Below are 144179 nucleotides of genomic sequence, written 5' to 3' on the forward strand. Positions count from 1 at the left end.
AAGTGTTATTTAATTTTGGAATTTACTCATATCTAATAAACAAAGCTCATTGTTATCTTATGTGAACTTAAGCATGTATATGTGATATACAAGTGGATCATGCCTTATGTGATAACCTAAATAGGTCTGTAGTATAAGGATTAAGGTGGGATACCTGATTCTTGTGACACTACGAATATGGCCTACTTTGTAGAAGTTTGCAAGTGTTGTAAACTACTACAGAGGGTAGATCCTGACCATTCATGTGGAGACGTGGAGCGGGGTTGTTCTATACAAAAAGTTTGTATAAGACCTGGACCACGAGATGACTAGATTTTATATATAACGTCGTTGATATTAGAGACTTACATCTCACCTAAATGACCATAGGTGACACGACCTCAATCCTGAGTGTTTTGGGAACTCTTGCCTTTGAAGGCGATCCTTTGATTAGTATGAGTGAGAGTGGTCAGATTGCCAACTCAACATGCCTATCTTTTTGGAGACTTGTCTGATCTAGGAGCTGGGAACTCAATCCACAAGATGGAATTCACTCCTTTCCCGAAGCAGGGATAAGTAGAAAGATTACTCTCTTAAAGGCTGATTTCGAGGCTTGAACATAGTGGCCACAACTTTTTTTTGGAAGAGAAGACTCAGTCATAGTAGGACTATGACTTATGTTCATTAGAGGGATCAGTGGTACTTAAGGAGACAGATGTAACTACAGGGGCATAACGGTTATTGGCCCAACTGTACTTACGAGCGATCTGTGAAGGGTTGTCACACTGCTGATTGGTTAAGATGAACACATAATATATCTGTGGTAAGGAGTGTTCAACTTTCGATCTCGTGACTAAAGAGTTTAGTCAGTTATTCACATACTGTTGGAGCTTCGAGCTACAGGTCCATGAAGTCCTCTTGGTAGCTCAATGGATTTAGTTGAGGATCATTTCTTGGTGTTGATTTGAAATGTTCAAATTGACAAGAGGTAGTTTGATTATATATGATATAATCAGTTTGATATATGAGATACATCTAGTAGAGGATTGATGTAAATAAGATTTACATTAAATACCATGAAATAGAAAAAGAACTATGGTTTATATGTTTCATGAGATGAAATATTAAAACTATAGGTTATAAATATAGTATGATAAGTTGGTTTATAATAATATTAATTATTAGATAATTAATTCTTTTTCTTTTAAATAAACAAAGTAGTGGGTGGTTATTGAATCATGATAATCATGGTTTTAAAAGGAAAATGGTTTTCTTATTTTCAAAAAATGAATTTTTACAAAAAGATTGAAAAAGTATTGAGTTTTCTCTCAACGCAAAAGAAACTCACGTAGTCGTCAAGTAAATTCGGATTTACTAAACGACGGCTGGGCGAGCTAAACGATCGCATAGTTTTGCTAGATGATCGCTTGCCCTAAGTAAACGATCGTGTAGTATCTGTAGGCGACAAACTGAGCTAAACAATCACATAGATTTTGCTAGACGATCGTTTAGCTTTATCTAAACGATTGACCATCGACCCATACATAGCTCTCCACCATCTTCCACTTACCCAGTTGTGTACGCCATCGGTGTTTCCTCCTTTGTCTACCTCATACCAAGTCCGAATAGAGCATACCCTCTGAATTCTCACACCGAGAATACCAAGGTCGCCTTGTTGGTGGTGTCAGACTCAACTCGACACCGTCGAGATTTTCTGGAGGTTGTTCGTGGTACTGTGGTGGCGTTCGTGTTGCGGAGGAGTTCGTGACCGAGGAGATCATTAAGGACGAGCGCGAATTGTTTATGCTATGTTTGTGCGGTGTTGCGGTCATGTAGATCGAGTGTTTGTGGTTGCTAATTGTTCAAGCGGTCGTGCAACGGAGCGTGGAGACGCATCTGCCATTGTTCGTAGAGTTCTTCCTTGTTCATTTGTGCTTTTGAGACTTTCATGCTGTACTTTCTGTATGATTTGCATAACAATTTATGTTTGAAGTCGACTGTAAATGTATATGTTCATTCATGATTGTAATTTGGTATAATCTTATTCCACTACTCATGGAAATCTTGCTTCCGATTTTCTTCAATTGGTATCAGAACCAGGTTCTCTAATATTCCAAATTACATATCTGAATTGAATGCTTTTTTTAGTCGCGATGGGTTTCTGCATTTGTGGTTAACCGTTTTCTGCATTTGTAGATAAATATGATGAACGTTTCGGGTTTAAATTGCCTTTTTGTTAAAACTTTTCTTATTACAAAGTGTTAATTGTAAGGGCCCCTGTGTTTTTGGTGAAATTAACTTTACAATTGAGTCTGTAATTCAAAAATTTTGAGTTCATCGAGTTGTTCGTGATGAAGCTTTGGTGCATGGCGATGCAGTTCTCAATGAAGAAGAAGACCAAATGTTGGTCGGATCGTGTAGTCTCAGGTAAACGATCGTTGGAATTTAAATAAGCGGTCGGTTAGATATTTTTTTCTAGACGATCGTGTAGTATTTTCTAATTGATCGTTTAGCTAATGCTAAGCGATGGGGTAAATTGTTTACCATATCATGTAGCATTGGTTGCGCGATCGCGTAGGCGCTAGAGGTAGACGATCATAATGGGAGCATGCGATGCTTGTCGTTTAGTAGAAGGCGCACGCTAGATGATCGCTAGTTAGCAAGCTTCATTGCTTAGTTACTACCTATGCGTTACGGAGGTGCTAGCTAAGCGATCGCTTAGGCAATGGTGCTTCACGGCATCGTAGTCACTTAGACGATCGTGGAAGGCGGGCGTTGTGCGAAACGTGCTAAGCAATCGTGTACTTCAGGCTTCATCACTTTGTAAAGGTAGACGATCATGTATTAATAGCTAAATGATCGTTTGGATTTTTCTGAACGATCGTATAGTAAATGCTAAACGATCGTTTAGCTCTAGGAGCGCTGGTAAGCGATAGAGCAAAGCGTTTGTTTTATCGTGTAGACGATCGCGGGGTGCTTAGTACACAATGGATAGTTAGAGAAGCGATGCTTTGCTAAGCAGTTCAAGACCCGGTTCGCCTGTTTGAACCGGAGACTCCTTGTCTTTGTAATAGTTAGCTTTCCTTTTTTGTGTTTTAAGGCAATTTCACTCGGTTCGTCAAATTTTATTGCTTATACATGTGATGTATGGTACTTATATGCTAAAGTGTTTTTCATATAGTTAAAACCTACCTTAGGTTGTACAATTATCATGCATCATGTATTATAAATGTTATAATATTGCATGAAGAAATTACTTGAAAACACATCATGAAATATAAGAGTTATATTTTGCATGCAGTGAGTATTATCATGCATCATCCTTTTATAATAAATGTTATAGTTTAAGGGTGAATGGAAGCATATTTTGCTTGTTTCATTGCTGTTTTGTATAAGTGTTATATAAAAGAAGTAGCAATGAATGGACAATGCTTTGAGCATGACACTTAGGCTATTTATAATCGTTATGAATGCCTTGCATGTGTTAGCTTTGCATTGTAGTTGTTTCCGTTTATAAGTGTTATAAAGGAAATTAGACCTAAAATCAATACTTCAGAGTTGCATGCGGACTTAGGGTGAACTCAAGTTTTGAAAAGGGTTTTAAAATTGGATTGAGATAGACCTAAGTTCAAGTGGTTCTAAAGAGTTTAGTAACCTAGATTAATCTTTTAAAATCAGTTTAATAGGATTAAATTTGTTGGAATAAAAGATTAAATTTGTTGTAAACCTATCTATATGGGACCTTTTGTCTAAGGCGGGTTTTGGCTAGGCTGGGGTTCTTAAGTTGACGGAAACGTAACACCCCTACCTGGGAATCTACCTGGAAAGGTGAATTAGATAGATTTTCAACAAGCATGTGACGTTTTGGTCAAAGATTTCGTTAAAGAGTTTAATGGATGATGATCAAAAGTTGTTCAACTATTCAAGGTAAAAGTTACTCTTGGGAAAACCTAAACGTCACTTAGTTAAAATCCTTAGTCGTGTTTTTTCTAAGTAAGCTAAACCCTAGGTTATAAAATACTCATTGGGAGGAGGAGGCGTATCAGATATGTCTATGACTCCACCCACATTTCTCCCTGTATGTTCACGCCGTGAGATTCACGCTTGGCCTCGAGATGCCCCAGGATGCATCCCCCTTCGGATGGTGTTTGCATGAATCAATATCAAGGTGGATGGAGAGAGTATTTATAGTAAGTGGGTGAAGGTGCAACACGTCCTATGGCCTCTGTCATTGGTTCACATCGTGAGATCATTCTATACGCCCTCGTGTCGCCTTCGGAGCGTCCCCCTTTGGATGGATTTTGTGCAGTTGGTCAATATCAAGGTGAACTCTATAAATGGATAAGGACGCTTTAGGTTTTGCCCTGATCAGATTTTTTCCCTTTTGATTGGCCTTTTGGGACGGACCTCTAGGGCTTAAAATGGCGGGTCACACTTACGGGAGATTGTTAAGTAAGTTAATGATCTCTTGACTAAATCAATGATGGCTAGTCTTTATAGGAGCAAGAGTTGTTCTGGTATTAATGATTGGTTGAGAACTTCTCAATTCAGAGGATGGATAATTGACCTCCCTTTGGCGACTTTTGTCCTAAACCTTTGAAGCATCATTGCGAAACTAGATGTCACACGGGGTTCATGTTAGTTTTGCTAAAATCTTATTGGATGTTGTTTTGTTTTACAATGAATATTTGCTTAAAACCTAACGTAGGTCAATGTGTTTTTTCTTTTCAGCAACTCGTTAATATTTCCGTTTAAGCTTTTAAAAATGACCGATTACTTACAGTGGAAAGAATCGTGTGAAACAAATTTTGTGGCAAACGACCTCCATCCCACTGCTCTCCAAAAGAGGAGACAATACAGTAAATATGATTTATTGGTCTTGGAGACATGTCTGGTAGAGAATGATGATTCTGCCTGGATCCTTGATTCAGGTGCTACCAATCATGTCAGTTCCTCTTACCAAGGATTCAGTTCCTGACAAACGTTGCCACAGGGAGAGATGACTCTTCAAGTCGATACTGGTGGGGTTGTTTCAGCTGTTGCTGTAGGCAGACTGAAGTTATTTGTTGACAAGAAACGTTATCTATTACTGAATGTTTTTGTAGTTCCTCATATTAAGAGGGACTTAATCTCTGTTTAAAATTGAATGCAACCTCCCACTATCTCATTCGGTTATGGAGAAAAAACCACCACAATTATCCTATAATCGTTTAATTAAAAAATAATATAATCTTATTATATTTATAACCTATGGTTTAATATCACATCATATTCATACGTCATGTCAACTATATCATATATAATTGACCAGTTCAATGATATCATACATAATCGAACTCCCTCTTGTCAATTTGAATACTTCAAACTAACCCAAAAACTAATTCTCAACTTAAATCCATTGAGCTACCAAGGGGAACTTATGGCTCGAAGCTCCAACAGTACGTTAATAGCTGACTAAACTCTTTAGCTACGAGATACACCATTCGTTAACTGCCAGGCATTCCATTAAAGACCGACAACTACACTCTTCTCACCACAAATATATTTCTGTGTGCATTGAATATAACCAATCAATAGTACGATAACCCATCACAGATGCTCGTAAGTACAGCTGGACCAATTTACCGTTTTACCCCTATAGTTACATTTAATTTCTTAAGTACCACTGATCCCTCTAATGAATGATACAACATAGTTATACTATGTGTAGATACCTCTCGGGCCATGAGAAGGTGTAGCGCCACATCATTCAAGCCCCAGAATCAGCCTTTAAGGAAGTAATCTATCGACTTACCTCTACTTCGGGAAAGGAATGAATTCCATCTTGTATAGCTAAGTTCCCAACTCCCAAATCAGACGAATCCGCAAAGTGGTAGGTTTGAGTCGGCAATCTGGCCACTCGCACCCATGAAAATCAAAGGACCGCCCTCAAAGGCAGGAGTTCCCAACTCACTTAGGATTGATGTCATGTTACCTATGGTCATCTTAGTGAAGTGAAGTCTCTATCATGAATGACATTATATAATGAAACTATAACACATCGTGGTCCAGTCTTATACAAACTCCTTTGTATAGGACGCCCCCACTCGCATGTCTCCATGTGAATGATCAGGATCAGACCATCTATAGCAAGTCACAACATTTGTAACTATTCTACAAAGTGGGTTGCATCTGTAGCATTACCAGGATAAGGTTTCCCTCCTATATCCATATACTATACACCATTTTGGTTATCACTTAAGACATGATCCACCTGTATGTTTACATATACATGCTTAAGTTACAAACGACAATCAGGGATCTTAGTTTATTGGTTTGTGGTAAAGCAATTAAAACATCCAATGTTCCATAGACAAAAGCGAAGAAAATATCATATATTATTACATCATAAGCATTCGTTCAATACCGTGTTTACAAACTACAAGACTCAACGAGAGTTTAGAGCATCATCCCCAACAAGGATATCAATTTTTTATGGAACATTTGCAGCTAGTATATATGACTTAGTTACTTTCTTTGCATCTATAAATGCATCTGATAATTTATTTGCTATATTTTGCAAATAAACTATTTTCTGAACTTCAAATTCACATTGATATGCACAAGGATGTAAATGAGACAATAACGATGTATTCCATGTATTTTTTTCCCAATTTCTTAATTCCTCCCCCTAATGTTGGAAAATTTATCTCATTAAAATGACAATTAGCAAATCGTGCAGTAAATCCATCATCCTTCAGGGATACAAGATATTTAAATAATTCAATGGGGAATCATATCCAACATATATTCCTAACCTCATTTGAGGATCCATCTTAGTGCGTTATGGTGGAGAAATTGGAACATATATTGCACATCCAAAAATTCTCATATGAGAAATATTTGGCTCGTGACCATAAACTAATTGTAATGACAAGTACTTATAATAAGCTACTGGCCTAATGCGTACAAGTAACACTGCATGCAAAATAGCATGTCCTCATATAGATGAAGGAATCTTAGCTCTCATAAGTAATGGTCTTGCAATTAATTGCAAACGTTTTATAAATGATTCCACTAAACCATTTTGTGTATGAACATGAGCTACATGATGTTCAACACTTACCCCAATTGGCATACAATAATTATCAAAAGCTTGGGATGTAAATTCACTAACATCATCAAGTCAAATGATCTTAGTTGTATAATCAGAAAATTGTGCTCTTAACTTAATTATTTGAGCAAGTAATCTTGCAAATGCAAGATTTCGACTTGATAATAAGCATACGTGTGACCATCTATTGAATGCATCTATTAATACCATAAAATATCTAAATGGTTCACTTGGTGGGTTAATAGGTCCACATATATCACCATGAATTCATTCTAAAAATGTAGGTGATTCAGTTCCCATTTTAGATGGTGATGGTCTAATTATTAATTTTCCTTAAGAGCGAGCATCACATGATAATTCATTAGATTGGAAAATCTTATGGCTCTTCAATTGGTGTCCACTTGAATTCTCAATAATTATTCTCATTATTATAGACCCTGAATGACCCAATCTATCATGCCAAATAGTAAATATATTTGGATTCATGAACTTCAAGTTCATTATTGCATATGTTTCAATTACTCATATATGAGTATAATACAATATAGAAGATAAAGCATGCAACTTTTTCAATATACGTTTTTCATTTGAGACAGTAGAGATTATATATAGATATTCCATGTTATTCATACTATCATCTTAATGTGATAACCATTGCAACATATGTCTTTCAAGCTTATAAGATTTCTCTTTGAGTCACTAGAGAACAATGCATTGTTAATTGTAAATTTTGTTCCTCTAGACAAAATAATATTTTCTTTTCCAAAACCTTATATTAAGTTTGCAGAACCAGATATTGTATTAGAAGGAACCTATGAAGGCCCTGAGTGGAAACGAGAATCGTCTCAATTTTCAATATTTCACAGAATGCAAAATTACAGAACGAAAAATTATGCAATAAAAAAAATTTAATATTTACACATGTCATCAAAAAAGGAAAAGAGAACTAGGGTTTGAGAAACTCCTTACCTTTGTAGATCAAACCTTCTTCATAAAAAATCCTTTCTCCAAATTTTCATGAACAAAACAATCTCCGATGGCCACCACCAATTTTGGAGCCTTGTGTATGAAGGAACCTTATGAAAGGACCAAACCGGAAGCGGATTGTCCCAATTCCCAAGATTTTACATAATAGAATTTTACAAAACAAGAGATAGAAAAATATGCATTTAACACAAAAATTAATTATAGCATGTTAATAACGAATTTATAGAAAAATAAAATGGGTTTGGAACTCTTACCTTTGAAAACCAAATCTTCACGTAAAATCCTTCGATCTCCAAATGGACACAACCACAAAAGCTAGCATGCTATTCAAGGATGAAAATCCAAGAGGAATGGGCTCTGACTATTTTGGATTTAAAGAGTGATAGAAAAAATCTTCATAAAACGTTTCTCTGTAGAGAGAATTTCTTAATCCCCTTTTCACAACCACTACACAGAATGAGGGAGCTTTCCCACTCTCACGTCTGAGAGAGTAAATGTGGGGAGAGAGTTACAACTCCCTCCTATAATTATTTTTTAAAGAAAAAATAAAAATAATTAAAAAAAAAAAAAACAATAATTTTTTTTTTATAAAAAAAATCATATATATATATGATAACTACTTGATCATATAATATTAAACCATATGTTGTATCAAATATAATATATAACCTATAGTTTGATATTGTATCTCATACAATATAACTTATAGTTTAATTATCTCAACAACGATATTTAACATAAATCTAATTCACATAATTAATATATGAATCATATTCAAATATATAATTTCCTCTCATTAATATTATAATATATAATTAATTAAATCCCTCAATTAATTTGAACAATTCAATTATCTAAAAACTGATTCTCATTAAAACTCTTGAGATACTAAGGGGACCTCATGGACCTGTAGCTTGAAGCTCCAAAGGTACGTAAACAATTAATGAAACTCTTTAATTAAATTATTCACTATCTGTTAACTGTCAGATACTCCACTAAAGACTGACAGCTGCACTTTTCGCACTACAGATATATTTTTGTGTCTACTGGATATAACCAATCAATAGTAAAATGACCCTTCACAAATTACTCCTAAGTACAATTGGACCAAAATTACTGTTTTGCCCCTATAGTTACATATAACTCCTTAAGTACCATTGATCCCTCTAGTGAACAATAAATCATACTCTAACTATGACCAAACCCTTTTGGGGGTAGGAGAGGGTGTGACGCCACATTATTCAAGCTCCAGAATCAGCCCTTAAAGAGGTAATTTATTTACTTGCCCCTAAATTGGGGAAGGAGTGAATTCTTTATTGGGTAGCTATGTTCCCAGCTTTCCAATCAGACGAATCTCCAAAATGGTAGACTTGTTGAGTCGGAGATCTGATCACTCTCACCCATACAGATAAAAGGACCGCTTTTAAGGTAAGAGTTCATAACTCACTCAGGATTCAGACCATGTTACCTATGGTCATCCTAGTGAAATGTAAGTATTTATTATGAACGATGTTATATAATAAGACTAAACATTTCATGGTTTGATCTTATACAAACTCCTTTATATAGAATATCCTCACTCATATATCTCTACATGAATGATCATGATTAGATCATTTGTAGCACTTTACAACAATTGTAACATCTACAAAGCGGGCCATACTCGTAGTGTCACGAGGATAAGGTATCCAACCTTATTCATCTACTACAGACCATTTAGGTTATCACTTAAACATGATCCACCCGTATGTCTCTACATACATGTTTAAGCTACAAGATAACCTTGAATGTTAGTTTATTGATTGTGGTTAATGCAACTAGTTTTGAAATAAAATATCATATATTTTATTACATAAATAAAATGCTTATACAATATAATTATAAACTATAGGACCTAACGAGGGCATCAATCCCAACAAGTGTATTTTCTAATGGGGTGAATCTTTAAGGAGTTGAGTGGGCTCTTAGTTTTGGAAGAGAGAGAATAATTGAGAGGGGAAGAGAGGCCCGTGGGTTCTCCTTGGTCTTTCAAAATTACAGAGAGCGACTTCCATAAAAACCCAAAAAGAAAGAAAAATAAATTTTAAAAAAAAACTTCTATGTACTTTTCCACACACGCGCGAATAAAGAGAAAAATGGGGAAGGAAGTTACAACTCATTCCCAAAAACATTTTAAAAAAATAAATTAAAATAATTTATTTTAATAAACCATTTAATATATATTTATATGAGAACCATCTTATCATATAATATATATTAAACTATATGTTATATCAAATATAACATACTTATAGTTTAATACAGTATCATATACAATATAACCTAAGTTTTCATTCTCTCGTTAATATATGGTACTTAATATAAATCTCATTTCTATTAAAATTAACTATATGAATCCAATTCACATAATTAATACTTGAATCACATTCAAATCTTTATTTCCTCTCAAATAAACTTTATATTATAATATATCAAATATATTATAATAATTATATCATATATATAATTAAGTTAAATTAATTATATCACATATAATTAATTCCCTCAATTAATTTGAATAATTCAAATTAATCCAAAATTTATTCTCATAAATTCTTGTTGAGCTATAGAAGGGACCTCATAGACCTGTAGCTCGAAGCTCCAATGCTACTTAAATAATTAATTAAACTCCTTTAATTAAATTATTCAACCTCCATTAAGTGTCGGTCATTCCATTAAAGACCGACAACTGCACTCTTCACACTACAGATATATTTTTTATGCCCATTGGATATAACCAATCAATAGTGCGATAATCCTTCACAAATTGCTTGTTAGTACAACTAGGCCAAAATTACCTTTTTGCCACTATAGTTACATCTAATTCCTTAAGTACCACTGATCCCTCTAATGAACAATAAGTCACAGTCCAATTATGATCAAACCCCTATTGGGCTAGGTGGGGGTGTGGCGCCACATTGTTCGAGCTTTGGAATTAGCCCTTAAGGGAGCAATTTATCTACTTATCCTGACGTTGGGGAATGAGTGAATCCGTCTTGTGTAACTGTGTTCCCAGTTCCCTAATCAGATGAATTCCCAAAATGGTAGGCTTATTGAGTCGGCGATCTGGCCACTCTCACCCATACAAATCAAATGTAAGTCATATCACCTATGGTCATCCTGGTGAAATGTAAGTCTCTATTATGAACGGTGTTATATAATGAAACTATTCATTTTGTGGTCCGGTCTTATACAAACTCCTTTATAAAGAACACCCCTGCTCGCATGTCTCTGCATGAATGATCGGGATCGGATCTTTTATAATACTTTAGAATAATTGTAACATCTATAAAGCGGATCGTATGGCAGATGTGACTCTCAGAGTTCTGTAAAAGCAACGGGAAGCCCTAGTAAGGAAAAGGGCAGGCAATAGCAGACCATCTACATTCTCTCTTACCAAGCTCTCGTACTCGCCAGGGTTGAGGAGGCACGAGGATAAGATACCCAGCCTTATCCATCTTCTACAGACCATTTGGGTTATCACTTAAATATGATCCACCTATATGTCTCTACATACATGTTTAAGCTACAAATAATAACTTTAGATGTTAATTTATTGGTCGTGAGTTAATGCTACTAAATATCGAATAAAACATCTCATATTTTATTAAATAAATAAAATATTTGTATATTATAATTACGACGTACAAGACCCACGAGATTTAGGGTATCAACCCTAACAATCTCTCACTTGTCCTAAAGCTAGTAGGGTCTACATCATAAAAGTCACACTGATATAAAAGTACACATAAAACAATAAACTAGGGTATAATACGTGCCCAGTATAAAATCTCCCACTTACCCTAGACTAAATATGGTCTATCTCGTAGACCCATACTCTACAGATGACCCTCAAACACCTTAGCCGTGAGGGCCTTTGTAAATGGATCAACAATGTTGTGCTCTGAATACGTGATGATCATGTCCCCTCGATGCCCAATCTCTCGGATGAGATGATATTTTCGCTCTATGTGTTTCCCGCACTTGTGACTCCTAGGCTCTCAGAAATTAGCCACAATACCACTATTATCACAATAAAGAGTTGTGGACTTTGACATGTCTGGAACTACTTCCAGATATGTCAGAAATTTCCTGAGTCACACTGCTTTCTTAGCAACTTCACAAGCCCCCACATACTCAGCCTCCATAGGGAGTAAGCAATGCACACTGTTTGGTGCTCATCCAAACTATTGCTCTTCCGTTAAGAGTGAACATTGATCCTAATGTGGATTTCATAGAATCCTTATCAATTTGGAAATCAGAGTCCTATGTATCTTATAAGGATCAGATCCTTAAAACCATACACAAGTATGTAGTCCCTCATTCTCCATAGATACTTGAGGACATTTTTAACCACGATCAAGTTATCAAATCATGGATTAGATTAATATCTACTAATTATCCCCACTGCATAGCAGATGTCAGGTTTAGTACATAACATCGCATACATCAGGCTACCAACAATGGTTGCATAGGGATTCGTCTCATTTCCTCAACTTCTTGAGGTATCTTAGGACATTGCTCCTTAGACAATATAACTCCATGCCTAGAAGGGAATAAACCTTTCTTGGAGTTTTGCATAAAAAAACTCGACATGCATATTGTCAATGTAAGATGCCCGAGATAGGGCTAGCGTTCGGTTCTTTCGATCTCTAAAGATCTGAATGCCCATAACAAATTGCACCCCTCCTAAATCTTTCATTTGGAATTGGGTTGCTGGCTAGTTCTTAATTTCAATCAGTAGACCTACATCATTCTCAATGAGTAGGATATCATCTACATAGATCCTTAAAAAATCTACTGAACTGTTGATGATTTTCTTGTATACACATCCATATTTTGATCAAAGCCATAAGATTTGATTGTAGTATCAAATCTTATATTCTGAGATCGAGAAACTTGCTTCAATCCATAAATAGACCGATTAAGCTTGCAAACCTTTTGCTTTTGACCTTGGGTCATGAATCCATCTGCCACTGTCGGTGATTGCTGCTTCTACTCTATGAGAACCAACTCCAACTCTGGCAACCACCTCCGGTGATAACTCCAACGACCAATTTCTGGCTCTGACAACAAAAATTTTGATGACCAACTTTGACAACCATTTTTGTGCGGCCAACTCTAGGCTCCAACAACCACCTTGGACTACAAAGCTTTGACAAAAATCATCTTTGATAATCAACTTTGACGACCACGTTCACATGATCAACTTTGGGCTCCAACAACCACCCTTGACGACAAAACTCCAATGATCAACTCTAATACCACCTTCATGGGACCAACTTTTGGCTTTGATAACCACCTCCGATTACAAACTCTAGTAAAAATCTTCTTCGATAATCAACTTCGATAATCACCTTCGACTATAAAAAGAAAAAGATGATGATGAAGTTTTCATGGAGAAAAATTAGGAATAAAAGTTTTGATTCCTCTTTGGTTTCTCGTTTTATTCAACCATATTCTTGCGAAAAATGCAGTGAGTTAATTGTTGTTCATTACAAAAGAAAAAAAAAATAAAAGAAAATAAAAGAAAAATAAATAGATAAAAGAAATAAAGTACATTCCATATTTTATTCAACACAAGGATGAGTAAAATTATTGAATAAAAAAGTTCTAAAACAAAAATAGTAATCACAAAAGAAAATTATTTATAAAAAACTACACCAAATACTCCAGGTATATAAACTAAACTTTGCACCTCAAACACAAACATATAAACTCGAACAAAATGACTTCACATCTCAAACACAGATATATGAACTCTATATATATCATATCTCAACTTTGCACCCAAACAACTCCTTACATTTAAATAATCACATCTCAACGATAAATAACAAAAATAGACATTTGCTAATAAAGTAAACCAAAAAGAATTCTCCCCTCACAACCCATTTTATAAATAGTATAGATATATACAAACCTTTTCACAAAATAACTACAATTGTTACTTTATTTTTCTTGTACCCACATTTTATGTTTCCAAATATGTGCTTAATGTCTTATTTTATTTTACTTAATAACATTTAAATTATAAATGAAAATATCTAACTTAGTTTTATCTCTTTTATTGCTTTTAAATTTAATGTCCAATATTTATAATTTAAAATCAATAAAAATTATATTTATTCCCTCATTTATATTTCAAATTGGTCCAACACATTTCAATTATTAACTTTATATTTCACATAAGATATTTATCTACTAATCCGTCGCCCTCCGTGATTTGTTAAAAAAAAAAAGTATTTACTATTTAAATTTAATTAGTTTCCTATATTTCACATATTTTTTTGAGCCACTGTATTTCATTTTTGATAGCGGAGAAAGTGTTTTTTAAAAATAAATAAATATATATATATATATTATTAAAAAAAAAGAAAAGAAAAGAGTTATTTAAAGAAAGAAAGGAAAAAAAGAAGAAAAAAAAAAAAAAAGCGGATATGAAAATGCGCGCTTTTCCTTCGGCTACCTGTTTGCTATTTTGTCTCTCAACATTCAAAAGATAGTGCCCTGAAATTCAGGATCTCTCTTCTCTGCTAATCGCCAATCCAAAGCTTTTCTAAAAATGGAGATAGCAGATGGATCGCTTCGGAATTGCTTCTATCAATCTTCCACTTCGTAATTTTATCGTAAGTTGTTTTTTTTTGACGAAGAAGATCGTTTCAATTTTCAGTTTCGCCCATTTTTCTGCATCGTCATTGACCTCCGTTGTCTAGGGGAATCCTATCCTTTCTGTTCGATCATTCAGTTTCTTTGCTCTCTCTTATGATTTATTTTCTTCCGATTAGTTAGGTTAAATCCCCTTGTAGTGAAGAGAGATGGGAATTGATGCAGAAGATATCAAATTATGTGTTTGTAGAATTGTTCATTTGTCTTTTAGGGTTAGTCATAGATTTGTACAGAAGCATCCTTATGTGTCTGGTACATTGTTGTTTCTCTTCATTTTGTACATTTTTCTGCCTTCTGTTTTTAGTTTTCTGTTTTACTGTTTGCCTTTCCTTGGCTTAACTGGCGTTCTCCTTGCCTTTTGGACTTCTAAAAGGTCCACAATTCGAGTTGAGAAAGTAGAAGGTAAAAAGTTAGAGGTCTCCTCCAAACAGTCCACGATCACAACTAATAGAAATCGTCGCGCTTACTTAAGAAATGCAACCAGTAGGCGACAACGATTCAGAGACAAGAGTGAAGCATGGAGAACAGAAGCTCCAATCAATGCTTCGGTAGATAGAACGGATCAGCTGGTTGAACCCGATAACTTGAAATCATTAATCGAGGTGAAAGAAACCCAGTCTGTTGACTCTGGAAATAATGCATCTGCTCATTGTACATCAGTTGATAAAGATAATGAAATTTCAAGTAAAAAGGAACCAATTTTAGGCTCGGAGTTACTAGTAAAACCTGATGTTGTGGCTTGTGATGGCTCAAGTTCTCAGACTAATAAATCTGATAGCGGTGGCGATGAGGCAAAGAATGAAAGCTCGGAAGATCCGGAGGATGAGGATGAAGAGGAGGCGCATGAGGATAGGAATAAAGCTGTGGAGTGGACAGAAGATGATCAGAAGAATCTGATGGATCTTGGACTTTCAGAGATTGAAAGGAACAGAAGATTAGAGAACCTTATTGCGAGGAGAAGAGCCAGAAAGTTGTACAAACGGAAAAATGAAGATACTGTTCTAACAGTAGACATTCTTCCTCCAGGTCAAATTCCCAAAATTATCACTACAAGGAATGATCCTCTGGATTTGGCAGATGGCTGTAAAGACATAGAAGGTGTACCATTGCCTGGTTCTGCTCCTTCTGTTCTGTTGCCAATGAGAAATCCTTTTGATCTTCCATATGATCTGCATGAAGAGAAACCAAATCTTATGGCCGATAGCTTTCAACAGGAATTCACAGCGGCTCACCAAAAGGAATTAGCATACTGCAGACACGAGAGCTTTTGTTTTGGACCCGCTTACCCAGAAGAAAGTGGGGCAATGGGATACCACCCCAGATATCGAAGACCTTCAAGTAAGATAATTAATTCTCCTTTCACTTTTTGTTTTTTATTCATCTTCTTCTTTCATGACTAATTGACTACGAACTATTGTTTTTTTCTTTTTAGATAAAAATTAGACAGAGTACTAACAAATGAATTTTTATGATGTTTTATTGTATTGAATGAAAAGAAAATAGAAATTGAATTGTAAATTTGATTCGCGTGACTTGGGCCTCATTTCAATTTGGTTCTAAGAATTTTTTCGGTTTAATTTTGGTTTTCAAACTTTTCCATTTTGGTATAAACTTATAAATAGTTTCTTTCTAATATTATATAAATTTTTCAAAGCCCCCTCCCCTTTCAATTTCAAGCTGGAAAGAAAAGGATGAGGGCACCTCTGAACTGACTTAAAAAACTATGGCATCTTTGTTTAGTTTCGATTGCAGATAAAGGCGAACATGACTGGCTAATTGAACAGCTATTATTTAAAGGCGATCAAGTCCCCCACACTGAAAGAAAACCTATCGCTGTAGAAACCGGAGGCATTCAAACTGCAGATTCACCACAAACCAGGGATGTTAATGCAATGGAGCTTGAAAGCGATCAAGAGAAGGATATTCCACCAGATTCGGAGAGTGAATTTGAAATGGAGCCAGAATTGACCCAAGATGGCAATAGCCAATCAAGCCATTCATCTTCATTGGACAATCCTGAAAATGTGATCTGTGATGATGTCAGAGTAGTTGCAAAAAGCTTCGAGTCCACATTGAGCAGCGCACTGAACAGAACCTTGAACTGCAAAGTACCAAAGAGCAGACTAATAAAGGAACCTCTCTGTGATTTTAGCCCCACGGCATTTGATAAGAACAAAATGGAGGAGCGTTTTTCCTATCCAGATAAAGTGGTCTGTCACACTCCAACTTACTCCATTGCTTCTGACCTGCAAGTGGAGGTCTCTGAAATTGGCTCCCCTCCGACTGTTGATGGGAACAATACTGATGGAGAATCATTGAACCCTGACTGGGAGATTGAAAAGGAGGCAAGTTTTGGAGGTGAACAAGATGACATGAGTCCACTGTTGGGGGGTCAGTATAATGAGAGAGTATCGGATGTACAGGAGGAAGAAGTAGAAGCATTGAGCATCACAGAAGCATCGCCCCCTAAAACTATTCAAAGTCCAATGTCCGAGGAACCAGTGGATCATCCAACTCAAGTTGGCTCCCAATTGCTAGAGGTCAGTAATCTATCTAAATACAATCTTGAATGATTTGAGGTGCGCTAACCATGAATTTGACATACCCTACAAAAGTAACTGAAAGGAACAATTGAACTTCTGCAAATGTTTCAGTGTTCGAGAGTGCTTTCACTGAAATTGATAGAACACTTTTGTTAGTTGATTTTATATGTGAATAATAACATTACATTATTAGAAGTGTTTAATTAACAAGTATATGGAATTCAAAAGTTACTGAAATCATAATAATTAACATTGTAAAAATTACAAAAATGAAGAAAAGAAGGAATAAATAATAATAATGAAGTTTTAAAAATGAAGTTGAAAACCTTGTACTTCTAAGTTTTGATCTTCAATATATTTTGCGATTCTAAAATCATGCATATTGCAAACAAATCTGTACGTTTTGGTTTGTTATATTAGTTGGAAATTAGAAATGCTAGTAGAGAATTGAGATGAAGATTGTTTGATAAAATGTTTACAATTTTAGAAAATCATAAAATATATAAAATAAAAGAAACGAAATACTTTACATCCGTTCCAAAAGAGATTACAAACTTATATAAGTGTATGCTCCTTAGACTCCATCCAAACAACATACAGCTGATTCACTTTGTTTCAGGAGTTGTCTTTTCCCACATATGGGGATAAAGAAGCCGTACGTCACATGGTTGACCAAAAAGTTCCAGAAGCTCTAGCGAACATGAAAAACATGGTAAAAACCAGTGAAGATGTGGATGATGGTTTGGAGATATCCATCAAACAAGAGGATAATGGAAAGGAAACAAGATCATTGGAGGAGACTTGCGTAAAATCTAGCAGATCTTTGAATGATGGTTCTGAGGATTCTTCTGGATGTCAAGCCCACTTGCAGCATGAACATTCAGAAGAAGAAAGTAAAAATATGGATCAAATTACTGGGAATGGAGATCTTGGCACAGCTCATAAACATTCAGAAGAAGGAAGTAAAAACAAGGATCAAATTACTGGCAATGTAGATCTTGACCAGGAACATTCAGAAGAAGGAAGTAAAAACATGGATCAAATTACTGGCAGTGAAGATCTCGGCTGGACTCATAAACATCCAAAAGAAGGAACTAAAAACAAGGATCAAATTATTGGCAATGGAGATCTTGGCCCTCAGGAACATTCAGAACAAGCAAGTAAAAACATGGATCAAATCACTGGCAATGGACATCTTGGCTGGGCTCATGAACATTCTGAAGAAGGAAATAAAAACACAGGTCAAAATACAGGCAAGGGAGAACTTGTTGAACCAAGAAAGATTGAAGAACAATTAGAGTTTATACAAGACCATAAGAATCAACCTAATGTCGTGGAAACTGAATTACAGAGTTCTAAAGATGCCTTAAAATTGCCTATAGAGGACGACTTGTTTTCTTTTGGAGGAGTGCCTCTTGTTTCTAATGACATAGTGTGTTCTGATACTTCAAAAAATCAAGTAAATGATGTACAAAGTGAATCTCAGAAGTCTAATAGAGATCTTGTAGAGCCAAGAAAGATTGAAGAACCATTGGAGTTGAAACAAGACAATAAGAACCAACCAAATGTTGTAGAAATAGAGTTCCAGAGTTCTAAAGATGCCTTGAAAGCGACTGTAGAGGATGGCTTGGCCAGTGATGGAGGGGTGCCTCTTGATTCCAACGACACAATAGGTTCTGATGCCTCACAGAATCAAGTAAATGATGTACAAAGTGAATCTCAGAAGTCTAATAGAGATCTTGTAGAGCCAAGAAAGATTGAAAAACCATTGGAGTTGAAACAAGACAATAAGAACCGACCAAATGTTGTGGAAATAGAGTTCCAGAGTTCTAAAGATGCCTTGAAAGCGACTGTAGAGGATGACTTGGCCAGTGATGGAGGAGTGCCTCTTGATTCCAGTGACATGATAGGTTCCGATACCTCACAGAATCAAGTAAATGATGTACAAAGTGAATCTCAGAAGTCTAATAGTGATCTTGTAGAGCCAAGAAAGATTGAAGAACGACTGGAGTTGAAACAAGGCAATAAGAATCAACCAAATGTTGTGGAAATTGAGTTCCCGAGTTCTAAAGATGCCTTGAAATCAACTATAGAGGATGACTTGGCCAGTGCTGGTGGAGTGCCTCTTGATTCTAATGATTTAATAGGTTCCGATGCCTCACAGAATCAAGCAAATGTTGTACAAAGTGAATTTCAGAAGTCTGAGGATGCCATGAAATCAACAGTGGAGCAAGACTCGGTCATGGAAAGAGAGCTTCTTGATACCAGAGCAGGATTATCTCCGGAGTCTTCAATGGAAGAACAAATCCATATGGATAAAGTCTCCTTATCGCAGGTTTGGTTAAGAAACAATAAATTTCGTTGTTGCTTTAACTTTCTAGTTTTTAGTTGTATGTTTTCTAAACTTGTGCTTCTTAAAATTACTTTTCATTTTGAGGAAATACTTTTGAAATGTTCCCAAAATTCTAAAAGTATATCTGAAAGTTGATGGAAGAACAAAGAAAAACCAAACTAATTAAATGTGATACTAGAAATAGAAAATGTGGGGTATGGATTTGAAACTTTAACCTAAAGGGAAGGTTGCAATTGCAAATGCCTATTGGTTTAGCTATGCTCATGTTGATATGCATAATGACAAATTTTTCATTAAAGCTCAAGATGAAAATAATCTTTTGGAAGAAACGTCAGTGATGTACTTCTTCCTAAAAGTCCTAAAGGTACTCCCTTAAGTGTTTTTAGAATTTTCAAAATCATTTATGAATAATGTTTAGAATGTTTTTAGTGATCTTATACTTTTCACTTCTAAAAGTCATTTCAAACATACCGTTAACCACTCCAAAGTCACCCTCACTCGACACAAATCACTTATATTGGTCTTTATATGTTTCTTTTTCAAGTCATTTCAAGGTACAATGAGAATGTGACTGCAATTTTGACTCCCATATCTTATTTTTTAATACATTTAACAGGATTCTATAGCGGAGATTAACCCAAAAACTATGGAGAAGGATGATAATAAACCTGCTGATTCCGTCGAACTCGAAAATGAGTTCGTCAAGGATCTTTCAGAACAAAAAGGTGGAAAATCCAACTTGGATGCCAATGATGAACGTGGAAAAGCAGATCAGAATTTGAGCTCACCAAACTCAGAGCTCAATGGTGATTTGAAAATCTCAGAAATCATTGAACAAGAAGAGGTAGTTCTTCCTTTTGTCTCCACATACTATTTTTATCTTTCATCTACCTGAAAAAGAATGTTAGATTTACAAATCAATGTAGACAATGAAACCGAGATCTCATTTCTACGAAGAATTATATAGAAATGCCATAACATACCCATATGAAAATATGGAAATCATAAATTTTTAAAAATTATAGTTAAGTCTTATTTTGGTTTAACTTTAAGCTCATTAAAAAAATAAAAATAAAAATAAAAATAAAAATAAAAATAAAAATAAAAATGAAAATAAAAACTTTCTACGAGTTTTGTATAAGAAAATACTTTAGTCTTTGTTATTAGTTCTTTTATAAACTATTTATGAGAAACTTGACATACATGTTTTATTCATAACATTTCTTGGAACATTTCTTGAACGAGTATGTTCATATTAGAAGTGACTTCTACATGTAATAATTGAGGTGGCAAGAACTAAAACAGAACGAATTTTAAAATGTGTAAACTGAAATAGAATATAAAAGGTTTGATTTGAATGTCAAATTTCAAAAACAAAAAACGAGTTCTTCCATTTTTATTTTTTTAAAACATTTTAATTTATTTTAGTTTTCAATTTTTAGAAGGTAAATAACAAGATAAATAAGAGCTCATGGGAATAGTATTTATAGACTTGTTTTTATTGTTTCCTTTTTTTTCATATTTAAAGAAACAAGCATGTTTAGGCAAATCATTTCGTTTCTTATTTCTAAATTTTAAGAAATTTTTCTAACATAAAATTTGTTCGATTGATGTGAATAAGTTTTGGCATATCTTAAACAAGTTATAAATCTTTGTTGTTAGTATTATGTCCCTTTTGGATTTACTCTCCTTGCTATTATTTTCATGATATATAAATAATATTGGTGAATCTCTTATATGGCTGCTATTTATCTTGCTAATGCATGTACTTCTAATTTTAACATGTTGATAGGTAGCAGCTAATTACCCTCTAGCAGAAATCACAGCCAAAGAAGTTGAACTTGAAACTGAACACACACCCACTACTGTGACCAACATTGAAGATGTTGGAGATAATAAAATTGAATGTGAATCTCATAGTAAATTCAACAAGCAAGAATCTGATAATGTTTTGGATAAGGACTTGGAATTTGACAAGGACATGGAAAATTACTCCAAAGATTTGAATGGGAATGAAGCTGAAGGCAACCCCTCCAAATTAAGAGCAAATGTAATGGGCCTGCAAAAGGCCACAGGTTTGGCCCATGAAAGCCCAATGGATTCTTCAATGACTGCAGATAAATGATCCTTCTAATGGTGGCCATGGAGTTTTGGAGGCTTGTTATTTTGTAGGAGTCATTTAGCAAACCTCATAAAAGGAAGAAATTACTTAATCTTTTGTTTCTTCCAGTTGTTTTAAGAATGAAGGTACTGATTAGTTGTGTATAAGTATGACCAAAATCAAATGTAATTAATAGTCAAATAATTCTTAAACCTCCTTTTGAAGATGGGTTTGATGAGTGTATTTTAAAACTTGTTAGAGACATTATTATATGAAAAAATTACTTAGTTACATCTTAGGTTACATTCATTTTTGTGCATCTCACCTGATTATCTGATCATAGTTTGTCATATGACAAACTTTTTTATTTGTCTAATTTTTTAGGAAAAAAAATATTTTTTTTTTGTGTGTGATTAGAGTGAGATGCACAAAGATGAATGTAACTTAGAATGAACTAAAGTATTGCTCTTATTATATTTTCTTTTACAAATATAATAGACAGTATTGTCTTGAGTGATAATTTTCTATCCCCTTCACTTATTTACCTTGCTTCTCATTCTTGTGAGGTAGTCAACATAGTATTCTCAATAGGGTTTTTTCATGAACATTTTTTCCTTATTTGATTAAACGTGTAGAGAGAATTTGAATTTTCAACCTTAAGGAAAGAAGTAATTGTTTTAAATGACAAAACTACTATAAACATCTATCACTATAAAGGGATGTTTGGCTCACCAACGTGAGTTGAGTTGAGTTGGTATAATATATCCAACTCATTGTTTGGCCCACCAACTTGAGTTGATATATTTTACCAACTCACCCCAACTCTCCATTCTTCCCATGTTTTCAATGGTTCTACCCATTGGCCACTGTCACACTTCGAAAACTAACTCCGGGCTTCGACAACCACCTCTGATGACAACTCCGACAATCAACTCCAGGCTCCAACAACCACCTTCAATGACAACTCCAACGATCAACTCCGGGCTCCAACAACCACCTCCGATGACAACTTCGGCAACCAACTTCGGGCTCTGATAACCACCTCCGATGACAATTCCGGTAACAAAATTTGGACTCCGACAACCACCTTTGATGACAGCTCCAGCGACCAAATCTGAGCTCCGACAACCTTCACGCGATCAACTCTGACAACCAATTCTGGCCTTCGACAGCCACCTCCGGTGACCTAACTCCGACGACCAATTAGGTCTAACAACAAACTTCGATGACTAACTTCGACAACCACCTTCGTAGGCTCCAACAACCACCTCCGGCTACAAACTCCAATGAAAATCACCTTCGATGATCACCTTTGAGCAAACAACTCTGAAGACCAACTCGAGGTTTCGACAACCACCTTCAACGATAAATTCTGACAACCAACTCTAATACCATATTCATGCGACTAACTTTGGGCTTCGACAGTCACCTTCGACTACAATCTCCAGCAAAATCATCTTCAATGATCAACTTCGACGACCACTTTCGCCTGACCAACTCCGGGATTCGAAAACCACCTCCGATGACAAACTTCGACAACCAATTCCAATACACCTTCGTACAACCAACTTTAGGCTCCGACAACCACCTTCGGCTACAAACTCCAGCAAAAATCATCTTCGATAATCAACTTCGACAATCACTTCTGACTACTAAAGACTGATGACTTGTTAAAGTATGTTGTAGAGTTGTTGATTATATAAAAAAAACATTATTTTGTCTACATTAAGTGCAATATTTATACATAATGAATTCACATATCAAATGAGTGTTAAGAATATCTAGATGAAAAATATGTATATAGTTGAAAAGTATGTAACATATAACAAAAAAAACCATAAAATGAAAAAAAATTCTTGGAACATTTTTCCGCAAGAATTAGTGAAAAATAGAGATTTATTCTCTCATGATCCTCCAAATTTAGAGGAAATGAGAGTGAAAGTGTTGAAGAAATGTGGTGATATTCCATTGGCTATTACGATGACGATGAAGATTTAATTAAAAAAATTTCATGACATAGTACAATTATGGAGCTAATAATAGGAAGAAGAAGAAAAAGAAGATGATAATGAAATTCATTGAGCAAAATTGATTATAATCAAAAGTTTTGATTTCGCTTTAGTTTCTCATTTTATTTAACCATATTCCTACAAGAAATATAATGGGTTAATTGTTGTTCATTGTCCAAAAAAGAAAGAGAGAAAGAAAAAAAAAGTTTTGAAAATTAAAAGAAAAAATTTGTAATCCATATTTTATTCAAACAAAGATGAATGTAATTATTGAATAAAAAAAAGTTTCAAAACAAAAATAGTAATTATAAAAACATATTATTTAGAGTTCAAAAAACTGTATTAGATACAGATAAATATCATATTTGCACCTTAAACAACTTATGAACTTTACAGACATATAGACATCATATCTCAACTCAGCGCCCCAAACAACTCTTAAATATTTTCAAATATAGCAAATATCATCTAACAATGATAGACACAAATAAACATCTATCACTGTCACTATCTTAAACATTGTCTATCGATGTATATTACTAATCGACAATAACATTTTGTTATATTTGTAAATAAATTGACTCATTTTCGTATATTTAAAAACAACCCTAAGAAAAGATACAAGTGATATAATAGTTATATTTATGTTAATTTATATTATAATTTTTCTATAGACACAAATAGATTAAATTTGGATTATGGAAAATTTAAACCTTCTACTTCTTCTTTTTATTTTATTTTTTCTTTTTCCCTACTACCGCTACTATTATCATCCATAACGGATCTTATTACATACTTGGACTAATCTTAAGTGACAACTAATAAATCAATTATCAATGACTAAGAAATAGTAATAATATTAGAATCACCAATCTATAAATGTTGTTTTTTTTTTACTTCAACTGAGGTATAAGTCTTGAATCATATATCTCTTGATATGCGTAAATTGAACTATGTTTGTTTTATTTAAATTTTATATTAATTGAGCTACGTGAAAGTTGGCATCATCCACCTCTCTTACTATTAAGATTTATAAAATAGTCTAGCACTTAAAATAAAACCATTTTTTGAACTCCTAAATAATGTTATTCTGGAAAAGGGAAAATCCAGGGGTAATGGCATAATTAAGGATAAAAATCAGAACTATAATAAAAACAATACCCAGTTTCGAATTCGAATCCCTTCGTCTCTTTCACTCCGCCTTTGACACAGAGCTCAGCAATGGCGTTAGCAGTCTCCAACATCTTCTACTGCCCTAAACTTCGGCTTTCTCGGAGACAGTTACATCCCAAATTCTCTGTTCTGCAGCTACAGTCGTCGTCAATCAGGTAATGGATGTGGCGATAACGATTCTCGACTTCAGTTACTATGGATTTTGATGCCTTTACTCCTTCCGTCGAGTCTGGGTGCTGAGAAAATCTACGAGAATGAATAAATACAAATTAGGCAATGTAAAATCAACGATAACATCGAGTTTTGTTATTGGAATTTAGCTGCTATCCTATTTCATTTCGTGGGCTTATCTCGTCTCTCTATGCAAGTGTTTTTAGATTTCGTAATCTGAAAAAAAATAAAAATAAAAAAATAAGCTAATGTTTCTGATGAGTTAAGGAATTATTTTCATCTTGGCTTATTTGTTTCGGTGAGAAAGTTAGTTTGATGATACTCGATAGCGTGTTCTTGATAAATTATATGTATGCTGAGAGCTTAGATAATGTGCGAGTAGAACATGAAGCTCAGAGGATGTTAAATTTTCATGTCTTCAATTTTTACTCTTTGAGATCAAATAATTCATGAAAAGTCGGACTAGTAGATGGATGATGTGCTTACGTAGTATGAGGTTTTATGGAAACATTAGTGCATTTGATTCTTCATTATTTCTACGACTAATCATAACACAGGGAATTGAATATATCAGATTAAGAGAGATAACACGAGAGAGAAGAACGGTTATTTGCTCAGCGGCTTCTGCGGCAGGAAGTTCTAGTTCAGACAGTGACTTCAACCCGTATGAGGTAGTTGAACTTTTGTCCAGCTTGCAGCTCTCAAAGGGTTTACTTGAAAGTGGCAGAACAAAGGACTCTGTATTATTGTCTTGAATGACTGTTTTTTTGATGTTCCTATCATATTAGGTTCTAGGTGTAAACCCAATTGAGGGGTTCGACATGGTCAAAGCAGCATATACTAAAAAACGCAGGGAGGCTGAAAGGATAGGTGATGAAGCAACTGCAGCTAGAGTATGTCACCTTCACCCCTTTTTCCATCTCTCTTGCTGACCAAAGTCTTTTTTTAGGCATGATTTTAGGTACAATATCTGAAGTCCATCAACAAGTAATCTCTTCAGACTAAAATTTGAAACTAGTAGAAGTTGATACGGGTTGTGATAGGCCTCAAATTGCTAAAGTGTATGAGCTTAAGCGTGTGAGGAAAGGGGGAGTCGGGTGAGGTGTTATGATGGGTTTGTTGTGTGGTAGGTTTTTTTTAGTTATGTGATGGGCCTGTGAGTGAGGAGGGGAGTATTGTAGAGGTGGTCATTGTTAGAGAGGGGTATCGTTTTGGCTTTATTTTCTGTAACTAGAGAGAGAATTAGGAGAGGTGGAAAGCCCTTTAAACTTCCCTTCTTTTAACTGTTGATAAATAAAATTGTGGCTGAGGTCTAACAGGTTGATTGCATAAGGAAGCTGAACAATGAAGTATGTTGGATAGGGGGCTAAAATAAAAAATTTGTATTATTCAGAATTGGTAAATGTAATTTCAAAAGTTGGGACATTTATGTTTGTTCAGGTCGTTGGATTTAACCAAGCAACCAACCAGGGATTTTAAAATATATTGTTTATTGGACACCTAAATTTGTGGTTACACTTGCCTGTTCTGAGTTCAGAACTTATGCAAATGTGAATTTTGGAAGTTACCCAACTTCAACCTTCATCATCTTTTAGATGGTATTTATTTGATGAGTTATCAGTTAATGTATAAATGGTTAGTTCCTAGTTGGATGGTGCAATGTCCATGTGTACGCTGGTGGGTGTTTTCGCCTAAGTAGCTCTATTTTGCAATAAATTAATGGGCTTATGAACATTTTGAGTTCTTGATTCTTACTGTAGTAAACTTGAAATTTCCAGCTGGAGAAGGCTTATGACAAAGTCATGATGGCACAATTCACAAATCGGAAGAAGGGTGTCACTTTTGGCTCAGTGAAGGTACATACAACGCATACAATAGAATCAATGTTATAAATGTTATTATGTTGTTTTTAAATGGGCTTGAGGAAGGTTACCTTTAAAAGCCACACAATTGTTAGGTCTTTAGTAGCAAATGAAAGTAAATATACAATTTACTAAACTTAGAGTCCAAGAAGTTGCATCTACTTATTTTTTCTTTGTATTTTATTAACAGTTGTATTTACTTGTTATAATTACATGTAATTCAATTATACATGCATGCCGATTATGAAGATGAGTAGTTCCTGTTCCACCAGTATTTTCTCTCTCTCCTCTCATGTATCTCTCTATATTAAATTATTGGTCATACACATCTCCATAGCATGCAGTTCACGTTTTTTCTTCCCAAGTTTGTAAGACCATTTCTGCAAAAGGAGACGAGCTCTCTTTCAAGCTTGTTTTGAACGTTCTCTCCATGATGCAAATAGAGTTATGATAACTTGAAAACTTTCCATTTCCGGAAGTTAGGTGCTTATTTTCATGTTCATGCATAATTTAAGCAAAGTAAATATTACTATTAACTTTTATGGCTTGTGTTGTCTTCATTATCGAGATTAGTATTCTTACCTGATAGTTGTAAATCTTCTTGATAGTCTTTGTGAAAATGCAGGTTTCGAAGGACATCAAGTATGCTGACAACCAACCAATTGTGCCATGGGGGCCAAGGTCTGGTTTTTTGTTACTAGTGTATTAGTATCAATGAAGTTCTGAGGTTGAAGTTGGCTGATTATTCTTTGCTGATGTTAGATGTACTTTTGGCTGTATATATTTTTCTAGTAACCTGCCTATTTGTTACTATTGAAAACATATACTGATTTTTTTTAATCCCTAATCCTCAAACTTTGTCCACGAACATAGATTTAGTTTTATATATTTTTAGGAGTTAATGATTTTTCTCCCTATTCTGAATTTCACATTCACATATACGCATTTGGCCATCCTGGCTTTTGTCTTTAGAGTGATAGTCTTGAATGTATTATATAGAAGCCAGTAGGTAAATATCTAGAATCTCCTATTATTTGAGTTGAACTTTGACCAATGTTCTGTTGCAATTTTCCAGATTGCCATTTTCGAACGATTGAAGTATTTATGTACCTAGTACCTTAATCTTGACCACAGATAGAAGTTTGCTGCGGTCAATGGATATAGTTAAATCTCACTGTTATAATTATTCATTTTTATTAAGCGTAAACATGTTTTCTAATAATATCTATGTGTGTGTGTATATCATATACCAAATATAAAGCAATTGCTTCATTTTTTTCAGTTAATGACATCTTCTAAAGATACGTATCATCTGTTTACCTAACATAGATTCATATTTTTCTTTAGTACCTCGTATAGTGTTCACAATGCTCTTCTTGTTCCTCTTAGATAAACTATTGTTTCTGAAATCAAATGTATCTTCAGGTCTTCCAAGTGCAGCCCAAAAGATATGCAAATCAATATGGCAATATCTGCTGTATTTGTAAGTAATGAAACATGGTTCATCATCTGAGTCTTCATTTCATTACTGGGTGTCTGTTTCTCCTTTGATTTGACAATGGACTACTAGTTTATGTTTTTTGTATTCTCATTTTTTTTTCTCTCTATGTTAAACAAAATAATAATATGCACGCGTGCATGTTGCTTTATGGAAGTAAACATTTCTTTTGACATTATTTGGCTTCAAGGTTGTAACACAATAGACAAGTTTGCAAGTCTGAACTTATTTTTGCCATCTTTATCCTCTTTTTTTTGGTATGTTTCACATGATTTCTTCTTCCTCATACATCCGAATGACTTGATCAATTTTTCCTTATTAAATTTTAAGGTAGCAAATAAAGTTTATGGACATTGAAGATGATACATTTGTGATTGATGAAACTTAATTCATATTTTTATTGCTTTCTGCAGACTGCTTGGGTCCTTATCAAACGCAGTGCTGAATATAAACCTCTTCAATTCTTGGCATTTGCTTTTGTTTATCGGATTTTCGAAAAGCTGAAAGCTTTTGAACCAGCTGTATCACCCTCATTTACAGTACGTCAAGAGAGCACTTTTTTTTTCCCCTCCCCAATATCACATACTGTGAATATGGAGCATGCACCTGAATGCTGTGTTCCAATTTGTGTGTGTACCCATATATGATTACTTATATGGACTGCAGGAAGATGGTGAAGATTCAGGACGAGGTATACGGATGGGAAAGCGGTTGCTTCGCTCTCTTGCTTTAGTGTTTGGATGTATTGCTGTTTCCTCTTTGGTACTTCATCTTTGCCCTACTCATTTCTGCTCAATGTCCATGAATTAAAAGGATCGCTTCTGTGACCTATGCTAGCTTCTAGCTATGTTTGATGTGCAGTCACTAGTTTTGACGAGCCCAATAGACTTTGCTCTCTTAAAATACTAGAAATGAAATGTATAAACCAAAAAATGAAAGGAAAGAAAAAAAATTATAAGGAAAGCATAAGAATAACTTACCAGGGTCAGGTGGCTATTCTTGGAGGAAGAAATTATATATACAATAATACAACCATAGTTTAGGTGTCTCTTGCTGAATATTTTGCAGTCAGCTGAATTTATGGTCTTGATTCTCTCCAATGGTGCTGGAGAAACTAAGTTTTCATTTGTTTTTGCTGGCAAGTTATGCTGTTATAAGTGGGGAGAAGCTGATTTGTTGTAAAGGAAAATAAATTACACCTTTTCAGAAAAAATAGCGGAAAGTGCAGTCCTTAAGCAGTAGTTAAGCTTCAACTTGGGAAAAATAGAGAGATTAGATTTCTGGCTTTAAAAGGAAAATTTTGATACTTGGCGACTGCACTTGAATGGGGGGAAGTGGGATACTTCTAATCAAAAGATGATGGAACATTCAGAGTTGCTGGTCAACTTAATGGCTGTATTGACCGCAACTTTCCTACTTGATTGCAAAAATCAAATCTAGAAAATTCTTGTATTTCCCAACTGCATTGTTCACGTTTATGCTTTTTATTGAACTCATTTAATTTTAACAGTCAAGTAAAGTTTTCATGGTGCGATTTGGTTGTAGGAAATGGGATGGCAATGGATATTTGATTGATCAAATGTGATTTCTACTAGTCTTGAAATAACCATGTTTATTCTGCATATAATTATCTTATTTTAAAGAAGTATATTCGACAAAAGAAGGAACAACCTAAGGACCAAGGTAGTGAGAACACCCCCCTAAAACTATACAAAGATGGGACTTCCATTCTTGAATAATCATAAAATAGCTATAAATATAATTATAAAGAAATCGATCAAGAAGCTATGTTTTAAACAAAATTACTAAAAGAATAATAAAGGATGACTTATCTTCGTTCTAGCATTTATTTCCTTCCAAAGAAGCCATAAGAGAACTAAAGGACGCTCATATGGTAGAAATCCCACAGAACCCTTCTAATCTGTAGGGACTGAATTCTCCAGATTCTAGCATCAAAGAACATTGGGTTATCTGTGCATTGCCATGTAACGGATATAGTGGAATGGCGTTCTTGTGGACACCTTGGCTGAAGAAAATAGGACTTCAGGGTTTTATTCTGGCTTGTTTGGCTCTTAATATTAGACACAAGATCTTCAAAATCTAATTTTCTTCAATTCTTTTTTTCTTTTTTTTTTTTTGTATAATTTATTTTCCCTGTTTTTCCTTCCCTTATAGCGTAATTATTTTGGATTTTCTTTTTTTTTTTTTGCAGGCATATACTGGTATTTTGAATTTCATTGAGTTCATGGGCGGCTATATTCCAGTATTTCTCTACAATAACCAGGTATTGTTAGCATTTTTTATTATACTAATCTCTATGCATCTGCTGTTATGCCTATTGTAAATCTTTTCCTAGTCAAAGGAGGCCATATTGTTGGGCTATTGTACGGGGTGTTAGCGGATTGGTCCAGGAAACTGAGATCAACCTTGTAGTATTTTAGTATCACCAACTATTTTACTGTGTGCATTATCAGAAATGTGCTTCATCTTTCATACAATGTAAAATAGTTGGCCAGAACCTCCAAATTCTAATATTTTATTTTTTCCAATTATAATCTCTTATGTATTGTTCTAGGTGATTTAAGATGTACGTTTTTCGCATGCATGTGATTTATCATTTTATACTTCCACAGGAACTATTGATCACCAGTTCATCGGCTGTCATGCTTTACATCATGGCATCTTACTACAGATGATGTTAATCGGCATTGTACCATTCAATCTTGCACCCAACTTTCGAAGGAAACGGTTTTGATATATTCTTGATTTGGTAATCTAGTATAGTTTTGTAAAATGTGGCAACAATAATACTGATGTTATCGAGGAAATGTAATGCTAGCTTCAGTTTTTTTTTTGTTTTTTTGTTTAAAGAAAAAAAAAATTATTATGTGCAATGGGATATTTGTCAGCTATCATATATAAAAGAGGTCGCTATCTCACTCAACAAAAGTGATATTCATCGAGGACATGGAAAACAAAGAACAAAATTGATAAAGTTGTAGTTATCCAATTGGTTTTATTATTATCATTTTAATTGATATGAATGCTTATAAGTTTTTATTTTGATGTTTGGTTGGAGTCAATTAAATCAGGGAAATTTACATTTACGGTAGCTTTCTCGAATAAACTGGCTGAATTCTGGAATTGAGGAATTGATATATATATTTCAAGTTTAGAATCAATATTACTATGGGATAAGATTTACATCATTAATTGGAAATTTGATTAGTTTTATTCGGGTTCAACTTGGTTTCACTATTTTTACATGAGATTGGAAGAATTAGTGATTAGTTTATAGGGTTTCAACAGCTCGTTCAAAATTTGATGTTGTCGTCGGATAACTAGTTCAGTTTCTCATTGTTCAATTTGTTTGTTTTATAGCTCGAGTCCCTCTTCTCAAAATATTTAGTTGCACAACTCTTGTTGTGCATTGATTTTGCTAGGTTACTCTCTTCCGCTTTGTGCATGGTTCGAGCTAACTTGTGAGAGAGCTCACATTAATCGAGGTTGAGTTGAGTAAACTTCGATGCCTAAGTTAGTATATGGATGTTTAATTTGGCTAAGCATGTGAAATATTGCTTACTCTTTGTAACGACCGGATCCTTACATATTATGATCCGACCGCTACGATATGCATACTTAGACTTTTCTATCATGAGATGAGTTTTGGCAAAAATCTCAAAAGAACATATTTAGGATTTTATTAATCAGGTAGAAAACTATATAAAAAGTTTATTTTATAAAACACGATCCATAAAACATTAGTGTAGTGCTACAAAAATGCATATGCTTATAATAGTGAGCTTGATGATTGGCCATTTGAGCGACGTCTAGTTCTGCCACCGCTGTGTCCTTACCTATAAAGTCTGTAAAATAGGATGAGTATATAATATACCCCGTAAGTAGTTCTCACATAGGGTAGTGACCAAATGTATAATCACATGCAACATGTCCTGAAAACGTATGATTGGGACCGAAAACATATAATAGCATGTGATGGTCGGTTATGAAATTTCTCCACCCTGGTAGGAAGATGAGGACTTAGGCGGAAACTAACCCATCTGATGATTAGCGAGTCATGCAGTCAGTAGGGTCAGAGTCGCATCCAACATCAACGATTAGCATAAACGTAAGATTGGACTAGAGGGGTGCAACCATATATACCCTGTTAGTTCCTAGCATAAACTTGACATAGAATTGGGTCTAGAGGGGTGCAACCATACATACCCTGCTAGCTCTAGAAGCATAACCTTTATCTAATTAAAATTTAATCTTATGAATAAACATAATGCATGGGTCCCTTGTCAATAAATGTATTTTAAACATGTAATGCAACATAACAATAACATAATTATGAAACATATTAAAGGTACACTAACATGAAACACTTAAAGAGAGGGTGAGATAAACTACTTACCTTGACTGCGATCCTAGTTATTCCTTATTATTCCTTATGGTTAATCAGTAGAGCTTTCCCTCTTAAACCAGAAGGAAATTTGGGCAGCACTTCCCCCGCGTTTCTTCCTTCAAACTAACAGAATTACTTCACCCTTTTTACACGATTTTTACTACTGAGTTTTGTTTGAGAATCCGTTTAACTTCCAGCCTAAAACCTCCTATTTATAGTTGTTTCCAGCTCTTCTCTATGTGACAACTCATCCTACAAATGGCTTCTTTAAAATTACTTAGGTTTAAGAATTTCTCTTAATAAGACACCTAATTTTGGCTAACGTTTGCCCTTACGTCTTCAACCTTTGTTTGTATTCAATTTTAGGGTTCTCCATGTATAATCTATAAGATCGTGGCCAAATTCAATGCATAATCCATGCTTTTGTCCAAATCTCGCTCTTTCTGTTCTTGGAATCTCGCTCTCTCCAGCTTTCTCGCTGGTTTGGCTCTTGTGACTCTCGCTCTCGCTGGTTTGGATCTCGTGGTTCTCGCTGGTTTGGATCTCGTGGTTCTCGCTCTCGCTGGTTTTACTCTCGTGGCTCTCGCTCTCTCCCACTTTCTCGATGAGAATCTCGCTCTCTCCAATTTTCTCTCCAATCTCGCTAGTTTTCATGCATGGGTTGCCTTCACTGCTTGTGAATTCCACTTCCCCTTTTTAACTCTTTCAAATTTTAAGAGTATATGGGCAATTAATTCACCTCCAATTCTTCCAATGAGCAGTGCCCAAACAAAAAGTTATCTACTGCCCTTTGTCTCTTGAATTAGCTAGCGTCCAACTTCTAATTAATCCTCCTTGATTTTGCCCCTTATTCATTATTTTTGGATAATTAATAAATTTCTTATTTTTTTCCAATTCTAAATTTCCACCCGATTTTCCTATTAAATTTATATATTTTTCATTCTTAATTATATATTTTAGTTGTTTTCCTGCTTTCTAAATTAGAGTTAGGGTATTACATTTATCACCCCTTTAAATAAAATTTCGTCCTACTTAACATTTGACATTCAAATTTGGGTTGTTACACTCTTTGAGGTGGTGGAATGAGACTATTTATAGAGTCTATGACCTAACATTCGCTTAGGACATGTGCAAAGTTGGTAGTGTTAACAACGATATAATTGAGGTTGTAGGGTTATAGTAGTGAGTTCACCTAAGTTATTTCTCCTTTGGTGAAATTGAGCAAGCTTAACTAGTTCAACCTAAGGTACGAGGCCATATCTTCTCGTTTTGGGACGTGTGAACTCCTAGAGTTTTTTTGGGCTTGGGATTGTTGGGTCTTGCCTCAAATAACTCTAAAAAATAGCCCTCTGTCGAGTTGGCCTGAGGTCGACGGTCGAGCTATGGTCTTGAAGGGGGTCGTGTGTTCACCGTTGGTGCTATTTGATTGGTCGTGTTCCTGACCATTACGCTTCTTAGCCGATTACGATTGGTTTTTGTTAGTGCCCCTCTAAAGCATCTGTTCGTCTTTAGGCGTTTGAGGGATCAAATGGATTTCCATCGAATGCAAGTTGTTGGCTCATGGATTCTTATAAATAGGACCCTTTGGTCACAGTTAATAGATACACTTTATTTTTGGCGTACTTCACCTAGACCTGAACTCTTCAGCTTGTGGCAAGTCTTTCAGTGCACATTATTTTTATTTCTTTTTTATATTTTGAGGGTGTGGGTAGGATATCTGAACGACTTGCAGTAGCTTTTGATGCATGGCAAGGTAGACTTGTCGACCCATTTTCTCGGCTCCTTGCCATTGATGTGGATAACTTAAAGGCAGAGTATCAAATCCCTTCTCTATTGTCCTACGTCTTGCCAAGCTAGGAGAGTCGATCGAGGATCTACCCTTAGGCGAGATCTGAAGGAGTAATATAACATACAACAGAAGACTTCAGAATCAATAAGCACTTAAACTACATTTAATTTGAGTTTTAAACATGTTGTTCATATGACATTTATAAGAGGGTTTAAAACACATATTACCTTTGAAGATCTCTTCCACGATTCAAGCAAAAATCCACCAAGATAGAACTTGAATCTTCAAGAAGACTACCACCACTATGCTCAAGAAGGAATGTGTGGTGGAAACACTCAAATCAAGCTGAATTGAGGATGAACTTGTAAGAGTCGAGTAAGGTTTTTAGAATTTTTCACTTCAGCAAGTAAATTCAGATTCCCTGATCATCTTTCTCATGGAGCTTTTATATATAGATAATAATCATGCAAAACCAATAGGCCGCATGGGGGCACCACCTACTTGGTGATCACATAATTCAATTGAATTTTGGTGATAATCCATCAAAATGTAGTTAGTGTATTTTTCCAAGATTTTTCCCAAAAATGAAAAAATCCACTAACTTAAAGATAATTTCAAAAATCATTTTTATTTTATTTTTAAAATTAGTTTTATAAAATTAATTAAAAAATAAATCATTAATAAAACTAATTTTAATTAATTTTTAATTAAACTTTTTAATTAAAATAATATTAAAATAATATTTTGGTATTAAATTAATAAAATACTAATTTCACCAATATAAATCAACTTAATATTTAAATCAATTTAAATATTAATTGATTTTCCAATTTTGTTTAACTTCAATTAAATTAAACGTCTATAATTGTTTCATATACAATCAATTGAAAACCCTAAAATTGAATTTGAGCATTTTTCAAATTCATAACCCTAATTTCATACATCAATACCCAATTTTTTATTCCAATTTAAGAGCTAGTAGATAGACCTAATAGATTTACAGATCATGAGCTCCAACGATCTGTAATTAATTCGTTAAACTCTTTAATCGAATTAATTACTATTCGTTAACTATCAAAACACACCACTATAGCTCGATAGTTGCACTCTCCTTACTGTAGATATAATTCTATCCATGTAAACCATAATCAGTAAGTCAATCCTTCACAAGTCGTTCGTAATTACAACTGGGTTAAAATTACCATTTTACCCCTATAAATACATCTTGTTCCTCAAGTTCCCATTGACCATCTAATGAACAATTTGATTCATAATACTACTTATGAATCATGTCTCTCTCTATTATGAGAAGGCGGGGCCCCCATTGTTCAAAGACCTAGAATCAGTACTTAAGAGAACAACCTATTTGCTAACCCTAAAATAGGTAGGAGTGAATTCTATCTTGCAAAGCTATGTCTCTAGCTATCCATCCGGTCTTAACTCCAAAATAGAAGGCTTATTGTGCAGTGCTATTGAACTACTCTCACCCATACAGATCAAAGGATAATTCCAAATAAATAGGAGTTCATAGCTAGCTCAAGATTAAGATCGAGTTATCTTTGGTTACTTTAGTATGAAATAGTCAGTTTTAACAGTAAACGGTCGTTATAAATAAAAGTGACTATTTCGTGGTCCAGTCTATATGCAAACTCATTGCATAGGATGTCTCCACTCATATGTCTCTACATGAATGATCTGAGAATCACATCATTTGTATTATCTATACAAAATGAGTCGCATCCAATAGTGTTACCAGGATGAGATACCCAATTTCATCCAATATAGACTATTTAGCCTATATACTATTAACTTAATCCTGTTTATGTCACCACATAAAGTTAAAGTATTCATACTATAGCCATGGATATGTTTGTAGATTTTCATAATAGAATGAAAAATCAATAACTTTATTGAATAAGATACTCAATAATATTTTATTGATAAATAGAATGTTTAACATAAAATTTACGAGCTGTGAGTTCTAGGACATTCCCAACAACATTGACTTATGTATCAAAAAAGTTTCAAAGTCGGGGTTCGTCTTCCCTTGCCACCATTCTCCTAAAAATTATTAAGCTAGCTTGGGGTCACTCTGGCTCAACGAGAACCTAATGGATGGAGGTGGCTAAAGCTTATGTCATGTTGTAGGATCAATATGGAGGTGGGAGGGGGGTGCTCTTGGTGGAAAAATTCATGGTCACCCATGTGCCGAAGCAGGTTCCCTAACTCTAGGAGAGGTTTTTACTTGTCCGTTCAATCCTGGAGGACAATATTGGTATATAAGCAGAGATGTCCATTTAACCTGTAGGGTCGGTGCCCGCGGGGACCCGCCCCGAATAGGGCGGGGAATCCCCGAATACACGGGGAATGGAGAGTTTTTTTCCCATTTACATTTCGTGGCCGGGGACAGAGAATATATTCCCGGCCTCGGTCCCGATACTATAAAACCCTAACCACTCTATAGTCTAGTCCCTCACGCAGCAGTCGGCATGCCTCACCCTCAGCCTTATTTCAGTCGCTACGTTACGACTTCGCGAATTACCTCACTTCAGCCGCTACGCCTTTGCGAATCGCCTCACTTTTTCACAATGTCGACTCGAGTTCCTCTCCCTCACAGTCACTAGTCAGTCACCATTGCCTCACATCACTCTTCCTCTCGCTCACGTCATGGGCCCACGACATCGACTCGGTCACTCGAGTTCTCTTCTCAGTCCTACTTCTCATCTCACCCTCACGGCCTCACCCCGTCGCCGTCACCCATCCCACCCACCAAACTCTGGTCTGCCTTACCCCGTGGCTGTGTCCCTCTGTTAGATCTGCCGATGTCTTTTCGTTCCAAGGTATATTCAAAATCTGAATATCCACTTTCTGATCTAATTTGTGAATCTGTGATTTGTGTAGAAGATAAAACGAGTTATAGTTATTTGTTTGATTTTTGGTATGTCTGAATCGTTAGAAATCCGAAAGTATGTACAATTTTTGGTATGTTTGATCTTTGATCTGATATGTTAGAATTAGAAATCCTAAATTGATTTTTTTGTATGTATGAAATTGACTAGTTGTTCGATTTTATGATTGTTTTGTTACTATTTGACTATTTATAGGTGAAATTTGAAAATGACTCTATTGAATAATAATGAGTTAGAACAAGGTGGTTCAACTCCAACATTTATGAATATGGTTGAATCAACCCGAACAAATAGTGTTTCTAGTGGTAATGATCAATCTACGCCTATTACATTAGATACCAATGATAATGAGGATGTACTAAAAAGTAATAGGTTGACGTCAGTAGTATGGAATCATTATAAAAGACAAAAAATAAATGACACCATGAAAGCAATATATAATTATTGTGGAAAAAAGTTATGAGGGAAATCTAAAAATGGGACAAAGCATTTACATGACGATTTCAAAATTTGTCCCTTACGGAGACAAAGAGACATTAGGCAATCATGTTTGAGACCCACGAAAACCAATGAAGGAAAAGTAGTCCTAAATCCAACCCTATTTGATTATGAAGCTTCTAGAAGAGATCTTGCTTGTACTATAATTTTACATGAATATCCAATAAACATGGTTGTACACAAAGGATTTAGAAAGTTTTTAAGTGGTATTCAACCGTTGTTTAAGATGATTTCAAGAACCACGATGAGGAGAGATATAATAAAAATTTATGAAGAATAGATAATTAAAACAATGAAGAATTTGGAAAACAATAGAAGTAGGGTTGCTCTTACTATGGACATGTGGACTGCGTCTAGTTTGTACACGTGCCACATCCACATACTGGATAGTTACTTTCTGAAGCATTAATGGAGTGTATTTTTTATTGGAACATAGATCGTAAATTATCCACTTTAACAGTAGATAATTGTTCAACAAATGATGCAATTATTAAGGAAGTTAGATTTAAGGACCCTGTGGTTGCATGGAACTTTGTTCTACATTCGTTGTTATGCACATATTTTGAATTTGATAGTGAAATATGGTTTGGCTACAATTTTGGATGGTATCGAGAAGATTAGAGGTACTGTTCATTTCTGGACTCTTTCTCCAAAAAGGAAGGAAAATTTTGAAGAAGGAGTTCGTCAACTACAAATTCCATGCACTAAAAAACTAAGTCTTGATTGTGTTACAAGATGGAATTCAACTTTTGTGATGCTCAAAACTGCTTTGAAATACAAGGATGTTTTTCCTCGTCTAAAACAACGTGAACCACTATACACTTGTCTTCCTTTAGATACTGATTGGAATTTTGCAAAAGAAATGTGTGATAGATTAAAACCATTTTACTTGATGACTGAGTTGTTTTCTGGGTCAAGTTGTCCAACCTCCAATGTCTTTTTTTGAAGAAGTTTGTAAAATTAGGTTGAAACTTTCTAAGTAGTTTAACTCTGATGTTGAGGAGGTACAAGTAATAGTGTCAAGAATAATTGCTAAGTTTGAAAAATATTAGAGTGTGATTCATGGTATATTGGTAATAGCTACATATTAGATCCTAGATTTAAGATGAGATTGATTCAGTTTTGTTTTTCTAAAATCCATGGATCTCATCATACTGTTGAAAGTAAATGTATTAGAGATTTGTGTTGTGATTTGATGAAATTTTATAGTTCAAATTCAAAAACAATAGTTGAACCTCAACGTTCTACATCTACAATTAGTACTTCTTCGACTTCAAGGCGAGATGGAAGTAGTAGTTCAACTGTTAATAGAAAAGATCGATATCTCAAGTTTGAAGAGTTTGTTAATAATGTTGAAAATGATGTTGATAATATTAAATCAGAGTTGGATCATTATTTGGATGAGTCTTTTTTACCGCGATCGGATGACTTTAACATTTTGCAATGGTAGAAGTTGAATAGAGTGAAGTATCCTATTTTGTATCAAAATGACAAAGATATTCTAGCCGTTCCTGTCACTACTGTTGCTTCTGAATCTGCATTTAGTATTGGTGGTAGACATGTAGGTCCACATCGTTCTCAAATTCATGAAAATTTATTGGAAGTTTTGATGTGTATTCAAGATTGGTTATGGGCGGAAGGTATAAATTAGTATATTGTTTAATTTATTTAATAAACTTTTATTATTTACAATTTGAGATCTAATTTTTCTTTTACATGTCTTAAATAGATAAACATACTCCTATAGATGCTAAAGTTTTGGAAAATGTTCTTGAAGATCGAGATCCAGATGATGTAAGTTATAAGTTCGTGTATTATTATTATTATTAATTTAATATTGATTTATATTAATATATACAATATTTGTGTTTTTTTTCACAAATCATCCCTTACAAAGTTGGATGAAATTCGTTGATGGCGGCTTAGTTTGGCTATGTTATTGTCATGTTGTTGTCATGTCGTGTCTTAAACAAATATGTTTTTGTCATGTTGTAACTTTTCTTAAAATAATTATGGATAGATGTTTTTATTATTTAAGTTTAAGTTGAATTTTAATGAGAATAATTGATGGATTGTGAATGGATATTTTTATTATTTAAGTTTAAGTTGAATTTTAATGAGAATTATTGATGGATTATGAATGGATGTTTTTATTATTTAAGTTTATTTGAATTTTAATGAGAATAATTGATACATTATGAATGAATGTTTTTAATAGAAAAATTGATAATATTCTATTGAAATTTGCACTAAAAAATATTTTGTCTCAATTAAAATTGCATTGGGAAAGTCCATATTTGATTAAAAAAATATATAAAAAAACAAAGGCGGGGAATTTTTCCCTGCGGGGAACCCGATCCCTGTGGGGAATCCCCACCCTGTCCCCCGTTGGGAAATTTGCGGGGACGGGGACGAGAATGGCTTCCTCGTCTTCGCCCCGTCCCGTGGACATCTCTATATATAAGCCCTCCTTGATAAAGGCCTCTAAGGACGTGTTGGTTCGACTAGTTGGTCTTGGACACTGATCAATGACCCATTGATACCGCAAGCGCACTTGTCAAATTATAGTAAAGTTAAAACGACCTAAGGCCAAGTATTGTCCTCTGGGAATTAGTTATTAAATCTCCTAGCTATTACGAACTAAACTAAAGTGAAACAACGAAAATAACATTTAGCCATGGAAGAGTGCAAGCAAGAAGACAGTCTAAGGTATCAATTTCACTAATGGACTGTTGAATTTAACCTATAAATTATTGAATCAATTACTATCAATTACCTAGATCTTGAAGCCTTTTATCCAAGCTGCATCTCGAAGTCAGCCTTTTCTCTCACCTAATCACTAGTTCCTAAATCTTTTTGAAACCAGTCAACTAGACAAGGTACTATGATCTTTCATCATCAAACTCTATCATTCTTTTATTATGCTAGTATACTCAAACGAAAATTTTGTATGCAATATCTAATAGAAAATATTATCGCTGGAGTAAGACAATAAATCATGCATCAAACAATGGTGATTGAAGGAATCAAATCTCCAGTAGAAGCAAATTATCGCCTTACTTTGATTTTGATTTAAAAATACAGAAAAGAAAAATTACAGAAAAAAGAGTATGCTGTAATTAAAAAGGTTAATCATACAGGACACAATTAGGTCAGAACCTAATTATAAAAAGAATTTTACTTTAATATCATATATTAAAATAAATAAATATTTGAATAATATTCCAATATAAAGTTCTCTCGTAATCTATAGTTTCAATATGAACCTCATTTACATTAAATGATTAATTATTTGAATCATATTCAAATAGATCGATCTTCCTTTATTACATAGTTTTAATATGAATATCATCCATGTTAAATTATGAATTATTTGAATCATATTCAAATACATTTATTCTCCCATATAATAGTTCTAATCTGAATCATATTCATAATTAACTATTTACCAATGTACCTTCATACATTAAAACTTATATTAATTGTATCCAATACAATAAATATATATTTTTCTTAATTAATATGAACACTTCAAATTATTCTTTTATTACCTTGATTCTTTTTGGTTTGTTATGAGCTAGTAGGACCTTATGAATCTAAATATCATAAGCTCCAACGATTTGAGATTAATTAATTAACCTCCATTTATTAACTATGGGGCAAACCATTATAAACCTAGTTGCACTCTTTTTCACTATAGGACAAGTTGTTTCCATAGATATAATCACTACACAGAAGACGATCCTTTACGAGATGTTCGTAATTACAACTGACTCAAATGTCCATTTACCCTTATAATTACCTCTATGTCCTTAAGTACCACTAATCCTCTAATGAGCAATTTGTTTATGACTTAACCATAAATATAGTCCCTCTTCGGCCAATGAGAAGGTAAGGCTCCATTGTTTAATTCCTGAAGTCAATAATAAATAGAACTACTCATCTACTTACCCTCTACAGAAATAAGTGAATTCTATCTTGTGAAATTACGTTTCCAGCTCCCTATTTGGTCAAGTCCTCAAAATGGTAGGTTTATTGATTTGGTAGTATGAGTTACTCTCAACCATGCAAATCAAAGGACGAGTCTCATAGAATGAGTTCATAACTTACTTAGGATTAAAATCGAGTTATATATGATCCTCCTGGGAAACATAAATCTTTTAAACTAAAGGATTTACAAAGAGAAATTTAATATTTCATGGTCAAGTCTTATATAACTATTTATATAGAATACCTCCACTCACCTATCTTTTTAATTTGGATTGTATTTTTCTTTAAGAAAAATTACACGGTATGAAATTTGTTTCAAATTAGTCCATTTCAAATTTCAACAATCAAATTCCTATCATTTTGAAAATACTTCATTTAAATTTCTCTATTAATGAAAACGGTTAAATTCTTACTACCGATTGACATGACCTTTATTTTAATAACTAGTTACAAGTCACATGTGATGTGCGTGTTTATAAAATTTGTGATGTAAATGTTAGAAAATTTATTTATTTTTTTAAAAAAATATATAAATCATGTAATGACTTTAACTACTGTATACTTTATAAGTTTGTGATAAAATTAAAATTTTATCTAAAAACATTAAATAATATTGCAAAATTGGTAAGGGATGCACCAATTCAATAAATTATATTTATTCCACTTAAAGGTATATATATATATATATTTGTAAAATGGAAAATTTGAATAACCACACCTCTATTACCTAATATCTCACACGTAAACTTGAAAAGTCTTTTTTTTAATATATAAATTGTATTAATATATGAATGAATTAATGCATTCCATGTATAAATCATCTAGCAGATTGTCGTATTCCATATCTGAACAAATATCTAAATCCAAAGAGTTATATTTTAAAATTCGAAGGATATCAATAGACACTTGATAATAAACTATACCCTAAACTAATAATTATATCACTTAAAATTCTAATTTTTTTTTATAAATGTATCAATTTAAACTTTAAACTTTTGTAATTATATCAACTTGAATCTTTCATTATGTTTTATCTGAATACACTTATAAATGTTTGGAGGTTAAATTGATACAACTTAAAAATTTAAGATTTAAATTGATATAAGTTTTCATTTAAAATTAAAAAATGATATAGATAAAAATTGCTCCAAAAGAGTGGTCACAGAGTTGTGACGTGTAAAATCATTTGAAAACATACGTTTAATAATGAGGGACTGAGAGGTGTCTTGGGAGTAGTGGGCGGTCACCGGTTTTTATGTTGTCTCAAAAAGACAAAAAGACAAAAAGCAAAATAAAATCGTAAAAATTGACTGATTGAGACTTGGCCGTGTCAACGCCTATAATAGAAAGCTGCGCTTGTAAGCTTCATTCTGGAGTTCACTCTCGCCTTCATAGCGAGTCGAGTTGGGTGTTCTTAGAGACAAAAATGGAGGCCACCGATTGTATCTATAGAAATTCTAGGGCGCCCATAGAAGATCGGATCAAAGATCTTCTCTCACGGATGACTTTGAGGGAAAAAATCGGGCAGATGACCCAAATTGAGCGCACTGTGGCCACTCCCTCTGCGCTTAGGGATTTCGCGATCGGTACCTGCTTCGATTGCCAATTGAATTCCATATTTTGTTGCTTTTTTTCTTCAATTTCTTTGGATGATTGTTGTGGTTTGTGGCCGATGGATTTGTAGGGAGCGTTCTCAACGCCGGTGGTAGCGCTCCTTTCCATGAAGCTTTGTCGTCGGATTGGGCAGACATGATTGACGGGTTCCAGTATTCGGCGCTTCAGTCGCGTCTTGGAATTCCAATTATATATGGGAGTGATGCTGTTCATGGAAATAACAATGTTTATGGTGCTACCATTTTTCCTCATAATGTTGGCCTTGGAGCCACCAGGTATAAATAGTTTTGATACTGATGATCCATTTTGGAGGGTCCAAATGAAATCGGACCCTTTTTTTTTCTTAGAAACTATGTTTTTGGCTTCTGAAATTACCAAAACACAACTTTGAATATTGTGCATGTGGGTTGGTATGTCTCTCTCGTTCCTCTGGCTCTTTAGTCTTTAGGGTTTAGATTTTTTCGCTCTTCACTTACTTTCTCTATTTTCTCTTGCTCTTTTCTCTCACTTTTTGTTCTTTGTTCTTTTTTATTGGCTCTTTTTGAGACTTAAGAGTAAGGATAGAAAGCAAGGATGCATAGGAGAGAGCGAGAGTTGAGAGTCGAGAACCCGACACGCTTGCACATTAAGGTCGTTTCGGTAATTTTCGATGATGATGATGCAACCAAAGGTAAAAAAGTTTTAAGAGGTGGGGCGGATTCTATTTTGGGTCCATTTGGGTGAACTGTACTATTGTCTCATAATTTCTCTTCTCTATAGTTTATATACATGTTTATATCTGCTTGGCATGCATTGAAAATGTTTGTGAATATGATTCTTGTATGAAAATTATTTAAAAGTTGCATCTTGAACTACACCAATCTTTGTGCAATCTGTTCAATTCCCCAACCACAGTTTGTAACATATTAAACTTTTTTTTTCTTCTTTGTTATTGTGTGATTGGAATGAACTGCAAAAAGATGTGCATAGTTTTAAATGCACCCAGTATTGCTCTTTTTGTATTTCTGATTGGACTTTGAAAAATACGATGAAGTGTCTTGGGATGCAGACAGACTTGAGAAATGGTAAACTGGCTAACAGTTGATTTGTATTCTCTTGCTTAATTGTCCTGACGCAGCTGCGATTTTATGGCAATCTCCATCTTATGATTCTCGCCATTGACCTTTTGGCTTTTAGAGCTGAGAGAATACACATGCGAGAAAATTTCATAGAGCTACAGTTATTAGATATAATAATTTTTTATTTATGGCCCTGCATAATTATTAAATATTTCTTTTATGGAGCCTATTACTGCCACATTATTGGGAAATTTTCTATACATTTGCCACTGCCAACTCTATCTTGGGCCATTTGGGATGGCTTCTGATGGAAGAATCACTAACTAAATGCTTCTCTTAAAAAACCCTCCAAACAATTTTTTATTTTAAGAAAAGTTTGAAAAGTGCTTTTAGTGAGGGAAAAAAAGCACCTTTTACCCTTTCGAAATCATCCCAAACTCATCTTTAGTGCAAACCAAATGGATTTGGCACTGCCCAAGATTACAGAAGGAATACTAACATTGCCTACAGTAACTCTCAAAAAAAAAAAAAAAAACATTGCCTACATTACCATTCAACTTTTCTCGTCAGGAAGAAAACTGAACTTAGATATCGAAGTAATGAAGTTGACCTTTTCCTAAGTTGCTGAATTTTTTAGAAATGCATATGCTGGCACATTTTATTTTCAAGAAAACTATAGAAGGATTTAAAATGCCAACTTTGAGCCGTCCTTTCTCTCTTTCAATTTTTTCTTTTTATTATTATTTTTCCTCTGGCTTTACCAGAATCTCAGTGTAATTTGAATGGATGATAGAGATGCTGATTTGGTTAGAAGGATTGGGACAGTAACAGCTCTTGAGGTTAGAGCGAGTGGTGTTCACTACGCATTTGCCCCTTGTGTTGCTGTAAGTAGACATGCATAACTGTACAATATAAATGTGTGTGTTTATGAATATAAGGAAACAAAGCTTTTGCTTGAATTAATGAAATGAGATTAATGGTCAAAGTGTAAAGGAAAAAAAGAAGACAAAATCTTTCGACCATAAAACAAAGAACTAAATAGGAAAAACAAAGAACTAAATAGGAAAAACAAAGACATTCCAAGTTAAACATAAACCTTGAATAGAGAATCTTCTTGCAAAAGACTTGGAACTTAGCACAAAGAGGAGGCCTTCATCCGAGCAAGCTGCAAACCAATCAAACCAAGGAATAGCTTTTAACCGCATCTGATCATTCAAATATGGGTATACCAATAACTGAATTATGTAACCTGTAAACGAATTTTCAAACTCCCACTAAATGCAAAAGATAGAGAACAAGCACCTTAACAAGACTTGAAAAACACAATCAAGGAATAGGTGTTGAAGGTCTTCAATACTAGCCATACAATACTGACACATAGAAGGAGATGATCAGCAAGAAGGAAGCTTCGTTTGTAGAGTGAAGAGCAATTTAAAGACTACCAACATTACCCAAAGAACGATATTAACTCTTCTTGGGCATTTTGACTTTCACAAAGCATTATATTTATTGTTTCTTCTCCTTCCATAGCACATGTTCTGAGAAAGCATCTGTTTGGAGAATGGTCTACTGAGAAGTCTTTTATTTGTTAATGTGCTATATGCTTCCCTTTGTATGTACCATCAGAGTGCAATGTGTATTCACAACAAATGAGTCTGTCAGGTATCCAGAGATCCTAGATGGGGAAGGTGCTATGAGAGTTACAGTGAAGATACTGAAATTGTTAGAAAAATGACTTCTTTAGTTGAAGGGTTGCAGGGGAAGCCGCCAGAAGGATACCCAAAGGGCTATCCGTTTGTAGCTGGAAGGTATAAAGAAAACTTTATCCATATTTCCTGGTCATGCTTCATTGATTCCACTTATAATGATAATCATAATTAGTCTGCATCAACTTGTTTTTTTGAATTACTATTTCTTGTTGGCCTTGTAAAGATTCCCTCTGATTCATTCTTTCTATTTACCTTAGAAATAATGTCATCGCATGTGCAAAACATTTTGTTGGAGATGGGGGGACAGATAAAGGTTTGAATGAAGGGAATACCATTGCATCTTACGATGACTTGGAGAGGATCCATATGGCTCCTTACCTGGACTGTATTGCTCAAGGAGTTTCAACTGTTATGGCATCTTATTCTAGCTGGAATGGGCGTCTGCTTCATGCCGACCGTTTTTTGCTGACGGAAATGTTGAAAAATAAACTTGGGTTTAAGGTACATTGGACAGTGATATTTCTGCAACTTATTTATTGTGTGTGAACTTTTCAGACCCAAGTTGGCTTTTCATCATCCATTACATCATAAAAAATTCTTAAATCACCAATTGACCAAAAAATTTAAGCTGATGGGTGAAGACAAATTTAATTCTCTATCATCTAATACTCTCTTTCACTTGTGGGCTTGAAATATTTAGAAGACCCAATAAGTGGAAATTAATATTAATTGGGAAGGAAATAATATTGTAGGGGTTGAACACAAGACTTCATGACCACCTCCTTTGATCAATCTTAACTCACCAATTACCCAAAAGTTTAAACTGATAGGTAAAGGCAAGTTTAATACGATATCATCTAACAAAAATGTATCGTTAGAGTGAGGATGGTACAATAAGAGTGTTCATGAATTTGTAGTCATCCTCAAAGTTGTAGCTTTCTAAGAGATTATATTTTCCCTTAGAGTTCGATTTCTATTAAGGCAAATGGCTGTAACATTGTGTTGGCATTACTCGATGCAGGGTTTTGTTATTTCTGACTGGCAAGGAATTGATCGGCTTATTAAACCAAGAGGCTCAAGCTATCGGTGGTGCATTTCTGCTGCAGTTAATGCTGGCATAGACATGGTGGGTTTAAGGCCTAAACTACAAATTCATCTTTTTATTGGTTACTTGAGTTTTGCATTTAAAGGACGAATTGATATGCAGGTTATGGTGCCCCTTCGATATGAAAATTTTATCAAGGACTTGCTATTTCTGGTTGAATCCGGGGGGATTCCAATGGCTAGGATTGATGATGCGGTTGAACGGATATTGAGAGTGAAGTTTGTTGCTGGTGTTTTTGAACATCCTTTCAGTGATAGATCATTGCTAGACGTCGTTGGTTGCAAGGCAAGTTTCTGACCTTTGTCGTAGACTAGTAGCTGTTCCACATTTGTGATTACTGTTTTCGTGAAATGATGAGGCAGCATTACTTACTCGTGAAACATAAATCTCATTCATCCCTTCAGCCAAATTGATTCAAGTTGGCCACTTTTTGCTTCATCCATGATCTTCTAGTTACATCAACTGTTTTATTGATTTACTTGTTCAAACAATAAAATGCAAGGGAAAAGATTAGAGATCACACTCAATTGTCATGTGTCTTTTCAGATGCGAAGTTATAGTATAGGCTGTATAGCTAACATTAGCGGCTCTTATGTAGAGAATCAAAGAAGATGAGTTATTTTTCATTTCCATGAGTAGGAAATGCCTTTGGGGGCTTGGGTTGATCAACAGTGAAGTAATTGGAGTTGAGCTAAACCAAGTTCTTGTGCTATGTTGTGCTTACTTTAAAAGGTTTTCCTTTTCAAACATTTTAGTATTCGTTATGCAAATCTTTCCTTTGGGTGCTCTCTCTCCAAGTTCAAGATATATATTTGAATTGGAGTGCTTTTATTTTCTTCGATTAGTTATTTTGTACTTCCTAGTATTTCTATTCTTGTTTCTATTTCATTGTAATCCGAGCATTGGTCCCTTTTCATTATATCAATGAAAACGTTTGTTTCCTTTCCCAAAAAAAAAAAAAAACTTCCCTTCAGCTTCACCGAGATCTAGCGAGAGAAGCTGTTCGCAAGTCTTTGGTTCTTTTGAGAAATGGAAAAGACCCAACAAAACCTTTTCTTCCGTTAGACAGGAAAGCGAAGAAGATTCTTGTAGCTGGTTCACATGCAGATGATCTTGGATATCAGTGTGGAGGGTGGACAATCTCCTGGGATGGGATGACTGGCAGAATCACCATTGGTATATAATTTAATGCATCTCTTCTCAATTTAGAGTTCTTTTTTTATTCTTAGTTGGTATAACATTCTAACACTTGAACCTCTGGTCTCTTGGTTGAAAGGATTAAGTGATTGTCATCTTTGTTAGGTACCACCATCTTAGATGCAATCAAAGAAGCAGTTGGAGACCAAACAGAAGTAATATATGAGCAAAATCCATCAGCAGTCCGCTTGAATGATCAAGATATATCTTTTTCTATTGTGGCTATTGGTGAAAGTCCATATGCCGAATTCACTGGCGACGACTCCAAGCTTATGATACCCTTCGGTGGAAATGACATTGTAAAAGCAGTTGCTGGCAAAATCCCCACATTGGTAATTCTAATATCTGGAAGACCCCTAGTTTTAGAGCCAACAGTAATGGAGAATGTTGAAGCTCTGATTGCTGCTTGGCTTCCTGGAAGTGAAGGAAGCGGAATCACTGACGTTATCTTCGGAGATTATGATTTCACTGGCCGATTACCGGTTACATGGTTTAGAACGGTCGAGCAACTCCCAGTCCATGCTGAAAATTTGCAGGATGCATTATTCCCTTTCGGGTTTGGGTTATCATATGGTAAGGAGGAATCTCCTCAGCAATCACAAGAGTTCAGTCATGAACTGATCTGAGTGAGTCCACAGATCTGATCCAGAAATTGGGCTGCCCTTTCTTGTTGATAGGTATTTTCCACTCTTCTCCCATTCTTGTAATTGGTATTTATGCTGATAGTTTGTGGGGAAATTTGTATGCCTTGGTTTTATGTTGTGCTGCCATTCATCAAATGTGGCTCAAGTTTCTGTTGGAATCATGTGTAGAGTTTGTATAATAAAAGTTGTTTGTATAATAAAAATGATGTCAATAAGAAAAAATTATCAATATGTACTGTATTGTGGACAAGACATGTTTTCAGAATTAAAGTATTTACAGTCTGTTTTGGTTTTCGTCCAAAATAAAAAGTTAACCATGGAGGTTACTTTGCAGTTTGCTGTATATAAATTAAACTAAACAGTATACAAACTATTCTTAAAAAAAAAAAAAAAAATAGCTAAAAGGTCGCCAAACCAGTTGGGTTAGTTCGGCTGGTTTGGTTTGGTTTGGTTGATTTAATTTAATTTTTAATTTGGTTAAATTACTAGTTTAGATTCTGAACTTTCAGATTTATTTTTTGTCTCCAAATTTTATAAAATGTCTAAATAAGTCTTAACTTTTAATCTTAGGTATAATAAGTCCTTAAATTTTTTATGATGTATTTAATAGATCTTTGACAAATTCAAAATTTTATAAAATTAAATGACCTATGAGATATAAATTTAAATATTGTCTAATAGGAATCTAAATTTTTTATGATCTAGTAGATCTGAATTTTTTCTCTCTAGAAAATGAATGTTTAAGGATTGAAATTGTAATTTTGAAAGTATATTTTGGGGATTAAATTTGTAATTTAACATTTTCATTTTACACTCTTTAACAAAATAACATAATTTGCACTTAATCTTTATAGGCATATGTTTTCAATTGGTTCAATTGAGGTAGGATGATTTAAACTCCAAATATATTGGTTTTTAACATACATATCCACGTCCGTGCATGTGTAGTGTGTGCGTATATATACATACGAGATAAGAAATTATAAATAAAAGAAAAAGTTTATTGTTAAGATGCACTATATATTGAATTGAATTTTATCCAACAATCAACGGTATAAATTTAAATTCCCCTAGCACCCAAATAAAAAAAAGAGTTGAATAACCAAAATAAACAAGATCTCGATTTTGTATTAGGATAGAAATAAGCAGCTGCTTTCTTGGCTAAAAAAGACGGCCCTTTAGGGCATTTCCAATTCCATTAGTACTTCAAATTTCTTTTGCATTTAGGGCCCGTAATGGATGGAAATGGAATGGATTGAGTTGTAATTATATTACAAGCAAGAGTACCAAGAAATATCATGAAAATGGCCAAAACCGAGCCTAATGCTCTCAAAATCGCCTAAACTCTCATATTTGGCAGCAGCACTACAACACCACTAACAACGCTGCATCTTTTGAGGGTTAACTTGCCGCTAGCACCTCCGTCTGAAATTGCGAGTGCTATCGCCGGATGCCTGCTTCTATCTCTTGCGTAATGTGCTGGTATCGCGCAGTGTCGTGGTGCCAAACTTCCTTTGCAAGTTAACCCCGAACGACCGAAAACATTTCGAGATGCATGTACTACTTGAGTTCCTATAAATATAGACATTTAAACCTATTAAACATTCTAAACGAGTGAGATTAGAGACACTAAGATAGCTCATTTCAGAAACTATCAAACATTTCCAATCAAAATATTGCTCGTCCTCAAGGAAGAAAAAATAAAATCAGTCATTTGCTGCAAATCAATGACTCTAATCTCAAAGTAATAGATAAAAAAATATTCACAAAGGTAGATTTGCTTAAATGCATACAATCAATAAGAAACTTAAATCTAATATTTCATCCATTACTTGTATGTATGTTTACCCCATCCTACCTTGGTCTTTATAAGTCCAGAAAGATTTTATTCAACCTGTAACTTGTTACCCTACTTTGGTTTGAAAAAGCTCAAGAGCTAAAGTTTCCTAGACTCAAAATGGTGATGAAATACTTAGGGTCTGTCTATTTCACAGATATTACTTTGGGATTTCAGAAAAACATTTAATATTTTTGTTTGTTCACATGATTTCACTTTTTAAAACTCAAGATATTATTATCGAGTGAACTTTAAAATCCATCTGACATTTTTTTAATAATCTTCATACGTGTGAGATTTTTATACCTGGAAAATGAATAGAGTCTAATTAATTAATAAGTTAAATCAATTAATCATTATTATTGGTTTTAATTAATTATTAAATATAAATATATTATCTAGATTTAATAAATTTCAACTATTACATTTATCATTGATATTTCATATTATCTTAATTATTTAATATAATATTTTATTATTAAGTATTAATATTCTAATTAATTTGTATTTATTTAATATTTTTATAAATAAAATAAAATAATTTAAATAATGTTTAATCATTAAAAAATTGGAAAATTCTTATAAATAAAAAAATCCCAAAAATATTTACACTTTATAATAAAAAGTTTGAAAAGTGCTTCGTACTTTTATAACTTTTTGTTAAAATATGTAAATATTTTTAAAGATTTTTTATATTTGAAAAGATCCCTAAAAAATATTTATTTATTGATATTTTAAGGGATTAAATAATTAACCAATATAACAGTATATTAAATAATTAGTTTTAATTATGACTACATTAGTTGTTCTCTTATATTTGATTAAATAATTATTTAGTTTTAGTTTCTATATACAAAATTAATAAATTAAATACATTGATTTAACTTTCTGACATTAAATATTCTGCAAATCTTAACGCAGACATTAACTATCCTAGATATTTAAATTTCAGACATTTAATATCTATACTCATGATATAATATCTACATCAAACGACCCCTTGAGGAAACAAAACTTTTATTTATTTTCACAAAAGAGGAAATTTTGTATAGACACGTCACCTTCGTTTTGGCTTCCCCATACAGGTTATGTGAAAGATCATTCAACTATGAGAAACATATCCTTAAAGGCGTCGAAGTTTACTCACGTTTTCGAAGTGCGTTCATGTAGAGGAAACTTACAGGTGTCATAGTGGCCCCTTATTTCTAGTACCTTTGTTAAGGAGGGATGATCCCCTTCAAAAATATCATATACTACTTTTTTACTTTATAACATGCTCTGTCTTTTACACATTTCTTTTACTTTACAAAACAAGAGTTTAGTAAAAATCTAAGCATGCATTACTAAATTGAGCTTCAGACTCTTTAACAACTATCATCTAGATCTTTCAAGGTGACAACAAGCATATGGGTCAAATAACCCAATCCTGCCTTCAAAATTGTAGATAAGATAACACTATTTGCTCAAAGATATAAAGTAATCAAGATTTTTTTTCTTTTTTTTTTTTTTTTAATTTGGCCCAAAATAATATATGCATTTTCATGATTTGAAAACAATGTGTATAGAAATTCTCTAGAACTAATCACAGGTCATCTAACATCACATAACATGCAGCAAAATCATAAACATGCTACAAGATGAGATGTAAAGTGGGAATGTAAAGATTATTCCCATTTCGCCTCTTTTATATATAGTAAATATTATGCGTCAAAATCAAGTGGAGGAAATCTATATTCAAATGTTAATTCAATTTGATCTTTAAAAGCACAATTATTTTAAATTAAATAGGAAGAAAAATGGAGATTTAAATGTGATAATGATTTAAAAACTAGTAGAGGAAATTTAGGTTCAAATTTTGGTTTGATTTGATCTTCAAGTCCATTTTTCCCTTTTAATGTGATAAAGCCATTTTTCTTTTCTTTTGTTTTTTGTTTGTTTTTTTAAATCTACCATCACCCTTCAGATAACATGAGATTATTTTATTTTATTTTATTTTTCTTTTAGATTGAGTTGAAGATAAAATGTATTTTTTTTTCAAAATCAAATCTCAGAAAAAAAAATCAAGACTAAAACCATTTTTTAAACTATCTTTTAAGGTGGTAAAGGTATTTTTTTTATGTGATAAAAGCTTTTATTTTAGGTTAGCTTTATGAGCTCCAATCTTACTAGATGTTTTGATGATAACAAATGTTTTTATTTATGATTTTTAGTGTTCTAAAGTGTTCATACCTTAGAGCTTAGAGAGACGATTCTAATACATTTTGAATTGCTCAAATTGGATCTCAAATGAAGAAGTTTGTGGCCAAAAGAAGATTAGGAAGAAAATTCCTATGTGACAATGACATGACATACGTGGACAAATCATGTGACAATACGAATGAGATAGTACACACATGGGAAATCAAAACAAATTGGACGGCTCAAATCATGACACGTGGCGTTATCATGAATATTGCTTTTTAAACAAATTAAAAAGAAATTAAAACGAATCTATTTTTCATTTTAAAAAAGAATTAAAATGAAATAAAATAAAAAGAAGAAGGTTTTCCTACTTCCCTTTAAAAAAAATGATATAGCTTATTATTATTTTTATTCTCTAAAATATACTTTCCTTCATTTACTATTTAATCTCCCCCCTTTATTTCTTCAAGTTCTCATCCATGGTCATTTTCAAATCATATTTTTTTAGGCAAAAAAAAAAAAAAAAACTCTTCTTAACAATCATCCTCTTCAAAATTTAATCATTGTCGAATAAAAAATTCTCTAATTATTTTGAAAACTTCTCTCTTGTTCTCCATCGTTCTTCATTCTTTCAAGATTTTATTGTTTTCATAACTTTGCTTTTGTGAGAGAGAGTTTATTTTGAGTACCTAAAATTTGTATATCTACACATCTTTGATGGGTTTTTCAATTTCAAAATTTCAATTGAAAACTTGTAATAAGGTGGGGTAGTACCTTAGTTTGGGTGGAGTGGTTTAATCCTAAACCCAAAAAAGAAAAAGGATTTGTAGTGGGTTATCTTGAATCGTTGAAAAATATCAAAATAGGTTGGATCTTGAATGTGCAAACAGATCGGAAGTGGTTTGACTCTTGAACCTGTATAAAGAGTGGTAAATTGGTTTGGTTCTCACTCTTAAGAGAATACGTGCAGTAAAATACCAAGGAGTCTTGGGGAATAGAGGAGGGATTCCGAAACACGATAAAAATCATGGGTGTCATTTCTTTCTCTATAGTCTTTTAATTTCCACAATCTATTTTTGTTACTAATTATTTCATAGTTTTTTTGAAGCAACCCAGTTTATCTCTAGCGTTGTCATACGATCCTACATTTTAAAATAAATTTGAAATAAAAATCAAGATGTTAATGTGATAATGATTTAAAATCTAGTTGATAAAATTTAGATTCAAATTAATTTGATTTGATCTTAAATCAAATCTCGGGAAGAAAAATCAAGACTAAACCAAAGTTTTTTTTTTCTTTTTCTTTTAACGTGATAAAGCCAAATTTATCTCTTTCTCTCTCTCTCTTTTTTTTTTTTTGAAAATCTGTACAAATGGAATAGGGACCTTTAATATTAATATTGTTGTTTTCAAAACTTATTAGAGAAATATTGTTGTTTTGAAACTTATTAGAGAAATATTGTTGTTTTGGAAGTTTGAGGCTAAAGGTCGAATGTTGAGAACTCGACGAACAAAGAAAAACTTGTAAACAATACATAGGCCGAAACTTCAACCCTCGACAAGGGAAATCTCGCGAATCTCGCTTAGGTTGTCAAAGGTTGAAGTTTTGACACACATCCACCCTCGAGATTGCATGTTTATTACTTTTCTTTTTCCCTTATAGAGGAAATAAAGTAATGAGATGGTATACTATATGTATCTGTGTACTCGAGCTGCTTCTAACAACCTATGCATTTTGTTATCATTTCGAATTAGACGGAGGCTTGTGGGATTTACATGAGGGGGTGGGGATGGCTATATTTCTGGGAGCGAACTCCAGGCGAATATGAAGTGCATGGATACAAGTTATGCCTTGGAATGAAAGACAATTCCGAATTAGCTTTGTCTACGAACAAAATTTTGTATATTAGGTTGTCGAAGGTTACACAAATGTCGAAACTTCAAAGCGATTAAGGAGATAAGTGGGCTGAAGCAGATTAAGAAGAGAGCGAGATTCAAAGCGAGATTTTAGGAGAGAGCAAGATTCAAAGCGAGAATGTTGGAGAGAGCGAGATGACTAATCTGACTAACATTGAACTTGGTAAAATGAAATGGTTGAATAATTGAAAAATGAGATTATTCAGGAATACACATTGAATGCTAAGATTACGCATTGAGTTACTGGTAGTAGATCCATAATAAAAAAAGTGTTTGTGATTGTTTCAGAAGAAATGAAAGCTAGTAATCATTAATGAAAAAATAACAACAATAACAGAGTGAGCGAGATATTGAGAGAGGGCGAGAGAGCGAGAGCGAGATCTTAGGAGAGAGTAAGAGTGAGAGAGTGAGATCTTCGGAGAGAGCGATACTGAGAGAGCGAGATCTTAGGAGAGAGCGAGACTAAGAGAGCGAGATCTTAGGAGAGAACGAGAGTCTTCACTTTATTTGAACTTTTCATAGAAATATATATAAAAAAAGAGAAAAAAGAGCTAATAATCATACTATAATTGAATATATTAGATTATTATACTATAATTGAATAATCATTAGACAATAAATTGAATATATTAGATTATTATACTATAATTGAATAATCATTAGACAACAAATTGAATATATTAGATTATTATACTATAAATTGAATATATTAGATTATTATAATGTAAAACTTTATTGATTACAAAAAAAAAATTGAATATACAGTAGATTATTATAAAAAAAATTGAATATACAATAAATTATAATAAAAAAATTGAATATACAATAAAATGAATATATAATAAAAAAATTATTTATTATTCAATCCCTAACTATCTGGAGTCCATCTTAGTAACGAAGGACACTTCCTTCAATTATGTCTTAACTGGTTACAAAAATCCACATTGTTGTTGAGTGGTTGGTTCTGTCCAATCCATCTCGTTGGGATAATGTGAACTTTTCGGTCTACCAGGTCTTCTCAACAACGATGGATCAGGATGTAAGACGACCATATTAGGGTGCGTGATCCAGTAATCTTCATGCGGTACAGGTTCTCAGTACTTTTGCAACTATGGGCTTGGGAGCGATTTCCAACAATGGCCCCATAGCTACATCATGTTAATGACGCTCAGTTAGTTAGAGCCTACGATTCTTGGTATATTTTTTTAATTCAATTTAATTTTTATATCACCGATCTAGTTAATTTAAATTCTAAATTATCAATTTAAAAATTTAGGTAGAGAGACAAATTTTGTGTGACTAGGACAGCCACACATGTAGTCAACCAGTATAGATACATGTTTGATCTGCTTCAACCTGAACAGGTACATAATACTAAACCTAATTGATTATTTTATTCATATTTTTGTTGTATTTGTCTTTAATATTCTCTAATATAACATTTTGTGTTTCAGGTTATTTGGGAGCCGTACAAAATTATTGTGCATACTTTGCCTAATTTTTTTACGAATGGTCAAAACATATGGCGGACGATGAGTCCTCTCATATGTTTTCACATTGGTGAGTGGCATCTTCCTGACAGGGTGATGAGAGAATTCGATTTTCAGCAGGATGTCCCAACGCCTTGTAATACTGAATCCGTATTGCATGATATTGACCTAAGGACTAGAGATTGGTCCGAAAAAGTTGCACATTTGGTAGTGCGATGGCACTATCGTGCAAGGTTTATTGCAGTGGGGGCTTCTCTTGAACAGTCTGACACAGATGTCACTCTAGAATATATTCATTGGTATAATAATATCACAAGGCGCTATGTCACTCATCCGGGAGCAGTTGTGGGTCATATGGTAAATGAATGAACATTATCTAATTTTTTTAAATTTAAATTTATTTTAAATATTGTCTAATTGTTTTATAATTCACAGAGATTGAACAACAGTAGACTCCGTGAGGTTAGGAATGATCAGAACCAAGTTCTTGCTATATGTAGTGACAACCAAAGCTATATGGAGCAAAGTCATTATATGTACGATATACCTATTGTTCCTCCATCAGATCCTAGATGTAGAGGACCTGTTCGGGAAGAGGATGAGTTTGATGAGGTTGCACATAATGTGGAAGAGTTGCCCCCTATGATGCAGACGCAGACGCAGAGTCAAACTGATTATGTTAGTCCGATGATGATGATGCCAGCCTTTGGTTCAGGACATTATGACTCAGAGGTTGGTCCTTCGTCTTCATACATGCATGGACATGGTCGGGGTTGTGGAGAGCATAATGAATATTAATATTATGAAGCGCTTGCAGAGGTACCAGAGCAACATCAAGAAGAACCCGAGCAACCTCAAGTTCGAAGTCGACGACGACAACCAGCTCTAAATCGACGACGTCCGCCTTGTGGGACACATTGATTTTTGTAATTATTTTTATATAAATGAGATATTTAATTTACATTTTTTTTATTTTTATGAGTTATTATTATTTTTAGAGTTTAAATAAAATAATAAAATATTTTTAGAAATTGTTTTTATAAAATGGAAAATAAAAAAAAAAAAGAAAAAGAAAGAAAGGATTAGAAAGGAGAAGGTGGAATGTGTAATAATTAAAAAGGAAAAAAAAGAGAAATTTGTACAGTATTCTCGCTCTCACTCTCTCAAAATCTTGCTCTCTCTCATAATCTCGCTCTCGAATTTGATTGGGAAGTTCAGTGGCAAAAAGAAGGATATTCATTAACTCGTTATTTAGTCAGAATTGCTGAAATGACAGAATCCGTAAAAATTATTCAACAAGCTTTGGAAGGAATTCCAGGGGGACCTTATGAAAATTTAGAAATACGATCTTTTGATAGAGAAAGGTCTCCGAAATGGTAATTAAACAGACTCAATAATAAAGTTAGGAAGGGCAAGATAGAGGGTTCAAATATTTTTACAAATAGTTTGAAAACAACAATATTTTCCTAAATAGTTTCTAAAAGGACAATATCCTTTTAATTTTCCCAATGGAATAGCATGAAAGTTTACATTAAATGAAAAATAAATGTGAGGAAGATTTCACTTCATCCATCATTGTCCCCTACCTAGTTGATAAGAGCAATTGGAGGAAAGACATTGTAACGCCCTAAAATCTAGGTAAGATTTAAATTAAATCGTGCATTTGAGTGTTTCTTTTATTTAAAGGCCAAGGTTTAGGTCTTCTTCTTCTTCTTTTTTTTTTTTTTTTTAAAAAATAATAATAAATAAAATAAAATAATAATTTATTTAGTGGTTGTTTTACACTTTCCTAAAAAGAGGTAGGGTTAAGGGTTTGGTAATTGTTTTAAATAGGGTAATTGGGAAGCATGCAGTAGAAAAAAAAAATTATAAAGAAAAGAAAACCCTTTTCTTCCTCTTCTCTCCCAACTAGCCGTTCACCACCCTCCAAAGGTCTTTTTTTCTTTTTTCCTTCCGGCCGATCTCTTGCTTCCAACCGTGCGAGTAACCGCCACAGGTCCAGTCACTCGCAACCGTCGACCAAGTCCGCGCTCGCTAGCCGCCACTCTTCCCTGTCCGTCGACCCGAAGCTGCCGTCGATCGCGAACCAGCTGCGCCCAAATCGATCCGTCGACCTGAAACGACGATCGACGAACCGAATTCACAAACTGAAGCCGCGTCCTTCTCTCAGGACACATCGTCCTCCCCGTCTGCCAGCCACCAGTCTAAACCCAAGCGTCGTCCGCCAGTCTTGGCGCGGCCGATTCTGGTTACCGTCAGATCGTGGTGTTTCCGTCCGATCTTTTTGTTGGGGTAATTCTCGGTTCCTTTTGGCAGCCCATCGTCATTTGGAATTCTTGGGCCAAAGCTAATCTTTACCCATGGGATTTGTGGTTGGTTTCAGGAATGTGTGGTGGCAAAGGAAGTTTCCAAGCGGAGTGAGAGTTCGTTTTGGGATAGTTCGATATCCCGAGGTAAGTGGTTTACTGCCGGTTTGCCCTTAATCACAAACATGTGTTACGTATTTATTCCTAGGTTGGAATAAAATATTTTGATAAGCCTGCTGGTCCGAAGGAAAATTTTGAAAGCTTACGCTTATGTCACCGTATGTCGCTGTGGTATGTCATTGCAAAGTTTGCTGCATGGGTAAAATGTGATAAAGTTTGATGCATGGGTAAAATGTGACAAAGTTTGATGTATGGGTAAAATGTGATAAAGTTTGATGGATGGGCAGATTGTGAACTGTTGGATGATCTTGGCATGATTTATGGCCGTGGTTACATGCTTATGTCTGTTTGAGATTTTAATGACTGTTAGTGGCATGATTCATGGCCTTGGTTGCATGCTTATGTCTGTTTGAGATTTTAATGACTGTTAGTGGCATGATTCATGACCTTAATTGCATGCTTATGTCTGTTTGTGATTTTAGTGATTGTTAGTGTTGCCATTGGGCTATGCACATTGCATGTAGACGACAGTTAATGGAAATTGATTATCGTGAGCCTTCAAGCCCACACCCTATGCTTATGTACGGTGTCCTTTTTGGGACCACCACTTATGTTTATGCCTGTAACCTTTAGGGTCACTACTTATGAAAGCGTGCCTTCGGGTTCGCCCCTTATGCCTATGCCTATGCCTACGCTTATGATGCCCTTGTGCACTTTCGTCCAATGGAAATACTAACAGATCACTGAGTGGGTCCAGTAGTGGGCCGCTTACTGAGTATACTTTTATACTCACCCTTTTCTTTTCATATTTTTCAGGTAAGGATAATGATAGACCGACGCATGACAAGAAAGATCCGTGATCTGACCATTTGGACGACTTACTGCTTCCACACTTAGTGTCGTGTTTTTGAGTCTGGTTTAGGAGTTAGGTGTTTTAAGCTCTTATGAAATATTCATTAATTTTATTATTTTATTATTTAATTGTTATTCATTTTGAAGTTGGGTTAGGGGTACCCGAACGATATTTTTTTATTTATTATTTATTTATGTTTTCTCACCTTTGCTTATTTGAGCATTATTTAAATTAAATAAAATTTTGTCTCTTTTATTTATTTGTTTTTTAAAAAAAATGTATTGATAAGCCTATGCCTGCATAAAGTAGCATCCTAGAAACATAAAAGAAAGTAGGGTCGTTACAGTTGGTATCAGAGCCTAAGTTTTAGGTTCTATAGATTGACTTACATCGTGAGTCCAACTTGTTCCTTATGGCCACAAATGGATCTTTCGTCATCGCCAGGTATGTTGTTTAAAGTTCTTTAGGGAAATATGTATGAAATTTTACCTGTTGTGCAGTCGTTTGATGATTTACCCTACCAGCATTTATTAAAGTGTTGCGTGTGGTTACTAGGTATGACACCACGAACTAGAGGGAGAGGCAGTCGAGGTAATAAAGTAGTTGGGAAACGGGACCCTGACATGCAAGAACCTGAGGTGCAGAGCCAAGAGGTGGGGGACCCACCACCTCGTGACCCTTCTGGGTCAACTTGGCAGAAGGATAGACCAAGAAGCGGGCCTTGAGCTTCGACTGTGTCCCCGCCAGGTCTGTCATCCTTAGAAATTCTAGTAGAATATATAGCTATGGCTGCAACTATTGTGAATGTCGTCACGCAGGTCGTAATAGGACAGTTAAGGGGTATGGTGGCCAAGCAGATAGCTCAACATGCTCAGTCACAGCAGGCGCTATCCTCGTCAGTCCCATTACCACCAGTTCAGAATTAAGATAGGGCCGCGAATCAAACTGTGGTAGACCCTTCTTTGGAGGCTAGATACCTACGGGATTTCAAGAAGTATGATCCCTCGACGTTTAACGGGTCCCTGAAAGACCCCATAAACGCATAATTGTGGTTGTCCACTGTAGAGGGGATTTTTCAGTACATGAGGTGTCCAGAGGAGCAGAAGCTACAGTGTGCCGCTTTCGTTCTCATCAATAATGCCAAGCGCTGGTGGCACTCAGCTGAGAGAATGATAGAAGCCAGTGGAGGACAAGCCACGTGGAACCAATTCAAGGAGCGGTTTTACGAGAAGTACTTCTCTGCTCACGTGAGGTACAACAAGCAGGCTGAGTTCATGAATCTGAAGCAGGGAACCATGACGATAGAAGAGTATGAGGAGGAGTTTGACAAATTGTCTTGCTTTGCCCCTGATCTAGTGTCTAATGAAGAAAAGAGGTCTGAAAGATTTATGCAAGGACTTCGGGACGGGGTGCGAGGCATTGTGCAAGCTTTGGAGCCTCCCACCTACGTCGCAACTTTCTGAGCGGCAGCACGCGTGGGTTGTCGTTTAGGGATAGAGTTCCTAAAGTCCTTGACGGAGGAACCGGCCCACGACCAGAAGAGTAAAGTTGAGCAGAAAGCTCCAGGACCTCTGTAGAAGGTTCAGAGTACAAGCAGGTCAGTAGGGCACACCCTGTTGGGGTTGATGCCCTAAAGTCTCGTGTCCTGTAGTTTGTAAACAGTATGTATGAACACTTATGATGTTAATATATGATATTTACTTCACATCTTGTATTTTACTTGGTTATTTATTTTATTTACTTTACCACAAACCAATAAACATAAAATCCTTGGCTATTTGTATGTGACTCAAGCATGTATGTGGTGACATACAAGTGGATCATGTCTTGAGTGATAACAAAAAATGGTCTGTAGTATATGCATAAAGGCGAGAAACCTTATCCTGGTAACGCTACGGACGTGGCCCGCTTTGTGGAATGGTCACAATGTTATGACTTGTCACAGATGATTTGATCCTGATCATTCGTGTTGGGGACATGCGAGCGAGAGCGTCCTATACAAAGAGTTTATATAAGACCTGACTAAGAAGTGTTACGTCTCGTTATATAACACCGTTCATGATGGAGACTTCACTTCACTAGGATGACCATAGGTAATATGACCTCAATCTTGAGTGAGTTGGGAACTCCTGCCATTGAGGGCGATCCTTTGATTTGTATGGGTGTGAGTGGCCAGGTTGCCGATTCAAACCTACCATTCTGAGGATTCGTCTAATTTGAGAGCTGGGAACTCAGCTACACAAGATAGAATTCACTCCTTCCCCGAAGTAGATAGATGGCTCTCTTAAGGGCTGATTCTGGGGCTTAAACGATGTAGCACCACACACCTTCTCTTGGCCCGAAAGGTGTAGTGCTTGATTTTATGAAGTGAATTATGGATGATATGCGACGGTGAAATTGCGTTGTGCACTCAAGTTTCCTCAGCGGAATCTAAGTGTAAATTCCACTGAGTTTCCTGGTAAGTCCAGGATCGAACTTAGGGACTTGTGAAAATAGATTGCGATGGTAATTTTTATGAAAACTTTACGGTAACCGGTAACTCAATTAATTGTTGATTTGTTGTTGATTGCGTTAATGAAATATAAACAAATGTGGCGGATTTGAGAAAAGTCAGTTGTGTGATAGATACACTGAGTATGCGAATGAACGAGTTGAGAAGATCTTTAGCTAGCGTTACTGAGGAACGCGTCAGATTATACAATCATACTACAACCATGCACAACAAGTCATTTTCCAATGCAAATGCGATGCTCCTAAGTCTAGGACGCATGTGTTGAATGCAAAAGTGTCCATAGAGCTTATCCCTAAGTCTCTACTCTTTTCCTATGCGATGATGAAAAATGCATAAAGGCAAGGTGACCGAATACAATCATATCCTATCTCTAGGATGCATGCGATGCATTGATAATAAATAATGCTTATTCCTAAGCTTCTATCTCTTGATTATGCGTTCTAATCTGACTCTCCCGATCCTAGATTCTAACCTGACCTTCCCAAGCCTAGATCTTATCCTTAGACTACCCTTCCGAGTATCTCTAATGGACGAATGAAGCATACATAATACAAGATAATGGCATAGAATGAAAATTCACTAGTTGTGCTAGCTAAATGCTTCTCAACCTGTTCAACAGATTTAGCTACTCATGCGTAAATAACAGAGAATGAACAGATGTAGAGAAGGAAATTCTATTTTTATAAATGAGTTTGAGTACAAAATAACAATGGAAGATAAAGGTAGAGAGCCTGGTAGCAATTCCTTGCTGACCGAAGCTTTTACACTGTCAATCTCTATTCGGTTCCAAAGATATTCCTGCTTCCGCAGGCGTCGACCCTCCCTTTGTTCTGGCAGCTTTCGACGCTCTCCCAAGCTTACCGAAACGATCTGTCAGCACCACCTTCCTCTCTCATGTCCGCCATAAAACGAAAGGAAAACTATGAACAGAGACGTGCAAACTAAAGTATGAAATTTCGAACTGTTGAACCTTTTTTCTGAAGGTCGCCCTTAGTATTTATAGAACATCCAGGGTGAACGGCAGCTTCTCTCTCATGATTGCACAGTTGGGACAACTTTAATTCTCCTAACTGATGCACCGAATATTTGTTACCGAAAAGCTTAATGTACATGTTATCGTTAATCGACGGTCAACTTAATTCGGATTTGACTGCTATCAGCTTTCTATCCCATCGCGATTAATTAGCCTTTTACCCAGATGCGCCCACCATGTTGTGGTGACCAAGTTGCGGCAATCCTTCTCGGGCGAATATTTGCGAACACGATCATCGCAAAGCCTTGCGGTAATACTGCGCTCGACCAATGATTTCCTATGATCACAATTTCTGCCTTGCGTCATCGCATATTATGTACAAAATACACAAATCAACTGTTCTAATGCGATGAACACATGCGACTGCAATATTATGAAATTGATGCTTAATGGACGCAATTTAACATGTTTTATCAATGCAAGCCAACATTGTTTAAGAACTTAGCACTATGATATCATACATTTCTGCCCGTTATCAAGGTGTTCACACATAGTTGGACTACGTTGTATTGTTCATTAGAGGAATTAATGGTATTTAAGGAGTGAGATGTAACTACAGGGGCAAAACAGTAAATTGGCCCAATTGTACTTACGAGCATCTGTGAAGGGTCATCGTACCCATGATTGGTTATATCCAATGGACACAGAAATATATCTGTGGTAAGAAGAGTTTAGCTATTGGTCTTTAGTGGAATCACTGACAGTTAACAGATGGTAGATCTCGTGGCTAAAGAGTTTAGTCAGCTATTCACATGCCGTTGGAGCTTCGAGCCACAAGTCCATTAGGTCACCTGGGTAGCTTGGATAAAGTCGAGAACCAGTGTTTGGGTTAATTTGAAATGTTCAAATTGACAAGAGGAAGTTCAATTATGTATTATATAATTGGACTGGTTAATTATATGATATAATTGGCTAAATGTATGAGATACATTATTTTGGAGGAAATTAGATATAAATATGATTTATATCAAGTAGAGGAGAAAATACTATAGTAGATATGTGATATCAAACTATAGGATATAAATATAATATGATTATATTTATTAATTAAATTAATTGATTAATTATTTGATAATTAACGAATTTATCCATGTTCGGACGTGGGAAGTGGGCTGCGTAGGTTATGGTAGCCGGCGGATTAAAAATGAATTTTTTTTTCATTTTTCACAATCGTGCATTCACATTATCGTCCGCGCCCAGAAGAATTCGTGAAAACGATCGCGAGAGCCTATATGATAGAAGCTCATCTGTCTAAACGATTGTCTGCCTCGCGTTTTCTCTAAACGAACGTATACGTTTTCCCTAAACGATCGTTCAGCCTTTCATACACGATCGTGTAGCTCTACTATACGATAAGCATTTCCGCTATACGATAGCAGAGTTTCATCTCCCACTTTCTTTTCGTCTACACAACGCGTTCTCTTCCATCCTCTACCAAACTCACCAAAGCCCACTCTTTGGGTTTTTGATGCCGAGGATACTCGAATTTCTCTTGTGGTGGTGTTGTCTTCACTGCAGTGTTCGTGTACGTTCTGATCGTGTTGTTGCAGTCGACCTACTCGCCGGGTGTTGGTAAATTCGTTGGAGGTTTGCCGCTGCTTAGGGTTCAGATGTTCGAATAGTGTCTTCATCTGGTATGAACCCTTTCCTTATTAATTATTGTGTTCTAAGCATGCTGATAATTAGGTTTATACGCATAACTGTTTGTTTGGAATGTATATCTTTTGTGTTTCGGTCACTGTAAAATCGGAGCGATCTAAACCCACTCATGGAACTCTCGGTATGAGATCCTTCAATTGGTATTAGAGCCAGGTTTCTGATACTCCGATTTCATCTGTTGCAACGAAATAACGTATACATTCATGGTGGGTGCATTTCTACGTTGTTTTAAATGTTAATTCTACCGTGTATGTGCCGGATTAAAGGATGTTTTCGGGATAAATTGCCTCGGTTTGTTTAGTTCCTTTTACATTTGCAGTTGTTTGTAAATGCCCTTGCGTTTTTGGGCATAAATAATCGTAATCGAGTCTGTATCCATTGTGTTTGAAGTCTTGAGTCGTTCGTCGAAGTTCTAGGCAAAGGTTGTGGCTCTTCAAGGAAGGAGACGATCTAGGGTTGTTCGCATCGTGCAGAAGAAATTCTACACGATCGATGTCCATCGCATCGTGAAGATGAAAGAGTATGTGATCGTTTTTTAACACATCGGTTAAATGATGGGGTATGCAATCAAGAGTTGGTCGTATCGGGTTGACGATCGGACACGCGATCATTGAGTATCGTTTAATACGCGTGCGCTTTAGACGATCGTTTAGGTCAACAAGCTTCATCGCTTAGTAACTGACTAAATGATCGTTTAGCATCGCAAGGTAAATCGTTTACCGAGTTGCACGCATCGGTTAGACGATGAGACGCTCGCGTATCGTCTAAAGCGTGCTAGACGATCGTTTAGGTCAGCAAGCTTCATCGCTTAGTAACTGACTAAACGATCGCTTAGTAACTCAAGGTAAATTGTTTACCTGTTGTCACGCTACACGATCGCATGGAAGATTAGGCTTCGCAGCCTCGTCGTCGTCTACGCGATCGTTTGCTTATGTTCCTATTGTCTAGTGCACGTTGAACGATCGCCTATCTACTGAAGTTTGCTACAGGATGAAGACCTCCTAGCGGTTCAAGACCCGGTTCGCTTGTGAACCGGTTTGCTCGATGATAAAATGTAATAGATAGGGTTTTTCATTCCGGTTTTTGGTTTAAAGGCTCATCCTAGTCCATTAATCCTTTGTTTAATACATGCGATGTATGTTTTATATGTCATATGGTATGCACATATAGTAAATCCCACCTTAGGTTATACATTGATCATGCATCATCTCTTTATTGTAATTGTTATAATTTAGAGAAGCATGATTTTAATTATGTAAGAGCATGCTCATGCATCATATAATATAAGAGTTATATTTATGCATGCATAAAAAGCATTGACATGCATCATCTTTATATTATAATTATTATAGTACAAGGGTGAATGATAGCATGTTTGCTTGGTTATTACGCGTTATATAAAAGTTATATAGTAATGACCGGACATTGCATGAAGCATGACACATAGGTTACTTTATAAATATTATAAACGCCTCGTTATACACAATGTTTTTTAGTTGTTTCTTTTTAAGAGTTAAAGAGAAATTAGAAATAAAAGAAATAAGAAAGACATGCATGCTCACTTAGATTTAATTCATGGTTTTAAAATGTTTAAAACTTGGATCACATAGACCTAAGATCATGGTTCTAATATGATTAGCAACCCTAAGGCTTTAATCTTTTAATAAGTTTAATTGGATTAAATTGGCTAATAAAAGGTTAAAGTGTAGCAAATTTATCTATAAGGGACCTTTTGTCTAAGGCAGGTTCTGTCTAGGATGAGGCATTTAAGTTGATAGAAACGTAACACCCCTACCTGGGAGCTTACCTAGAAAGGTGAATTAGATAGATTTGATGCATGCATGCAAGTTAAGGACAGTCCATTAAAGTGTTTAAATGTGACTACTTGAGCTTGTTCATATTTCATAAACAAACATTGTCTGATTGGCACGGGGACTTGTTTCAGATGTAAGCAGACATGGCATACGACGGACCAATGCCCTAGTAGTAGTTCTGGAAGTGCAGGGGGTCAGCCCCCAAGTTTGCATCAGGGTAGTTCAAGCCGACAGCAACAACAGGGTCGGGTCTATGCCACCAGTCGTCGGGAAGCTGAGCATTCAGGAACAGTAGTAACATGTACGCTCCCAATCTTGGGGCACTACGCCTTTGCATTGTTTGACTCTGGCTCGTTGCACTCTTTCATTTCATCATTGTTCGTAAAGCATGTTATGTTAGTTTTAGAACCCTTGGGTTACGTTTTATCAGTGTCTACACTGTCAGGAGAAATTATGGTAGCAAGTGAGAAGATAAAAGCATGTCAGTTGGAAATAGCGAATCACACCATTGATATAACTCTGATAGTATTATACATGCGTGACTTTGATGTAATTCTGGGCATGGATTGGTTGGCTGCCAACCATGCTTGTATAAACTGTTCTTGTAAGTAGGTGAAATTTAACCCCCTAGGGAAGCCAGTTTTAAGTTCAAGAGGGCCAGAACGGTAGTTTTACCCAAAGTGATTTCAGTGGTAAAGGCCAAGAGGTTGATTAACCAAGGTGTCTGGAGTATCTTGGCTAGCGTAGTTGACACAAGAGAAATCAAGATTGCTCTAATCTCTGAACCAATTATGAGATATTATCCCGATGTATTTCTGGAAGAACTTCGAGGATTGCCTCCACTAAGGGAGATTGATTTTGCGAACGAATTGGAGTCAGACACTATTCCTATATCCAAAGCTTCGTATAGAATGGCTCTGGCAGAATTGAAAGAACTGAAGGTCCAATTATAGGAACTGCTTGATAAAGGATCCATACGACCCAGTGTTTCTCCATGGGGTGCACCAATGTTGTTTGTGAAGAAAAAGGATGGGTTGTTACGTTTATGCATAGACTACAGGGAGTTAAATAAGGTGACCATCAAGAATAAGTACCCACTTTCTAGGATCGATGACCTATTTCACAAGCTATAGGGTGCTACTGTATTTTCCAAGATTGACCTATGGTTAGGTTACCATCAACTGAGGATCAGAGACAGTGATATCCCGAAGACTGCGTTCCGATCTAGATACGGGCATTACGAGTTCATTGTAATGTTTTTTGGTCTGACCAATGCTCTAGCAGTATTCATGGATTTGATGAACCGGGTGTTCAGGGACTTCCTGGACACCTTTGTAATTATTTTCATTGAATGACATCTTGGTCTACACCAAGACAGAGGCAGAACATGAGGAACATCTTCGGAAGGTCCTAGAAACATTGAGGGAAAACAAACTGTATGCAAATTTTTCTAAGTGCGAGTTCTAGCTTCGAAAAGTGTCCTTTCTTAGGCACGTGGTGTCAAAGGACGAGATTTCAATGGATCCAGCTAAGATTGAGGACGTTGCCAATTGGCCCCGCCTTACGACGGTCAGCGAGGTGCGCAGTTTCCTGGGGTTGGCTGGGTACTATCGTAGGTTTGTAGAAAATTTCTCTAGCATGGCGACGTCGTTGACTCAGTTAACCAGGAAGGGAGTTTCGTTTGTTTGGAGCAAAGATTGTGAAGACAGTTTTCAGGACCTCAAGCAGAGGTTGGTTTCAGCACCGGTTCTTACCGTACCAGACGACTCTGGGAATTTCGTGATCTATAGTGATGCTTCTAAGAAGGGTTTGGGTTGTGTGCCTATGCAATAGGGTAGAGTGGTCGCCTATTCTTCCTGCCAGTTGAAAAACCATGAGCAAAACTACCCGACTCACGACTTAGAATTGGCAGCGGTGGTGTTTGCCCTGAAGATCTGGTGGCACTATTTGTATGGGGAAAAGATCCAGGTTTTCACCAACCATAAGAGTCTGAAATACTTCTTCACCCAAAAAGAGTTAAACATGAGGCAATGCAGGTGGCTCGAGTTAGTAAAGGATTACGACTGCGAGATCCTCTACCACCCAGGTAAGGTGAATGTGGTAGCCGAGGCCCTCAGTTGGAAAATCGCTCATTCGGCCGCCTTGATCACTAAGCAGGTTCAATTGTGTAAGGATCTGGAGCGAGAAGAGATTGCGGTGGCAGTGGGGGAAGTCACTTCGCATCTAGCTCAGTTGAGAGTGCAACTAACCTTGAGGCAGAGGATTATTGTTGCACAGTAGGGTGATCCGAGTCTAGTTCAGAAATGTCATCAGGTAGGGTCGGGCCAGGCCAGTGATTTTTTTGTGTCGGTGGACAAGGTTCTTCTGTATCAGGGACGGTTGTGCATTCCAGCAGATGATGGCCTGAAGGGGGAACTGTTAGCAGAAGCTCACAACTTTCCATTCTCGATGCACCCATGAAGTACCAAAATGTACCAAGATGTGAAGTAGTATTACTGGTGGCCCAATATGAAAAGGGAGATAGCTGACTATGTCAGCAGATGTTTAGTCTGTCAGCAGGTGAAGGCCCCGAGGCAGAAGATAGCAGGCTTGCTACAGCCATTGGATGTGTCATAATGGAAATGGGAGAGCGTGGCTATGGATTTCATCACGGGTTTGCCCAGGACAGCGAAGGGTTTCTCAATGATTTGGGTTGTGATAGACAGACTCACTAAGGTGGCAACATTTTATTCCAGGAAAGCCCACGTACGCGGTGAGTAAGTGGGCTCAACTATATATGAAGGAGATAGTTGTTGGGTTGTATGTCCTAAAACTCGTAGTTTTTGTATATAAGTGAATTTTAGTACATATGAAGTTATTTAAGTGAATTAATTGTTTATTCTAAATCCAATTAAATTACGAACCCTTGGCTATTATTATGAGTACTTGAACTTTATGTGGAGACATAAACAGGATCAAAGTTCGAGTAAGTAGCCTAAATAGTCTATAATACATGGATCAGGTTGGGTACCTCTTCCTGGAGACACTATTGAATACGACCCGCTTCATGATTGTTACAAATATTGTAAGGTGTCATAAATGAAGTGATCCTGATTTGTTCATGTAGAGACATGTGAGTGGGGGTATTCTACATAATAAGATTGTGTAGGACTGACCCTGAAATAATCACTGTTACGTATTAACACCGTTTACGATTAACACTGATTAATTTCACTTAACGATGACCTAGATAACTTGATCTGAATCTTGAGCTATCTATGAACTCCTGTTTATTCAGAATTATTCCTTGATCTACATAGGTGAGAGTAAGCTCAATAGCATTGCTCAATATTCCTCCCATTTCAGGGATAAGACCGGGTAGATAGCTGGGGACATAGAATTTGCAAGATGGAATTCACTCCTACCCAACTTAGGGATAGTAGAAAGGTTGTTCTCTTAAGTGTTGTTCTCGAGTCTTGAACAAGGGGCCCCATCCTCTCACTGGCCCGAGAGGGAATGGATTTAGTGATTAGATCCTAAATCAATTGTTCATTAGAGGGACAGTGGTACTTAAGGAGAAAAGATGTAATTCAGAGGTAAATCGGTAATTGACCTAGCTGAAGTTATGAACGATCTGTGAAGGATTGACTTATCGATGATGGTTATATCAAATGGACACAAATATATCTACAGTGACGAGAATGTAGCTACGGGCTTTAGTGGAGTGTCCCGTTAGTTAACGAATGTTGGTTAACTAGGTTAAAGAGTTTGGCCAGTTAATCTCGGATCGTTGGACCTCATGATCTGTAGGTCTATTAGGTCTTTCTACTAGCTCATAAATGGACTAAAATCTTAGATAGTGTGGTGAATGAGTTTGAACCGTTCAAATCTTGGCTTAAGGAATGAAAGTAAGATATATATACGATATATCGATGTTTAATTACGAATTTAACGGACAAATAGAGTTAATTATAATATTTAAATATGATTTAAATATTAATTATATGAATAGGGATTCATATCGTTTTTAGAAAAATCGGGACAAGTGGAAAAAAATAATATTATTTTATATTAAAATAATATTATATCTAATTAAATTAATTAAATATTAAATTATTTGTATTTATTTAATTAATTATTTTTTTAAATTAAAAATCAATTTTAATTCATTTTTTGGAAATTCATTGAAAAATTGATTTTAAAATTGATTTTTGAAGATTGGATTTTCCCACTAATTAAGCTAGGAGCTTGGTTGTCTTCTTCATAATTAACCAACAAATTAACCATTTTATGTTGTCAAATTTTGATGCTATTGGATTGCATGTTATTCTTTAATAAATAGAGATGATTTTGGCATAAAAATGGTTAAGAATTTTGTGAAAAAAAAGGTTAATTTTGCAAAATTCAATCCATTGTTCATCTTCTTCCCAACCTTCATCCCTTCTCAAATTCACCACAAATTTGGATCCCACCATCCAATCTAAGCCTAGAGAATAGTAGAGAAGACTCTTGTGGTGGTCTATAACCAAGTGGTGTTGAAATTCATCAAGAATTGAAGGGGAATTTGGAGCTTCAAGGGTAAGTGTTCTTGAAACTTTATTTTTCCTTTTTTTAATTGCAAGTTTAATCCTCTAAATTAAGCATCTTAGATTGAAAATTGATCAAATCAACTTCTGCTACATGCTCATTTATCCTGCAATAGTAAGATTGCATGGTGTGCCAGTTTCAATTGTGTCTGACAGGGACCCTCGTTTCACCTCCAGTTTTTGGAAGAGCCTCCGGGCAGCCTTGGGGTCACGGTTAAACTTTAGTACAGCCTTCCACCCACAAACTGATGGGCAAACAGAACATTTGAATCAGACATTGGAGGACATGTTGTGCGCTTGTGCGTTGGAATTCTCAGGGGGTAGGACTCCCACTTGCATTTGGCAGAATTTGTTTATAATAATAGCTATCAGGCTACTATTGGCATGATGCCATTTGAAGCTCTTTACGGTAGAGGTTGCAGGTCTCTGGTTTGCTGGGGTGAGATTGGGGAGAGGAAACTGGTGGGAACTGAGTTAGTGGAGTTGACAAATGAAGCCATGCAGAAGATTAGGGCTCGAATGCTAGCAGTGCAAAGTAGGCATAAAAGTTATGCTGATGTTAAGCGTAAAGATCTTGAGTTCGAGGCAGGTGACAAAGTGTTCCTGAAAGTGGCGCCAATGAAGGGTGTCCTAAGATTCGGAAAGAAAGGTAAGCTAAGTCCGCATTTTGTAGGGCCATTCAAGATCTTGGAGCAAGTCGGCCATGTGGCTTACTATTTGGTTTTGCCACCATCTCTATCTACGGTCCATAATGGACCCGTCTCATGTGGTGGACTTTGAGCCCTTGCAGCTGAATGAAAACTTGAGTTAAGAGGAGAAGCCTGCGCAAATTGTGGTCAGGGAGGTGAAAGTTTTGCACAGTAAGGAGATGCCACTAGTGAAGGTTCTGTGGTAGAATCATCAGTTTGAGGAAGTAACTTAGGAGCAAGAGGACGAGATGAGAACACTGCATCCAGAGCTCTTCAAGGACTAGAACTTTCGAGGACGAAATTTTCTTAAGGAGGGAAGGTTGTAATGCCCCAAAATCTAGGTAAGATTTAAATTAAATCGTGCATTTGGGTGTTTCTTTTATTTAAAGGCCGATGAGCCACTGCAGGTCCAGTTGCTTGCACCCGTGCTCGTCTTTGCCGTCAACAAAGTGTACACTCGCCAGCCGCCACTCTTCCCTGCCTGTCGACACGAAGCCTCCGTCGATCGCGAACCAGCTATGCCCAAATCGGTCCGTCGACCCAAAATGGCGATCGATGAACCGAAGTCACGAACCAAAGCCGCGTCCTTCTCTTTGAGACACGTCATCCTTTCCGTCCGCCAGCCGTTGGTCTAAACCCAAGAGTCGTCCATCAGTCTTGGTGCGACCGATTCTTGTTACCGTCGGATCGCAGTGGTTCCGTCCGATCTTTCTGTTGGGGTAAGTCTAGGTTCTTTTTGGCAGCCCATCGTCATTTGGAATTCTTGGACCAACGTTAATCTTTACCCATGGAATTTATGGTTAGTTTCAAGAATGTGTGGTGGCGAAGGAAGTTTCCAAGTGGAGTGAGGGTTCGTTTTGGGACAGTTCGATATCTGAGGTAAGTGGTTTACTGTTGGTTTGCCCTCAATCACAAGCATGTGTTACATATTGATTCCTAGGTTGGAATAAAATATTTTGATAAGCCTGCTGGTTAGAGGGAAAATTTTGAAAGCTTACACTTGTGTCACCGTATGTCGCTGTGGTATGTCATTGCAAAGTTTGTTGCATGAGTAAAATGTGATAAAGTTTGATGCATGGGTAAAATGTGACAAAGTTTGATGTATGGGTAAAATGTGATAAGTTTGATGGATGGGCAGATTGTGAACTGTTGGATGATCTTGCCATGATTTATGGTCGTGGTTGCATGCTTGTGTCTGTTTGAGATTTTAATGACTGTTAGTGGCATGATTCATGGCCTTGGTTGCATGCTTATGTCTGTTTGAGATTTTAATGACTGTTAGTGGCATGATTCATGGCCTTGATTGCATGCTTATGTCTGTTTGAGATTTTAGTGTCTGTTAGTGTTTCCATTGGGCTATGCACATCACATGTCATGAGTCTTCAGGCCCACACCCTATGTATGTACAGTGTCCTTTTTGGGACCACCACTTATGTTTATGCCTGTGACCTTTGGGGTCACTACTTATGAAAGCGTGCCTTCGGGTTCGCCCCTTATGCCTATGTCTATGTCTATGTCTATGCCTATGATGCCCTTGTGCATTTTGGTCCAATGGAAAGATTAATAGATCACTGAGTGGGCCGCTTATTGAATATACTTTTATACTTTCTTTTCATATTTTTCAGGTAAGGTTAACGATAGACCGACGCATGACAAGAGAAATCCGTGACTTGGCCATTTGGACGATTTATTGCTTCCGCACTTGGTGTCATGTTTTGGAGTCTGGCTTAGGAGTTAGGCGTTCTAAGCTCTTATGAAATATTCATTAATTTTATTATTTGATTATTTAATTGTTATTCATTTTAAAGTTGGGTTAGGGGTACCCAAACAGTATTTTTTTTTATTTATTATTTATTTATGTTTTCTCACCTTTGCTTATTCTAGCATTATTTAAATTAAATAAAATTTCATCTATTTTATTTATTTATTTTAAAAAATGTATTGCTAAGTCTATCCATGCATAAAGTAGCATCTAGAAACATAAAAGAAAGTAGGGTCGACATGAAGCTGCAAAAAGGAAAAAAATACATTAAAAAAAAATTGGAGGAAAGGCATGGAGCTATAAAAAGAAGAAAGAAATTCTTTTAACAAAATAGAAAAAGAGAGAGAGATACTATAGAAAATTGAGAGTGTAATTTAATACAACAAATTTAGATTCAAATTTTAATTCGTTTGGATCTTAAATCAAATCTTGAAAAAATAAAATAAAACCCATTTTTTTTATTGTGATAAAGCTAATATTTTAAAATACATTAATATGAAGAAAATTCAAAATTTTAATGTGATAATACTTTAAAATCAAGGGGAGGCAATTTAGATTTAAATTTTAATTCAATTGGGTCTTTAAATCCAATTTTCTTTGTTTTTTTTTTCTTTTCTTTTAACATGATGAAGTTTTTTTTTTTCTTTTTTATTTTTAAAAATCTACATGTGAAGGATAGGTTTTTAGATAATATGAGATTTTTTTTCTCTTAATGCGAATTAAAGATAAAATGTATCAAGACTAAAACCAAAACTTTTTTTTTTACTCTCTTTTAAAAAGATAAAGGTATTTTTTTATGTTATAAAGCTATTATTTTAAGATAAATATGAAGAAAAATCAAGATGTTAATGGCATATTGCTATAAAATCAAGTTAGAGAGAATTTAGATTCAAATTTTAATTATATTCAATCTTAAATCAAATCTTGGAAAAAAAAATCAAAATTAAACCGATTTTTTTTTTCATTTTGTGGTAAATCCATTTTGGGTAATTGTTTTAAAGGGTAAAATTGTTGAAAATATTTTCAAGTATAACAAAATGTTACTGTTTATCTATCTGCTACTGATAGATGTCTATCGCGGTCTATTATAATGAAATTTTTGCTACATTTATAAATAAGTTGAATCATTTTTTTTATTTTAAAATAATCCATCCATTTAAAAAAATTCTGAAAATCTTTAAAAATGGAATAAAAATATAAATCACATTGACAGTTTATTCTTTTTAAAAATCTACTGTCAATATGAAGAGTAGGTTTGTAGATAATGAGATTTATTTATTTATTTATTCTTTTTGTTGAGTTAGATGAAATGTGATTTTTCTAAAAAATCAAATCTTGAAAAAAAAAAATCAAGACTAAAACAATTTTTTTTTTTACTTTCTTTTAACGTGATAAATGTATTTGTTTTAAATGTAATAAACCTATTATTTTAAAATAAATATGAATAAATCAAGATGTTAAATTCATAATGCTTTAGGATCGAGCTGAGAAAAATTATATTCAAATTGTGATTCTATTTTATCTTAATTCAAATCTCGGAAAAAAAAATCCAAGATTTAACCTATTGAATTTTTTTCCCTTTCAACATGATAAAGCTATTTTTATCCTTTTTTTTTTTTTTTTTTTTTTTTTTTTTTTTGAAAATCTGTAAAAATGAAATAACAAAGAAAGTTTATATAAAATGAAAAATAACTATAAGGAAGATTCCATTTCATCCACCCTCGTCCTCCGCCTAGTTGATAAAAAGAATGGGGAGAAAGATATGAAGTTTGCAAAAAGGGGAAAAAAAAAGTTTTTCGCGACACCAAACATTAAGATCTTTATCCCTGTCTCCACTCGACTTTTTTAAGGAAATCCGCCAATTCATTATACGGTTCCTAAATCTGCTTATTCATGTGGTAGAGCTACATACTCTTTTACTGGTTTTATGGCTTACCACGACGGTCTATATGGAAGGGTAGTTTTGTTGATGCATTCCGGTTGAGAATGAAACAAGCAAACAAACACAGATAATTGAGATAAAAAATGTCAAAAAAATAAAAGACTAAAACTATTTTTTTTAACGTGATAAAGTTATTGTTTTAAAATAAATATGAAGAAAATTCAAGATTCAAATGCAACAATGCTGTCAAATGAAGTTGAGGAAATTTAGATTCAAATTTTAATTCAATTTCCTCTTTAAATCACTATTATTTTAACTTAAATATGAAGAAAAATCAAGATTTTAATATGATAATGCTTTAAAAAGTAGAGGAAATTTATATTCCAATATTTATTAGATAAAATCTTTAAAATCCAATTTTTTTTTTTCTTTTAACATGATGAAGCTATTTTTATTATTTTTTTCATGGTTCATTTTTAAAAGTATACCATTGATGTGAAGGGTAGGTTTTTAGATAATATGAGATTTATTTTTTAATTTTTGTTATTTTAGTACTTAAACTTTTTTTTTACTTTATTTTAATGTGATAAAGGTACTTTTTTTAATGTGATAATGATATTATTTTAAGATAAAGAGGGATTTTCGAATATAAAAAAATTAGGAGAACTATTTACATAAAATAACAAAATTATATTTTTCTTTGATAGAGGCTAATAGAGGCGGATAGAAGTTTATCATGTCTATCAAGGATAGAAAATGATAGAAGTCTATCACTGATATAAATCTACTATCAATGTCCATTCATTTTTTTTTTTACTATTTTTGTAAATAATTTGACATTTTTTTTATATGTGAAATTTTTCATAAGATGTGAAAAAAATTAAGATGTTATCATCATAATGCCTTCAAATCACCTTGAGAAAATTTAGATTCAAATTTCTCCAACGAAATTCAAGACTAATTTTTTAAAAATAAATCAGATTCCAAAGGCACATAATAATTTAAAATAATTTATTGTATTTAAAATCCTATCATTTGAAATAATTTCTGTCCAAATCCTAACATTAAAAAGAGCATTAGAGTGAGTAAAAGATAAAAATGTGATATTCTTAAAAACACCATTTTTTTTAAACTTTCTTGATAAAGGAATTTCTAAATGTTTGATAATGCTTTAAAATCAAGTGGAGGAAATTTAAATTCAAATTTTAATTCGATTTGATCTTTCACTTCAATTTTTTTTTTTTTTTTTGACGTGATAAAACTGTTTTTCTTTTTAAGAATCTACAACCAATGTGAAGGGTAGGGTTTGAGATAACATGTGATTTATTTCTATTTATTATTTATTTTTAACGTGAGTTAATGATAAAAATGTGATTTTTTAAAAATCAAACCTAAAAAAAAATCAAGACTAAAGCCAATTTTTTTTTTTTTTTTTTTAAAAAAAACTTTCTTTTAGTGTGGTGAAGGTAAATTTTTCTTTATGTGATAAGGCTATTATTTAAAAATAAATATGAATAAAAATCAAAATATTAATGTGATAATACTTTAAAATCAAGCTGAGAAATTTTGGATTTAAATTTTAATTCGATTTGATGTTAAATAAAATCTCGTGAAAAAAATCAAGACTAAATCAAATTTTCTTTTTCCTTTTTCTTTTAATGTGATAAAGCCATTTTGTTCTTTTTCTTTTGAAAATATGTAAAAATGGAATAACAAAGAAAGTTTACATTAAAGGACCGTTTTTTACGTGGATAATTGAAATATTTAGATGCCTAGAATTATAAATATCGGTAAGTCTAACATATTTATATAAACATGTTTGTTTTATGAAAATATTTATTAAGAGATATAGGAATATTTAGATAATTATATTTGTTTGGTAAGATTTCGGAAATGTTTTAAAGTTCTAAAATGTTCCAGGAATGTCCTTATAATTATTCATTAATTTATAATTAATTTTATATAATTTAAAATTATATAACATATTTATTTTTATTAATTTTAATTTATTTTTCAATTAATATAATAATTTTTTTATTTGTTATTTTTCTCAAAATTTAAGATATTTTTTTAAATTAATTTGAATTTTAATATCTTTTAAAAAATAAAAATATATATAATATAATAAAAGAGAGTGAAATACATAAAGAAGAGTGATATATATATATATATAAAGAGTTGAAAATGTAAAAGAGAATGCCCTCTACAAGAGAATCTAAAATAATCCATGTTTTAGGAGGACATCCAAGATACCCTCGATAAGGATGCTTAAGAATCTCCAGATGCTCAGCATTTTGCATTATTGAAAAAAAAATACGGTACCAGATACCCACACCATAAAATCTTGGATTTCCACAAAACAATCCTTAAATGAAAAATAAATATAAGGAAGATTCCAGTTCATCCATCCTATTCCTACCTTGTTGATAACAACATTTGGAAGAAAGACATGAAGCTGCAAGAAGAAAAAAGGCTCCGATCCGATTAAAGGAAAAAAGAGTGATAAAAAAAAATAATAATAATAACTAACACAGGCGACATTGAACTGTATAGAGAAGAAAGAAAATACGTGACAAAATAGAAAAAAAGAAAAGAAAAAGAGATACCTTAGAAAATTGAAAGTGTAATTTATTAGGGAGGAAATTTAGATTCAAATTTTAATTCCATTTGATCTTCAATCATATCTAGAAAAAAGAAAAACTAAAACCAATTTTTTAATGTGTTAAAAGTACTTCTTTTAACATGATAAAGCTATTATTTTAAATTAAATATGAATAAAAATCAAGATTAATCTGATAATGCTTTAAAATCAAGTAGAGGAAATTTTGATTCAAATTTTAGTTCCATTTGATCTTCAAATTTTTTTTTTTTTTTTTTTTTTTTTTTAACGTGATAAAGGTTTTTTTAAAATATATATATTTTTTAATTTTATGTTTTCTTTTTTGTTTTTCAAAATCTACCATCAATGTGAAGGGTAGGTTTTTGGATAATATAGTTATTTTTTATTCTTTTTAGCGTGAGCTAAAAAAAAATATGTATTTTTTAAAAAATAATATCTGAAAAAAAATCAAGGCTATAACCATTTTTTTTTCAAGTATGAGTTTAAATGGTCTTTTTAATTAAAAAAAAAAAGCATAAAATTTGAAAAAAGGAATGACTATATTCTGAAGTGGCAAGATGAGTTGGAAAAGATTCCGGTTCTCTTCTTCCCCTCTCATTTTCTTCTCTCTTATTCCATCTCCTCCTTCTTCATTGCTAAATTTCCAAGAACTGAAAATTTAATGGAAGTTGTCGCAAGTGAGGAAGATTCCGGTGGAGAAGAGTTCAAATTGGGTGAATTTTGACAGAAAAGACACCGGTGGGGCCATTTTTCATAAAACCACACGTGGATGACATTAGCAGAATGTACTTTTCATTACTTTTTTTTATCGATGACCATTTTTCATTTCGTCCCTAAATGAGACCATCTGTAAAAAACCCTAAAAAATGATGAGAGGATTATTACATGTTGATATATGATAAAATGGTTTATGAATGTATGATTCTGGAGTTCCAACTGAGCAACAATGGTAAATTAAAAATAGAAAGGAGAGGGGAAGAGAAAGAGATGGATAGGGAAAAAGAAAAACAAATAAAACAAAATTAATTTTAAAATAATAAAAAAAATCTTCATCATGGAAAAAGTGCCCTTTCATCTATAGCATGATCAAGCAAGTTTAGGACCTTTTAAATCCATTTTTTCAAATTTCGAAAATTAAAAGTGTATGGTTTTAAACCTCACGACCAAATAAACACCTACCCAACCTGCATGGACTAAGAGTGTATTTTGTTTTTTTTTCCTATCTTAATGATTCTTTTTAATTAGATGGAACTTTTAAACTCATTCTTGAAAACTCAAGACTAAAGTGACCCATTTAAAATAAGAAATAAATGCACTTATTCTTCCGAACTTAGGATAAAAAATGGTAAATTTTCTCTTTTTTTTATATTGATATTTTTGTAAGGATGGCCCAAATTGAGAGAGGAAAATGAGATTTGTCTCACTTGGTAAAATTGAGGGCTTTTTTACCCTTTGTTGATGCCAACACAAGGTGAAATTACCAAAATGAAACCCTCGTGCGCAAGCGGAAGGACCAATCTCGCTCCTCTCTCTTGTTTCCTTTCTTTCTCTCACAAATCACTCTCCGACATTTAGGTGTTCGTTGCTAGCATGTGCAAGTTGATGCTCACCGAATATGGTATGGTCGCTCACTCGAGAAGAGGAAGAAGAAAACCGTTGTGCAAACCCACGAAGAAGAGGGTGAAGAAGAGAAAAACAAAAGAGAGGAACAAAGAAAGAAAGCAATGATATATATGTAACTTCACTTATACGTGATGTTAGCAGAAAGTCAATTACCGATGTTTTTTAAAAAGTGGGACCTTCTTCATTTTGGACCTTCCAAATAGACCAGCTGTGCACTTTTCTTTTTTATATTATTCTCTTAAAAAATCGTAAAGTTGACTTGAGACTTACCCCTGGAGGCCTTTTTAAATCTTGGGTTGATTTATATTTCCTTCATTCTGTAATTCACTTTGGCGCTTCATAGTGAATTGCATATGGTGTTGTTCTTGAGCGCTCGGGCTTAAAGAAAAAAAATGGAGGCCACTGATTGTATCTATAGAAAGCCTAGCGCGCCAATAAAAGATCGGATCAAAGATCTTCTCTCACGGATGACTTTGAGTGAAAAAATCGGGCAGATGACCCAAATTGAGCTCAGTTTGGCCACTGCTTCTGTCCTTAGTGATTTCGCGATTGGTACTTGCCTCGATTGCTAATCCAATTCCATATATTATTTTTGTTGATTTTGTTCTTCAATTTCTTTGAATGTTTGTGGCTCTGTTGCATTTGCAGGGAGTGTTCTCAACGGCGGTGGTAGCACACCTCTCGATGAAGCTTTGTCGTCGGATTGGGCAGAGATGATTGACGGGTTCCAGTATTCGGCGCTTCAGTCGCGTCTTGGAATTCCAATTATATATGGGAGTGATGCTATTCATGGCCATAACAGTGTTTATGGTGCTACCATTTTTCCTCACAATGTTGGCCTCGGAGCCACCAGGTAAGTTAACAGTTTTCACTTGGATGAGGACCTAATTAACCAAACGTATACATGTTTATATTTGTTTGCGAAAATGTTGGTGAATATGATTCTTGTATGAAAAATACTTAGATGCACCGAACAACTCACTTAATTTTTCAACCACGATTTGTCACATAACCTACTATTTTTTCTTTTTTGTTATTGAGTGATTGGAATGAACGGTACAAAATAGAGTAAATTTCTACTACTACGTTAGTATTGAAAAAATTTTCATACTACTTTTCATTTATTGCTTGGTACAAAATTAGTATTAAGAACCATATGAGATCCGTTAAATAAATAAATAATAAATTTATAGATCATTTATCCACATGTCATGGCGTCAAATAATGAATAGGAATAGTAAATATTAAGTTAATACTATGATGAGTATAGTTCTGGATGCAGCTAGGGATGTCCAATTTCTCCATGAGGACGGGTCCCGCAACACCCACCTCGAACGAGATAGGGATTCCCGATTAGGCAGGGAATGGCATCCCGACCCTGTCCCATAGACATCTTTAAATGCACCAAAATATTGTTCTATTAGTATTTTCAATTGGACTTTGAAAAGTACGATGAAGTGTCTTGGGATGCACAAAGAATTAAGAAATGGTAAATCAGTTAACATCATGCAGTTGATTTGTAGTTTCTAGGTTCTTCTTGTATTTCCAGTTGGACTTTAAAAAGTTCGATAAAGTGTCTGAAGAATTGGGAAATGGTAAATTGGTTAACAGTTGATTTGTATTCTTGTGCTTAATTGAAGTGATATATGCAGCTGCGATTTTATGGCAACTTCTGTCTTATGATTCTCGCTTTTGACCTTTTGGCTTTCAGAACTGAGAGAATACATATGGGAGAAAATTTCATAGCACTACACTCAGATATAATAATTTTTTATTCTATAGTCCCATGTAGTTATTAAGATCATGTTTGGTAATCATTTCATTTTTTATGTTTTTGTTTTTGAAAATTAAGTCTATTTCCTTCCCATCTTACATATTTCTTAAATACAATGGTTGAATTTTTAACCAAATTTCAAAAACAAAAACAAGTTTTTTAAAGCTACTTTTTTTAGTTTTCAAATTTTGGAGTTCATTTTTTAAACCATTGTTAAAAAGTAGATAACAAAAGAAGAAATTTGGAAGTGGAAGTAATGTCTATAGGTTTAATATTTAAAAAAAAAAACTCAAATGGTTATTAAACGAGATCTAAATATTTCTTTGATGGAGCCTGTTACTCCCACATTATTTGGAAAATTTTCTATACATGTGCTGCCAACTACATTTTGGGCCGTTTGGGATGGCTTCTATAGGAAGAATCACGAACTAAAGGCTTCTATTCTATTTTCTATTGCTCCTTTAATATCCTTTGTAATTTTTTCTTTATATTTAGAGTATTACTCCAATGAAAGTTCGCTTCCGTTTAGAAGAAAAAACTAAATCCTTCTCTTAGGAAAAACCTCTAAGCGATTTTTTATTCTAAGTTTTCAAATCATCCGAACTCACCCAAATCAAATGGATTTGGCACTGCCCATGATTACAGAAGGAATACTAACATTACCTTCACCAAAAACACACACACGAAAAAAAAAAAAAGCATTGCCTACATTAGCATGCAACTTTTCTTGTCAGGAAGAAAATCGAACTTAGATATGGAAGTAATGAAGTTGACCTTTTTCTAAGTTTCTGAGTTTTTGAGAATTGCATGTCGCACATTTTATTTAAAAATGCCAACTTTGAGCCGCCCTTCTCACTTTCAAAGTTTTATTATTATTATTATTATTATTCCTCTGGCTTTACCAGAATCTCCGTGTAATTTAAATGGATGATAGAGATGCTGATTTGGTTAGAGAGATTGGGGAAGTAACAGCTCTTGAAGTTAGAGCCAGCGGTGTTCACTACACATTTGCCCCTTGTGTTGCTGTAAGTAACCATCTACTATGAAAAATTTTCCATACTACATCCATTCATTGCTTACTACAATAGTAGCATTTAAAAATTATGTGGGGTCTATAAAATAAATAAATAATAAAATAATAAATCATTTAATGACGTGTTAAATAATGAGTAGAAGGCGTTGATATTATGGTAGTACTAGATTTTTTCCCGTATAATATGTATGTGTTTATGAATATATATATATTATACTTTTCTTTTGGAGGAACAAAGCTTTTTATTGAATTAATGAAATGAGATTAATGTTCCAAGTACAAAGATAAAAAAGCAAGCTTTCGACCATAAAAGACAGAACTAAACGGGAAAAACAAAGGCATTCCAATATAAACATAATCCTTGAATGGAGAATCTTGCAAAAGACTTGAAAAGAGAGCACCAAGAAGAGGCATTAATCTGAGCAAGCTTCAAATTACCAATTACTGAATTATGAAACCTGTAAATGAATTTCCAAAGACCCATTAAATGCAAAAGATAGAGTGCAAGATGATTCAAATCTTCCCTTTGTATGTACTATCAGAATGCAAGATGTATTCACTATAAATGATTATGTCAGGTATCCAGAGATCCCAGATGGGGAAGGTGCTATGAGAGTTACAGTGAAGATACTGAAATTGTTAGAGAAATGACTTCTTTAGTTGAAGGGTTGCAGGGGAAGCCGCCTGAAGGATACCCAAAGGGCTATCCTTTTGTAGCTGGAAGGTACAGAGAAAAGTTTGTCCATATTTTCTGTTTATGCTTCATTGACTCCACTAATAATGATAATCATAATTAGTTTGCATCAACGACTTTACTTGAACGAGATCTGTTCTATAGGTTGGACAACCGTGTCCTTGAATTTTAAAAATTAGTCTGCATCAACTTGTTTTTTTGAATTTTCTTGTTCTTAATGGCCTTGTAGAGATCCCCTCTGATTGATTCTTTCTATTTATGTTAGAAATAAGGTCATCGCATGTGCAAAACATTTTGTTGGAGATGGGGGGACTGATAAAGGTTTGAATGAAGGAAATACCATTGCATCTTATGATGACTTGGAGAGGATCCATATGGCTCCTTACCTGGACTGTATTGCTCAAGGAGTTTCAACTGTTATGGCATCTTTTTCTAGCTGGAATGGACGTCCGCTTCATGCCGACCGTTTTCTGCTGACAGAAGTGTTGAAAGATAAGCTTGGGTTTAAGGTACATTTGACAGTGATATTTTCTGCCACTTAGTTATTGTGTGAATTTGTCAGACTCAAATTGGCTTCTCATCATCCGTTATTACATTAGAAACTTATAAGCTGATGGGTGGAGGCAAATTTAATCTTATATCATCTCATAAAAATGTATCCTCGGAGTGGGAATGGTACAAAATCTGCTTAGAGTGTTCATGAATTTGTAGTCATCCTCAGAGTTGTAGCATTTTTAAGAGATTATATTTTCCCCCATGGTTTGATTTCTATTATGGAAAATGGTTGTAACATTGTGTTGGTATTACTCGATGCAGGGTTTTGTTATTACTGACTGGGAAGCTCTTGATCGGCTTGGTAGTCCAAGAGGCTCAAACTATCGGTCGTGCATTTCTACCGCAATTAATGCTGGAATAGACATGGTGGATTTGAGGCCTAACGCAAATTCATAATATTGGTTATTTGAGTTCTGAATTTAAAGGATGAAATTGATATGCAGGTTATGGTGCCATTTAGATATGAAGAATTTATCAAGGACTTGACATTTCTGGTTGAATCTGAGGAGGTTCCAATGGCTAGGATTGATGATGCTGTTGAAAGGATATTGAGAGTGAAGTTTGTTGCTGGTGTTTTTGAACATCCTTTCAGTGATAGATCATTACTAGACGTCGTCGGTTGCAAGGCGAGTTTCCGACCTCTCTGTACTAAACTAGTAGCTTTTCTTACTCTTGTGAAACATAAATCTTGTTCATGCCATCAACCAAATTGTTTCAAGTTGGCCACTTTTGGCTTCATCCATGATCTTCTGATGCATCAACTGTTCTATTGATTTACTTGTTCAAACAATGAAATGAAATGGAAAAGATTTGAGATCACATTCAATTGTCATTTGTCTATTCAGATACGAAGTTATGGTATAGCTAACCTAAGCACAGAAATTCCTAAAATAAAATTTATTAAGCCTAAATGCAAAATTCCTCGTATTTAGGTTTTTTTTTTCTTTTTCATATCTCCACTTCATCCATGCTTTCTCTTTTTCATGTAGTACTTTTATATATAGTGTGCCTCAATAAAAAGGTCTGCATATTTTTTTTGCGCCTTGTGTTTAAGGCCTAAACGACTATTACGCTTTATTCCGCTTGAGCTTTAAAAAACATTATTTCTTTCAGATTCACCGAGATCTAGCGAGAAAAGCTGTTCGCAAGTCGTTGGTGCTTTTGAAAAATGGAAAAGACCCAACGAAACCGTTTCTTCCATTAGACAGGAAAGCGAAGAAGATTCTTGTAGCTGGTTCACATGCCGATGATCTTGGATATCAGTGTGGAGGGTGGACAATCTCCTGGAATGGGTCAAGTGGCAGAACCACAATTGGTATATATATATATATATTTTATTATTCTTAGTACATGTGGGGTTAGAAGAACTCAAACCTCTTATCTTTTGGCCGAAGATATATGCTAGTTAGCTCAAATTGATGAACTTTATGTGATTGTTATCTTTGTTAGGTACTACCATCTTAGATGCAATCAAAGAAGCAGTTGGAGACGAAACAGAAGTAATATATGAGCAAAATCCATCAGCAGTCACCTTGAATGATCAAGATATATCTTTTGCTATTGTGACTGTTGGTGAAAGTCCATACGCCGAATTCGCTGGCGACAACTCCGAGCTTATCATACCCTTCAATGGAAATGACATTATAAAAGCAGTTGCTGGCCAAATCCCCACGTTGGTAATTCTAATATCTGGAAGACCCCTAGTTTTAGAGCCATCAGTAATGGAAAATGTTGAAGCTCTCGTTGCTGCTTGGCTTCCTGGAAGTGAAGGAAGCGGAATCACTGACGTTATCTTTGGAGATTATGATTTCACTGGCCGATTACCGGTTACATGGTTTAGAACGGTCGAGCAACTCCCAGTCCATGCTGAAAATAATTTGCAGGATTCATTATTCCCTTTTGGGTTCGGGTTATCATATGGTAAGGAGGAATCTCCTCAGCAATCACAAGAGTTCAGTCATGAACTGATCTGAGTGAGTCCACAGATCTGATCCAGAAATTGGCTGCCCTTGTTAGGTATTTTCCACTCTTCTCCCATTCTTGTAATTGGTATTTATGCTGATAGTTTGTGGGGAAATTTGTATGCCTTGATTTTATGTTGTGCTGCCATTCGTTAAATGTAGCTCAAGTTTCTGTTGGAGTCATGTGTCGAGTTTGTATAACAAAAATGATATCAATAAGAAATTATCAACATCGTATTGTTCTGTGGAATAGACATGTTTCCAGAATTAGAAGTACAATGTGTTATGGTATGGTTTAATTCTAAACCAAAAAGTGAACCATGGAGGTCACTTTGCAGTTTACTATATTACTTTCATGTCACATTACACCCCATATGATCCTATTTGAACCTAGGACGAGCTGTAACGACAATAAATCCTGAACTTGCAGTGGAACCTCTAATCCTTGAACTTGAAATAAAATTCTATGCTTGATTACATGTTGCAACAAACTGATGAGTCAGATGGCCAAACTTTTTGTTGAAACTCAAGAGTAACCTGGTGAGGAAAAATAATTTGAAAAGGCCGAGCTAAAATGCCTCATGAGTAGTAAGATTTTATCGAAAAATAATTTGAAAAAACTATACATTCATACTCAATCGAAATTCAAGTTCTATAAACAGGTGGGCTTTGTGGATATGTTTTTAAAATTTATAGTACAAATGCTAATAACTAACAAAAAGTTTTTAGAAAATCAACCATAAATGGGCAATAGGGACTAAATTAAAAATTTATTGAAAGTACATGACTAAAATTGAACATTTGAAAGTATAAGAATCAGAATTGAACGAACTCCAAAATAGTGGAACTAAATTAAAATTCAACTAAATACTAAACAAACTATTCTAAAAAATAGCTAAAAGGTTGCCAAATCAATTTTATTTTATTTTTAGTTGGACTAAATTATAGGTTTAGTCTCTAAACTTTGTTATTGACCTTCAAATTTTAAAAAAATTCTAATACGTCTTCAAATTTTTAATTATTTTTTTTGTCTAATAAGTCTTTATATTTTTTATGTTGTATTTTATTGTTTTTGAAAATTTTAAAATTTTAAAAAATCAACTAATCTATTAGATAAGAATCTTAAAATTATGTCTAATAAAACTCTAAACTTTCAATTTTATGGTTTGATAGATTTGCTAAACTTTATTTTAAAAAATCGAATGTTCAAGGATTGAATATGTAATTTTGAAAGTTCAGAGGCCAAATGATACAAACATCAAAATTTAGGGACTAAATTTATAATTGCCTTTTCATTTTACACACTTAACAAAATATAATCTGCACATTTTAGGCATAAGTGATTGGATTTAAGAAACTTCATATGCATATGTTTTCATTTTTTTTAGTACAATAGGAGTAGGATATTTGAACTTCAAATCTTTTTGTTACTAAAACATCTATTTAGTTATACTCGCTTTAGTCTAGGTTTTCAAATTAATAGGGAATAAAAGAGAAATTATATATTTTTGAAATAAGAAATTACATTAAAAAAAAGTTTAATGTTATGAGGCACCAAATTTTATTGAAATGAATTTTATACAACCCCCAATTAAAAAAAAAAAGGAAAAAAAAAGGCTCTCCATTGAAGCAGACTCACTAGATATTCATAATTCAATAACCTGTAAACAAATTAAACAAGAATCTCGATCTTGTGTTATATATAGAAATAATGTAAAAAATAACAAGTTTTTTAAGTGGCTTTTTTATTGGGATTTTTTGGAAATTTAAAGGCCCAATGATATTATTGTAATTATTGAACAGTGGCAAACTTGTCCTTGTTCTTTTGTCAAGGTCTGCAGAATAATCTGCATCTGTGAAGCCTTCCAACAGTACTGATTTATCACAATCCCTGCTAAAACACAATGATATTCTGGCACTACCTTTCAAATATCGAAACACCCATTTAACTACATTCCAATGCTCCTTCCCAGGATTTGACATAAACCTACTTATCATACTCATAGCATATCCCAAGTCAGGCCCAGTACAAATCATCAAACATCTCTAATCTTTCTTGTTCAGTAATAGGACACTGAGACGAAGAAAGCCTGAAATGTGATGCTAAGGGTGTCGAAACTGCCTTACAACCAGACATATTATACTTCTCAAGCAGTTTATGCACATAACTCTCCTGCAAAATGGTTAACAAATATTTCTCCTTATCTCTTTTCACATCCATGTCTAGGATCCTTTTCAGTTCACCTAAATCTTTCATCTCAAATTCACTACTCAATCGTTTCTTGAGATCAAAGATTTCAAAATAATCCTTAGACACCAGAATCATATCATCTACATACAGAAGTAGATAAGTATATGTATCTTTATGAGATAGTTTCCAGTACACGCAGGCATCATATGAGCTCCTGTGAAACCCCTGCTTCAGAATAAAGGTGTCAAATCTGATATACCATTGTCTCGACGATTGCTTCAGTCCATAGATGGACCTGTGAAGACGACAAACCATGTCTTCCTTTCCTTTCACCCCATAGCCCTTAGGTTGAGCCATGTAGATCACTTCCTCCAATTCACCATGAAGGAAAGTTGTGGTAACATCCATCTGTTCAACAAACATATCAAAGTGAATAACAATAAATAAAATTAATCGAATGGACGAATGCCTCACCACCGGAGAGAAAATCTCATGAAAGTCAACTCCCTCTTGAGTGTAGCCCTTGGCTACCAGTCTAGCCTTATACCTAGGCTTGCTGTCACCTCTTGTACCTGGCTTGATTTTATAAATCCACTTTGACTAAATGAGTTTCTGATTAGGAGGCTTTAGAACCAATGACCATGTCTGATTCTTTTGCAACGAGAACAACTCTGCTTCCATAGCATCCTTCCACTGTTCCTTCAAATCAGATACGATAGCCTCCTTAAAAGTAAGAGGCTCTGCTTCAATACTGTCAACTGCACAAGTAAAAGCATAAGCAACTAAATCAGCATAACCATAGCTCGTAGGAGCTTGCCTCACCCGTTGAGGCCTGTCACGTGTAAGCTGATAGTTCTGTAGGTCACTGCCACTTGAGCTTTCTTCACCAAAAGCTCCCTCATCAATCAAAGTTCTCTGCAGTTGAGGCTGTCTACCATCAGAACTGGATGACTGATCACTGGAATCACCTGAACTAACTGATGGTTGTGCTTCAGAATCAATTCTAACCTCTGGTTCAACCTGATCAACTTTCTGCTATTCTGCTGCTCTTTGACACGAAATGACATCTCCGTTTCATTAAAGGTCACATCTCTCCTGATAATGCATTTATTTCTGCCCTCTTCCAAGCACCAAAGTATATATCCTTTAACACCCTGAGGATAGCCAATAAACATACATTTCAGTGCCCTCTTGTTCAACTTCCCTTCCTTAACATGAGCATAAGCTGAACATCCAAACACTCTGAGATGATCCAAGCTTGGAGCTTTTCCTGTCCATATCTTCTGAGGAGTCTTTAGGCCTAAAGTGGAAGACGGACTCCTATTAATAAAATAACAAACTTTTTGGGCAACTTCCCCCCAGAACTTCAAGGGTAATCAAGCATTTGTCAAGAGACATCTTGTACGCTCCATAATTGTTCTGTTGAACCTCTCAGCTAAACCATTTTGCTGAGAAGTGTACGTAACAGTGAAATGCCTCGTAATTATCCCTATCTTCTCCAAAATTAAGGCTTTTTTTTCGTGGGTCTCCTTTTGGCCAAGAAAAAACAGTGGCAGCCGCCAAAGAAGAGCGGGACTAATGCAAGACCAAAATCGAGAGAGCCGCTTGGGACTCTAATCGGAGGCCGCCGGTGGAAGTAGATCACGATCGATCGGTGAGCGTGGTACTTGTAGATCAGCTGGGCAGCGTGGGAGATTTTCGTTAGACGGTTCGGTCTTAGAAGTTCACGGCATGGGCGGCGATTCGGGCTGTCGCGGTCCAATCTAGGAGGTTAGCCGATCTGAGTAGTAGGCAGTTCGGTTTCGCAGTGGAGGTTGCTTCTGGCAGCAGTGAGAGATACGCGCGGGCCTGCGCGTGGTTCGCCGGTTAGAGGCGATAGCACACTGTTTTGGGCTGTTTTGCAGCGGGTTGTTCTCAGTTTTCAGAGGCGACGTTGTATGCGGATCTCTCGGTATCAGTGGACACTAAAATTATAGATTGGTGATTTTGTTGATTATCTATAATTTGTAAAATTCCTTTATTGCTCATTAATAAATTAATTCAAGCTGGTTCTCAAAATGGATGTAGACCAAACTGGTCGAACCACTATATATCTTGGTGTTCTTTACTACTTTCGATTTATTTCTGCTGATTGTTTGCGTTCTGTTTGGCCATCTAAGTTAGGTTCAGAAACTCTCACAAATAAGCAGCTGCTTTCTGTTTTCTCAAAAGCACACTATTGGTCTTTTAGGGCATTTCCAATAGTACTTCAAATTTATTTTGCATTTACATTTTATCAACACTATGGGGTTTACCTAACATTTTGGAAGGTCATTTGGAGGAGGAAGAAGATACTCTTCTAGAGTGAAAAGACTGGGTCTCCACAGTAAATCTTGAGATGAATTAACCGATTGATGTTGCGAGTTTTGTTTTACAATTGAATGTAAAAGCATGAAGTAATAGCGTAATTTAAATATGAATAACTCGATTATAAAACCTAGCCTAGGAATCAGGAATCCACTCATTAGTTTGGTTGTTCATCGAACTTAAAAAATTGTTTGTATGCTCAATTCTATTCTTGGCTCGTTGGTTAGTCTAACAATTAAAACCAACGCGCTATTGAACTAATCAATTCCTTAATTAGACTAGATGCTTAATTAACTGGTTCCATTAGAGGCCGAATCAATTAAAACACCCCATTAAGCCTAGGTAATCTAGCCAAGGTAATTAACAATTGGAAAAGGCCTCAAATTACTAATGATGTGATTCTTGAACAATTAGTCATGCAATGTAGAATGAATTATTATAAATAACCTACAAATTACTCACAAGCATGCTCTAATTTGTGCGCTAATTGGGAGTAACACGTAGATATATTTCTCTCTAGCAAAGAAAAGAAAATACCATGGGTGATCAAGCCACAATAAATTCTAAGCATTTATAGTAAAATGCATCAAGAATTCATAGAAAACAGCAGAATACCATTAATTACAAATTCTCACAACGAAGTCAAAATGAGTTTTAACTTAACCCTAAGTTAGAAGTACTTACCTTAACCACTTATGTGCCAACATGAAATTTCAAATGTAAATAAAAGAAGAAGTAAAAGAAATAAAGTCTAGGAAGGAAAATATATAGAGAGAATGAAGTTGGTGGCTGAAAAATTGAGCATGGACTGACCTAAATTGGACAAAAACCCTTTTATAAAACTGCAAAGTGTCGATACGCTGCCTTTTTGTTGTCGTAGTGTAACCCTTCAGCGTAACGATGCCTAGCGTTGTGCTCTCTTTGTGCACATGATTCTGCCGTCAAGCTCCATAGCATAGCTAAGCTCCAGGGCAGCATCGCTATGCTCGCTCAATCGTAAAGCAAAACGTAAGGGGCAAGGTTACTACACTCCACAGTAGTAATTTGGTCATTTTTCTTCCTTTCTTCACTGTTAATGCCACGAAGCTCTGTTTTGGCTCTTTTTTTTGTTTCGGCTCCAAAAGGTCCATTATACCTCTTAGTTGCCCAATATCTATAAAATAGCACAATAAACATGTAAAATCCACGAACGAGCCCGAATTAAGATAAGAAAAATAGCACTTTTATGGTGCTATCATGAACCAATTACAAATCGTCAAGTCATTTCTCAAATTAATGACAAAATTATAAATAATCAATTTTGGGATTAATTAAAAGTTGACACATATCTCAAATAGAAATTGAAGACATAAATTGACAAATACTAATGGTGCCATGTGTCTTCAATGTGATTGTTGGATTGAATAAAATATTTTGGTCCAATTTGATATAAACATTTGGACTCAAGTTCAATTGAGCCCAAAATAGGTTTGATTTGGCCCAAATGCCAACCAAGCCCAAGATTCAATTAATTGAGCACAAGGGTCAAGTCCATGGACCAACCAAGTCCAAGCCCACAAAGTTTACTTAAGAACTTTATCGATAGAGTTCTTCATCATTTGAAGGGTTTAGAAATTTTAAACTATAAAGAGCCTAGATAGAATTCTCTCAACAATTAGAAGACTCCCTAAGCTCTCAAAAACTGAACCATACTTGAAAACTAAAGTCATTTGAAGATATAAATATTCTTGCAAGGCTGCAACTTCAAGAAAATCTATGCATTTTGTCTTCTCAAATAGAGAATCAAGTACGAGAGATTGAACCATATCCTCATAAATCAACATCGAAATAAAAAATTAGGTTATCTAACACACTACCAAACTTGTCACACATGATGTTACAAAATTTCCAGAAACATCATAAATAAACGAAAAAAACTAAAACCAGAACAAAACATGTCTATAAGGCAGTGTGCCCGTGGCAAAATGTATTCACCAATATAAAGTTAAGCAATTACAACGATGTACTTATCTACAAATAAACGGCAATTACAGTGACACTCTAATAGCCTAGACTCCCTCCCAATGAAACTTAGGCTCCCCTAAGCATGAGATCCCCTCAACTTCAACGTACTTAGGCTCCCTCTAAGTATAAGAATATTAGTAATGACCACTTAGACTCCCTCTAAGTGTGAGACTTCTTCTCTACTAGTATCTTTCCACCTTCTTGCGAATATCTCTTTACATTATGAACTGTTGGATTTTATGTCCTAAAACTCATAGTTTGTAAATTGAAACATATTCTGTTTTGTTTTTCGATAAAATTATTATTGCAATTGGAATCTTGAATCCAATAAACTAAGGTCCTGAGGCTATTTAATGTAGACTTGAATTTTATGTGATGACATAAAACATGGATCAAGTTCGAGTATTTAGCCTAAAATGGTCTATAGTATAGGGATAAGTTTGGGCACCTTGTTCTGGGGACACTATGGATGCGGCCTACTTTGTAGTTAGTACAAACGATGTGTTCCTGAATCGTTCATATAGAGATATGTGAGTGGGGGCATCCTATGCAATGAGTTTGTATAAGACTGGACCACGACTTAGTCACTTTTACTTTATAACACCGTTTAATATTTAAACTGACTAATTCAAATTTGATGACCTAGGTAACTCGATCTCAATCCTGAGTTAACTATGAACTCCTGTTTATTCGGGATTATCCTTAGATATGCATGGGTGAGAGCAGCTCAGCAGTGCTGGCTTAATAAGCCTTCCATTTCAGGGGTAAGACCGGGTAAATAGCTAGGGACATAGGGTACAAGACGAACTTCACTTCTACCCATCTCTAAGGGTAGTAGATAGGTTGTTCCCTTAAGTGCCGATTTCGGAATAAGAACAAGGGGCCTCACCCTCTCACTAGGCTGAGAGGGACTCGATTTGTTGGTTGGACCACAAATCAATTGTTCTTTGGAGGTTCAGTGGAACTGAAGAAGCAAGAAGTGTTCTTGGGGGTAAAACGGTATTTTGACCCAACCAAGATCATGAACAACCTGTAAAAGATTGACTTACTGGTTATGGTTATATCAGATGGACAGAAACATATCTACAGTGAGGGGAGTGCAACTACGGGACTTTAGTGGAATGACCCATTAGTTAACAAATGTTGATTAATTAGGTTAAAGAGTTTTACCGGTTAATCTCGGATTGTTAGAGCCCATGATCTGTAGGTCCATTAGGTCCCCCTTCTAGCTCATATGGATTAAACTTAGAACAGTATGTTGAATTAATTCGAATTGTTCGGTTTAGGAAAAGGGATTAAACCGACAAGTATATGCGATATCACTATCGGTTCTTTATGGTGCTCTATATTCAAATGTGATTTGAATTTTGAAAATATGAATGCGGATTCATGTTTGGGAGGTCAAAATTAGTCAAGAGGGTCAAAACTGTAAAAATTCAGAGGGTTGATTTTTTCACTAGGGAAAGTTAAAGTTTGACTTTGACCAAATGAAAAAAGACCATTTTGCTCTTGACTAGAGTTAGTGGAATTATCCAACATTTTTGTTGGATAATCCTACTAACTTAAGTGGACTATGTGTAAACATTATAGAATGACACATAGCCCACTTTGGTTTAGTACTTTGTGAGGTGTTGATCTTTGGTGAGTTTTTACATGCATTAGATGCATGTAATAGTTTTATAAAAAGAAGTTTTCTTTTGAAATAAACTTCTTCTTTTCTCCTTTGAACAAGCTATTTTTTTATATAATTTTTGGTTTTCAAATTCTCACAAAAAATTCCCTTTTTTCTCACATTAACCTTGAATATCCCTTTATTCTCTTTTCATTCCTTCATTCACCGAGTCCCACAACCTAGTTCTAAGTCCAGAGAATAGCGGATAAACTCTAGTGGTGGTCCGGAAGAGTTCGAGTCGAGATTCAGCGAGAAAAAGCGTTTTTTGGGAGCTATAAAGGTTATATTATATCTCTTTTAGTTTACTGTTTTTTATACATTTGAATGCTAAATTTTCTTTTAATTAAAAGCAATTAGAGTGTAATTAGATCCTTATTCCACTGCGTATGTCAAGTGTTTCATCATGAATTTAGGCTCCCCCTAAAATTCTAAGTTAGAGAATCTCTTTTCAAGAGATGATGTCTTAGGCTCCCCTAAGACTAACCAATTTTCTCATGAGGCATGCTTCAACAGCGAACAACAACACCATTTCAAGATCAACAAAATTTTGAATCAAAGTTCAACCACCACAAAAACAGAACTCGTTTTGAAAAATCAATAAAAACTAGAGACATTCAAGACCAACAATAGTAAAAGCTTCACAAGCTCATAAATTGATATACTTGTGTTTTTTGGCATGAACATAAGACAATGACTTGAATATTTTTCAAAACGGTCAACCTTAAAATTGAACAAAATCATCATATATATTTGGCAAGTTTGAGAATATATTTAAGGAAATAATAAATCAACTTTGCAAGGAAAAATACAACAGACCACAAAAAATCTGGAAAATCCTACTAATAGATAAGAAAATATATTATGAAGCTTTTTAGGTCATCACGTAACAATGTCACAGATAATGTCACGACATGTTGTATGACATGTCACAAAGTAATTACAATGCTAGTCATGATTGTAAATTGCTAAAATAAAACAAATTATTTATATTAAATATCATTGCAAAAACTCATTTAATCCAATCATATTTAGAAAAATTCTTAATGAACCCTAATAACATTTAATTTTGCAATGATACTTTAGTGATTTAGAATAAATTCCACCTCGGGGTGTACATTTATTCCTTCACTAAATTGAGATTTTCTCAATTAAACATTAAATCATAATAACTCTCATTTATATAATATTTAATTACTATTGATTTGTTCAATAAATCATTAACTTTCTTAATATTTTCTTGTAAGTGTAACCCTTCATTTTCAACCCTATAGCCCTGCCCCAATTAACCTACCTTAGGGAACGACATAATTGGTGCATTGACTATAATGATCCTATCCATTTCTGGAGTTCATTCTGTATTTTTCCATGCAAACACCTTCTTAAGGGGGACGCTCCTAAGGCATGACAAAGCCGAGCATGGAAAAACATTACAAACTAATGAAGGAGACTGTAGGATGTGTTGACACACATCCGTCTCCTATACTTATTCTAAACACTTTCTCCATTAACTTTGATATTGACCCATGCAAACACCTTCCTAAGGGAGGGAGTGCCCAGGGCACCACGAGATCGAGAATGGATCTCACAATGTGAAATTTTAGGGAGAATGATAACTTATAGAAATACAAGTTATTTTACCTCTTTTATCTAAAATACTTAAGAAAAATCATGGACATAATGCAGAATTGGTAAGAAATTCATGATTTGATTATATTATGCGATCGTATATGTACAACATTTCATAACCTTAAAAGTTATAAAATTGTACTTTTGAAATGCAGAAATCCTGTTATGCAGTCAATAGTTCATCGTGGAGGAAATTCCTGACGCCAACATTGAAAACGCAGAGCTGGAGATGCATAAACTCATGCGATTGAAGAAAGGGAAGGTGACATGACACATAGGCGATAGAAGTCAAATCAAAGAACAATTTGGTAGCTGACAAGAAAGGTTCATGACAAAGCTAATGAACTTTTGACTAGAGATGTCCACAGGGCGGGATGGGGCCACAGATGCCATTCTCCATCCCATCCCCGCTCCCCATTCATTCCCCATCCCCGTGAAATTTCTCACAGGGATCGAAACAAGGATTCCCTGCAGGAAATTCGTAGGGATTGGGTTCCCCGCGGGGAATTTTCACCGTTACCTTTTTTTTTTTTTTTTGTTATAAGCCAATTAATTTAAATGACTAATGTTAGCAAATTTTAATTAAATAATTAACTTTATCGCTAAATTGTTTATTATGGTTAGTTTTATATGGAAATTTGAATTTAAAGATAAATTACTCAAATTTTGGCCTAAAAAAGTTAATTATTTTTTTTATTAGAAAGAAATAAATATAAATCAAATTATTCACATATATAATCTAAATTAAACATATTCATTATCTTTCTCAATAAATAATCAAATTTGAAATTTAAATGTAATATTTGTATAATAATAATAATAACAACATATCGTTAGATAATTATACTAAATAAATATGTAGAAACTAATCGGGGCAGAGACGAAGAACAGAGGGGGGGCGAGGACCGTGAATGCATTCCCCATCCCCGTCCCGTTTAGCTCATGGGAAAATTTTCCCCCACCCTCCCCTATTCCCCGCCCTGTGGAAAAATTGGACATCTCTACTTCTGACGCAAAATAGACGGTACATCAGGGTATGGAATCTAATGCATGTCGTTAGAATAATCATTAGTGAAAGATAGAAAAGCTACCTCATGACGCCTATAAATACCCTACAAGATTTCATGCAAAAGAGAGTAAGGAAATGTTGGAAAAACTTTGCAAAAATCTTCACTTCACATGTTTCTTTCGAGCTCTCGTAAAATCTTGAATGAAAGCTCGAAAGCTCTCTTAGAGCAGAAGGGAAGCCATCATCTTCAACACAATTCTCAAGAAGTAGTTGTTTAAAGAGTCGAAAGGAGCAAGAAACTGTCACCTATGACTTGACTTTCTATCTCTATCTCTGTTGAAATGCCTTGGAATCTGTTTGCTGGCATTTCGAACAACCTATTCAGATTTTGTATTCAACATATTTATTTATTTAGCGAGATTTATGATTTTGACCCTAGGGTTCAGAGTAGTGCGCTATATAAACTCTCTAACCTTAGAGGCACTGTTTTGATATAATTTTGAAAATATTCTCTCAAATAATATTGTTCTCCCTCTGCCCGTGGACATAGCTAACACACTGTTAGTGAACCACGTATATTTGTGTGTCAATCTTCCCCATCTCTATGTTCCTTTTTTTGTGTTCATTAATTGTCGATTTCGCAACAATCTCTATATTTTCTTTTTACTACAGTTGTTCATATTGTGTAAAACATTAAAAAACTCATTTTACCAATATGAATGCATTCATAGTTTATTATTTATCTATCTCTTCATCTTTATCCATGAGTAACTAATTTCTGTATGGATTGAGAATCATTGCAACTAACATGAACTAAGTAAAGCCTGGTCACGTGTTCAACATATTTTATGCATGCTTTGTAAGCTATTTGAATCATTTGAGAGATTGCTTTAAATATACTGAATCTATGCTAGAAAAACTAAAGGATTTAGGCTTCATAGAATAAGAAGAGATTATCTTTAAAACTAAAGAAATATCTCTTACATTAAAAGTTCATCGCATGCATTCTAGAAATAGGATAACGTGGCTAAATACACTGAGAAGTGTAGTTATGATTTGCGAGTAATTTACTTAAATGCATCGTTTGTGCATTTACTTAGGGAATACTAGTGAATATGTGCCTCAACCTTAATTCATCCCTTGGAAAACTCCACCGCATTGTATAAGCTACTTCCGTTACGATTGTGATTTCCAACGTATTCATCATCTTTCATTCAACACTTAGGAACATAAACCCATCACTTTTATTTAACAATAAATTAGCATCAAGATCGAAATAATAGTGTCATCGTATCAATAGCAAGCAATCCCTGTGTTCAACCCTGGACTCACCAAGTGCCAGTTAAATTTACACTTGGATTTAATTAAGCAAAATAATGCATTCTTGAAGATATCATAGAGCATTTAACCATCGCATATATCAAAACGTATCAGAGAACCTGAGTAAAAAATAACATATTGTATACATCTTTTTCCTCCCCCTAAGTGTTTTAGAATCTAAAGTTTATTAACTTAGATAAATCTAGCTAACTAATTTAACTAAGTTATTGTTAATTTGCTCAATACGTTTATATTGAATAGTTTATCAATATATGATATTATTTATTAAACACTTTAATAAATCCAATTATTTATTGCATGCTTATAAAATATTTGTCTAATTCACCTTCCAGGTCGGTTCCTAGGTAGGGATGTTCAGTTTTCATCAGCTTAAATACTTCAGCCTTAAATAGAACCTTCCTTAGACAAAGGTCCCTTATAGAAAATTATTTTATAAATTTAATCTTTTATTATTTTAAATTAATCATACTAAAAGAAAAACAAAAGATTATCCTATTTCTAATCATATTAGAAATATTTAACATATGTCTAGGTGAATTGATTTTAAGCCATTTAAAATTAAAGTAGACCTTGCATGCAACTCTTGGTTATAGATTTTAAACTAACTCATTAATCTTATAACTTTTATAAATTAATGAAATTATTAAAACTTATAACATACATCTAACGACATTAATCAAATATAACAATTATATTTATTAAGTAATATCATGCTCAATGTAATTTTATTTTCATCATATAATATAACACTTATATTAATCACTAATGAAAATTAAAAGTATATTCATCATACATATATAACAATTATATTAAAGTATGATGCATGGAAATGCTTTACTATATGTATGCATTCATACAACATAACAATTATATTAATCATGGTGCATGTGCATGCTTGTAAAATCATTAAATCATGCAACTATATAATATAACATTTATATTAAATATGATGCATGAATAATAATTATCATAAGGTGGGATTTAAGGGGAAAAAAAACTATATGGCATACACTATGCAATAAATAAATTTAATTATACATCAAATGTAAAAATTAAATAAACAATAAAAATAGATCAAATTTTGACATCCTAAAAAAATTAATTAAATCAATATAACAGTTAAATTAATTAAATTAATTAAAATAAAATAAAATTATATTATTCGAAATTAAAGCAAAAAACTGCTCCATAGCTACCCCAGAGGATCGAACCCACGATTTGGCTACCAATTGCATAAGCGCATCACATGTCTATAGTGTAGCCTGGTCCTTTTTTGGAAGTGCAGCCATGCGTAGCGATGTTGGACAGAAATCATGTGCAACACCACTGCACTCAAGAAGAGCGCCGCAGCTTTCCACATGGTTTCTCCCAAGCGCTGTTATGCTGCAGTAGGCCGTCACGACACTTTAGTAGAAACAATGTCCTTCATTTTTCATCAGTTTATGCTATGAAATCTAGTCTCCATCATGGCAAACGCTTCACCACGAATGATAAGGACTAATACAGACTCAATAGATAATAATCGTCCAAAACAATTGGCGCTTACAACTTTAATCAAAATTAAAGCAGTAAAACTAAGTGCCAAAACTTGTAATTATCCATTTTTACAGACCAACATTCACAATGCAGTAAACCCATCTTTTCACGAATTGCACGATTTGACTTTGATGCCAATTAAAGGAATCAAATTTCTCGCGGAAGCACATGAACACCATGCAATTTGAAATTCATTTTGTAAAACAATGAAATGTAGAGAAACAAACATGTTAAAGATATAACTATTCATGCAAATCCTCTTGAAGTGTAACGAACACTGAAACTCTACTTGCCTCTCAATCAATAGCGTAAAGAAAACTTTAGTAGGGATACCACCAAAAGTGATCTTCCTTGTTATTCTCTGTGAACAAAAAATTGGTTGTATGGGCTTTAAAAACTTTTTGGTAGCGGGAATTTGCAAGAGAGAATTCTTTTCAAGGAAGAGAGAGTTTTTGTACATACTACAACTTCTGTATGTTCTGTGTTTACTAAAAAACACAGATAACAGAGAAGAGCGAAGGACGTTCTGCAGAGTTAACTCTCTTGTCATGAGGAGTTAACTTTAATTTAGAAATATTATATTGTAACTAATATATATAATATGATTAATTAACTATTTAATAAACCATATTATATGCATTATAATCATATTAAAATGCAACTCTCTCTTATAATATATAGTTTTAATATGAATCTTATTCACATTAAATTTTAACCTATTATATCTATATAAATCTTATTTATATAAATAATATTTGAATCTTATTCAAATATTTATCTCTCACATATTATATAGTTTTCATTATAATCATATTTATAATTAACTATCGAGATTAATTATTTGACTTTTTAATTAGATTAATCAATATTCATTAAGGTTTCTCCACTAATCACTAAAAACTGCACACTTCACATTGTGGATATATTTCTGTGTCCATGGATTTAGCCAATCAACAGTAAGTTGACTCTTCACAAATTACTTATAGCTGGGTCAAATTACCATTTTACCCCTGTAGTTACATCTAACTTCGTAAGTACCACTGATTCCTCTAATGAACAAACGGTCTATAGTCCAACTATAAACTAACCCCTCTTGGATCAATGAGGGGATGAGGCCTCATTGTTCAAGATTCAGAATCAACTATTAAGGGAAATTCATCTACTTTCCCTAGCGATCGGAAGGAGTGAATCCATCTTATGTAGTTGTGTTCTCAACTCCTTACTTGGATAAATCCCAAAATGGTAGGCTTATTGAATTGGTTAAACTGACCACTCTCATCTATACAGATCAAGGGATTGCTCTCTTATACAAGAGTTCAAAACTCACTTAGGATTAAGATTAAGTCACTTATATTCATCTTAGTGAAATGAGTCTCTTCAAGTAACCGTGTTATAAAGAGAAACCAATTATTTTGCAGTCTGGTCTTGTAGAAATTCTTTATATAGGATACCCCCACTGTGTCCACATAAATAATATGGATCATATTTTTTCTGTAATATTTGCAACTCATGTAACAGTTACAAAGTGGATCGTATCCGCAATGTCACTAGAAAGACATCCAACTTTATCCATATACTGCAGACCTTTTAGGTCATTACTTGCACATGATCCACTTTATGAGTATGTCCACCACATACTATTCAAGTTACATTAATCAGCCTTAGATCTTAGTTTATTTGACTAAATTAATGTGATCTAAATGTCAAATAAAATACTTTTTATTTTATTAAATAAATAATTTATTTTTACAAAATACAAACTACAAGATTCACGAGACTTAGGACACTAAGTTCAACAGGAACATGTTACATAAATATGTTGTTCAAGTTTTGCCTATAATAAATAAGTCAATCATACTCCAATAACAAACACCCTAACAAAAAAATAAGCTACAAAGCCCTCGAGATAAATCCATGTTCGAGCATTAGCTACAAAGTCCCCGAGACAAATTCACATTGAGAATAAGTTGTAAAGCCCTCAAGAAAAGTTTAAATTTCGAAAGAAAGTATCAAACGTTCATTTATTAGAAATTGTACTCACGATACTGAAATTAATACAAATACGAAGTTCATTCAATGAATTAAATTCTCTTTGAAAATTTCGTCGAACAAGTTAGCACACCCAGTGGGACATTTATGCCTTTTATCTCTTTCTCTCATATGAAATCTATCTCAAGAAGTAATAACACGCAAAATAAATGCTTTCAAAACTGTAAGTGAGGCTTGCATAGGGCCAAACATTCATGTTCACTCTAATGAGCTCCAACAATCTGAAAAGGAGCAAATCCCTAAGATTGCAAATAATATTTGGGAGAAAATGAGAAAGCAAGCAAAAGGTGAAGTTATAATGGAGAATCCCTTATTAAACAAAACCACTTCATCTTTTGAACAATCAAGCAAAGTAGCATTAAAACCCAATATAATATCAGTCATCATAGGCACAGGTGAAGAAAAAATGGTTGAACTCGAAAAGATGATGAACATGCTAATGACGGAAATCGAAGATAGAGATTATGAAATCGCTTTAAAGAATCACATCAAAAATCGTGATACTGCTAAGTTAAGTCGGACACCTGTTGCCATGGATGATGACAAAGGGATGACAGTCTTGCAAGCCAACAACAACATTCAATTTAAATTGCTTCGTTAGTTCAATCGTTGCAAGATATGATTACAAAATCCATCAAAGTCAGTATAATAGTCCTTCTCAAAGCTCTCTTTTGTATTTTGAACCATATACAAAAATAATTGTTAATTTGAGAATGCCAACTAGATACCAACCACCTAAATTTCAATAGTCTGATGGGAAAGGCAAACTAAAGCAACATGTTGCTCATTTCATCGAAATATGTGAAAATGCTGGTACACGAAGAGATTTATTGGTCAAACACAGTTCGTTCGAACAATGAAAGGGAACACTTTTGATTGGTACATTGACCTAGAGTTTGAGTAATTGATAGTCTCTATAGGAAAATGCCTTTTAGTAATGAAAAAAAATGCTTTCTTAAAGGTCAAAAAGCGCCACTAAAAGGATGAACAACGCAGAGGCCGGCGTCACTAAGAATGTCGTTGTAGTTGTGTAGATAAAGGTTTTAGTGATATATTTATCATGCATCGCTAAAAAGTCTATTTTTACTAACACAACGCATTAAATATGTACTTTTAGCACCACATTATTTTTTTAAGTGCAATTTGTCCCGCATCGGTTAAATTGAAGAACAGAGATGAGCTTCAAGCCTATAAAAGAAGCTTATGGCTCTAGTTTCAAGTCATCCCAGTTAGAAGCACTTTACGCTTAGTGTGCTGACTTTAATAAACTTTCTTTTGTATTCTCTAATTGGAGAGTGGGAAAAAGGTGTGAGTAGTCAAAAGTTTTGAGAGAGTGCTCTTGTAATTAGAATCCAGGAGAGAATATTCTGTGTGATTGTAACAATTTTTCACATAGTGGATTTCTTTCTGATGGGTCATGGTTTTTCTCCGAGTTGGGAGTTTTCCATGTAAATTATGGTGTTTCCAGTTTTATTGCTTTTTATTATTTTTCTACTTATTTCTGCGGTAGAAGTGGGAGGGTTTTTCCCAACAAGTGGTATCAGAGTGTCAGGTTCATAGTTTCTTAAATGTCTGAGTATGCTCTATGGTTGCAGCTTTATCTGAGATTCCACATCAGAAAAGAATTCTTAAAGTAGGCTATAATATTTTGTGAATAGTGTGAGTTTTTCACTATATGCTGATTTTCTAGGAGTGAAGGAGATGTGTGCCAACCTTTATGAGTTCAATAAAGTTTGATGTGAAGAAATTTGATGGGAGGATCAACTTCGGCTTGTGGAAAGTGCAAGTCAAAGATGTGTTGGTACAATTTGGATTACATAAGTGCAAGTTAAACAGTGATGGTATTCTAGTGCAGTTTTGGAGTGATTCTAGCAGAGGTTTAAAAAGGAGAGTCTTTGATCAATAGATAGGTTGCTGGGCATGTTAAGCTGCAGTCTCCACTGCATAACCCCAAAACGAGTCAGGTAAGGAAGTGTAACTCATCATAGACCGAACCATGTTCAACAGTATTCGATTTCTCCTCCCTGATACACTATTTTGTTGAGGTGTACTAGGTGCTCAAAGTTGGGAAACTATTTCATGTTCTATCAAATACTTCTAGAGAGATGAATCCAAAAATTCTCCATCTCGATCAGATCGAAATGTTTTAATCGTTCTATTTAATGCGTTTTCAACTTCAGCCTTGAATTCTTTGAACTTTTCAAAAGACTCAGACTTCTATTGCATTAAATAAATGTATCCATATCTAGAATAATCATCAGTGAAAGTGATGAAATATTCATAACCTCCCCTGGCTCTTACATTTATCAGGCCACAAAGGTTTAAATGCACTAGCTCTAGTAGTTCTTTGGCCTTATGACCTTTTACAGTAAAAGGACTTTTAGTCATTTTGCCTTACAGGCATGACTCACACACATGTAAATAATTTTCTTCTAACTCGTTTAGAAGTCTATTCTTCATCAACCTCTCAATCCTATTGAGATTAATGTGTCCTAATCTTAGGTGCCAAAGTTGGGTATTTTTCTTAGTAGAAATTCCAAGTAGTTTATTTTGAGTTATGACAGTTTTAAACATCTCTATGTTATGGAGAACATTTGTTGCTAACGGCCTTAACACATACAAATTACTTTCCAGATGAGCAGAACATATATTAACACTACTCTTAGTAATAAACACTTTATTATAAGAGAAAAAGAGTTGATATTTACATTCCAACAAACACTTTACAGACACTAAGTTCCTTTTTAAATCAGGAACTACAAATATATCATTCAAAATGAGAAATTTGTTCTGTAAAATTAATCGAAGACCTCCAATTGCCACAATTAAGACGACGTGTCCGGTTCCAACTCGCATCGTTATCTCACCAGCACCAACCTGCCATCAGGAACTAATTTTTTGAAATGAAGTACGAACATGGTTAGTGGTCTCAGAGTCAATAATCCAGGCATAATCATCATTCTCCACTAAACAAGTCTCCAAAATAAGTAAATCATATTTACCTTGTTTGGCTTTCTTCTTCTTTACCAAATATCTGGGGTAGTTCCTCTTCCAGTGACTATCGTTGTTGCAATGGAAACATTTTTCTTTGTCAACCCGCACTGGTTGTCTACCCCTTGGAGTAGGGGCTTATGGGTTAGCAAGTGCCTTCCCCTTACCACCCTTCTTCTTCTTCCACTTTCTGGTGCCAGAGGAAGAATGTGCAGACTTAGTTCCAGATCTCGAACCTTTGTGAAACTTTTTAGATGCTGAAGCAACATTTGCTTCACCTTTCTTCTCCTTGCTTTTCAACAAGGATTGGAAAGTCTATAACTCGTTGAGTAGAGTTGTAAGGTTGTAGTCAATTCTCTTCAGAACAACATTGCTACGAAAATAAAAGAAGCTATCTGGCAAGGATTCCATAATTATGCTGACTTGACTGGCCTTATTGATGCTAGACCCATTCATCTCAGGCACGTTGAAATGGATCATCATATGAGAACATGTTCCTAAATAGATGACCCCTCTTGCATCTGTGAGTTGAAGATGTATTTGAGAGCGTCGTGCCTGAGTTGTGTGGACGGTTGTCCGAACATCCCCCACAAGGACTCCATGATCTCATGTTCAGTGATCATGGGCTCATGCTTCTTGGCCAAAACTTCATTAAGGCTGGCTAAGATGTACACTCGGGCCTTCTCGTTTGCCCGTGTTTATCGCTCATACACTTCTCGAACGATTAGAGCAACAGTAGGAGGTGGAATAGAAGGACACTCCTCCGTGAGAATGAACAGAAGATCATCAATGATTAAAATCGTGTTTATGGTATTTTTCCAACTAGCATAGTTCTCGCCAGTTAGTTTATCGGCGACAAGTAAACTTAAAGTCGCGGTAGCTATAATTAAATTGCTGAAAAAAGAACAAATTTAATTAAGTCTACTTGCATTAAACCGCTTTTAAAACCAATCATGTTTTAGCAAAATAGTCTAGTGTACCCTAAGTGACATCTATTTTCCAATGATGCTTCAGTGAGGCAAGAAAAAAGTCACCGTAGGGTGATCAAGTGCCCCTTCACTGAAATGAGACATTCTTAACCATTAGATAGAAACAACTCCTTGTAACTGAATCTAATAGTCACCATTGTTTGGTCTAGAATTTCTTAACATCCTTAAGAATTCTGTATAAGTGTAACCCCTCAGTTTAGGTCCTAGAGTCCTACCCTAATGAGCCAACCTTAGGAAAAAGTAGATTAGAATAAGAGACTAAAGCAACCCTATCCATTTCTGGAGATCAAATAAAGAGTTATGCAAAACCGACATCCTTTAGGGGTACACCCACGATGCCAGAGGCGATGCGTAAAACTTTATCCAACCTAATGAGAGAGACCAAGGGATATGTTGTCACACGTCTTGCTCCTACTTACTAGGAACATTCTCTCCATTCACCTTGGTATTGACCTACCCAAATGCCACCCGTAGGGGGACACCCATGGTGCCTCGAGGTTGAGTATAGATCTCACGGTGTGAACTTTTTAGGGAGAAACATGTAGAGGTTAAAGTGAAGTATCATATACTCCATTTTCCTCCCACTGAATGTTCTACCTAGGGTTCATTAATTTAGAAAATTCGGCTACTAATTTTATCTAAATGATTTGTTTAATATGCTCAAAAACAACATTTGCTTTTGATGATTAAACAACTTTGATTCAAATATTATTAAACTCTTTAACAGACCTTCATCAAATTTGCATGCATGTAGCACATCTATCTAATTCACCTTTCCAGGTAGGTTTCCAGGTAGGGGTGCAATGTTTCCATCAACTTAAATACCCCAACCTAGCCAAAACCAGCCTTAGACAAAAGGTCCCTTATAGATACACTTGTTACAGATTTAATCTTTTATTAGATTCAATTTAATTCTATTAAACCTATTTAAAAGATTAAACTTAGATTTCTAATCTTATTAGAAACGTGATCTTAGGTCTATCTCAATCAAATTTTAAAACACTTTTAAAAGATGATTAAAGCCTAAGGTGTGCATGCAACTCTTTATTATTGATTTTAATTCTAATTTCATTAAGTATAACACTTATAAGAAATGAAACAATTAAAACCAACTAACATTGCAAGCTAGATATACATAAGTTATTTATAACTATTATAAATTAACCTAAGTAGTGTCATGTTTCATACAATGTTCATTCATTACTAATATATAACATTTATATAAACAATTAATGAACTAAGCTATAACATACATTCCATACATACATACAACCTTATATTATAACATTTATAATATAAATGATGTATGGATATGCTATAATGCATGCATACATATATTATCTCTTATATTATACGATGCATGAGCATGCTTTATGTAATTTAAATCATGCATACTAATATATTATAACACTTATAATATAAAATGATGCATGAAAAAAAAAATGCATAACCTATGGTGGGTTTAAAACTATATGACATATAAAATAAACATACATCATATGCATATTTAAATAAAGATGGAAAAGGCTAAACTATTACAAACGTTGAGTCCTCCGGTTCGGAACAAGTGAATTAGGTCTTGAACCGCTTGCCTTGAAGCCTTGCAACTTGATCGTGTAGCAAATCTTCTGATCATCGAGCAACGAGCGTTGAGTGTAAACGATCATGTAACTACGATCATGTAGCTTTGGACTATGCAATGAGCATGAAAGCTTATGCGATCGCGCAACGTGCATTCAATAACACATACCATGTGATCGTGTAGCTAAAGACTATGCAATAAGCATGTTAGTCTACACGATCGTGTAGCGTGCACCAAGTAACGTATACTATGCAATCGTGTAGCTACTGACTATGCAATGAGCATGATAGTCTACACGATCGTTTAGCATGCATGCCTTGCGTCAAGTATCATATACGGTACGATCGTCTACCCATCGAGCGCCTACGTGATCATGTAGCCAACACAACACGATCGTGTAGAAAACTCTACACGATCGCGTAGCATAAGCTATGCGATGGTTTAGTAAATGCTACACGATTGTGTAGAAAACTCTATATGAATACATAACAAAATCTAAACAATCGTTTAGCTTTAGCTACACGATGCGACCACCGTTTCGTCTTCTCCATCAAAACGCACTGCAACCTTCACTTCTGAAGCTCACGAACGACTCAAAACAAAACGAATACAGACTCGATTGCAAGTTTAATGCCCAAAAAATGTAGAAGCCCTTACAAAACATTTGTAAATTAAACAGAAAGTCAAAACAAAGAGTACTATCCCGTAAACATCCATCAACAACTATCCACATACATTTAATAGTTAAACGCAATGCAGAAACTAAAACCCACAAAATTGTAAACAATTTCAATACAAAAAATGGAATTTGAAATCAGAACTACAACCTAGCTCTGATACCAATTGAAGGAACTCGATATACAAGATCCATGAGCGGAAGCGGATCAGTCCAAATCCTATTTAGATTGAAAACAAACATTTACACTAAACAACCAGATTACGCATTCTAAGTAAAATTACAACATACTTTAGAGTTCAAAGATCATACCTTAGAAGAACACTTTTTGGCATTAATCTCTCGAACAATTACGAACTCCTCGAATAGTCACGAACTCTCCAAACAGCAACAAGAACAAACCCAAAGTGTGAAGACACTACCACTTGGTATCCTCGGTATTCTCAGGGTGAGAACCCAAGAGTGGTGGACTCTGACTATTTTGGTTAGGAGGGAGTTTGAGAGTTTGAAGGTGGAAGATTATTGAAGAAGAAGTACTATCGTATAAGAATTGCTTCAATCGTTTAGACAATAAGCCTATCGTATATGCTTTGTGTGAATCGTGTAGATCACTCACAAGTCGGGAAGATTTTATTTTTTTTGAAAAAATAAAATCTTATTTTATTTATTCCATTTGCCACCAAAAAGCACTTAAATACCCACTAAAGTAGTTAGAGAGAAAAATGGTTAATTATCCAAAATGATAAATAATATAAATAAATATGATAACCAATTTATCATATTATATTTATAATCTATAGTTTTAATATTGCATCATATACAATAAACTATAGTTCTTTTTCTCTATTTTATGACATTTAATATAAATTAACAACTATGAGTTTCATTCATAGAAAATATATTTGAATAACATTCAAATATTTATTCCTCCCATTAAACAATAATGTATCAAATACATTATGACAATTATATCATATATAATTGAATGAATTTAATTATATCAATATAATTAAATTCCCTCTTATTAATTTGAACAATTCAAATTAACCCAAAAACTGATTCTCAACTAGATCCTTTTAAGCTACCAAGAGGACCTTATGAACCTATAGCTTGAAGCTCCAATCGTGCATAAATAATTAATTAAACTCTTTAATTACATTATCTACCATCCGTTAATTGTCAGACACTCCAAAAATCGGTTGTTGCACTCTTCGCACTACAGATATATTTTTGTGTCCATTGGATATAACTAATCAACAATATAATGACCCTTCACGAATTACTCGTAAGTACAGTTGGGCCAAATTACCGTTTTTCCCCTGTAGTTACATCTAACTCCTTAAGTACCATTGATCCCTCTAATGAACAATAGAGCATAGTCCTACTATGACTAAACCTCTCTTGGGCCAGGAGAGGGTGTGACGCCACATTGTTCAAGACTTGGAATCAGCCCTTAAAGGAGCATTTTATCTACTTATTCCTACTTTAGAAAAGAAGTGAATTCCATCTTGTGTAGCTATGTTCCCAACTCCCCAATCACAAGAATCCCCAAAATGGTAGGCTTGTTGAGTCGGTAATCTGGTCACTCACCCATACAAATCAAATGACCGCTCTCATAGGCAGAAGTTCACAATTCACTCAAGATTAAGGTCATGTTACCTATGGTCATCCTGGTGAAATGAAAGTCTCTATTATGAACAATTTTATATAATGAGACTAAACATTTCGTGGTCCAGTCTAGTTTGTATAGAATATCCCCGCTCCCATGTCTAATACATGAATGATCAGAATCAGATCATTTATAGCACTTTACAATAATTGTAACACCTACAAAGCGGGTCATACTCGTAGTGTCACCAAGATAAGGTACCTAGTCTTATCCATATACTACAAACCATTTAGGTTATCACTTAAACATGATCAACCTGTATGTCTCCACATACATGTTTAAGTTGCAACAATAACCTTGGATGTTAGTTTATTGGTTTGTGGTTAATGCAATTAAAATATCACATATTTTATAGAAAAAATGAATAAAAATAACATATATTATTAATCACATAAGAGTTTGTTCATACATGGTTTACAAACTATAGGACCCTACGAAATTTAGGGCATCAATCCTAATAGTTGTTTATGGAATCTGAAAATGGAGGGTCACACTTACAAGAGTTACTAAGTGTTAGTAAGTTCTTGACCGAAAACGGTAATTAAGTAACTAATAGAATAAAGAGTTATTCTGAAGATTAGTATTTAGTCAAGAATTTCTTGCTTTAGTGAAGGAATATTTGACTACCCCTCGGTAGTATCTATTTTGACTCACTAAAGTATCGTTGTAAATAAATTTAAAAAATATGGGTAATTTATTACTTTTGCTAAAAATTGGATTTAGATGCATTTTTCTAATAGAATTTTTTTTCTTATTTTAGCATGGCGAATTCGATGATTCAACTCCTAGCTTCTGATAAGTTCAATGGTGAGGGTTATTCGAATTGGAAATCAAACATAAATACGATACTAGTGGTTGATGACCTGCAATTCGTTTTAACGGAGGAATGTCCCCTTCTTCTCAGTTCAAATTCAAACCGAAGTATTTGAGATGCCTATGATAGGTGGGTTAGGGCTAATGAAAAAGCCAGAACCTACATTTTAGCAAGCATTTCTGATGTGCTTACTAAAAAGCATGAAACCATGGTCACTGCTAGAGAGATCGTAGAGTGATTACAAGGGATGTTTGGACAGTTGTCCTCATCAATATGACATGATGCTATAAAATACATCTACAATTCCTGCATGAAGGAAGAGACCTTTGTTAGGAAACACGTCCTGGACATGATGGTTCACTTTAATGTTGCAGAGGCAAATGGCGCTGTCATAGACGAGAAAAGTCAAGTTACTATGATCATGGAATCTCTTCCAAAGAGTTTCCTAATTTTTCATACAAATGTTCTAATGAATAAGATTAATTACAATATAAACACTCTCTTAAATAAACTCAGACTTATCAATCTTTAATGAAAAATAAAGAAGGGGAAGCAAATGTTGTTACCCAAAGAAAGTTTCAGAAGGGATCAACATCTAATTCGAAACCTTCTGAAAAGAAATCTTCTTTGAGTGATTGCGGGTGACAGGTCCAATGTAGGAGTCACTTGCAGCAGTAGCTTTGGATGCAACTTTATTTGATGCCATGATTTTTTGACTTGGATGATGAGATAGAGATGAGAGGTAAAGAGGTCCCACTAGGCATGCCAATTTGTTTGCACGAGGCAAAGAAACATTTTTCATGGAATTTGAAGTTTGTATTTGTATCAATTTCAGTATAGCAAGTACAATCTCTAACACAATAATTCTTTGATGCGTTCAAAATAAAATTTAATATTTAAACTGGTTGATCTTCTTGGATTATTGGCTTTTGGGCTTGTTGACCTTTTTAGATGATCCAATTTTGGGCTTGTTGATCTTCTTAGATGATCGGCCTTTGAGCTTGTTGATCTTCTTGGATGATCGACCTTTGGGCTTTATGATCTTCTTGGATGATCGGCCTTTGGGCTTATTAATCTTCTTGAATGATCGGCCTTTGGGCTTGATGATCTTCTTGGATGATCGACCTTTGGGTTTGTTGATCTTCTTAGATCATCGGCCTTTGGGCTTGATGATCTTCTTGGAGGATTAATTTTCGCATGAGGCTTTCGGAGAAACTTTTTTTGTGAGTTGAACTTGAGTTGATGTTGATGTTGTTGTTGATTTGATGCGATGTGTTTCGATCTATAATATTTAATCCTCTGATTCTCTCTTCATTGAATGCGTACGCTTGATGTATAGAAGCTAAGTGTGTGAATATTCTTGAACTTGGAGTCTTGAAAGAATGCTTGTATCTTTAAAGGACTTCATGTTCAAGTGTGGTCAACTTCAGAAGTTGGGGCATTTTCTGATTGTTGGGAGAATTCTCTCTAGGTCCTCTGGAGTATAGAGTTGCTAATTCCCCACTAATGGAGATACCTCCTTTATTTATAGAATTCTCTGGCAGACTTCGTGGCTTTAGGCTTAGTTGGTCCATGGGTTTGTCCTTGGGCCCAATTAGTTGGATTTGGGCCTAATTTGATATTTGGATCAAATTATGTCTATTTTAGGTTCAATTGGATTTTAGTCCAAATTATAATATCAAATTGGACCAAATTAATTTTATTCGATTCAATGGTCAAGATGAAAACACATGGCATCATCGGAATTCATGAATTTATATGTTCAACTTCAATTTAGGACACATGGCGACTTCTAATTTTCCCTATTTCATTTATTCAATGAAATGTTTCTATTAAAGCTCAAAATCACACCAATTGAAAATATATGTTAGAACAAGTGCCAAGTAAAAGCATCCAAAACAATATTCCACTAAAAGGATGTCCCACCAACAGAGATGAAAGTAGATAAAAAGAAAAAAGAAAAAAAAAAGAAAAATAGAGTTAGGAAAGACCAAATACGAAGTAAACGCATCCAAAACAATATTCCAAAAGAGTCGCAAAAGGATGCCCTATGAACAGAGATTAAAGTGATATTGTTGTTTTAAAAACTATTTATACAAATATTGTTGTTTTCAAACTATTTATAAAAATACTGTTGTTTTTTTTAGGTGTCGAGTCTTCAAAATTTGACCAACCTAGTTCGAATTTTCAAGATTCGACCTTCATTGTCTGTGTGTGTGTGTGTTTTTTTTTAATTTTCCATTAATTCGACCTCATTTTTTCATTTTTTTTTTAATTTTCCGTTCGTTATTATTTGGTATATTCAACTTTACATTATTTTATTATTTTATTTAACTTAACTCTAAAAGGAACAAATTAAAAAATAATAATATCTCATAAAAATAATAAAGTGTAAATTAAAATATTTCATTTCTATAAAAATAATTACAAAAATCAATGTGTCCCCCAAGACAGATGTCGTCGATTTTGAGTTGGTTGTCGTCGTCGATTTCGAACTTGAGTTTTCTTTGATTCTTCTTGATGTTGCCCTAGTACCTCTGTAGGCGCTTCATAATATAAATATTCATTATGCTCTCCACAACCCCAACCATGTCCATGCACGTATGAAGATGAAAGACCAGCCTCTAAGTCATAATGTCCTTAACCAAATGCTGGCATCATCATCATCGGACTAACATAATCAGTTTGACTCTACATATGCATCACAAGGGCAACTCTTCCACATTGTAGGCAACCTCATCGAACTCATCCTCTTCCCGAATAGGTCCTCTACATCTAGGAGTTGGTGGAGGAATAATAGGTATATCGTACATATTAAGTATCTCCTTTATATAGCTCTGGTTGTCACTATATATAGCAAGAACTTGGTTCGGATCATTCGCAATGTCACGGAATCTATTATTGTTCGATCTCTGTGAATTATAAAAAAATTAGATAATATTTAAAATAAATTTAAATTAAAAATAATTAGATAATATTTAAAATAAATTTTAATTAAAAATAATTAGATAATATTCGTTCATTTACCAGATGACCCACAGCTGCTCCCGGACGAGTGACGTAGCGTCTTGTGATATTATTATACCAATGAATGTAGTCTTGAATGACATCCCTGTCAAACTGTTCAATAGAAACCCCCATTACAATAAACCTTGCACGATAGTGTAATCGCACTATCAAATGTGCAACTTTTTCGAACCAATCTCCAGTTCTTAAGTCAATATCATGCCGTAGGGGTTTAGTATTACAAGGCGATGAGACATCCTGCTGTAATACTCATCGTCCGCCATATATTTTGACTATTTGTACATAAATTGGACAAAGTGTGCATAATAATTTTGTAGGGCTCCCAAATAACCTGAAACACAAAATATTATATTGGAAAACATTAAAGATAAATACAATAAAAATGTGTATAAAATAATCAATTTGGTTCAGTATTAATGTACTTAATCAGGTTGAAGCAGATCAAACATGTATTTGTAACTACATGTGTGGTTGTCCTAGTTACACAAAATTTGTCTCTCCACCTAAATTTTTAAATTGATAATTTAGTATCTAAATTAACTAGGTCAGTCATATAAAATTAAATTAAATTAAAATAACATACCGAGAACCATAGGCTCGTCCAGCTAACTGAGCGTCATTTACACGTTGTAGCTGTGGAGCCATTGTTAGAAATATTTGACCGCGTGTTGTAACATTTCTTTATCTTGACAAATCATCCATTTATACAAATATCCACAAGGGCTACAATTGGGTCATGTTCTCGAATACTATCTAGTATGTTCATATCCAATCGTTGAATGTATCTGAAGGTAACTCATATTCACGATCATCGAAATCAAACTCTTCAAATTCATCGTCCGTTTTTGTTCTGAAATCTCTATACTGATTGTTAGCCACCATATCTTCATTATCACATGGCGATGCAACTGACTCCGGATCATGATCAATACATTCAGTTGGATCTTCAAACTGACTAAATGGTGCATTCAAGTTTATATCCAACCCTATCCTATTTACATTTACATACAAATGCACTAAATTCGGCAGTGGCATCGCGATTGAGAACATCAAGTTCATAGCTTGTGCATTTAGAATAGGGAATGACATAAACCTTATTGATCCTGATGTTCTAAGTTAGGATGTCTATATATTATTTCTAACGGATTTGTTCCCATATCTACACTAAGTGATATCTCAACCATTTCAATGAATTGTTCACTGTTCATATTTATGCTAAAACCCCCCATTTGGTGGTTGGTCATAGTCAACTTCATCAATATCATCAATCATATTACCATTTGTAAACAACATAAATCCCAAACATTTGTCTACCATTTTCTAAAAAAAAAACATAAACGATACATTACTAATTGTTCTACTAATTATCAAACTTAAACAAAAACAAATCACAATGAGAAATATATATAAGAAATATAATAAATATATTTAAAAAATCACAATAAGGTAAACTTTTTAAAACATTTTTAAACATGACAATAAATTAAACTTTTTATAACTATTTTTAAACATAACAAAAAATTAAACTTTTCAAATATCATAAGAAATATATACAAAAAAATCATAATAATTTTGTATTAAACTAAAAATATTAAAGTTTTTAAACTATAAGCATCAACTTTTTAAACATAATAAGTAGGTAAACTTTTTTAAACTATTTTTTCAAATTTAATACAATAAAATAAAATATTACAAGAAATATATTAAAAAATCACGATAATTTTGTATTAAACTAAAAATATTAAAATTTTTAAATTCTATACATCAACTTTTTAAATATAACAATAAAATAAACTTTCTGAACCTATTTTTTAAATTTAATATTAAAAAAAATAAAATATCGTGAGAAATATATTTAAAAAATTACAATAATTTTGTATGAAACTAAAAATATTAAGGTTTATGAACATCAACTTTTTAAACATAAAAATAAATTAAACTTTTTAAAACTATTTTAAATTATATTTTCAAAGTTAATACTAAAAAAATAAAATATCATAAGAAATATATTTCAAAAAATCATAATTATTTTGTATTAAACTAAAAATATTAAAGCATAAATATCAACTTTTTAAGCATAACAATAAATATACTTAAATACAAACAAAAACAAACAAAATAAAATAAGATTGACATGTTGGTATAACATAATATAAATAAGATTAATACTAAAACAACTACTAAGATTAACACTAATAGAGAAATAACTACTAACTTTAATATGTAAATATTATTGACTTCAACAACTACTCAAAAATTAACATGATAGATCTGCTAAATATAAAAAAATTGGTAATAAATAAACAGTAAACTTACAAATTTAATAGTGGTTTTACTTTTTTTTTCCTCAAAGTGACAATGATCTCTCTTTTCTCTGTTATTCGACAACAAAAACTATGTAAAAAATAAAATATTATGAGAATATGGATCTACAACAAAAACTATGGAAAAAAAATATTATGAGAATATGGATTTGCAACAAAAACTATGAAAAAAATAAAATATTATGAGAATATGGATCTACAACAAAAACTATGAAAAAAGAAAAAATATTACAAGAATATAAGAATTTTGTTAACGTTACCTCTTTTTTGTTCTTTGTTTCCCAAACAGCAACAAAAACTATAAAAAGAATATAATAGTATGAGAATAGGAACAAAATTTACAGTTATTTAAAAAAAAATGAAATTTTGTATAGTAAAGTTACAAACCTCACAATTTAATGGTCGAATGTGGGAGAAAAAGAAGATTTGCCAATGAATAAATGAAGAAGGCAGAAGCAAATTTGTAAGAGTTTTAATTAGGTTCAAAGAAGAAAGCGAAATGAAGAAATGAAGAAATGAAGAAACGAAGAAAGAAGAAGGCAGAAGCTGTGATGTGAGAAATGAGATAAGAGAAGGAGGGGGTTAAATTGAGTTTTGAAAACTCGACCCACGGGATTAAATTCGACAGACGGACGTTGGGAAAATTGAAGACCGATGGGACGAGACCTCACTAGATGACCCTGACAATGGACGACTGACGATTCTGGAATCTCTGCAGCGTGCAGCTTTGGAGGTCGAGGGTTGAACCCTCGACATGCATTTTATTTGTAATTTTTGTTGGTTGAGGGTTGAACCCTCGACCTCTTCTTTAATTTGTTTTTGACTTCTTCTTTAATTTGTTTTGTTGGTCGAGGGTTTTAATTTTTGTACATCGAACGTTCAGCCCTCGACATCTTCTTTAGGTCGAAGGTTGAGCCCTCCACACAATATTTTATAAAACCTCCCGCCCTCGAAAATTCCAAAACAACCCTAAACCTCTTACTTACAAAACAACAATATTTTCCTAAATACTTTTCCTAACCACAATATTAATTAAAAAAAAAAAAAAAAAAAAAAAAAAAAAAAAAAGCTCCTGTATAAGACATATGTCGTTGTACTCTATTTGTCGTGTTGACAGCTCCATGTTAATCTTCTTCGAGTAAAAATCCTTTCAGATAATGGAATAAAGGTCCTTACGATGAGGGTCAATAGAACCAATTAAATCACGCATGAGTGATTCAAATGTAAAGTAAATATCAACAATAGTCTAATCTAAAGTTTAAAATATTAACTGACCTATTAAATATTGTATTTAATAGAACTCTAAATTTTTAATTTTGTAGTTCAGATTTACAAACTTTTTAAAATTTGAAATGTTCAACAACTGAACTTGTAATTTTTAAAGTTTAGAGACTAAATATTTTAGACTCCATTTGGTAATCATTTTATTTTTTATTTTTGTTTTTGAAAATTAAGCCTATAAACACTATTTCCTTTCCACTTCCAAATTTCTGCTTTTATTATCTACTTTTCACCAATAATTTAAAAAACCAAACCAAACTTTGAGAATTAAAAAAAAAAGTACTTTGAAAAAATTATTTTTGTTTTTAAAATTTAGCTAAAAATTCAATTATTGTACTTAAGAAATATACAAATCATAGTAAGAAATGTGGATAAAATAAACTTAATTTTCAAAAAACAAAAACAAAAAATCATTATTAAACGAGATGTTGGCAACTAAAGTTTATGATTTAACCTTCTCATTTTACACAATTAACAAAATATAATCTGTGCATTGTAGGTATAAGTGAGTTTTGGACTTGAAAGAAACTTCATATGCATATGTTTTAAGGGGTAGAGATATTTGAAGCAAAGATTTTTTGATCACACACGTTCATTTGTCAATTGAACTATGCTCGTTTTGGTATGTTTTCAAATTAATAGGGAGTAGAAGAGATTTTATATATTTTTGAGGTAAGAAATTACAAAAGGTTTAATGTTAAGAGACACTATTTGTTTAATTGAATTTTATACAGCAATCAATAGTCTATAAATTTAAATTCCCCCTACCAAGCAAATAAAAAAAGAAAAAAAAATGCTCTCCATTGAAGCAGACTCATTAGTCATTCACAATTGAATAACCCGCAAGCAAAATAAACAAGAATCTCAATCTGGTATCATATAGAAATAAGCAGCAGCTTTCTGTTTGCTCAAAAGCACTGTTGGCCTTCTAGGGCATTTCCAATTCCAATAGTACTTCAGACCTTTTTTTTTTCTTTTTTTTTTTTTTTGGCATTTACATTTTATCAACTTCATGGGGCTTACCTAACATTTGGGAAGGTCATTTGGAGGAGGAAAAAGAGACTCTTCTGGCCCTCTGCCATTGTCCACTAGAAATGCCATCTTCAGCCCCCATGTGGTGTGCACTTCCAAATGACAATGCATAAACCATATCCCTGCCAAAATGAACAACCAAAAACCCCCCCACAAATTACATTAAACATAACAATTTCAATCATTTTCTTTACAAAGAGTCTAAAGCACTTCTCCCTCTTTTCTGAGGTTTTTAGTTGTTAATACTACCTTTCATAAGTTTATATTCTATAATAATGTCATTCTAGGTCGAGTTAGGTTATACTATAGGTTCGGTCGTATAAAGCAATTAGTTTCGTACGTTGATAATTGACATGTCTATTGTATTTTGAATTTTCAACTTAGTTTTAAAAACATGCAATCAGATTTTGTTTTACGTATTTAGATTCACTAAGTTCAACAGATAATTTAAATTCTATTTCGGATTCTATGATCTAAAGAGTGCAAATTCTGAAATATATATATATATATATTCAATGTATCTAGATTTTAAATTTAAAGTTAAAATTGCAAAATTATATAAAATAAAGATAAAAATGCTTAACAATACAATGTCATTATAAACTTAATTTTATATTTTTAAAATTAAAATACATATTATGCAACGTATTATAAATTATATAATATTACAAAACACTAATTATACAAAGAAAAATTAGTATAAAACATGTTCATAAGTTAATCAATAATAGTTTATAATCAACCTAATATTTAGTGGATAACTACAACTAGTTTTATGGTTTATAAATATAGTACCAAGCCTATTTAAAACAATTTGTTTAAATTTAAAATCCAATTTTTGAATCTACTACCAAACACAGAATACAACTATATTTTCATTGAGTCTCTTATTTTAGATTTTGTTTTCAAATTGCCTTGAGGCTCTTAGATACTAAGTTATATATAACTTGTGTTTCTAAATATGCCTTTAGTTTCGAGCAAAGCAAAAGTTGTTACCCGGATTATCAGCTCTGAATCTGATAGCAACCCATCCACCAGAAGGAACTCCAATTGTGTTCCTCTCCACAGGGTCAACAAGATTGAACTTCTTGGGATCTTTCTTGGGATTGAAGTTTCCTAAGCCACTTCCAACGACAAAGAAGTTGAATCCATGAAGATGAACTGGATGATTCTCTGGAGCTATCATTGCAGTGTCTTGTAAAACTAATTGAACCGTAGAGTTGTAGGCCAATCTATATAGCCTAGTCCCATTCGTCGTCTGCAAGTTGCTTGGCTGCTTCCCTGTATAGTCGTATCTTATTGGTGGATTTGCAGGAAAATCATCAGTAAAAACACCATCTATATTGAAGTAATGGGCTTGAAGGAGTGAAATGGTTGGCATAACAAATGTCACATTGTTTATATCTGCCACCACCTGGTTTCCACTCGAGCAAGCTTTGCAAGGGTTAACGCCAAGGCCAACTGTGAAAAACAAGGAATGATCGACTTCTAATGGTACTCTCGCAGGGTATCGTTTTGAGTTCAAGCTCCTAAGTAAGTTTGTGAACTTTGTTGCAATTGGAGTGGCATTTTGAGGAGGCAGGCCAGTGAAGCTGGTAGGGGCAGTAGAAAGTGTGCCCGAGTAGTGTAAAGTAGCAGTGGCAGTCACATTATCAACAGCAACAATGGGGGTGTCCATGAAAGGTGATGCTGAAATAGCATACTTGCCACTTTCAAGGTCGGCAGTCAAAAGGGCATTTGTGGTCTGGCCGGGTGCTATGACAATTGTGTCAGTGTTGAAAGGTTTTGTGTATGCAGCATCGACTTCGACAACGGTGAGTTCGTGGCCAGCAACCTTGAAGAAAAGTTCTTCATTCAGTGCAGCATTGATGATTCGCAACAAATATGTCTTACCAGATTGTACTGGCATACTGAATCCTGAGAAAATCAAATAGGTCCACAATCATATTAGGAGTGTCAAAAGTGCATCACTCAAGAATGCCTCAAAACAGAGCAGAAATTCTTTATTTTAAGTGAGAATGCTAAGGAATGGAACCCAAAATTTTAATAATATTCATGAAAAATATATTGAATATACAAATACTAATCAACCTAACATTTTGTGTTTAATGGTACTTTCGATGTTTTCAAAACGCAAGGTAAACTCCAAGGCAATAAGTCTTCGAATCGCCTAAAGATGAAAGAGAACGAGAAACCAGAACCATAATAGGAGGTCTTATATTCACAACTAATTTGTTTCCTCTAAAATTAGTATTGATAGTCATGCTTCATGCTGAGCTCACAAGTGAGAGTGAAATAAAATATATATACAAAAAGATTCAATATACCCCTATCCTAACAACTACCAAGAATTCTCTGCAAGGAATCCCCAACATCTTTCATGTTAGTTAAGTGCCAACCGCTACCTCAAACAGACAAACCCAAGCACATGATTTTGTTAAAGCTGCATAAACTAAATGCCAACAACATAAATCCCTTTACCTCGAGTGAGGCAACCAAGGACAGGCCCAGGATGGCCATTGATGGTGTGAGCATCAGAGACATTAGGAGCCAAACCAGACTTAGCAGCCTCATTAACAATAGCTTCAATATCAGACTTCCACCACTCACCTGAAAAACCAAAAAACAAAAATAAAGGGTTGGTTGGAGCATTTCAACAAATACCTACAATGCATAAGTCAAAAAGGGCGAACATGAGCACAGTTCAAAGATCAAGTACCCAATATAAGAACCAACTCCTTATGGGGCGTGGGAAATGGATAAGGAACTCCAACTTTGGGCAAAATGACCATGGCGCCATAGAGAGTGGCTCTGAGCCAAAGAATATGGGCGTGCCAGAAAAGAGTGCCTCTCTGGCCGGTGATGGTGAAGTTGTAAACATAGCTTTGCCCTGTTTGAATCGGGCACTGTGTTATATAGGCCGGCCCATCGGCCCATCCTGTCCTTAGCTGTCGAATGCCATGCCTGATTGAATTGTAACCATGAGAGTTATAAGATTCATTAGAATTTTATTTTTATTTTTATTTTCTTTTAACAAATATGTGAAATAAAAAAATCAAATATGATAGCTATGTTGATGTATGTTGTTATGTTTTGATTTGAAGTTAATAGAAGTTTTGAAAAGGATTTTACATTCTTTTATCTTATTTGAAATTTATAAATTATTGATATTCATGTTGTTCAATTGGTTAATCTTCATTTCTACTTGTTGAATTTAAATAAATAAACTTATTAATAAAAGAAAGAAAAATCATCTATTTCTCCATAAACTTTTGGGAATCGCATTGACTAAAACGTCAATAATGCATAATTTTCACTCGTAGACAAGACTTATTTAAATGCAATGGAAGTTATATTTGCTTTAATAATATGTAAAAAATTTCCACATTTATGGTGTGGCTTGTTGGACATACTTTTAAAAATAGAGTGAGACCATTTAACTTTAATGTGAGGTCCATTAATATTTATGAGGACAAATCTATAGTATGAACAAAGGGAATATGGTACTCTCATAGACATCGATATTTTAAGGTCATTTCTCATCATATTTCTAAGTGGAAACATTTATTTGTTTAAGAAAATACAAGATAAAATAATTATTATTTGGGGAGCTTTATAATAGATTTAAATCTTATTTTGGTCCATGAAATTTAAATAATGTTCTATTTTGGTCCTTAAACTTTTAAAATGTTCTTTTTTTTTTTTTAATGTTGTTTTACTTTGGTCTCTAAACTTCTAAAAATGATCATTTTAATCCCGAAACTTTTAAAAAGTGTTTATTTTAGTCCCTAATATTTTAAGATTTTGTTAACTTTTTTTTTAAAAAAAAAGGCGAGGTGACTTATATTTTTGGATGATTAGGATACCAAAGAAATTAGATACACTAAAATCTAGAGTTTCAATTTTAAATAAGATGGCAAAGCATGAGAGTTTAAAAGACATTTTTAGTTTAAATTTTTTGTCGTTCAGTATTTTGGGTATTGGTTGTTAGCTTTTTACTCACCTTCATCCTATTCAATACATCTAGAACTTAGTCATCCAAAAATACAATCTCTCTCACATTTTTGTTGAAGAGTTAACATAATTTTAATAGTAGGGACCAAAATAAAAACTTTTTAAAAATTTAGATATTAAAATTAAAGTTTTTTAAAATTTGTAGTCCAAAATGGAACAAAATTCAAATTTCAAAAATTAAAATAGAATTTAAGCCTTAATAATATCTATAGCCAACAAATCAGCATTTTAAGATTTAATAATACTATAATTATTCTAACATGATACATGTAACACATGTTCAAAAACATAAAAATATAATAGAAGTTCAAATAACATTATTGAATAAATCTTGAGTTTGCCCCACTAAAATATAGCTTAACCATTAAGGCACTTGTAGATTGTCTAAAATCAAAGGCTAGATTCCAGAAAGTTAAATTAAAAAACAATAATTGAAATGTTAATGAAATTGAAAATCTCAACCCAACTAAGTTTAGTTGGTAGCAGGGAAGATAGGATTAGTTGAAAGTTAGTAATATAAATAGAAAAAATTCAAACAAGTTTTAGTTAATAATGTTTCTTTTCAAAATTTTTGTCCTGTCAACAAAAACAATTATTGGTTTTTGCTTAAAATAGAGTTGTTATATTACAAAACAATTTTTGTTTTGAAAATGTACTTGATAATTGGCATAATTGGCATTCTTTTTCTATTAATAAAGATATTAGCAGTATTGGAGGGAAACTCAAATGTATAATTAAACTTTTAAATTAATTAAAATCTATTATAAAGTTTATCATCTCTGGTCTTTTTCACCATAATAATTAGAATCAATTATTTGGTAATCTAAAGTTTTTTTAATTTTAAAAATTATGTTTGTTTTCTTACACTTACTTAATTATAATTTTTATATTTTCTACATAAATGTTTTACTTGAGTCAAATACAAAATATTAAAAACAAATTTGTTACCAACTATTTTTTTTAAATTTTCAAATTTTGACTTCAATTTTGAAAACACTCAATATAGATAATAAAACATATAAACCAATAGATGAAAACATGGTCAAAATTAGGTCGGTCCATGTGGATTTTCGACCTATCTAAGATGGGAAATCTTTGGTTTGACCGAATATGGTTCAAACTGGGGATTTAATTCAAGTCTCGATCGAAAACGGAACGAAGGATGGGTTTCTTAATACATACATACATTTATACATACATACATACATCATACACACATACACACATATATAGCATTATATTTATGATTTCTAAGCTATAAAGCTACTCTGATAACAAACAATAGCTTAAAATTTTAGCTTTAATATCATTTTTATACTAAATAGCATAGTAGTTTAGTGTTAGTTTTTCTTAGATTTTTCATAATATAATAACTTTATTTTTGTATTAAATTTACAATAATGATAAAAATATGTTTCAATTGTTCATTTAAATAGATAAAAACAATAATAATACTAACATATTTCATAAAATATTGAAAATTTTAATATAAATATCAAAGTCTAGTTGATTTTAAATTAAAAAATAATTACTACTAATAATAGTAGGGATCCTTTTTCAAAAGGACCCGATCCTCAAACGGATATTCTTCAACCCCAACCTTAACTTCTCAAAATGGAAAATGAAATGGGAACGGTGATGAGAAATTTATACGAGGATGAAGATGGGAAGTGCATCCCCAACTCCGTCCCACTCCATCGCCTAGATTTTGATAAAAATCAAACTTAAAATTAAGGATGTCTACGATCCAATTTAAATTAAATAGAAAAAAATTAAATTAAAACGCCTATATATGTTAATTTTTTTTAATGTAGAAAGAATATTTAGTGTGTGAGAGAGAAAACTGACCAATGGATGCTAACGTTATATGGGACGTGGTTGACGACTTTAATCAAAACGGTGTCGTCTTCTCTAGCATAAATAGTGGGACCTGGAAACTTTCCATTAATAGTAACTATAGGCTTACTCGAACAAAGTCTCGTAACCTTCCTCATCACCACCTACATATATAATCCTACTCAAGTTATCAAGATAAACAATATAGGATAATTATTGTAGAGAAAATTCTTATAAATAGGAAAACCACAAAAATATTTATACTTTATGCAAAACACTTCAAAAATGTTTTGTACTTTTGGCATTTTTTTACTATAAAATGTAAATATTTTTAAATATTTTTTTATATTTAAAAATATCTCATAATTGTAATGGGAAGTACATCTAATATTAAGAATTAACTGTATAACAATTTTTTTTAAAGAATTTTCAAATATAGCAAAATCTATCAGTAATAGACTCTATCACTAATAGATTTTTATTAATGATATGATCAATTACTCATCCTCTTAGCGATATAGTCTATCATTGATAGACCATACGAGTTAAATCTAAATTTTACAATATTTTTTTTTTTAAAAAAATTGCATTGTAATATATTTACACTTTGAATCTAATTACTATATTTACAATCAATTAATACGAAAGAGGGGTTATTATTTTTTTTAAAAAAATTAACCTTTTTAGTACTTAAATTAATCTAATCAATACAACAAAATATTACTAGAATAACCAAACACAAATCATCCAATAAATCCTATTCAAACTGAACTAATAGATTAATTTTATAAGCTACCCCTATGAAACATTGCTATATAAATAAGCTTCTCTAATTCCATAATAATTTTTGGAAAAGAAATAATCATATTATAAATATTATAAACAAAATAGATGTTCATGTTTAGTGTCCTAAAAGGTATGTAACTTATTTTTTATTGTCCATATGTTTAATGCCAAATGATCCACTTGTCTTATGATTACACATACTCAGTGTCCAAATGGTGCCACATTCTAATTGTTAAATTATCTATAAATATTGGTATTTTGTGAATTTTTGAGATGGTGGATTTTTTTGAGAAAAATAAAGATAGAAATTTTCATATTTGGAAATTATGTTATTTATTTATTTTACTTTTGTTACTTTATATAATTATATATATTTATTTTAATATTAGAATTTTTCGATATTCGTATTCTCGTTCGGTATTATTTTGCTCCTAATCTTACATCACTTATTACTTTTTGTAATTTTGATTTTTGTCTTTTAAGCTCAAAATTTTGTACTTGCTTCAATAAAAGTAGAAAAACCACTTGATTAGAAATAAATGAACTATGAATTGTTATTTTTTTTCCATTATATAGATAAAAGTTGGAGAGTATTATTATAAATGTTATTAATAGTGATTTGTAATCTATTGCAAGTTGCAATCCGCTAGTAGTCTCTTTTTTTCTGTTATTGTCTCTTTCACTATTGTACTTAAAAAGATGATTTGTAACCTTACTTAGATAGTGGTATTATTAACTTATAATAATAATAATAAAAAATTATTATTATTATTATGTCAACATAATTGATATTTAATTCTCCTAAGTTTAAATTCCTAAAATCCACCTTTAATGAATAGAAGAAATAACTTTTTTCAATTAGATTTTTTTGTTTTTTTTTTGTTTTTGGTATTTTTTTTAGTAAAAATTGTGCCCATGTGTATATGTTTAAAAATGGAAAAGCTCGTAATGATAGATTACATTACACCTTTGTATTTCAATATTTAGAAAATCATGCCATGCAATTTATAAAAGTAATTTAAAAATTTTTAATCAAAGTATATAATTCAATAATAATTGACATGTATTTTTCTTTTTAGATTCGAGGTTTAAATTTTCATATCATTATATTATATTAATAAACTTTAAACAATCATGCAATTATTTATAAAATTTACTGATTATATTGTTTTTCCACTTTAACATCACTTTTACTTTTAGCACATCTAGAATAAGTCACATGTATCAATTCGGTCAAAACTAACTAAACAATTTAGTAATAAAATATACTTTTTTTAAATCTTACAAATTACATGAATATATTTGAAATAAATTTTATATGTATGCATGGTCGTACCCAAGGAGTTGATCAGCTTTGCTGAAAAAATTTTCTCACTTCATTCTATATTTAATTGTTTATTTGCAATAATATAAATTTAATCAAAATCTATCTAATAAACATAATTGCGGCATAAGGTTATATTATTATTATTATTATTATTATTATTTTAATATTACAAACCTATTAAATATAAAATTAAATATTGAAAAATCTATTAGATACTTTTAAACTACAACACCTTATTAGCTACAAAATATACCCTTTATAAAATATAGAGATTTAATAGCCAGACATAAATTTAGAGATTAAACTTACATTATGACTTAAAAAAAATAATTAAGAATCCTCTTACACGCACCGCAAATAATTTTACTAGACAAGTCCTTGATTCGTCTGCATTTGCTTAAAAAAAAAAAAAAAAAAAAAAACTTGTGTAATATATTTTATGTAGATGATTATTATAGTTTGAACTCATTTTCTTTAATCTTTTTGATCTTTTCTTAATTGGTCAGTTTTAATGATCACTAGACCAACTCAAAATAGTTTGTCGTACCAATCAAAAAGAAATTAAAACTATTGTACAACCATAATAAAATAATTTAAAGGTGTAGAATAATTTTGGGATAAGTTCAAGAATAGTATATTTTTTGAAAGTAATAACAAAATTATGGTATATAGAAAAGAAATTACAAAAGTAAAGTGGAGGGAAAAAGTATTGAAAAAAATATGGTAGCAAAATCGTGTACCCGGTACACGATTTTTATGTTAGCTAACAAACTCGTATATGAAGCACAAATACTTCATGTGAGGCAAAGAATCCGTATCAGACACGTATCGGATATTGATACTTCCAGATACTTCCCAGATATATAACTGGCAAGTGATTTGACGTATCTATTTCTACGCGTATTTTTTTTTCAAAAAAAAGATAAACAACTCATCTAATCTTTCCCAATCTAAAACTAGGCAATCTATTTAAAAAGCTCACTACTCGAGTCCAAAACTAAAAGGAAAAAAAATAAATAACGGACCAAACCCTAGACTAGAATCACCTAATCTCCATCTTCACATTTGAGTCCCCGACCAAAATATAAACCATTTTGATATCTTCAACAATTCAAAGAAGAAGTTCTTCGTTTATCTTCATACTTCTCCCTCTAATCTTCTTCTTCTTTGCAATATGAGTTACTTTTCTATTACATTTTTATTAACTATTTTACTTCAACATCTTAGATGTTTTTTTGTATGGTATTTCAGTGTGTATTCTATTTTATGCTATTGTTATTAACTTGTATACTCAATTTATTTATATCCTAGATTCTTTTTTAAAAAAAAATGTATCTTCAACGTATCAGTATCCTCGTTTTTTAGAAATATATATATTAAAAAATGACGCATCCTTAGACGTATCCGTATCTTAGTTTTTTAGAAATTTTAGAAATTGACGAATCACTGTATTTGATCGTATCCGTATATGTTCTGTGTTTCATAGAAATTCGTGGACAGGATCCACGAGTTCCATATTTTTATTATATTTTTATTACTTTTATTATGTTTTTTATTGCTTTTTGATTTAAGTGGATACAAAGGGGAAAAATCTATTTGAATTTCACGGTAAAACAAATCTATGTGAAAAAAAAATAGATTTAGCCTTCATTCATGACTAGAAATTTGATTCAATTTTTATTTTACTATAGGCCTTTAAAAATTTGAATTTTACAATAAAAAAATCTCCAAAAATACAGAAAAAATACTAAAAATTAAAAGTTGACAGAAGTTGGGGAAATGTGGAAAAAAATAGATTTAACCTTAAAGAAATTTGATTCAATTTTTATTTTAACGTAGGCCTTTCAGAATTTGAAAAAAAAAACACTAAAAAATAAAAGAAGTTTATGGGAAAAATGTGAAAAAAATAGATTTAGTCTTAATTCGTGACTAAAATTCAATTTTTATTTTACCGTAGGCCTTTCAGAATTTGAATTTCACTAGAAAATGCAAAAAAAAAAAAAAAAAAAAAAAATTAAAAAATAAAAGAAGAATAGAAGTTGGGGGAAAATGTGGGAAAAAAAATTTAGAATTAATTCGTGACTAGAAATTTGATTCAATTTTAAAATTCGTTGGTAGAAATTTGATTCAATTTTTATTTTATTATAAGACTTTGAAAATTTGAATTTCACAGTAAAGGTTCTTCGAAGATGCAAAAATACTAAAAAAATATAAGAATATAGAAGTTGGGAGAAAAATGTGAAAAAAAAGCTTTAATTTGTGGCTGAACTTAAATCGAGGACGGGTAGAGGATTTAGCCTTAAATCGTGGACGGGATACACAATTTATGTGCTGACTCAAAAATCGTGGACCCCGTCCATGATTTCACAATCCTATTTTTGTCAATAACTAACTCTATTTTTGTCAATAAATATTAAAATAATATTATTTTTAAAAAAATTCTGTTTTTTTCAATAATATAGATTTTTTTTTCAATAATCTAAAGTAGAGCTAAGACTAAACTGGTTAAGATATTATATACTATCGACTAAAATGTCCAAAGACGTTTGAACCTATCGCTATGGTTAAACTAAAAACTATATATATTATAAAAAATTTAAAAATTAAAATTAAAATAAAAAAGACCAAAATTATGAATGAAGAAAATATTATCTTACATTAAATTTGTAATGGCGGACGAGGCATTCCACCGGCGGCGGCAGCATGAAACAAAAAACCACCGCCAGCACCGCCGCTACGCCGCCTCTGAAGAACCACAGCGCCGCCATGTTCTCTATTTTCTCCCTTTTCTCTGTGTCAGAGGGATCGATGAATACGAGAAACTATGGAATTTGAAGCTCTCTCTCTACACAATATATATATATTAAAAAATTCATTTGGCCAATTTTAATGGGCTTCGTTACAATGTCATTGCACAGTTAGGTAGACCAAAGCAACGAACACCTAAGCTTAATTTTTTTTTTTTTTTTATATGCATCGAAGCCAATGCCAGAAAGAGAGAGAGAGAGTGATGTATTTAAATTTTTTGATGATGAATTTTTAGACAAATTTGTAAAAACTTAAAGTGGTTGGATAACTATTCCGCTTTATTTTTTTTTTCAAAATTAATTAAGTTTATAAATATTACCCCTATTCAAAATCCCTCTACTAATTGTAATAAACTTAAGCACATGGCTAAAAACGGTAGAAACAGGCGTCATCCTGCTATCGTCCTGCTGGTCAGGCAAACCTGACAGAAGAACCGTTAGTCGCCATGATCAAAGAAGTAAATGTGATTGATGATTGTGAAGGGTGGTGGATAGCGCGCCATGTCTGTCACGATCTTAGTATATTTAAAACTTATACTTAAACTAAGGATAAAAATATTATGTTGGGAGATCACCACTCCACGAAAGTTGTTGAAACCGGCAAAGTGGAACTGAAGTTTACCTCTGGAAAACCCTCATGTTGAAGGACGTCCTGCACACTTCGGAGATAAGAAAGAATTTGGTCTCAGGCTATCTCCTCAACAAAGTTGCATTTACTCACACTATAGGGCCAGACCTATATACCCTTACCAAAAACAATGTATTCGTAGGGAAAGAGTATTCAATTGAGGGAATGTTCAAATTAAATTTAAACCTCAATAAAATAAAATCTTCTGTGTATATGATGTGTTCTATGAATGTTTGGCATGCTAGACTTTGTCATGTGAATAAGAATTTAATTAGTAACATGATTAGGCTGGAAATGGTACCTAAGTTATCCATGAAAGATTTTGATAAATACGAGTATTGTAGTCAGGCTAAAATTACTAAAACTCTGCATAAATCTGTACTTAGGATTTCTGAGCTTCTAGATTTAATTCATTCTGATTTATGTGAATTTGATGGCATATTGACTAGGAACAATAAAAGATATTTCATTACTTTTATTGACGACTTCTCTGATTTTACTTTTGTATATTTGCTGAAAAATAAAAGTGATGCTTTTGATGCCTTCAAATTCTTTGTTTCTGAAATAGAGAATCAGTTTAATAAAAATGTTAAAAGACTTCATAATGATAGGGGAACCGAGTATGACTTGGACAGTTTTAATGAGTTCTTTAACTCACATGGAATAATACACGAAAAGACCGCACCTTATTCTCCTAAAATGAATGGAAAAGCCGAAAGGAAAAATAGAACTTTAGCTGAGCTAGTAGTTTCTATTTTACTTAGTTCAAGAGATGCGTCTTATTGGTAGGGTGAAATCGTTCTTACCATGTGTTATGTCCTAAATAGAATCCCAAAGTCTAAAAATAAAACTTCACCTTACGAAATTCTCAAGAATAAGAAACCAAACTTGTCCTACTTTAGAACATGGGGTTGTCTAGCCTTTGTAAGGATTCTAGACCCAAAAAGGAGAAAGTTGGCTAGTAGAGCTTATGAGTGCGTCTTAGTAAAGCCTATAGGTTCTATGATCTAGTGAACCAAGTGATCATTGAGTCAAATGATGCCGACTTCTTTGAAGATAGATTTCCTTTTAAATCAAGGAATAGTAGGGCTCGAGATCAAGTGATCTAACCCTAGTTAAAATTCCTAACCCTATAGAGGAAACCGACCCAGAATCTAAAAGAAGCAAAAGAGCTAGAATTGCCAAAGATTTCGGAAATGACTTCCTGACCTATAATATAGAAGAAAATCCTAAAGACCTGAGATATGCCCTATACTCAGTAGATGCCAACCTATGACAAGAAGCCATAAATGATGAGATGGACTCACTTGAGTCAAATAGGACTTGGCATTTAGTAGATCTACCCCCAGGTTGCAAGGCAATAAGGTGCAAATGGATCTTAAGGAGGAAACTTGGACCTGATGGAATTGTTGACAAATTTAAAGCTAAGTTAGTGGCAAAGGGCTTTAGACACAAAGAAAACGTAGATTTCTTTGATACATTATCCCTTGTCACTAGAATTACCTTAATCCGTGTCCTGTTTTCTCTCGCTGCCCTTTATAACCTCGTAGTACATCAGATGGATGTAAAGACTGCTTTCCTAAACGGTGAACTTGAAGAAGAGATTTACATGGAATAACCTGAGGATTTTGTAGTCTATGGTCAAGAAAATAAGGTGTGTAAATTAGACAAATCTCTCTATGGACTAAAACAAGCTCCTAAGAAATGGCATGAAAAACTTGACGACCTTATCCTATCTAAAGGTTTCAAGGTTAATGAAAGTGACAAATGCATGTACTATAAGTTTGAAAATAATCTTTGCACTATCTTGTGTTTATATGTAGATGATCTGTTGATCTTTGGGTCGAACTTGCACATCATAAATGATGTGAAATCAATATTAAGTGCAAACTTCGACATGAAAGACTTAGGAGAAGCTAGTGTAATCTTAGGCATTAAATGAATAGGTCTGAAAAGGGAATTTCTTTGGATCAATCTCATTATATAGAAAATATTCTAAAGAAATATAACAACTTTGATTGTAAACCAGCCTGTACTTCTTATGACCCTAGTGTTAAGTTGTTCAAGAACACTAGTGACAGTGTTAATCAATCTGAGTATGCAAGCATCATAGGCAGTCTTAGATACGTTGTTGACTGCACTAGGCCTGACAAGCTTATGCTATAGGATTACTTTGCAGGTTTACAAGCAGACGAAGTAAAGAGCATTGGAATGTTATAGAAAGAGTAATGAGATACTTGAAGAAAACCCAAAACTTAGAATTACATTATCAAAAGTTTCCCACTATCCTGGAAGGGTTCAATAATGCTGACTGGAACTCTCTTTGGGATGATTCAAAGGCTACAAGTGGCTATATCTTTAATATAGTAGGTAGAATTGTCTCTTGGAAGTCTAAGAAACAGACTATTTTAGCCCAATCTACGATGGAGTCAGAAATGATAGCACTAGCAACAACTAGTAAAGAAGTAGGTTTGCTTAAAAGTTTGCTATAAGAGATTTCTTATGGAAAGAGTCGGTAACAACCATATTGATCCATTGCGATAGTACTGCAGCAATCGAAAAAGTTCAGAACCGTTACTACAACGGAAAGAGACGATAAATACATCGTAAGCACAGTACCATTAGAGAGTTCTCACTATTGGTGCAGTTAGAGTGGATCATATACGAACTGATGAAAATTTGGTAGATCCTTTGACGAAAGAACTGGCCAAAGAGAAGGTTTTCAGAACCTCAAAAAGGATGAGACTCATGAAGATGAATCACGGTGAGAAAAACCCAACCTGTAGATTGGAGATCCCAAGAAATAGGTTCAACGGGTAATAACTGATCACGAGTGATATATAGTGAATCATGCTAAATAAAAAAGAGTTCCATTTCTATGACTTATAATCTACGCATAAGCATAAGAAAGGTTGAACTCAGTTCTTAAGGAGATCTATACTTGATGACAAGTGGGGTACCTAGCTACAGGAATACTCTTAATTGACTCACCTATGTGAATGTGGAAGTGAGGGCCGCTTCCTATGGACTTTTTAGGAAAACTCTCTAAAGCATTCACTAAACTGAGATACATGTGTTAGGCCTTAAAGCACGGGCTTTCGTACTACACCCTAATGACACTTTGTATGAGATGCTATTAGAGATAGAGTTCAAAACCAAAGGTTACTCTAGTATATTATGAATCATCTACACTACGTAAAGGTTCAAGTCGTAAGACACCTTTGCTAATGCACAGTGTTGTATAGACCGAAACTACTTGATGAATTTTCTTTTTCTCTTTTGTTTAAATTTTCAAGTGGGGGATTGTTGGGTGAAATTTTAATTTTCAAAAATAAGAGGGAACCAACCTTTGGTTGGAGAATCCCACATTGGAAATTTTTATTTGGAAGCCTCCCTTATATACTCCAACCTTGAGCTTTGGGTTTGGGCCCCAAGGGGTACCCATGTTTTGGAGGGAGTGAGGTGATAGATCAATGTAGGTTCAGTGGACGTCCTACTCGCGCGCCACTGCCGTTCATCCGGTTGGGCGAGGCGAGGCGAATGTGTGTGATTATTATTATTATTATGTTTTAAAACTGAAAAAAGAAAAGGAAAAGGCTTGGTCCTTCGCGCTCATCTTTCGGTGAGTCTTTTGGCCCCTCGCACATTCTGAGGCTATCTGCCTCTTTCTCACTCGACCGTTCCTCGCTAAAGGCCTATAAAAGGCATGGCCTTCAGCAGTTCATTCACATAGTGCTTTTTTGTCACTTCCTTTCGAAAATTCTCAGTTCTCCTCTCCTATTTTTCCACTTCACTTTCCGTTTTCCAAGCAGTTAGTCAGAAATGGTGTGTGTTCCAGTCGGTAATGGTACATTTTCGATCGAATTTTCTGTTTAGGCTGTTTTATCTGGGACGACATGGAAATATTCTTGATCTACTTGCATACTTGGGCAGAGTCGCGAAACGTCTTAAAGAGAGCGAGCTCTGCGACTCAGCCTATAACGAGCTTTTGTTTTGCAGGTTTTATTCTTTTCTCAACCGCTGTGACCTGACCATTTGCTGCTGTCCTGTTCATCATCTGAGGGTCTTGCCGTTTCCAACAAAAGCATAGCTTAAGAAAAATCTAAAAATAAATAACAACTACTAAAGTATTTTTAGATGAAATATTTATGACTCACTTGATAACAATTTTGTTTTTTGTTTGTTGCTTTTGAAAATCAAGCCTATTTTATCCTTTTTTTTTTTTTTTTTTTTTTTTACAATGATTAGTATCTTTCAAGTACAATGGTTGAACTTTAACCAAATTTCAAAACAAAAACAAGTTGTAAAATCTACCTTTTTTTTTTAATAAACTAATTAGTATTCAAAACTTAACTTGGTTTTTTAAACCATGATAAAAAATAGATAACAAAGAAAGAAATTTAGTGGACGGAGTATTGTTTATAGGGTTAATTTTTAAAAACAAAAATAATAAACCAAATAGTTAGGGTTTTTTTGTTTTTTGGTTTTTTTAAAAAAAACCTCAAACTCACCTTTTAAACTTCTTATGAAAATATTTCATTTAGAAACTATGAAACTCACTTTTCAAAATCTTTGTTTAATTTTTTAGATATGGGTGGATAGATGATAGAGAATGATAAATGAAAGTATAAAAAGGAGTATAATATTACAAAGGGAATAATAAATTAGATTAGATATATATCGAAATAATGAATATAAAATTGATTTTAAGAATAAGAATATAATATTATTCAGTTAAAAATGGAGGGGAAAGAAAAAAAAGTCAAGTAGACGTAGGTGAAGGTGAGAGAAGGCAGTTGGCTGGATTTGGTGCAACCGTATTGGGGTAAAGTACACCCGATCCTAGCTAACGTAACCAAATTTAGCTTATACTAAATTAAAACTATGGATTAGCTCCAAACTGTCTCTCTTTCATCCACTCACTTAACCCAAAAATATATATAATAATAATAATAATCATAACAATGAGAAAAAAAATGTTTCTGTATTTTGGGTTATGTTGCCTTTGAAGTTAATTGAGTGGTTGAAGGAGAAATTTTGGTCAATCAAATTTCACCATTTTCACATTGAAACCTAATTCATTAAATTTAGGATTTATTAAAGAATTAATTTGTGCCTCTAAATTAAAATTTGGAGACAAACAAATGACAAACTAAAAAAGTCACATGTCTTCTTTATGATAATTTGATTTAACCACCATGATATGTTTGATTAAAGTCAATGGAACTTAAGTGTGGGTCACGATTGATGATTTGGCTAGTAGCCCAATCGAGTCTAAAATTGTGAATGGGATTGGACCAACTAAAGAAATGGTTCACATATGTCTAAAACTAAAGAACCGTTTTGAAATACGTTTAATTTTTTAAATTACTTTAAAATGTCTCATGATTGTCTCATAATTTTTAAAATTACTTTAAAACTAAACTTTCCATTTTATCCCATTTACTCAACATTTGTGGTGTTGCGTTTTTTCAGGAAAACAATATAGAATATTATAATAGAAAATAGAAGCCAATTGCTTAGTGTCCCAAAATCCATGTGTTACCATTTATGTTATCCATGTGTCATGTAGTTATTCATATTTGGTGTTCATGTAAGTCCACATCCTACTTGCCACTTTGCCTATAAATAATGGTATTTAGTAGATCTTAAGAACACACCAACATTGGTGAGAATTCCACTTCCACCAATTGTTAGGATAAATACTTTAAATCTATATTGAATAGATAAACCTAGGATCATTTATGCCAAATTGTCAAAAATAATAACATCCGGATTCCATTGAGAAACTAATGATAGCTTCAAGATGATGATAGATGACTATGGTCTTCCTCAACCAAAACGCCGAATGCCCTTAGTGGGATCTCTCTTTAGATTGGATTCAAGAAAGATTGAATGCTTTTATTGTTTTGGTATATTGGGGACCATAGCCCTAAGGTCTCTTTATATACTAATTCAATTAGGGTTCCCATTAAATTCTAATTAACTAGGAATAGGCTTCTACCCATTAAGTCCATGCTCAATTAGGAATCTAGGGCCTTAATTAATTAGATCACATAATAGGGCCCAATCCAATAAAATAACCCAATGTGATAAATTATTAATCCACATACATAACCCATACTTTAATTAAACATATTATTATTTAAATAAGTCTAACAATCTCCCACTTAGACTATGTCTGTGTACCTGATATAATTAGATCACATAAACCTTAAGCGCGCATAAATAGGTTATTTCAATAATAGAATTTCCCTTTAGTTCAATCTGGTCCATCTCCCGTATTAGCACGGAATCAAGGCGGTTTTCGTCACTACCCTTGTAACTAAACCTTCCTTGATCACCAATTCTAATATATTCGATGACATAGATCAAGTATGGATGGATAGTATGGAAACTATATGCAAAGTGATCTAAATCATGCCTATTTCCAATTGGTCCAAATTCCTTAATGAGATCATTCTAAAAAACTTTATGCTAAACTACATGCATGATAAACGAGTTAAGATAATAAAACATAAACCATCAACTTATTCTATATAGAAAATAAACAAAATAAGATCAAAGAACATCCTTAATAACAAACTCCCACTAAACCATGGAATCAGAAAAGTGACTAACACCCATGTGAGCAACATGCTCATGAAAAACTTTAGATGGTAAACCTTTAGTCAATGGATTTGCCACCATAGAGTTTGTTCCTATGTGTTCTATCAAAATTTGATCATTCTAAACTCTTTATTTAACAACCAGAAACTTCAAGTCTACATGTTTTGACTTCGTACTGCTTCTGTTGTTGTTAGAATACATCACTACTGACTTATTGTCACAAAATAATTTTAGTGGTCTTTCTATGCCAACCACTATCCGCAACCCAGTAACAAAATTTCGCAACCATATTCCATCATTGGATGCCTCATAACATACTATAAACTCCGCAGCCATGGTAGAAGAAGCCATAAGTGTTTGTTTAACACTTTTCCAGGATACAGCTCCTCCAGCCAATATGAAGATATAGCATGAAAGGATCGCAAAGTGTCTTGACATCCAACATAATCAGAATCAGAAGACCCAATGATCTCCAAAACTTCTGATCTCTGATAAGTGAGCATATAATCTTTTGTTCTCTGTAAATACCTCATAACCCGTTTGATTGCTTTTTAATGATCCATCCTCGGGTTACTCAAATATCTGTCTCACACTCCAACTATGAACGCAATATCTGGACGCGTACATACTTAAACATACATTAGACTTCCAATGGCCGATGATAGGGAACCTTCCACATCTTCTTAGTCTCGAGTGTGGTCTTGGGGCATTGACCTAAATTAAATTTATCACCTTTAGCGATCGGGGTACCTCCCGGTGCACAATCTTTCATGCCAAATCTACTCAACATCTTTTCAATGTAGTTCTTTTGTGACAATCTCAAAATACTTTGAGAACGATCTCGCAGTATTTCAATTTCTAATACAAAAATCACCAAGATCCTTCATCTCAAAATTTCTTTTGAGAAATCTCTTAGTGTCATGCAATAAACCTACATCATTACTAGCTATGAGTATGTCATCGACATATAACACCAGAAAAATTGATTTACTCCCACTGAACTTGTGATATACACAATCTTCCACAATTTTCACCTCAAAACCAAATGAGGTTATCACTTCATAGAATTTGTGATACCATTGACGAGAGGCTTGCTTGAGATCGTAGATGGATTTCTGTAATTTGCACACCATAGACTTTGAATTACTAGACACAAAGTTTTCTGGTTGCACCATATAAATCGTCTCATCAATGTTCTCATTGAGAAATGTAGTTTTTACATCCATCTGGTGTAGCTCTAAATCAAAGTGAGCTACTAGTGCCATGATTACCCTAAAAGAGTCTTTCGATGAAACCGGAGAGAAAGTCTTTTTGTAATCAATGCCTTCCTTTTGAGTAAAACCTTTTGCAACAAGACGAGCCTTATATCTTTCAATATTACCATGTGAATCCCTTTTAGTTTAACAAGTTCCCAAACATCATTGTCTTTCATGGATTTTATTTCCTCTTCCATAGCACTTATCCACTTTTGAGAGTTAGAACTTTGTAAAGCTTATTGGAAGTTGATTGGATCATCTTCCATTACGGCCACATCATCCTGATGTTCGTGAAGAAACACAATATAATCATCTGGAATTGCACTTCTTCTCTCTCTAGTAGATTTTCTTAGTGGCACTTCTTGAGGTTGTTGAGTTTAAACTTTAGGTTCAACAACGGAGACTTCAATGTTGTCTTGTTCTATAATTGGTTCAATAATGAAGTCAGGAATTGAAGCCTGAACATCATTTATAATCACATGAGGAAAAGAAACCAATTCCTCTTCAAAGACAACTTTCCTTATGTTATTTGCCCTCCAAACTCAACATTCTCAAGGAATCTAACATTTCCTATCTCAAACAATGATCTAGAAGTGGGATCATAAAACTTGAAACTCTGAGAGCGCTCAGAATACCCAACAAAATAGCAGCTAATAATTATTGAGTCCAATTTTCTTTCATTAGGTCTATAAGGCCTAACCTCAGCTGGACAAACCCAGATGTGAAGATGCCTAATACTAGGTTTCTTTCCTGCCCACAGCTCATAAGGGGTTTTGGCTACTGCTTTACTAGATACCCTATTAAGGATATATGCTGCAGTTTTTAGTGGCTCACTCCAGAGGGATTCTGGTAGAGAAGAATGACTAATCATACTTCTTACCATATCCTTAAGTGTTCTATTTCGTCTCTCCGCTACACCATTCATGCTGGGTTTGCCCGACATAGTGTATTGCGGGACGATTCCACTTTCCTTTAGGTATTTGTAATAGAGCCCTGGACGTTGTTCACCTGATCCATCATATCTACAGTAATATTCACCACCACGATCAGATTTGACAGCCTTAATTTTCATTCCAAGTTGAAGTTCGACTTCAGCTTTGAAAGACTTGAAAATGTCCCAGGATTGAGACTTCTCATGAATTAAATATAGGTACCCATATCTTGAATAGTCGTCTATGAACGTAATAAAATATTGTTGTCCATTCCAAGAGGTAGTAGGGAATGGACCACAAATGTCTGTATGTATTAGTTCTAAGACGTCTGAGTATCTATTGGCACCTAATTTTCTTATGTTTGTCTGTTTTCCCTTAATACATTCCACACAAATGTTGAAGTTACTTAAATCAAGGGAACCGAGAATTCCATCTGATACAAGTCTCTGAATTCTCTGTTAGAGATGTGACCTAAATGCTTGTGCCATAACATAGCGGAATTCTCATTTAATTTACGCTTTGTACCACATGAATTAGATAACAAGATCTTGTTAAATGAAGCAAAAGAATCAAGCATATATAGACTATCAATTAAAGAACCGGTACCAATAAGCTTAGAATCTTGAAAAAGACTAACTTTATTATTTCCAAAAAAACAAGAAAAATCAAATTTGTCCAAACTGGAAATAGAAACTAAATTCCGTCTAAATGACAATACAACAAAAGTTTCAATCAGATCCAAATAACATCCAGTTTTTAAAAGTAATCTAAAATTTCCAATAGCTTTAACTGAAACTGCTTTGCCATCGCCCACATAGATGAATCTTTCAACATCACTTCGCGGCCGGCTCCACAGGCAACCCTGCATTGATATACTTATGTGAGTAGTAGCACCAGAATCTACCCACCAAGTATCTGTAGGTACAGAAGTTAAATTAACTTCAGAACAAATCAGAGTAAGAAGTTTACCCTTCTTTACACGCCATTTGGCGTACTTGGGACAATCTTTCTTGAAGTGATCTTTCCTTTTGCAGAAGAAACAAGGATTTTCAGTAGCTTGTTTCTTGTTTTTATTCTGCTGAGATGTCCCTTCTACAGCTTCCACAAATTTCCTTTTCTTCTTATCACGAGAGCCTATTGCCAAATGAGCACTTTCTTTCCTCTCTCTTAATCCTATCTTCTTCTTGCACACATTGTGAGATAAGCTCATTAATACTCTATTTATCCTTCTGAGTATTATAGCTTATCTTAAACTGAGTGAATTGTATAGGAAGAGAGATAAGTACCAGATGCACGAGTAAATTTTCATTTATCTCGATATCAAATGTTTTTAATTTACCTACGAGATTGGACATTTCCATAATATACTCCCTTATGTTTCCATTGCCCTTATACCTCATAGAAGTTAAAGAAGTCAAAAGATTACTTGCTTTTCCTTTCTCATTTTTAGCAAAATATTTATTAATTTGAGCAAGGAACTTATTGGCATTTTCACTTTCCGTGATAGAGCCCCGAAAAGACTCTAGAATGGAATGCCTAATAATCATCAGATACATGCAATTTCATCGTTCCCACTTCTCTGTATTAGCCATATTTGGCTGTTCCTCAGTAGAAGTAGGTTTATCGGTCCTTAATGCAAGGTCCAAATCCATATACCCGAGAAGTATCTCTAGGCTTTCCTTACAAATCTTGAAGTTCGATCCATTCAACTTAGGGATTGAACTCAGAGTTCTAGATATTTGAGTAAGACCAACTGAAACAATAAACAACAAAACATATGCTCACAATTAAAATATAACAAAATAATTTCACATATGTGGTGGGCCTCTTTAACAAGATACCTAACACAACATTAATGTCCAGCCTTTGGGCAAAAACACCAACTGTAAATGGTACTCTCAACGTAGTAATCAAAGTACTAACAATTAACTCTGTAAAAAAATAGCCTTTCTTTGGACCGACTGTTTTTCACATGAGCAATCCTTATAATTGTCACATACTCACAGAGGCTACTTTGGTAACATATTATTTTGAGGAACTCAATCTAAAATATAAGACACAATAATATAATAATATTATTGTACAAAAATAAAAGAGGAAGAACACCAAATAGTCTTTACTAATATTCACTTAATAATTGCATATACATAATACAATTAAAGTAACACAAACATGTGGATATCGTCAAATATTATCAATCAAATTTAAATTTAAATTCATAATATGATCAATTAATCTTGAATCCACAACATGATTAATCAAAATTAAACTGGATTCACAAGATAATTAATTTAATTTAATCTTGACTTATCAAGAAAACCTTAGATTCAAATTCATCAAATTAAAACCACTTAACTCCATTTATTGAATTAATGCTAGGCAAGAACCGTGATTGCCTAAAAAACACCCAGACAGATTCAGAGCTTAAAAAAAAAAAAAAAATTGAAGCACGAAATTGAATTGGGATTGGAAACTATATTTCTAATTTACCTTTAGGAATTAATCAAATAATCTACAACTTTTTTTTTTTGGTCAGTTGGAATTATATGGTGTTCAATATAAATATTTTTAATATATTTTAGTAGTCCTCTAAAAATTCAATGAAAACCATAACCTTACTTGCGATGGCAAGAACCAAACGAAATCCCACACCGGCGTGAACTTTATGCGCACCGAGGGTTTCAACATTCTCTCTTTTTTTAATTTTTATTATAAAAACTATGATTTTCCTTCGTCATCATATCCACGAGGGATTGAAAATAAAGTATCTTACAATAAAACATCCTCGTATCTTGTGAAAAAATTTAAAAGAGAGGTATGATCATAAAAAAACAGTTATTCTTTCTAAAGCTCGTTATGAGTAGATGCACTTGAGGCTACAAGATTTCAAATCAGTAAGTGATTACAACTTCACATTATTTAAAATAAGTTCAAAATTGTTGTTATGCAGAGAGAAAATTATTGATGTTGATATGTTAGAGAAGACATTTTCTACATTTCATGTCTCGACTATCTCCTGCAACAGCAATATCGAGAGAAAGTTTTTAAATAGTATTCTCAATTAATTTCATGTCTTCTCGTGGCCGAACAAAATAACGAGTTATTGAGAAGAATCATGAATCTCGACCAACCGAAACAACACCATTCCCTGAAGTGAATACTGTGAATTTTAATAATAATCGTGGTCGAGGTTGTGGTTGCGGTCGAGGTCGTGATCATGGCAGAGGAAGAAATAATTATTATTTTCGTGGTGATCGTTCTAATCATTTAAATTCAAAAGAACTACATGAAATGATGATCACAAATGAAAAGCTCCACAAGATAAAAGTTCAAAGAGTGTTGAAAATAAATGCTTCCGATGCGGAATGACTGGACATTGGTCACGTATCTGTCGTACGTCAAAACACTTAATTGACCTTTATCAAGTCTCCCTAAAGGAAAAAGAGAAAACTGTGGAAGCAAATTTTGCAGACCAGGATAATGACATATTTGACCCATACCATATGACAAATTTGGATGTGACAGACTTCTTTGAATCTCCTAAAGAGAAGATTGGCACAGTTGGTGGCACAACAAGTGTTTCTTTTGACTTTAAAAATATCTAGACTTAATGTTGTTGTTTTCTTTTATCTATCTTCATGTTTTGTTTTAGTAATTTGTGTATATTTCCAATGTTGTTTTCCTTATTGTAATTATTTTCTTTTAATGAAGAAACATGAGTGTTTCAAAAATGAGGAAAGAAGATTTATGTCTGGCAGACAGTGGAACTACACATATAATACTTACAAATAAAAAATACTTTTCTAAATTGACAATGCTGAAAGCAAAAGTAAATACAATATCAGGTTTGGCAAACTTGATCGAAGGTTTGAAAAAGCAAGTATTATTTTTCCTAGAGGAACAAAATTCAAAATTGACAATACATTGTTCTCTAGTCAATCAAAGAAAAATCTTCTAAGTTTTAAAGATATACGTTGCAATAGTTATCATATTGAGGCTGATAGTAAGAATAATGTGGAATGTCTATATATCATATCACTGTCTAAAATGAAAAACATATATTAGGAGAGTTATCTGTTTTATCTTCTGGATTGTATTATACTCATATCGAGCAATTGAAACATATGCAACAATGAACCTGAAGTTTATGAATCTAGACATATTTACAATTTGGCATGATCGATTGGGTCATCCAAGATCTATAATAACAAGGAGAATTATTGAAACTTCAAATGGACACCCATTGAAGAGCCAGAAGATTTTTCAATCTAATGAATTATCATGTGATGCTTACTCTCAAGGAAAATTGATAATTAGACCATCACCATCTAAAGTGGGGACTGAATCACCCGCATTTTTAGAACGAATTCATGGTGATATATGTGGACCCATTAACCCACCAAGTGAACCATTTAGATATTTTATGGTATTAATAGATGCATCCAGTAGATGGTCACACGTATGCTTATTATCAAGTCGAAATCTTGCATTTGCAAGATTACTTGCTCAAATAATTAAGTTAAGAGCACAATTTCCTGATTATACAATTAAAACCATTCGTCTTGATAATGTTGGTGAATTTACATTCCAAGCTTTTGATAATTATTATATGTTAATTGGGATAAGTGTTGAACATCCTGTAGCTCATGTTCATACACAAAATGGTTTAGCAGAATCATTTTTAAATGTTTGCAATTAATTGCAAGACTATTACTTATGAGAGCTAAGCTTCCTTCATTTGTATGGGGACATGCTATTTTGCATGCATCGTCACTTGTACGCATTAAGCCAGTAGCTTATCATAAGTACTCGCCATTACAATTAGCTTATGGTCATGAGCCAAATATTTTCCATTTGAGAATTTTTGGATGTGCAGTATATGTTCCAATTACTCCACCACAACGCACTAAGATGGGTCCTCAAAGGAGGTTAGTGTTGGGGTTGATGTCCTAAAGTCTCGTGTCATGTAGTTTGTAAACAGTTTGTACGAACGCTTGTGTTGTTAATATATGATATTTACTTCACATCTTGTATTTTTACTCAGTTACTTGTTTTATTTGCTTTACCATAAACCAATAAACATAAAATCCCTGGTTATCTGTATGTGACTCAAGCATGTATGTGGTGACATACAAGTGGATCATATCTTGAGTGATAACCAAAATGGTCTGTAGTATATGGATACAGGAGGGAAACCTTATCCTGGTAACGCTACGGATGCGACACACTTTGTGGAATGGTCACAAGTGTTGTGACTTGTCACAGATGGTCTGATCCTAATCATTCATGTTGGGGATGAAGGAACTCTTATTCGAGAATACCTACGAGCGGAAGCGGATCTTTCCAATTCACTGTGACAGAATTACCGCATATACATTCAAACATACTTTCATAATGCTAAAGGGATCAAGAAATCATACCAGATGAAGATTTCTCGAGTCTGAAGCCCAACCTTCTACCTCAAACAGTCACCACTCGAACAGAAAGAATTGAAGAAGGCAACACCACTTAGAGCCCTCAGTATTCTTAGAATGAGAATCCAAAGTG

The 144179-nt window shown here is 33.8% G+C and overlaps 6 protein-coding genes, 1 long non-coding RNA gene and 1 pseudogene across 9 annotated transcripts; 5 read left to right on the forward strand and 3 right to left on the reverse strand.

Annotated features, from left to right (window-relative positions):
• The first annotated feature begins 14569 nt into the window (after positions 1 to 14569).
• On the forward strand, positions 14570 to 22240 carry LOC120083949 (uncharacterized). Of its 2 annotated transcripts, XM_090316522.1 has the most exons (6): positions 14570 to 14727; positions 15141 to 16105; positions 16508 to 17307; positions 17930 to 19645; positions 20280 to 20507; positions 21456 to 22240. In XM_090316522.1, the coding sequence occupies exons 2-6, from the start codon at positions 15664 to 15666 to the stop codon at positions 21786 to 21788; spliced, it is 3519 nt and encodes a 1172-aa protein (XP_090172648.1). In that variant the 5' UTR covers positions 14570 to 14727; positions 15141 to 15663; the 3' UTR covers positions 21789 to 22240. The 2 variants fall into 2 exon arrangements, with proteins under 2 accessions (XP_090172648.1, XP_038895783.1); XM_039039855.2 differs by lacking the exon at positions 14570 to 14727 and having other exon boundaries at positions 14794 to 16105.
• Positions 22241 to 24795: 2555 nt separating this feature from the next.
• Positions 24796 to 31426, forward strand: CJD1 (Chloroplast J-like domain 1). Its single transcript, XM_039037920.2, has 10 exons — positions 24796 to 25101; positions 25692 to 25788; positions 25906 to 26010; positions 26896 to 26973; positions 27605 to 27660; positions 28405 to 28462; positions 28891 to 29016; positions 29144 to 29239; positions 30690 to 30761; positions 31111 to 31426. The coding sequence occupies exons 1-10, from the start codon at positions 24995 to 24997 to the stop codon at positions 31171 to 31173; spliced, it is 858 nt and encodes a 285-aa protein (XP_038893848.1). The 5' UTR covers positions 24796 to 24994; the 3' UTR covers positions 31174 to 31426.
• An 11962-nt stretch (positions 31427 to 43388) lies between these two features.
• On the forward strand, positions 43389 to 49648 carry LOC120082769 (uncharacterized). Of its 2 annotated transcripts, none has more exons than XM_039038065.2 (9): positions 43389 to 43657; positions 43756 to 43960; positions 45537 to 45627; positions 46406 to 46551; positions 46710 to 46953; positions 47474 to 47578; positions 47660 to 47842; positions 48532 to 48733; positions 48860 to 49648. In XM_039038065.2, exons 1-9 carry the CDS (start codon positions 43498 to 43500, stop codon positions 49378 to 49380), a joined length of 1857 nt encoding a protein of 618 aa, XP_038893993.1. In that variant the 5' UTR covers positions 43389 to 43497; the 3' UTR covers positions 49381 to 49648. The 2 variants fall into 2 exon arrangements, with proteins under 2 accessions (XP_038893993.1, XP_038893996.1); XM_039038068.2 differs by having other exon boundaries at positions 43400 to 43657; positions 48834 to 49648.
• An 11536-nt stretch (positions 49649 to 61184) lies between these two features.
• LOC120083950 (uncharacterized) lies at positions 61185 to 68073 on the forward strand. Its single transcript, XM_039039856.1, has 4 exons — positions 61185 to 61477; positions 67252 to 67421; positions 67551 to 67689; positions 67752 to 68073. The coding sequence occupies exons 1-4, from the start codon at positions 61185 to 61187 to the stop codon at positions 68071 to 68073; spliced, it is 924 nt and encodes a 307-aa protein (XP_038895784.1).
• Positions 68074 to 80488: 12415 nt separating this feature from the next.
• On the forward strand, positions 80489 to 86528 carry LOC120083083 (uncharacterized). Its single transcript, XM_039038622.2, has 9 exons — positions 80489 to 80813; positions 80910 to 81114; positions 82970 to 83060; positions 83647 to 83792; positions 84028 to 84271; positions 84579 to 84683; positions 84761 to 84943; positions 85431 to 85632; positions 85767 to 86528. The coding sequence occupies exons 1-9, from the start codon at positions 80654 to 80656 to the stop codon at positions 86288 to 86290; spliced, it is 1860 nt and encodes a 619-aa protein (XP_038894550.1). The 5' UTR covers positions 80489 to 80653; the 3' UTR covers positions 86291 to 86528.
• Positions 86529 to 113158: 26630 nt separating this feature from the next.
• LOC150034406 (uncharacterized) lies at positions 113159 to 115152 on the reverse strand. Its single transcript, XR_016531584.1, has 3 exons — positions 114384 to 115152; positions 113801 to 114131; positions 113159 to 113685 (listed from the first exon to the last, which is right to left on the reverse strand). It is a non-coding gene; the product is annotated as an uncharacterized LOC150034406 (long non-coding RNA).
• A 2894-nt stretch (positions 115153 to 118046) lies between these two features.
• Positions 118047 to 129222, reverse strand: LOC120082689 (laccase-4-like). The gene is made up of 6 exons (XM_039037963.2): positions 129058 to 129222; positions 124300 to 124451; positions 121157 to 121401; positions 120919 to 121047; positions 119434 to 120354; positions 118047 to 118559 (listed from the first exon to the last, which is right to left on the reverse strand). Exons 1-6 carry the CDS (start codon positions 129166 to 129168, stop codon positions 118429 to 118431), a joined length of 1689 nt encoding a protein of 562 aa, XP_038893891.1. The 5' UTR covers positions 129169 to 129222; the 3' UTR covers positions 118047 to 118428.
• Positions 129223 to 139766: 10544 nt separating this feature from the next.
• LOC150034407 (uncharacterized) lies at positions 139767 to 140284 on the reverse strand (annotated as a pseudogene).
• Positions 140285 to 144179: the final 3895 nt, after the last annotated feature.

The sequence above is a fragment of the Benincasa hispida genome, chromosome 8, assembly GCF_027475165.1.
Source record: "Benincasa hispida cultivar pf3 chromosome 8, pf3_genome.v1.1, whole genome shotgun sequence".
NCBI lineage: Eukaryota > Viridiplantae > Streptophyta > Magnoliopsida > Cucurbitales > Cucurbitaceae > Benincasa > Benincasa hispida.

Coding starts and splice junctions, on each gene's coding strand:
- LOC120083949 (XM_039039855.2), top strand. CDS start 14,917: ATGGGAATTGATGCAGAAGATATCAAATTATGTGTTTGTAGAATTGTT. Junction 17,308..17,929: donor TTGGCTCCCAATTGCTAGAG/GTCAGTAATCTA, acceptor ACTTTGTTTCAG/GAGTTGTCTTTTCCCACATA. Junction 20,508..21,455: donor AAATCATTGAACAAGAAGAG/GTAGTTCTTCCT, acceptor ACATGTTGATAG/GTAGCAGCTAATTACCCTCT.
- CJD1 (XM_039037920.2), top strand. CDS start 24,995: ATGGCGTTAGCAGTCTCCAACATCTTCTACTGCCCTAAACTTCGGCTT. Junction 27,661..28,404: donor ATTGTGCCATGGGGGCCAAG/GTCTGGTTTTTT, acceptor ATGTATCTTCAG/GTCTTCCAAGTGCAGCCCAA. Junction 28,463..28,890: donor TGGCAATATCTGCTGTATTT/GTAAGTAATGAA, acceptor TGCTTTCTGCAG/ACTGCTTGGGTCCTTATCAA.
- LOC120082769 (XM_039038065.2), top strand. CDS start 43,498: ATGGAGGCCACCGATTGTATCTATAGAAATTCTAGGGCGCCCATAGAA. Junction 43,658..43,755: donor GCTTAGGGATTTCGCGATCG/GTACCTGCTTCG, acceptor ATGGATTTGTAG/GGAGCGTTCTCAACGCCGGT. Junction 46,552..46,709: donor TATCCGTTTGTAGCTGGAAG/GTATAAAGAAAA, acceptor TATTTACCTTAG/AAATAATGTCATCGCATGTG.
- LOC120083950 (XM_039039856.1), top strand. CDS start 61,185: ATGAGGTGTCCAGAGGAGCAGAAGCTACAGTGTGCCGCTTTCGTTCTC. Junction 61,478..67,251: donor GTGTCTAATGAAGAAAAGAG/GTCTGAAAGATT, acceptor GACTTGTTTCAG/ATGTAAGCAGACATGGCATA. Junction 67,690..67,751: donor GTAATTCTGGGCATGGATTG/GTTGGCTGCCAA, acceptor TTAACCCCCTAG/GGAAGCCAGTTTTAAGTTCA.
- LOC120083083 (XM_039038622.2), top strand. CDS start 80,654: ATGGAGGCCACTGATTGTATCTATAGAAAGCCTAGCGCGCCAATAAAA. Junction 80,814..80,909: donor CCTTAGTGATTTCGCGATTG/GTACTTGCCTCG, acceptor TTGCATTTGCAG/GGAGTGTTCTCAACGGCGGT. Junction 84,944..85,430: donor TAGACGTCGTCGGTTGCAAG/GCGAGTTTCCGA, acceptor TATTTCTTTCAG/ATTCACCGAGATCTAGCGAG.
- LOC120082689 (XM_039037963.2), bottom strand. CDS start 129,168: ATGGCGGCGCTGTGGTTCTTCAGAGGCGGCGTAGCGGCGGTGCTGGCG. Junction 124,452..129,057: donor TCCGCCATTACAAATTTAAT/GTAAGATAATAT, acceptor TTATATATGTAG/GTGGTGATGAGGAAGGTTAC. Junction 121,048..121,156: donor GGAGTTGGTTCTTATATTGG/GTACTTGATCTT, acceptor TTGGTTTTTCAG/GTGAGTGGTGGAAGTCTGAT.